The 123,772-nt window shown below is 37.7% G+C and overlaps 4 protein-coding genes across 11 annotated transcripts; 3 read left to right on the top strand and 1 right to left on the bottom strand.

Moving 5' to 3' along the window:
- Window positions 1-1,209: 1,209 nt before the first annotated feature.
- Window positions 1,210-49,707, top strand: LOC103701654 (ferredoxin-dependent glutamate synthase, chloroplastic). Its single transcript, XM_008783801.4, has 33 exons — window positions 1,210-1,717; window positions 5,809-6,121; window positions 6,583-7,025; window positions 7,166-7,297; window positions 10,592-10,690; window positions 10,962-11,032; window positions 12,256-12,352; window positions 13,931-14,023; window positions 15,276-15,421; window positions 24,981-25,140; window positions 27,059-27,169; window positions 27,301-27,516; window positions 31,379-31,536; window positions 33,942-34,071; window positions 34,539-34,597; window positions 34,713-34,818; window positions 36,495-36,591; window positions 38,945-39,060; window positions 39,161-39,358; window positions 39,463-39,573; window positions 39,721-39,960; window positions 40,128-40,226; window positions 43,663-43,758; window positions 43,856-44,053; window positions 44,138-44,212; window positions 44,406-44,534; window positions 44,628-44,726; window positions 47,385-47,527; window positions 47,616-47,709; window positions 47,789-48,027; window positions 48,140-48,218; window positions 48,909-48,992; window positions 49,082-49,707. Exons 1-33 carry the CDS (start codon window positions 1,439-1,441, stop codon window positions 49,244-49,246), a joined length of 4,875 nt encoding a protein of 1,624 aa, XP_008782023.1. The 5' UTR covers window positions 1,210-1,438; the 3' UTR covers window positions 49,247-49,707.
- A 2,020-nt stretch (window positions 49,708-51,727) lies between these two features.
- LOC103701656 lies at window positions 51,728-53,392 on the top strand. 3 transcript variants are annotated; one of them, XM_008783802.3, is made up of 3 exons: window positions 51,728-51,951; window positions 52,147-52,773; window positions 52,939-53,392. In XM_008783802.3, the coding sequence occupies exons 2-3, from the start codon at window positions 52,161-52,163 to the stop codon at window positions 53,082-53,084; spliced, it is 759 nt and encodes a 252-aa protein (XP_008782024.1). In that variant the 5' UTR covers window positions 51,728-51,951; window positions 52,147-52,160; the 3' UTR covers window positions 53,085-53,392. The 3 variants fall into 3 exon arrangements, with proteins under 3 accessions (XP_008782024.1, XP_017696956.1, XP_017696955.1); XM_017841467.3 differs by having other exon boundaries at window positions 51,737-51,951; window positions 52,124-52,773; XM_017841466.3 differs by lacking the exon at window positions 51,728-51,951 and having other exon boundaries at window positions 51,989-52,773.
- Window positions 53,393-60,181: 6,789 nt separating this feature from the next.
- LOC103701657 (UDP-D-xylose:L-fucose alpha-1,3-D-xylosyltransferase MGP4-like) lies at window positions 60,182-79,076 on the top strand. The gene is made up of 4 exons (XM_008783803.4): window positions 60,182-60,923; window positions 61,147-61,308; window positions 61,526-61,741; window positions 78,558-79,076. Exons 1-4 carry the CDS (start codon window positions 60,426-60,428, stop codon window positions 78,765-78,767), a joined length of 1,086 nt encoding a protein of 361 aa, XP_008782025.1. The 5' UTR covers window positions 60,182-60,425; the 3' UTR covers window positions 78,768-79,076.
- A 2,377-nt stretch (window positions 79,077-81,453) lies between these two features.
- Window positions 81,454-120,612, bottom strand: LOC103701658 (rho GTPase-activating protein 7-like). Of its 6 annotated transcripts, none has more exons than XR_003384614.2 (22): window positions 120,179-120,611; window positions 116,154-116,190; window positions 113,769-113,845; window positions 112,571-112,641; window positions 112,392-112,470; window positions 112,115-112,259; window positions 111,910-112,029; window positions 109,826-109,903; window positions 109,574-109,629; window positions 109,408-109,477; window positions 108,741-108,828; window positions 104,295-104,535; window positions 101,124-101,345; window positions 96,728-97,057; window positions 96,251-96,300; window positions 93,384-93,444; window positions 93,220-93,303; window positions 91,804-91,917; window positions 91,543-91,712; window positions 89,188-89,257; window positions 82,033-82,223; window positions 81,454-81,950 (listed from the first exon to the last, which is right to left on the bottom strand). XR_003384614.2 is itself a non-coding variant. In XM_026802449.2 (22 exons), the coding sequence occupies exons 1-22, from the start codon at window positions 120,239-120,241 to the stop codon at window positions 81,896-81,898; spliced, it is 2,406 nt and encodes an 801-aa protein (XP_026658250.1). In that variant the 5' UTR covers window positions 120,242-120,611; the 3' UTR covers window positions 81,454-81,895. The 6 variants fall into 6 exon arrangements, 3 of the variants coding, with proteins under 3 accessions (XP_026658250.1, XP_008782026.1, XP_026658251.1); XM_026802449.2 differs by having other exon boundaries at window positions 81,454-81,969; window positions 82,107-82,212; XM_008783804.4 differs by having other exon boundaries at window positions 82,033-82,212; window positions 120,179-120,608.
- Window positions 120,613-123,772: the final 3,160 nt, after the last annotated feature.

A 123,772-nucleotide genomic window follows, 5' to 3' on the forward strand; every position in this document is an offset into this window, starting at 1 on the left:
TTGGAGTTCGTCTAGCAGCCCTAGAGTCAGAGTGGGAGACGTCTATCGCATTCTTCGGAGTGAGCAACACCCGAGGCTAGACTACGCTTGGATTTGGAGGTTCGGCCTCCACCCGCAGGTAGCCATGTTACTCTGGAAGGTGGTTTGGGGCCGGTTGCCGACGAGAGGAGTACTGTGCGGGCGAGGACTAGGTATCTAACCTCAGCGCCCTATGTGCTAGTTAGATGAGATCGTTGACCACATTTTGTTTCAATGCGAACATGCTAAGAGGGTTTGGGGGCTTGTCAACATTCCGCACGCTCAGAGTCATTCGGGCCCCTTCTTACAGACACTCAAACAGTAGGCTTTTGCCCTTCAAACTTGGCAAGTGGCCATTATAGCGATTTACATTGCTTATCACATTTGGCTGGCTAGGAATGTTTGGATTTTTAGAGAGAGTTGCCCTACACCCAGGTTGTCGCGGAGTAAGCCCGAGTTTAGGCGGCGGAGATCATCTATACAGGTCCATTGGATGGGTTTTTGATAGCTCGGGGCACATAGGGCTCTACTTCTGCTCGTGTAGTATGCTCTTCACTTAGGTGCTCGACCCCCAAGCTTCCTCAAGGCCAACTTCGATGGGTGCGTGCTTGACAGCGATAAAAGGAATGATGCATGCTTTGTCATCAGAGGCCCAGATTCTATGGTGGTTGCTGCTGGAGGGTGTCATATCTTTGACACCTTCGTTTTAAGGGCGGAGCCGAGGGGCGGCGTGAGTTGGTCTGGGCTATGTACGGTGTGTTCTGCGGGCCAGAGTAATCATTCTTGAAGGAGATCCGACTATGATGATTGACTAAATCTAGAAGGCACCGATGGCACGGGTGGGTGCCAACCCTTGCTTCGAGACATTCGGGTCATGGTGAGTGGCGATGTTGCTTTTCCGGCCAAGCATGTTTACAAAAAGACTAATGGGGCCGTTGATTGGGTGGCTTCTGAGAGACCTGTAAGTTGGAAAAAGAAAGCTACCTAGAATATTCTAAGATTTGTTTTTTTTTGATTTTTTTTTGAATATATTCATGCTAAATATGTATGCTCCATCCATACTAGCAAAGAAAAAAAAAAAAAGGAATCTAAGAGTCAAGCTCTCCTATAGTCCAAGGCACACCACACCCAAAACTCCAATAAGCCATCCCAGTCCCGGGGTCAGCTTACCTCAATACTGTCGTTTCTTCCTCTCTCTCTCTCGTCCCTGAAGGTAGACGCGAGCGGCAGCGGGCGTTTCCTCTTCCTCTCTCTCACGCGTACATTTATCCTCATCTTATTCCCTCCTCCACACGATTTTTCCCTTTCCTATCCTCCTTATTCTTGGCCTTCTTCCCAGTATTATTATTATTATTATTGTTGTTGTTGTTGTTATTATTATTATTCTCGCTATCCTCGCCTTTCGCCCAGCGATCAGGGAATGGCGGCTCTCCCGCACCCGATCCCCGCCCCCAATATCCTCGTCCGCTCCTCCCCCTCCAACCCCGCATTCCTCGCTTCCCACCGGACCACCCTCCTCGGCGATCTCTCCGCTCTTTCTCTCAGGCCACGAAGGTCGAGGAGACTCGACCGGAGGAGCTGGTCTTCGGCGTCCGTGAGGGCCGTCCTCGACTTCGACGTCTCCAGCGCCGCCCTCAAGACATCATCGAACGTCTCCTCGCGGCAGCGGCGACAGCAGGATGATGATCATCAGTCAAAGGTACTCTGTTCGATATGTTTGCTGGTTCGTCCGGTGATCTGGTCCTGGTCTGGTTCATGGCTTATTTAAATTCAAACGTTGAACTTTTTGATCATATATGCGTTTTGAAGCCTTTTAGGTTATTTGGCTGTAGGTGATCCGAAATGCTTTTAAAGTTATAATTTTTTCCCTTCAGTTATATAATGGAAATTTGCGTACTTTTTACCTGGAGTTGCCACTTTTTTGATTAATTTTACTCGTAGAAAAAAAATACTACTGGACTTGTCGGATCAGTGACCAGAACTGTTTGATGTGGATTTCTTGTCTGATGGATTGCATAGTGCAGTGCAATCATGCTAGATTGGCTTTCTAGACTTATGGTGTTTCTGGTATTGTTATTGAGAACGGACGATGTGAATTAGGTAGACTGCTTACAAGCAGGGCAACCTTTTGCTGGCTATAGAGATTATTATTTCATGAGTATTGTGAGTAGAGTTAAAGTAAGGGCCTGTTTGAATTGCTGCTAGTTGAGCTGTGGTAAGTACACTTTACTGCAATTAGAGACTTTCAGATATTCGGTTGAATATAGGTGGAGTTTGGTGATGTGCATAGAGTTGACAAAGTCCCTCACTTGCTATAGCCTGCATCATGACATGATGATTTTCAGCTTATGCTAGGGCTGCAGGCAACATCGCGAAGGATGGAAGCTATTCATGGCGGAGACCGTGTAGGGACTGGTTTAATTTTTGGTGAGTGAAGTTGTTTCAGTGACATCCTTCGGGGAGAATGAGCTAGACAACATGATGATTCTCTAGTTACAACCTTAAATTTTAGATTCTAGCACTCTGAAGATCATCTCTTTCATTAAAAAAATTGTGGTATACTTAGATCATGAGGCGCTTTGATGTTTTAGTGCAAGGAGAAAACTTAGTGCCAAATACCAAGCATAGGACTTTTTCTTTTTGCAATTCACCTTCTTGGTGATGTATAATTTAGGAGATCGTAGTAGGGTCATTTGTGCCCTGATTGTGAAGCTTATTATGATGCAAAATAAGTTCATGCAGTTTGAGAGGAGACGAAGACATGTTACTTATCTTTACAGAGTACTCTAGGATCGTCCTTGTCCTTTTTCTCTATTCATTGTAGTTATATGTTGGAAATTTAACTCGCATATCTCCAGTGCTTTTGTTAGGGGAAATAATTATTGCAAAAATCGCATTGTTGAGAGCTTGGCCATTACCTAAAATCATGATGAAACTCTTGTGATGGTGCTTTGCAGGTAGTATCCGCTAAATGATGACCGGGGGCCTGGAGAGTTTGGTTCAAAGCCATATGGAACACAGGCCTCTAGAGTCCGATTTAGCCCTTTGTACTCTATAGGTGAACACCAGCATGAACTTTGTCCTAGATCTTGCTAAGATTATGAAGAATATTAATTCTATCTTTGTGGTGGTGGATTGATCCTTTCAGAATCAATCAGCTGTCCATGCAATTATGACATATTTGCATGAGAAAAGAAAAAAAAAGGGTACATCATGCGATCACAACCAAAAAAATTGGCATGGCAAGCACTACAAAAAATCTGCAACGAATCTGAATTAGGCTTGTCTTTTGACACAATTAGGGAGAAACACGATTGGGGCTCATCACTTGTTTTCTCAACCAAACTGCACCAAATTTGCCTTGAATCATGAATGGTTATTGTTCTGTCAGTAAAACTCTCTGTTCTTTCTTTACATTTTATGATATATATTAAAAATTCTTAAGAAATAACCTGATTGGTATTCCTTCACATTTGACTTTGTTACAAAGTAACAGATTAGCTTGACTTTACAAGAAGACTAAACAAGTTCAGTAGGTCGAGAATATGACTTCTCAAATCTACATTCTACTGTAGTAGGTATATAAGCTAGAGAACAGGACATGCAATTAATTCAGTCATCTGGCCGTTTATATCAACTTATCAAATAGATTATAGCTCCCCGCTTTGGTTATAAACATTTGAATTACTTTGGAACAACACCAAACAAGCCTTGAAACCTTTAACAATAATAGCTAATGATCATTATTGAGTATTAGTGGGAAAGATGAGCATGAATATTAGGACAATTACATACTATTATCAATTTAATCTTGAAAAATCAATGCATACTATTTCATTGACATGAACTTTATCCTATGCAAGCGTGTTCTTCCATCTTACCATGAATAAATCCTTGATAATCCACACAATCAATTAACTTTCGTGCTACACTTGTGTGATTTTGTAATATAAGATAAAAAATGATAGGCTCAAGCAAGGTCCGCTGTACTAACCATACCGACGTACCGGTGGGCACCGGTACCGGTATACCGAACCGAACTGGTACTGTACCGGTTCGGCTGGTTCGGGCCAAAAGCCAAAAAAAAATTTGAGGTCAGTACGAGCCGGTCGGTACGGATCGGTACCGGTTCGGTACCGAGTCGGTACGGGGTGGTACCGGATCGGTACCGACCGGTACGAGTTGCGAATAGTCGGAACCGAAAAATATAGCTGTACCGTACTGGTTCCGTTCGGTACCGGTATGTACCGGCCTGTACCGATCGGTACGGCAGATCATGCTCAAGACAATGTTCATGAATCCCTTGCCTGTTTTAGATAATTAATGCAATAATTTGACTCTCAATTTAGAAGAAAATACCAGTCTTTGCTACATATAAGCTAATAACATTTGACTCCTGGAGATTTGGAGTTTGTGTTTTTATAATGCTATGTTCTTGATAATTGTTCTTGATCTTAATCTCTTCTTGTTTTGTTTTCTTGATATAATTATTTGTTATATATATACATATCTACATACATATATATACATATATATACATACACACACACACATATATTTGTACATATATATGCACATTATATGCATTTTCATATATATATATATGTATATATGTAGAGTTGGACTATACACTTTACATTAACTCTTTAAAAAAGGAGTTCAAGATTCAAAATCAATGATGAACTACCTAAATTCAAAGTCCAAATTGTTCAACATGATCTATACTACAAAAAACCTAGAAATCAAAATTCATATATTTTGGTGGTCTCAACCTAATTATCAAGTAGGTATGAAGATGAACGGTTTTAATAGCATGATGCTATGTTTTAGTATGATCTAATTATGAAAATCTAATAAATTTTAAACTATACATATTTTAAGATGCATAGATCATGATCCATAAAGTAGATTTTCAATTTATGTACTCTATCATGTGTTTTAATAGACTAATATAGTTGATATTATTCATTTTTGTAGCAACTTGATGCATAGGTTAGTGACAATGAAAATATGTAAATTTCGGTTTCTAGGCATTTTTTGTAGTGCAGATCATGTTTAATAATTTGGATATTAAATTTGGATAGCCTATCAAGGTCGGCAAAATTGGTAGTGAGAACCATACCAGTACATTATCGATTTGGAATGGTAAAATTAGTACGATACGGTACAATTGGCATTATACGGTGTGCATCTTGTATCAATATAGGTTTCCAAAACTTTTTCTCACTCCTAGCCATGGTACTGCCCAAAACGTGGTGGTTCCGCTCAGTTGAGACCAATACGGCTTGGTTTAGCTAATATACCAAACCGAACCTTGGTACTATATTGGTACTACTATTACGGTATAATATGGTCAGTATGGGGTGGTACAGGTCAATAATGTTAAAACCATTAGCTCCTTTTCAAGGAGTTAATATAAAATGTACAGCCCAACTCATATCTATTTATTTATATATGGAAAAGCAATGATATAATCTATATCTTCTTGTGTGCCAAAAATGTAAATTGTGAATTCCATGCTGTAAAGTCACAATAGTTGAGTTGATACCCACATTGAGCTTATTACCTGGGTTGGTTCCATTTTATTTTTGTTGAGCCGATATGCTTATACATATGACAAGCATCAAATATGAAATTTCAGGAATTTTGGCCCAGTTGGGTTCATCAAATGCATCTTTTAAGAAAATATAAATCACTCTCCAATGATAATTCTAATGTAAATTTGTCAATTGTGAATCAAAGAAATTTTATTCTATTCTATCTTGAATCATATAATCAATAAATTAACAGGTTGCAAATTTGAGTGATATCATATCAGAGCGAGGAGCTTGTGGAGTTGGATTCATTGCAAATTTGAAAAATGAACCTTACCATAAGATTATTCAAGATGCTCTTGCAGCTCTTGGCTGCATGGAACATCGTGGAGGTTGTGCTGCAGATAATAACTCTGGTGATGGGGCTGGACTAATGACTTCAGTTCCATGGGATTTGTATAATGACTGGGCCAGCAAACAAGGTCTTGCTTCATTGGGCAGGTTTAATACTGGTGTTGGCATGATTTTTCTTCCCCGAGATGAAAAGTTTATGAACGAAGCAAAATCAGGTAATTCTTGAGGATCTTTTATTTTCTTTGAAAATTTCTTCTTCTCAAGCTTATAGATTTCCTTATTTCCATTCTTTGTGCCTCCAGTGATATCTGTTTCTTTCATTCTTATAGATTTTTATTCTATGTTTTTTAATTAGCGTAAAGAAATATTCTGAATCAAATGTTTTGGTGGTGAAATGTCACATGCCAGTATGTATTATAATCATGGATACCATATTTTTAAAGAAATTTTGTCATCTGTTGAATGATTCCTGCAATCATTTTTCACTTGGATGGTATTACCTGCTTTTCTAGCTCCTTTTCAGATTAGGCTTCTATTTGTATTCCTAATATTTTCTGTTTGTCTTCTTTCATTAATAAATATCTTTAGCAATTGTAATTATTGTTTTCCCCAGCTTAAGATTCAGGTTCTGTAAACATATTTGCATACATTGAAGGTATCGATATGTTTTCTACAGTTATCATGAAGACATTTTCAGAAGAAGGTTTGGAGGTGCTTGGATGGAGACCAGTTCCTGTAAATACATCGGTAGTTGGTTACTATGCGAAAGAAACAATGCCTAACATACAGCAAGTATTTGTCAAAGTTTCAAAAGAGGAGATCACTGATGACATTGAAAGAGAACTATATATTTGCCGAAAGCTGATTGAGCGAGCAGTAAAATCTGAAGAATGGAAAGATGAGCTCTATTTTTGTTCTTTGTCAAATCAAACAATTGTATACAAGGGCATGCTTCGCTCAGAGGCTTTGGGGCAATTTTATTTGGACCTCCAGAATGAACTTTACAAATCATCTTTTGCTATTTACCATCGAAGATACAGCACAAATACTAGTCCTAGATGGCCTCTTGCACAACCAATGAGGTTACTTGGTCATAATGGAGAGATCAATACAATACAGGTTTAGATTGTGTTGGAAATTTAACACTCTATGAAATATTTTCAGTTACAATTTTTGAATAACTCTATATGTGTGTGTCTTTTTAGTATGAACAGATTATGTTATTCATAGGAAAATTTCTGATAAAAGTTTTTTTGTAGGGCAACCTGAACTGGATGCAATCTAGAGAAGCAACAATAAAATCTCCTGTCTGGCGTGGTCGTGAAAATGAAATTCGCCCGTATGGAGATACAAAGGCATCCGATTCAGCAAATCTTGATAGTGCTGCAGAGGTATGAGTTCACCACTCTTTAGGTCACTTACCACTTTCAAACTTCCATTGTAACTTATTGATCTGAAGGTTTTAATAATATTTATACTACCTTGATCTAATCATTTGAAAGTGTAATTAAGAAAAGAGAAGATCTGAATAGTTGAAAGATTGTTAAAGGGTCATATTAGTTATAGGGCCTGAACATGATCTTTGGCTACTAAACCTATCCAGAAGCTGCACTTAATGATGTTTTCAACTAGATAGCCTGGCATGAAGGTGCCAGTCTACCTTGTTGGTAAAGTCTCTTGGTGTCATACCTAAGGCATGTGTTTGAGTCCTACCTTCCCCAAGGTTTTGGGTGTTAGTGGCATTTGTGGGAGGCTGTCCCATTGTGGAGCCCATTACCTACAGGCCTCTCCTACACACCCCTCGTGCCAACACGTACACATGAGAGAGAGAGAGAGAGAGATTCGCTATCTTGGTACTGGATCTCGTACCGATACCATCCTATTACAGTATTGGTATATGGTACGATACGAGACGATGAGACATACCGAGTACGATACGAGACTGCATACCAGTTTGATATTGGCATGGTAAGGTATTGACCGGTATGGAGAACTTTGGAGAGGATAAAACACATAGGTAATATCTAGGGAATTCAATTCTTGTTAATGTTGTGACAATGTCGAGTTTAATCAGTTGGGAGTCTGTCATCTAGTTAGGAAAATGAACTTCCATAAGTGGAGATATTTGGATTCTCCTTATTTGCATATGAGGAAACTTCATTTTAGAAGTTGCAGAGAATTGGGCCTTAGGCTTTAGGCATAAATATTGAGTTTTGAGTAACACACTTGTGTTTTTCATGGATAATGTACCATGCTTCATGTTACGATGCTTGCATGCATTAACATCTGAAGACAAGCCATTCTTTGAACACTTTGTTGGAGGTAAAGCTAAAACTATGATAAGGTGACCTAACTTTGTAGCCTTGGTTAAGTTTTTCTTTCAAGCTAACTAAGAAGATCATCTATTGAACACAAATTGTAGTTATTTCATAAATGGGCTACCTCCTGGGACAAACATTCTACAATTACTGTAAAAGACATGCTGCATGATGGCTACTTTAGACAAATATATAAGTTTATAAAAGAACAGTATTATGGAGGGTGAAAATTAACAAGAGATATGTTTCAAAAATATTTGGTTTTATATGTACTAGCTGTCTCAAGACGAAGAAAAATCTTGTAAACTATAGATGAAGGAGAAAGTTGCTCTAATTTATCGTCTTGAGAGTTATTGAGTTTAAATTATGCTTTTCAATTTTCACCAGAGTATCAGATTTTTATTCTGATTTTGTAATACCTTTATGCTCCATATTTTTGGCTAGCACATATGGTGAGGCTATTTGATAATTGATCATAATCTCGTTAATAGGATCAACTGGTATGAAATAGGGCATGTTTATGATGGAATGTGCATTCAGTGAAATTAAAAGTTTATTTAAATAGATCCATGGCTTCAATAGCTAGTCGTCAAGCACTAGAAAACTCAAAAGCATTCGAAGCTGGTAGTTTGAGGGGTAGCAAGTCTTGATATTAAGAGCAGCACCCATATAGAAGCTTCATGCAGCTAATAATTCTTTTTCTATGATCTTTGATGTATGAGTTTCAAATCAAAACTATTTTTTGAATCGATATAGCTATTTGTTTCCTTCCTGGCAAGGTTCGCACCGGTACAATGCGGTACCAGACTTGTACCGGTGTGAACCACTTCGGTTCGCACTGGTATGCCTCTTTTTTGCTCGGTTCTGACCCCAAAGGGGTTGGATCCATTTTCCACCGCTATACCGGACCGGTTAGGGACCAAACCGGTCTGGTACGGGCTGAATCGGCCGGTACGGGCCGAATTGGCATATCATGCTTCTTGGTGTGAGTTATGTTTCAACCATGATCTGCCGTACCGGTCGGTACGGGTCGGTACCGGCCGGTACATACCGGTACCGGACCCTACCGGTACGGTATAGCTACATATTTCGGTAACGAACCGTACCGACTGGTACCGATGCGTACCGGCCTGTACCGACCGGTACCGATGCGTACCGATGCGTACCGATCTGGTACCGGCCCGTACCGATCCGGTACCGGTCCGAACCGACCAGTCCGTACCGGCTCCAAATTTATTTTTGGCTTTTAGCCCCATCGGTATGGTACCGGTTCAGCTCGGTTTGGTTCGGTACCGTACCGGTACCGATGCCCACCGGTACGTCGGTACAGTCGGTACCGCGTACCTTGGTTTTAACTTTCAACAATTCTTAAATGTTCAGTCCTTGAGATCCAGAACGTGCTTCCCTTAGGTTTTTAGTTCAATTAAACTGATAGTCTCTTTTTCATGCTTTTGGCTTAAATGAGTGTCATATATGGAGAAAAAGCACAAGTAACATACTCTAGTAACTAGAGGAATTTGAGGTGCAAGTGTTGGAAATGAATGCTAGAGTCAATAATTATTGAAGAAGCAAATGGTTTGATATGAGCAGTTATTGAATGGTCCTGCATGAGAAGTATTGCATTATGAGACAATTAGCCACCGGCTCTCCCATCTCTCCTAGTAATGGTTGTTGAATTTGTGATGACAGTCTGCCTAATTATTGAAGTGCATGGTAATATGTGTTATAAGCAACTTGGTAGATCAGATATAAAGACGTAATACAGATCTAAGGTAATAGAATCGATTGCATTGATAATGAATTTGAATATGTTTGTCCTATTCATGAGAATGACATATTTTCCACAATCTAAACTGCTATTATCTATCATGATAAAGAAGAATAGTAAATATGGCATCTGTAGGTAGTAATGCTAAATAACCTTATGTCAGTATGGGAGAGTGCATGAAACTTGACCTTTACATTGGAATGAGGAAGAATGTTTAGTGTATTTCTCCTCTAGGAGATGAGGGATCATCAAGAAAGAGTCACAGGCTAATAGTAGATCATCAATTGTTAGGATCAGCCATTGATTATTGACATAGCAATCAGGATATTCCTCTATATGAAGTTATGAACAGATACTTAAGATAGGGATAAACATTATCTGATCTTAAACAACTTAACTGCATAAAAGTCTGAACATGGAGAAATACCTCTGTCTTTTAAGTTTCTAAGTGTTCAAATTTGCATGAAATTTTGAAGCGCTCATTTGTAACATCAGAAACTGTTATGTAAATTTCTAGTGTTTCAGTTTTCATTCTGTTAAGAGTTTTGTAGTTTCATGTCTTGGATGGGTTAGTTATATACTTGTCTCTTTGTGGCCAGTTGTTGCTAAGAAGTGGTCGAAGCCCAGCAGAAGCTTTGATGATTCTTGTACCTGAGGCATATAAGAATCATCCAACATTGATGATAAAATATCCAGAGGTAAGATTTGCCAATATGATCTAGGGTTTGTGTATTATTTTTAATGTGCTTGGACAAAAGGTTGCTTATATGTTTCTTTCTTTCTTTTCTTTCTTTTTCTTTCCAGTTAGATGTATATATGTCTCTTTACTGTTTCCTTCTTCTCTTGCTTTATGTCAACGGAGTTTATATGATTAAAAGTTTGTCTAGAGAATACATTCTATTCCATGTTTCCATTTGTACCATTAAACTTTTGTAACAAGTATTTGTTTATACTCTTTTGCAATGTTAGGTTGTTGATTTTTATGACTATTATAAAGGACAAATGGAAGCTTGGGATGGACCTGCCTTACTTTTATTCAGGTATTTTGTATTTTATAACTTAGAGATCTATTGTGTTTGTCATATCTGTTGTAAGTTTACAAGTTGTTTTAGTCATTAGTTGAGATTTATGGGTTGATTGTGGTTTTCGTAATATAATTTTATAATTGTTATAAGCAGTGGTTTTTGTTCTATCCTTTGCTTGTGTATCTGGCTCTTTTCGTGCCCATATGTTTACAATAATAAACATAAAGTAGGTACAAGAGGGAGTGGCTGCTCTAGGTGATACTCTGGTTATTCTACTATAGTGGTTGTTGTAAACAGAAAGAATCATGGCTATAGTGCACATGTACTTCTATTCCCTTATTCAATCTTGCCTTCCTTCTTCTAATTGTTATTTCTTATGTTTTGTTTGCTTCTTGCTATCCATTTTGCAATACATTTCTCTTTGCCGTGGTAGTATATTTGTGTTGCCCCTGGGAAGAGTTTTTGCAGAGAATGTTGGTATTGTACCCCTTCATACTGTGGTCATATGTATTCAAGTTTGTTGTATTTAAGGAAAACAAGTAGAAATCATTTTTATATCGATCTACTTTTAATGTAAATTTTATTTAGAAACATGCAACTATACTTTTTTTCTTGAGCGTTCAAGTGATAATTAGTGACTGGATGCTGGTAAGAGTATGATTTATGTCGATTCCACTTGCTACTGCATTTATCCCTCTTGACATAAAATCAATTGCAGTTAACACAAAATGTATAGTTGGGTAATGGCATGCAATTAAGTGGAAGACCCTGCCCATCTACCCACCCACCCACTCCTTCCATGCCCTGTATGCATGTATACGAACTAGAGCTGTAAACTTAGGAGTTCCCTAGAGGGCAAGGTTGTCAAAACAATTTAATTTTTCTGTCTGGTCCTTAAGCATTTAAATGGTTTCATGCAAATAAATCATATAGGGCCTTACTAAGTGGTTAAAAAATGTACTTTTAAATTCAAGCTACTTTGTACAAATTATAATTATAGATAATAAACCATTAAAGGATGACTTTGTAGCTGAAAGATATTTCCTTAGTCAATATTAACATACCATTGTAAGTTAGAAGTATTTGGCAAGAAAGTAAATATCTAGCCATAAAGTTCAGAACACAAATAAAGAAAGCAGTTTGTACTCTGTTAGTATAAGATTTATTTAGTTATTGATAGAACATGCTTTTTAGCAACTAAAGATAGACAACTAATTACTATCTTTTGATGGATCTAGTGATGGAAAAACAGTAGGGGCCTGTCTTGATCGAAATGGTCTTCGTCCTGCTCGATATTGGCGAACAATAGATGATGTAGTTTATGTTGCATCTGAGGTAAACAATATATTCACTCATTTTATAGGTACTTGGTTATACTTTTCATTTACTATTCAATTTCTATTTTAAGAGTGTGTTCTTAGAATTTCACTAATTTCAAACATGTCCAGAAGGACCAGAACATTGTTATCTTCATTTCATAAAGGATACTGCCAGCAGATGTTTCTAAGCTTTATTCAGTGAACAACTACACAATTTCTCCAATGAAAATATTCTGTATTACATGCCGTGTTTTATTAGTGACATTACAGTGGTCCCTTCTATATGAAAGTAAAGATGGAAGAAATATGAACCATGCTATAAATATCAGCAAACATTTAGCACTGAGATTAAAAGAAGTGTTCAAGGAATGCAGTCTCTTGTGCTGCTTCATTCGGTGTAATGAATGTTAGCTTAGGGTTGATAATTTTTGACTCAACTTTTTTTACCCGACCTAGACCCCTCCACCCACCTAACTGACCTGCTGGGTTTGTGGGTCAGGTAAAGATCAGCCAAACATGATCTCTGAGCAGTCGGGTCAGGGCTCCTCGACCCCATGGTTCAAGCCTTCAGGGGGTATATATTATATTATATTAGTTTCAGTATATATCTTTGAGTGGTGGATTTGTGGGGTGGATTTGAGCCATTGGATGTAATATTTGTTTAGAGATTTGTGATTTATATTGTTATCTTATTTACTTTGTAAAGTGTTTTTGGCCAAAATAGCCTGCCCATACAATACGAAGGGTTGGGCCAAGTAAAATGGGTCCGTGGTTTTTCTGCAGGTCGGGTTCGACCGTTCGAGCCAGGCCCCATGGGCCTTGATATATGTATCTCAACCCGACTGGAACCCAGCCATACTCGCAGATTGCACACTTATGTTAGCTTAATGTGCATGCGAAACTGCAGAGATCATCAAGGGGGAGAGATGAGTTCTACTTGAGTGCTTCCCCTTATAATGACTTAAGTAGGTCATATGTGACTCCAATTGGGTGCGCTTCACAAACCAATCATGATACAACATCAAGCAAACCTTTCTGGACTTCAGTGTTAAATGTGAGCATGACTTATCTTGCAAGCGTTTTCCTGGTTTATGGGAAAAGTGAATGAGTTACTTCCCTTCACTTTTGACATGTCCACTTTGATGCTCCACGATCGTTCATTTGCTTGCAATATTTCTTTGCCCAAAAAAAATTGCTTTGAAATTTATCTAGCTCATCACGCTGCCCGCCTCATAATTGCTTCTTTATTCTATGCTTTCTTAAGAGATTCACTTCCCTATATCAGCACCCGAATCAGCTTACGCACCCACTCTTGCTTCAGGTAACTAAATCTGCACTGGTGCAGGTCAATACATGCTGGCATGGGTTGGAAGCATGCCTGATAAGCAATCGTAGCCTATAATGGGCTGGCAGTTGAAGTCATGGATTGCTATATATTTGCTTCACAATGTTGAATGTTTACTCCTGATGCTATTTGAATACTTGTTGATTTTCCACTATTATTGTGAAAATGTGCATATCAGACCCACTACCTCTTGGTATAAGGATCCATGATGCATTGCATGATTTTTGCTGTTTATGTGTTAAATTGCAGGTCGGTGTCTTGCCAATGGATGAGACGAAGGTAATAATGAAAGGTCGATTAGGTCCGGGAATGATGATTACTGTTGATCTGCAGAGTGGTCAGGTTTGCATTTACATCCATATCTATGATTGCACAGAAGCATAATTTAGCATTCAGTATTCTTTGAAGTGGTAAAGATATACCTGTATGTATACATGTATATACATACGTATACACAAACAAATATATATGGTCTCTGAAAAATTTAAAATATTGTTGGCTAATTGCTGTTCTTTTTCCTTTCATTGGGAAATCATCAATCTACATTTTGGTAATTATTAGTATTGCTAGTGATTCTTCTTAAGCTTTTTTTTTTGAGGTGTTAATTTGATTGATACAAGAGACGTGAAGTATTTAATAGCCCAGTTCAGATAATGGACTTAATGATGACTATTTTTGAAGTATTTAATAGCTCAACTTGTTGGCAATTAGTGATGACATATGGAGCTGCATCAAGTATATATGTAACATATACTGTTCTCAAGTAAGTCAGTTTAAAGATCGTATCAATAGCATGCTGAACTAGGCAATGAATTCGCAGAAATTGACAGAGAAACTTGAGCCTATGATTTAGTTAAAATATGCGAAAGATTACAACAGTTAGTGACTTGTATGTACCTTATTGCTACTAACAAGTACCTTTATGAGTTTGAATCTTTGGACCATGGAGATATCATTCTGCTGCATTAATTATAAATAATCCTCTTACGTTTGCTCAATGCTGATGATAAAAATTTTAGGATATGATTCCACATATTTACAAATTGATCCACCAACTTACCTATAATTATTACAAAGTAAGAGTAAATGAGCTAAACTTGAACAACTATTACATGACATTAAACCTAATATGCACACTATGCTGTACTTTTTTTTCCACAACAAGTGGACAAGAACATATACTTCGACCACATATACACACCCAAGAAAAGGAGCATATACGCATACATGCATATGCTTATACATGTATATATTAATGCACATATTTGTACCGCATGTACATGTATATAGACATATATTTATACCAAATGTACATGTATATGCTTATATGTATATGTGTGTGTGTGTTTGCGTGGGTCTGTTGAATGTGTTCTTTGATATATGAGATTTTGCATGTTGTTAATCATGAACTACTAATATGTAAAATTTTGTGCTATCATGACAACTCTATATGTAAGTTTTGTCATCTATTCTCCTATAGATTTTTAGATGGGATGCATGCGATGTGCTTTTTATGCATGTCTCCTTTTGTAGTTCTTTCCTAAAATCCTTAAACTTGTTCTAATATAGTAATTTTGTTATTCTTATTGTTTAGGTTTATGAAAATACAGATGTTAAAAAGAGAGTAGCTGCAGCGAAGCCCTATGCAAAGTGGTTGAGTGAAAATATGCGTACCATGAAGCCCGTCAACTTTCTCACGTCTGTTGCTATGGACAATGAAATGGCTTTAAGACACCAACAGTTAAGGATCACTATTCTTTAGTTTTCATTGTTTGCCCCAACTTGGACATTTGTCCTTTACATATCTTTCTTCCTCTGCCAACCTGATAGAAGCAGGGTATGCCGAACCGGTGGCGACCCGGACCGAGTTGGTACCGGTTCAGGCTGTATTGAACTGGTATCGACCCGGTCCGCCGCAGGAGCGCGCGTGGGATGCGTTACCACATGTTTTCCCCGCGCGGGATGCGCGCGGCCGCGTTCCTTTTTTTTTCTTTTTTTCTTTTCTTTTCTTTTCCTTCTCTTCTTCCTTCTTCCCGAATCTTCTCCTCCTTTCTTCTCCTCTCTCCTCTCTTCTCTCTTTCCCCCTTCTCCCGTGAGCAAGGAAGGGCGTTTCCCCGCACGAGGATTGGTGCCGATACATCTTCTTCTCCTCTTTCTCTTCTTCTTCCTCTTCTTTCTTTCTCTTTCTTCCTCTTCTTCTTCCCCACACGTGCGGGCGTGTTGCCCCGCGCATACCGGTGCGAATCGGTCCGGTTCTTACTAGTACGCAGCGGAAACCGGTCGGTTTCAACCCCTATAGGGCCGAAACTGTTTTTCACGGCTAAATCGTACCGGTTGGCCCCAGTACGGGTACGGTACGTGCAGAATCGGTTGGTACATGCCGGTTCAACATACCATGGATAGGGGGCCGTGCTGGCCGGGGCTCAGCCTCACGCATTCAACCTTTAAATATCAATTGTGTGCTTTGAGATTTGCCATTACATGAGGGCATTGTCTTAGCTCTAAATAGCATCATAGGTTAACCCAGACAGGAACTGTTATTTTTGTTGTTGGTATCATTTTAGCTGTTTTATTGACTATTGCCTTTTCATTTTCTTGTATCTTCTGTGAATTTTAATTAGCATGGAGACATTTGTAGTTGGTACTACATTTTATCTACCTAAAGATGTCGTTGTGCACATCATCATCATCATCATCATCATCATATCATATATTGTAGTTAGAGAATTTGTTAGTTGTATATGAGCTCTTCATTATTAAATGCATATCTGTACTATTGTCTATATTTTTATTGTTCTATTGGTTTTGCAAGTATAACACTTTACTAACAACTCCACTATTGAATTGTATTTGAATAGGACATCGGTTAGTCCCTTCCTTTTTTGCCTTTTTTTTTTTCGAACATGGTATCACAACCACCTTGTCTTCCTACATAAATTGGACCGGCCTTCCTAATATGACTATGTTATGATTTTTGCTGTATCTTTTTTATTTTTGACGTGCATCTACGAAGGTTCAAAAACTGATAATTGTTTTTGATTTTATCAAAACAAAATGAATTTTCGTTTCAATGCTTTTCCACTAGTTTCAGTTTAATTTTGGTACTTTTTATTGCAAAATATTAAATACATCAAATGGACTTTTATTTCATAACCTCTGCCATAGACAATTGAAAAGCTATCACATGATCTCGTTGCGTCATCATATTATCTTTCTTATAGAAAGAAATTTATAACATTATCTATCGCCTAGAAGTGAAATATGTGCGTCAGTCATGGATTCGTTGAGAATGATTCTGATCTAGTTCATGGCCTATTAGAAGTAGAAAGCGCTCTTGTTGGTTAAAATTTAGGAAGAATATACACAAAATAAATAAAAAAGAGGATAAAAATTAGAGAACATTCTTAAAGCATATTTATTATTTTTTGGGACTATGGGGGCATCATGTCTCCACTACAAAAAAAATCACGGCAAGGACCACCAAACTGGTACCGGGACCCGTATTGATCGACGGTCGGTCTAGTTCGGTACCAAATAGGAACCGATACAGCTAGGGCTAGGGCGTGCTGGTTCCGTACCGGCACACCCTTTTTTTGCTTTTCAAGAATATTTAATTGGTAATTAATCTTTTTGAAGTTTTTCAATACTTTTAAGTGCAATTTGATTTTTTTTGGTATTTTATTGATTTTTTTGATGTTTCTAAGATTTCAGTTTAACCTAATGATGCATTTTATTGTTTTACAATTATATAAATCATAAAATGATTAATGAGATGTTGCATGCTACAAGGAACAACATAAAATTTTCTCAATTAAGTAATGATGTAAAAAATATAAAATAATACAATCACTTATATACATTTAAAGTACAACATACATACCGATATCTAAAATCAGATCGAGTGGCGATGACTCGTAGATTTTGAGATCATAAGCATAGTTAGGAGGCACATCAACCTACCTATCTTACCAAGCGACGTAGTTTTGTACGTTCATCCCATAAGGAACGTGCGCCGGGTTATAAGCACTCTCGGATCTCTCACTGAAGTTCTGGCTCTGACAGGTCCTCTGGCTGATAATATGTCTGCTGCCGGTAGCAAAATCTGACCTGTGAGATGCCCTGGGCTGCGTAGGGTAGTAGCTACCGGAAGATACCTCATATGTATTATATTCATATCCGTATCCGTATGAGTCATTGGTTACCTGTGGCTGCAGATAATAGGATTCAGTATACGACTCGGAACCTGATACGTCTGTGGATCCTACTCCACGTGCGAGGTCATCTGCAATTGCATCGTGTCCTCCTGAATGATCTCGAAGAGTCCATCTCCTATATGCAATCGTATCCTCGCGGGCTCTACCAGATTGTGCACCGTGGTTTCTATTTTGTGTAGCATGCGTAAACTGGGACTCACCGGTCTATCGAAGGCTACCCTACGACTGTGTCTCATAAACAATGGTCTTCTATCCTCTATTCTCTTTATGGCCAGCAAATCAATGAGCACCAGAACTGTCATTGCTGCTGCTCTAGGACTCGTCGACACTCTTCATCGGGGTTGCAGGTGCTTTTTAGTTTTGATGTGTTGGATAGTTGCCTTCTTATCCTTCGTGTCTTTCTGCCCAGCTTTGTTACTCTCCTGACTGAGTCGACCGGATAGCGTGGTAACCTTGTCTAAGCATCTCTCGATCATATCTCTGAGAGGATATCTCGAACAAGGAGTCATGTGGTGATTGGCTCTTTTGTGACTGTTGCTGATCAGTTGTAGGAATGCGTGGAATATTGCGCTCAGCCCATTCATCAAGCTCCGGCATTTGCTGCTGGCCCACAGGTTGTCCGATCATAGGATCATCCTCATCATCAGCGAAAGCACTATGGATTGGATCTGTATACTTGAGCTCTACTTCTGAATGCACTTTAGCCTCAACCTCATATTATAGTGGATATATACAAAGTCATGGAGGCACTTTTGTGTCAAACAATTTCTCTGCTTGCTGTGGATGAGAGCAAAAGTGAACCAGTTGCGCTCATAGCTACTCAAGAAAACTGTCTGGAAGAGGATCTAGACAGCTATCCGCTTAAGATTTTTCGCGAACAGCCCAAAATAATCCATCATTCAGCTGCAAAAACATTGAAAAAAATAGATATAAGATAGTACCATATTAGTAACCATCTAATGCCAGATAAATGTCATGATGTATAACATACGTAGATTCATACATTTCTTACTTACGACAATTGCTTGCTTTCCAAAGCTGTCGCTGCCTTCTCCAAATAATTTGGTATGTGAAAAAGAACCGTGTTGTAGTATGTTCATAATAGAAGGTACCAGTTAACTTGCACATGTCACTTAAGTTATCTCTTTTAGATATAGGGTCGCGACTTCTGGATCAGGCTCCGTCTTGTAAATGACATTATACAGAGTGGTCAGAAGTTCGTCATCCATACCAATTCCAGTTATGCTGTACTGGAACCGAGGGTTCAGGTAGTATGCTGCACATAGAGGAGACTGTTTTAGTAAAATTATATAAGTACATGAGTAATCTAATTTTCAATGTTCTTGCTTACCTACTAAATCTAAGTTTCTATCTATTTGGTAGTCTCACCGCCGCTCAATGATGCCGATGTACTCCTGGGCATAGGCTGGATCTGTCTCCATGATCTGGGCCTTTGCCCTCTTCATCATGTGATACAGAAAACCCATCTAGGAGTACCTCTCGCTATCCACAGTTCGAAGCATTTCATACAATGGTCTGATAGCCTTCACTATCGCAGCGGCCTGCCAGAATGTTTGCCTTGCCACCAAGTCTTTGACACTGCTCTCTTCAGTGTCGTGCTAGGCATATCTACTTTCATGCCACTCGGGACTGACAAATATCTGACATGGCTGCTTGCTTCTCAAGAAGGCTATCAAGTGCAACGTAGTTGGTAGCAAATCGTGTGGCTCTTGGTCTCAAAATCTCTTTTCATGCATACCTCCTTATCAGTGAAAGGACCCAAGTATGATTATAAATATACCTGGTGATGGTTTGGGCTGTCTTTACTGTCTACTGCATCCTAAAATCTTCATAATGTCCATCAATATGAGGCTAATATAATGTACAGCACATGGGGTCCAGAAAATGTGGCCACCGCTCCAAAAATCTCTCCGGCGGTTTTATATTGTGGCCCATTATCAGTGATGACCTCTACGACATTCTCCTCTCCTATCTGATTAATCATCTTCTCCATAAGTTTGAGGATGTACGTGGCATTGTGCATTTGATCAGAAGCATCAACCAACTTGTGGAAGAAAGTCTTCATATCACCGTATGTTAGAAAGTTGATGCTCTGCCTAATAGGACCGGTCCAGCCATCACACATCATAGTCAATTCATATGCGGGCTACTTGCTCTTGTAGGAGTTAATCATTTCTCTAACTTCTTATTACTGTCAAGAAGCTCATCGTATATGTCCTTCGGACCTGGAAGATCTACACTATGACTGGCAACCCATATGGTGGAAATGACAAACCTGTATTACGTATTGTCTGCCACATTCGCTGGAATGTGGCTAAAGTAGAATTAGGATCCAATAGCTCACCACATATCCTTCTTATCCTTCTTTAGCATTGAGTCAACCTTTTGCTGTTTCGAATCTCTGATGGAAAAGGCATGTGGATCTAAATCGTAGATTGCTGCTTCTTGTGAAATTTCTCTGGATGACTTTTTTTTGCTACTAAAAGCCTCCAGCATATATGCAATCTAGCCACCGTCTCTGTTGACGGCTTTTCTGACTGAGGAGGTCCTTCTGAAGTCTAGATCTGCCCTGCTACTCGCAGAATCGGAGCCCGACTCGTAGTACTATGCTTGGCCACCTCATCCAGCTGCTACTGATCATCCAGGCTCGCCTGTATGGTAGCTGGGATCTGTGCCTCGTCATTTGGAGCGGATGCCTCTGACTTTCTGGAGTGAAAGGAAGGTGGCTCTGCTGCTCGGCGGTCCACCTCTATCTTTTTCTTGGCAACCATTTTCTTCGTTGCTCTGAAATCAGTGAAGTGCTTCATCAGTTGCCGAACCTTCCGTGGGCGTTTTCGGCATATAGATATATTGAGATAACCACCAGCCAAGTACTGCTTCAACCTGGTTACCCCTCATTTCTTGAACTTTGTGTTGCACCAGTTGCACTGCCGTGCCGGCCTAAGAATATTTGCGTATTCTTCCAGCTAATATCACGCTTTGGGTCTTTTTTTCTTGATGGCTCCATTTCTGCAGGTTTATCAAATACGTCAGTTTATCAATTGTTCAAAATTAGCAAAATATTAATACGATGATAATTTTTTACTTCAGAAAATATATATGATTTATCTAACTATAACCCTAATTTTTTATATTTATTTATATATTTTTAATATTTTTTAATTTTTAAAATATTTATATATCATAAATTAAAAAATATGATCTCTACCTTAAAAATTATTTTTTAATTATATAATACGTACTACTAATTTTTTATTTTTGGTATTAATTATATATTTTAAATTATTTTTTAATTTAAAATTAATTTTTAATATTTAAAAAATTAATTTCAGCTCAGATCCATGTAGAATCCAACAATGGATGCTACATATATTTTTCTAGGCCCTTGGACACGCATAAAAGATTATTTAATTTTTTTTAAGTTTAGGCCTAGGCTACTGTGCTTATGATTGCATCAAAACTTGAATGGATGGATACCAAATTGTTATATAGAGTAGCTTGCATGCTTCTAAATACGTTTCTGATTTTACAGTTTTTTTTTTATAAAAATTATCCTCTCTTAATCCGAAAATATATTTTTAATTTTTAATAATTATATATAATTCGAAATATAAAATTTTTTATGTCAACGTGTACATCGTCCATAGATTTACAACATATAAAAAAATCAAATCCAAATTTAAAAAAAGGCATAATCTTCTCTTATTTTGCAATTTTTAAGCTATTTTTTCAAGCCCTCCAAAAGAAAGGAGATAGGAGAGAAGAAGCACACCTTATTTAGCCTTGGCTCTTCCTTCTGATAGCCTGAATTGGTGTTATTTGTGAATTTTTTGGAAAGTGGAAGCTCTGGCTCTGTGTCAAATTCCGTTGGGAGGGCCTTCTCGGGCTTTTCCAACGCCACTGAAGGGGCTTTTAAAGCCTCCAGCAGGCCATTGTAGCATTATTGCCACAATGCTTCTTGGCTCGGTGCGAACTGGACGATTCCGACCCCTATGGGCTGGAATCGATTTCAAATAGCGAATCGACCCGGTTTCGCACCAGGTCGGTTTGGTATTGCTTGAATTAGGCGGTTCGGCTCGGTTTGGCAGACCTTGAATCACGGTAAGAGGATAATTTATCATTTTTCTAATTTCTAGCAATATAGTATATGTCAATGTTTGCTGAACTGGTATTGTATCTTGTACCGACCGGCCACCGGTTTTATATAGAATAGGTCCATATCATGCTGTTTTGGGGCGTACCGAAGTGGGGAAAGGGAGGAGACAAAGAGGGGGAGAGGGATGAAGGAAGGAAGAGAGGGAGAGAAAAGGGTGTTGCTGGAGAGGGGGGAAAGGGAAGACCTTTTCTTGATGCCCTTCGATCGCCAACCCCGCTTTGCAGTCAAGAGAGAGAGAAGGGGCATTGCTAGAGAGAGGGAAGAGGAAGCACCTCTGCCTGGAGCCCTTCGATTGCTGGCTTCGACATGGTCGAGAGAGAAAGAGAGAGGACCTACCTTCAAGGCAGTAGCTAGCGTCAAAAGAGAAAGCGGTGGAGCTAGGGCATAGGAGATTTTCATCTTTGAGAGAGGTTTAAGGGAGGTCATTCCGGGGGGGGGGGGGGGGGAGGTCCCCAATTTGCTGAACCATTCCAATTCTGCGTTGGTTCAGTTCAGTATGGGCCAAACTTCCTGGTTTGGATCGGTTTGACAATTGTTGGTATCTATGGATCTAAATTTTCACGAGTCATAAGACTTGAGTTCTAGGATAGGAACTTTGTAATCAATTTACTTCTCTCCAATTTTCTCTAAAATTTAATGTTGAAATGCTTCGTTATCTTCTTAAACAGTTTATGTTTGAGGAAACATGCTTCCTGACATTTAGAGAAGTGAAGAAATGGAATGCATAAATAGGCATATAAACTGTAGGATTGGCCTGATATGTTTCTTTTGCTTAAAACTCCAAAACCAAACCTAGTTTTATTGGTTTCCATTCAAAGTTTGACCATTCACATTTTGGTCTTAGTTTCGGAGCTTAGAGCATAACTTCAAGCCCCGATTTTTACATTGTCTTATATCGTTATTAACTCTTAATATGACCGAATTATCAATATTTATCAAAATATGATTCTGTTTTATATTTGTACTGCACATCAATCTTACTTGAGACAAATAAAACCATACTACTCTGACAACTAATATGATCTATATTTTGTGAGTTTTTCTTTTCATTATGTGTATAGGATTTAATTTTCTCCATTAGTTGTTACAACCTTTTTCTCAAAATATATGCTAGAATGGCTCGAAAAGTAATTTCTTGGGCATTGAAGAAAACTTTCTGCATAGATATTAAACCAAGAGTGTTGAGGACATTTATGCTATGGAAATGAAATGCATTTGAAGTCAAGGTTTGCCGTCTCGATATCGAACCCTGTACTGGTGGCACACTAGCATTGTGTCGGTATAGTACGGGATCTTTTTGATGTACCGAGTATCGATATGCCACCCATACTAGGTACTGGTATCGAACCGGTATGGTACACCCCATATCGTCCGGTTTGAGTTGGTATGGCGAACCATATTTAAAGTAGTTGTATTAAGGCTAGAAGTTAGTAAGCTTACAATAGGAGTCAACATTGAGCCATATCTTTTTAGATCAGTCATTATAGGCTTATTGCTAGTATTTAGGAAACGTTCTATGATATCTATTCTTGGCAGATGACATGATGTTGATTGATAAGATGAGGACAAACTTGCTTATTTAGAATTAGGAAGGAAATCTAGAGGCTAATGGCCTTAAAATCAATATGATGAAAGCAAACCATCAATATAATGAGAATAGAGTATATTGCTGTAGCTTTAATGAAAATAGAAATGAACATGGAGCCCTAGTTAAAAAGTACTGTACCGTACCGATTCGGTACCGGTACTTGGTACGAATGACGTACTGAGTATCAGTATGCCCAAAAAATCTCGTACATACCGTACCAACACTGTGCTAGTATGACACCGGTACGGGGTCCGGTACCGAGACGACGAACTTTGGATGGAAGTTGCAAGAAATGATTTAAAAGAACTTATTGTGGTACCAAAGTTAGATTTTGGCAGGAATGATTGGTAAATAAAATATAGGTGATCTTAAATAGTGCGATAAAGTTTTATCATCATAAATATGATTATTTGATAGAATGACAATTTTTCCTGTCCTACCCTTATTAAGCTTGGTGCTTTAGTCACATGATGGTGAGCCCTGCATAAGCTGACCTGTTATTGTCAACTAGCTGGCCACCCGGTCTTTCTGTCTTTCTTGCTTTCATGTCGTTGATTGTGGTGTCAGTTTGTTGCTGCACCACAGACTCTACTTCCAATGCTGATGCCTTTTCGTTCTCTTCTATTATGCCTACCATTTCATAGGCACTGTTGTCATCTTTGTTTTTGCATCAGCTTCAAACGATTACTTTTTCGGTTTTGGTCTTCTCTGGCATTCCAGTAAGATGTATTTTCACGCTTAACTGTTGAGATGTACCATATCTTGGTGTATAAATTCTACAGTGCACATTTGGTTTTGGCACCTGCATTATGACAGTATTTATGGACATTCGTACTCCCTCTACTGCAGTGATTGAAGTATTTTTTCAAATTTCCAAGAATCCAGTGCTACACATGTTAGTGATTAGGATTAAATGTCATCATTTGACATCCTTATGCCCTCGTCACATTATATTGGATCCATTGCTTGTGCTTCTTAGTGAACTTGCGCCCTACTTGGGAATGCATGTTTGAGCATGCCCTTGCATGTGTGCCTGCTTGTGTGCATCCATTAATAAGATGTGTTGATGTTACATAACATCAGCTTTTAGATAGTTTGATTTATTTTGAGATTTTGTATTCTCATGAAAATGCTCTTCCATCTCATATGCATGTTTGCATCAACCTAAAGAGATGTTTTTACCCCAAAGCAATGTCTAAGAGCTAGGTTACTATAATTCTTTAATGATAAAACTAGAATTTACTTTTCTTCCTAAATCATCTACTTTTCTTTTTTGAATATATGATCCTTTTCTTGAACTACTTGCTTTGGTAAAACCAGGGCATTTGGCTACTCAAGTGAAGATGTTCAGATGGTCATTGAGACAATGGCCTCCCAAGGGAAGGAGCCGACATTTTGCATGGGTGATGATATTCCATTAGCTGTCGTATCTCGGAAACCACATATGATTTACGACTATTTCAAGCAGCGCTTTGCCCAGGTCAGTTTGATATGCCTAAAATGAATTAACTACTAATCCAGCATGATCTTTTCTGCCCACTAGGTACAAGAGATGTTTACCAATGAGTTTGATATTTATTTGTTAAAATAAATATTGCTTTAACATACGATAACACCTGTTTGCAGTTGTTATACTCAAAATGCTAAACTTGCTAATGTCAGGGGTCATCTAAATGCTGTAAATATTTGCACTTCTGCTACTTTGCAGTGAACTTCTTGCTTCCTTGATTGTAAATTTTAACATCGATATCACTGGGAAACAATTAATTTTGTTGTGAATTTATCCAATATTACTTTACAAGTTCCTGCGCACATGGAGCTCACTTTGAAAACGTAAAAAGGATGTTTTTACAATCTTCAAAAAAACATTAATTTTAAATAATCCATTACTATATCCATATATAACTTTGTAAGATAGCCTGAATGAATGGAGAAAGTAAGGGAGCGCATTGATGATAAGTAGTGATTAAGGTGAATAATGGCACATATGCACAATAGTATGAGGCGTACATCATTATTACTACACAGAAGCAAAATGTCCTTGTTTTTGTCTCTTCCTCCTATTTCTCATTGATATTGCATTCAAACTACATTCGCATTGTTATTGTTCTTGGGGTTATTCTCATACTAGTGCTAAGCAAACAAGATGCATGTGGTTGAACATGAAGGAGCACTTGATAAATGGTTGTTATCCCATCAATAATATTGTTTGCAATAAATTTAATAAATAGACTCTTTTGTTTATATGCTTCTTGCCAAGGTTTGTCGTCTCCGTATTAGACCCTGTACCAGTACCATCCTATTACAATGTCGGTACGCAATATGGTATGAGACGACAAGGCATACGGAGTATCAGTATGGTACAATTGCATACCAGTTCAATATCGGTATGGTACGGTACCGACCAGTACGGAAAACCTTGCTTCTCTCTTTCTTAGTCATTTATTGGAAAGTGAGTGTACTTATAGAAGTAAACTGAGATGCATAGTGTCATGCACGATAACTAACCATTGTGGGCCATAAGTACAACCATTGAACCTTGTTGTAATTATTTGGGTTGGCATTGCTACTCATATATGAAGGACTTGTGTGCTCATGGTTGGTGCTGGCATGACAAATACTGTAATGTGCTTTCTTATGCCAGTGCTTGGCCAGCTTTGGCAGGGCTTTGTGCCAAGCATTGACATGCAACAAAACCATGCATGTAATGCTGGAATAACGTCGGCACAGTGCATATTATGCCTCCATGTGTCTACTAGTCAAGATGGTAGTTTGCATTGTGTATAGCAGTGATGGTACTTGCATATCTTACATTATTAAATAAATGTTCACATTCTAGTTAGTTTCTTGGTCTTATCTAGATTTCTGCAAATTTTCTAATTGATCTTACTAAACATTTTTGGTGAGTATTATTATTATTACTATTTCATTTTTTTTCAAAAAGAAATGAACAGAATGATTTGTTGAGTATTTCGAGAGGCCATGACCAAAATTTTCTCAATTTTCTCACTATTTATCATTTGTCAAGTTTAATATCCACCAATATGAAGTGAATATATATAGTGATATAGAAGTTTGATTGGATGCTTGAAACCATTTGACTTTCTGCATGAGCCAGTAAGTATCTCTACGTTAGCCTAGTGGCATGCCTTCCAAAATTGAGTTTTTGTGGCATCAGTAATTAAGTTGCATTTTTTACTCATGCATATATTAACCTATTAGCATGCCTCAAGTCTTATTGCAGTATCAGTTGTATCCAGCCTTGGTAATTCCATCTCCTTTGGATAGATGATTTTGTAATTATCTCTTTATTGTAATATATATTATTCAAATATCATAAAATGTTATTGTCTATTTGTTCCTTGTACTCATGTTCTTATACATGGTCATCATTTTAGGTTACAAATCCTGCGATTGACCCCCTCCGAGAAGGCTTAGTTATGGCTCTTGAGGTCAATATTGGAAAACGTCGAAATATTTTAGAGGTTGGACCTGAGAATGCTGCTCAGGTATGTAACTCTTTGTTGACATAATAACTGAATTTGTATCCTGGAAATTATTCCTTATTTATTTGAATCCTGTTCTAGATAACATGTTATTGTGTTTTTGCATCTTATTATGATATTATTGTATTGTTCAGGTTATTTTGCCGAGTCCTGTGCTGAATGAAGGGGAACTTGATTTGTTGATGAAGGATTCAAATTTAAAGCCTCAAGTATTGCCAACATATTTTGATATTCAGAGGGGCTTAGATGGTTCACTGGAAAGAACATTAGTGGAACTCTGTGAAGCAGCTGATGAAGCTGTTCGAAATGGTTCCCAACTTCTTGTACTTTCTGATCGTACTGAGGAGCTGGTGAGTATTATTTACCATATATATGACTATTTTCTTAATTTATTTTTCCATTTATCTTTCAGTTATAGTCCTATTTAAATTGCATGTAATCTTTTCATAATTTCTGCAAATTTTCAAACAATGTTTAGACTTTCTGCCTTCTCATCATGTGGATTGAGGTTTCTGCCATTTGTTACTGGGTTAACAGAGAAAGAGCTTCTTTAGTTCTTTATGTCAATATCATGACAAGGTCGGCGGAACCGTCCCGAACTGGGCGGTTCCGGCCAATCCAAGTCGTACCAGCGGCTCAGCGGTATGGTTCCGGCAACGAAAACGAGATCCGTTGCCAGAGCCGGAAAAGGAGAAAAAAAGAGCGAGCAGGGGACGGAGGGAGAGGTCGAGAGGGCCGGCGGAGGCCGCGGGGGCCTGAAGGAGGCCATGGCCGGTTCTCCTATTTCGAATGGAATAGGGGTCCGGCTGCGGCTTAAAAAATTTTAAAATTTTTAAAAGTGAAGTCGGTAAGTGATTTGCCGACTTCACTTAACAATCGCGAAATTTTTTAAGCTGTAGCTGGACCCCTATTTCATTTGAAATAGGAGAACCGGCTGCGGCCTCTGCCGGCGTCCGCCACCCTCTGCCGGCATCCGCCTTCCTCCCTCTCTCCCCCTTCTCTCTCTCTTTTCCTCTCTTCCACAGTATCATGCCCTCGCTCATCGGTACGGGCTGACTCTCTCCTCCTTCTCTCTCTCTTTTCCTCTCTCCCACAGTATCGTGCCCTCGCTTATCGGTACGGGCCTAGCACGGCCCGTACCGACTTGCTGCTGGAGAACAGGTACGGTGCCCGGTACTGGTTCCTCCGACCTTGTATCATGATAATACAGGATCTGTACCGAGTCGATGCCGACAGGCACCGATACGGTATAGCATATAAAAACGGTTTCGACCCAAACTGGGTATGAACCGGTTGGTTCCGTACTTGTACCGGTGCGAACCGGGCCGGTTCGCACCGGCCCAAACGTATTTTCCCCACGCGCAGGGAAGAGCGCCCACGCAGGCTCCAGCCCGCATGAGCCACTCAATGCCACAGAGTGGCATTTGTGGCATTCAATGTGTCCGCGCGCGGACGCTGAGTGATTTTTTTTGGGAATCGCGCTTGGACGTGCGAGAGGAGAATAGCGCCTGTGCGCGAATACCCGCGCAGGAATCGCGCCCGAGCGCGATTCACCGCGGGCTGCCAGCTCGCGTGGGCCATTTAATGCCACAGAGTAGCGTTTAACACATCCACGCGCATTTGTTTATTTGTTTATTTTTTTTTTGACGTCCGCGCACGTCTCCGATTCGGTACCGGTTCCAACCGGTTCTGTACTGATACCGGTGCTTACCGGTACGTCGGTACCATCGGTCCGGCGAACCTTGAGAGAGAGGCTTTAAGGCCTCGTAAGGGCCTGCAAGAATTGAGCTTGGTGGCCCATCCAGCCTGCATCTTTTGAGGGCTTGCCAAAGTCCCGGCCTAAACCCAGCCTCTGGATCTGGTGGTCTGTAGGAAGAAGAAAAAGCTCCATGGTGCTCTTTTTCTTCTTTCTGTAGGGTTGGGCTGCAGGGTGTTGGGTTGGTATGGGCCATGCTCAATCAGCTTCCCAATCCACAAATCCAGCAGGAAATTGAGCCCAAATCCTGCTGGATTACCCAAACGGGCGCTAATTAGTGTCCATGCTTGAAGTATGTAAGTACTTGTTGAATTGTAGTACAATTTCTGTTGTAAAAGGCATAGGTAATTAGGTATAAAGCTAGGTTTTTAGTCCCCTGATCAGTGAGAGGCACAAGTTTTTGGGTCTTTCTATATAGAAAATTCTAGATACGAAGACTCATACAAAAAAGCAAGGTAAAGCTGTAAAGGATGTAAGTGTTATTTTTCAGCTTAGTTAAATCAACAAAGTGTGATATGGGTTTGACACCGTGGACTAAATTTGCATAAATCTTAGATGAAGCATATCAGAAAGTGGCTTATATTGGTCTCATTTCACTGTAATTTTTGTCTAGAGCTGAAAGTATATATCGCATACCCTAGCCATCAGTGAGTGGTAATTTTTGCAGTACTCTCTGTACTGACTCGAACTAGTAGCAAATCAGTACTTTGTATGCCCCCTCATACCAAATGTCAGTCCCAAGAACCAGACCATACTAACAATATATTTGTTGGGTGCTGGTACGACTACTGAAATTGGTACTGCGAACCTTGATCCCACCATACAAGATTTTGCCTTTAATCCATTTACAAACATAATGCAATTGCAGATCAAAGGCTGTTCTCCCTCTGTTGATAGTTGAAATGATTGAAGCCTGGTATGCTCTCTCTGAAAACCATAAGATACGGTGCAAAGATGTTGACTTATATAAGCATCTTTGTGCATTGCGTACTCCATGCTATGTATAGCCCTCTCGTCATCATCATTATCACCACATTCTGTAATCAAAATGGATCTAGTATGGAGCTAAGCTCTAAGTTTGGAGAACTCCATAGAGGTGACCATCTTTCAACACTTGAAGTTGACATTGAATTTTTGGCCAAGGCAACTTTGGGCAATACAGGTGCTTGCCCTCAAACCTAAAGGCCAGTTTTTGAGTAGGTTGACTTATGTTATTGCTCACAGTTTAAGCCCATGCAACTATGCAATGACCCTCTTGTTTTGCTAGACTTGGAAAGTATTCAGTTGACAAGGTTTAATAATAGTGCAGATGGAAATGGTATGATATAAGGCAGATGTCAAGGATTAACCTGATGGCGCATACCTTACAGTATCCTATGATACATACTGAGCTAGCAGGCTATAGATATGGTATGAAGATCTCACACCTTTGTACCATCTGTAATTGACCCATATTGCTAATTAGTGGTCCATATGGTTCAACATGTTTGATATGCTGATATAAGCTAATATGTATTGGCAAGGTATGTACCTTCCTTTCCCCTGCCAAACTCATCCTCAACCATCTCGATTTGTTGAACATTCTTGTTTTGTTTCCAGATGATCCAGAGATAACTTTTTTTTGGCTTTTTTGATGATCAAAATGATCGATTAATGGATTGAATGTGGTAACAACAAAAAATTATCATTCTACATCTGATTAGAGGCTAGAAATTAATGTAAACAGGAGTATATAAATGCCCTCCAATACTTGTACTATCCATACATGTACCTATAGCATGTTAACCTGTAAATTTAAAGATTGTTTAAGTTATATTATGTGTGAAAATAGTTGCTTGCTGTTATATCCTGTAATGAGTTGAAGTCATACCATGCTCATCTTAAATAGAAACAAATATATATGATGACATGTTGCTAGATTTCTAGGAATTTGTTAAAACTATGCTAAATTATTCACAACATAACTACAACAACTATATGTTAAAATTGGCATGTGATAAGATGAAAATGAACAAAGTAGTGCATCCAAAGTTGGTCTCTTTCCATTAAGTGTCATCTTGATACAACATGGTAGAATTAATATGCAAGCCTCAGACGGGTACCAAAATGATATGTGCGCCATGTGTTGAAGAAATATTTGTATATTTATTTGATTTTTAAATTTTTTTCATTAATTCATGTAGAATTCTTCTCATTGACACATGTTATTATAATTCATGTATGACATGTTTACTGTGATATGTTTGAGTGTCATGCACATTATTGACTAATGTTTCCTATGGACATATCATATCTATTCCTTTCCCTGCTGACAAATCTTGTTTCATGTCTCCATGGAAAAAGGTGCATAGGGATCTTTCCTATTATATATTTGTTAGAGTTATTCAATTTATGCTCTCTGAATGATTGTGCAATCAATTTCTCATTTTAAATCACTGGATGTGTATGATTGTCAGGAACCAACTCGTCCTGCTATCCCAATACTTCTTGCTGTTGGTGCTGTCCACCAGCATCTGATTCAAAATGGATTGCGGATGTCAGCTTCTATTGTTGCCGATACTGCTCAGTGTTTCAGCACCCACCAATTTGCATGTTTAATTGGATATGGGGCCAGGTCTTATCTTCTATATTTGGATTTTTTTTACGTTATTTAATTGTAAAATTTGTTCTTTTTATCTGTTAATCACTCTTCTATCAGCTTCATGCAGCCTGTAACATCTAGTAGAAGGATTTGGTTTATGATAGAGTTTTACTTGTACTTCTATGTGCTATAGTGCAGAGACTTTGTGAATCTTTTATAAGATTATATAAGAACCTAAATGTTGTTGATATTTCAATAATTGTCATATCTCATATGTTCATTTATCTTGGACATTTTGTCATCTTGCCTCCTGAAATTAGTTTGATCGTAACTCGTGACATGTGTTAGGTTATTGGGTCAATGATTTTGCAATAGGAAGGATTAGGTGCCTTCAAAAGAAGATTGAGATCATATTAACGTATGATGTGTGTACATATGAATGTCAAACTATATTTGTTTATTTTCTCTTTATCAAGCTGAACTCGAGCAAGCTGTGCCTAGCGTATGTTCTGTTCGTTTGCTAGTTTATCGAGCCAACGTTAAGCTGAATTTCAAGCCAAACACAAGCTGCTTGCAAGCAGCTCCTTTGCTTGACAGCCCTAAACTCAAGCTGTGTTCCTGTATATCATTGAAGTATTTTGACATGACAAAGTTCTGTTTTTCTCTTACGATCTTATATATATCCTTTTATCATTTACCTCCGAGCTTGTCATAGATCTCATTAGTTTTTTATATATTCATATAAGAAAGTCCTTAGAAGTTCTGTGGTTAGCCAGCAGGTGTCAATATTTTGTTGTTTCCTAGTGCCGCATAACATGATAATGGTTGTATAAACTGTTATTGACCAGCCATTAGCAGTTTAGCACTGCTTGTGATTCCCAGCAACCTTCAATCTCACTTTATCAAGTCCTTGAATAACCCTGTCCAGCAAATGTAACTGGTACACTGGACATGAATTGCTAAAAATCTAAATAAATTGTTGGGCATTGTTGAACCTCATCATCTTGAAGAAACTTTTCACCTAAGAATTTATCATCTCTGTGTAATATTTCTTTCAAAACTTGCAAAACTAGACACAAGCTAGCCACTATGTTGTCAAATCAGCCTTTCGGAAATCTTGAAATCCCCATTAATTTATTTCCTTCTAAATGTAATAGAATGTCTTCCTTACATTTGAAACTTCCTAAATTTTTTAGCTAATGCACCCTGCTGCCAATTGCGAATCCATCTTAAATCAGTCTGCCATAGTACCATTATTGTGAAATCAGCCCTAATAAGGTGAACGATCCAGTTTTAATTCTGTAACAATAAGCTTTGAGAAGTATTTTTTCCTCATATATTAAGTGTTGATCAAACAACCTAAGCTCAGAAATTTTGGTATATTTTTTTCAATATTAATCACCTCTAATGTATGCTTAAATTTTCATGTATGTTCTGTTCTATATTTGCAGAACATTTCACATATGATTTGCTATGGAGTTCCTTTTGTCTTAAAATGTCAATCCCTTCTCTTTCCTAGATGCTCATATGTTTGATAATTCAGTTTGCAATTAGTTGATAAGTCATTGATTCCATGAATGATAAATGGTCACCAGTCACCAGAAGAGCCAACACCTTTATAATGGTTGATGTGCATGTCATGGACCTAGCAAATGCATACTTGAACCGCTGTGTCAAAGGCTGGCCAAACATGTTGAGTCTTGTGGTTGGCCATCTGATAAGTCATTCTCCTCACTGTGTCTTACTCTTCTCAGTTCCTTGTATGCCAATATTGTGCATTTGGCTACACTGCCAAAAGGTTAGCCATTGAAATCCATGTTAGACCACAAGGTGAAAACTAGGCTGATAATTCTACACTTCCAATTGACTGACCAACTATCCACATAGCTTTAAATCTCACTCGCTACACTTCAACAGGCCTGCAAAAATGCCATGAATAAAAACTAACCTATTTGTTATAGGGCTCTTCTATGTTTGGTCTAAAGACTCCAAATATTAAATAAGTCAATACTAATTCTATACCTATCAAGCAAACCTGGCTATTATGACTCAAAACTCCTACTCCAGGAAGGAAAACCAACACTGATCCTACCCATCTGGTGACAGTGCTTGTATTGTCAATGACCTGACTCCACACTACAGAACTTTGCTCTTGACATTCAACTTTAGGTGGCAGATCTCACACAACAATGGACCAACTTTTATGCTGTTATTGCTGCATGAGGGACATTATTTCCTCTCAGTGACATAAATTGAAAAATCTGATGCTTTGATCCATTATGTGGTGGTTCATGCTGCCGCTTCTTCATTTGTTTCCTTTTGTTTATTATTGAACTTTTATTATATATGACAGAGGATTGAGTTATTAGTTTGTAATATATCCCATGCTAACATGTGACAACTTCAGTTAACACCATCTTGTTTCATGTACTTCTCAGTGCTGTATGCCCATACTTGGCATTAGAAACATGCCGCCAGTGGAGGCTGAGCACAAAAACTACTAATATGATGCGGAACGGAAAGATGCCTACTGTATCAATCGAGCAGGCTCAAAGGAACTTTTGCAAGGTTTGTATATCTGTTACAAGTGAAAATATTATATTCTTTCATCACTATTGCATTAAGCCAGTTCAGAAGGGCACATTCCAAAAGCACAGCATGGTTTCATTGTGATAGTTCAAGTATCCTTTGCATATATGATTCATGATTTTCTTATTCCAGTGAAATCTACAAGCTGTCTAAAGGGTTTTCTTTTCAATATCTTGTTTGTGGATCTTTTAGTTTGGTACATAAAGTAGTTATTAGCAATGGATCAATAATTTGATGCATCTGCCTTCATCTTCAATGTTTTTCCTGTTCTTCAAACATGCCTACAATTTCTTGCAGCATAAAAGTTTTTAAACATTGTTGCTATCATGGAATCTGTTTTTTCTTCTTTTTTTTTTCTTAAATGATTTCTGTTTATATGTTTTGGGCAAGTTTTTCTTTATCTCTTGTTTCTGTTCTAATGCTGTTGAAATGCTATGTTTTTTCAGGCTGTAAAATCTGGTCTTCTTAAGATTCTTTCAAAGATGGGCATCTCATTGCTTTCAAGGTTTTTAAAAAGATAGAATGAAGTCACTTTTGAATTTAATTTCATTATTATAACATCATCCTTCTGTTCATCAATAGTCTCCTCAATGCTGTTTTATCTGTTTTATTTCCTCCAGTTATTGTGGGGCACAAATATTTGAAATATATGGCCTTGGACAAGAAATTGTTGATATCGCTTTTCGTGGAAGTGTATCTAAAATAGGTGGTCTAACTCTTGATGAGGTAACTTACACTCTTGAGTAGACCCCTAAGCTCTTATGTCTACATGATAAAGCTGCTGCTTTTACATTTCAAAATTCCATTATATATGATTAAAATGGTAACTGCATGGATTTATATATTGTTCAAAATAACCTTTGTCCTTGCTCTGTTTTCTGTAAAAAACAAAGGTAATTCTGTAGGGGACATCCCATCAAAGTAAATTAGAATATATGAACATGATCAAGTGTGAGGTCACTTTTCTTGGAACAATGCATCGACAAAAGATATAGCACATTAATCATGTTATTTATGATACATATTTGCATACATATATATAGCCATGAAGGCATTCTTATGTCTCTTTTAGTGCACTTAGTGCATGAAAGAAATGACAAGTAATCCTTGCATGATCGAGAAATAGAACAATACTTGAGGGATGAGAGGGATCCTTGTAGCATCACGATCATATATGATATGTTTGTTTCAATTGTAAATCATACTTCTAGAACTTATATTGGTTCTTTTTTCCCCTCTGTTTGAAGGGGGGAGGTGGGTGGGATGTTGTTTTTTCAGTGGTATATCTCTTGTCCGAGAAACCTCTCATGGAAAAGTTAATCCAATCTTGTTGGAGACTTTGTATGATGAGGCATTTTATAAGCATATTTTGTAATGTGTTCACAGAGGGCAGGCCTTGGCGCAATTGTAAGGTTGCTCCTCCATTGTAAATTGGGTATCACGTGTTCGAAATGTGGAAGTAGCCCCTCTACATGTGGGGGTAATGCTGCATGCATGAGACTTTTGACCCTCCCAAGACCCCACAGTGGCGGGAGCCTTGTGCACTAGGATTCCCTTTTTTATCACTAGTATGTTCATATGATATATAAGGGTGAAGTACCATTCTAGGTGTCTATATTTAAAAATTGACGGGAACAGAGGGACACTGCATTTTCGTGAATCCTGATGCATCTTTCATTCACATATATGTGAACTAATGCTTTGAGAACTTGTGATTTGATTCGTGTTTATTTAAAGCAGAATTTCTGGTGTAGCATGTTTAGCTCCGACCAGGTCACAATAAAAGGCAGTCCTAACAGTACTTGTCAACGCAAATTTATGAAAAGAACTCAGCTATATGGAAATTGGTGAATTCTCACGAAAGCAATAAGGCTTTCTAGGATAACTCAACAATGCAAAATGATCATACAAGTTTTTGTCAACACAAATTAGGGCTAGAGGGTATGGAAAGAAAATTTTAGAAAGTCATCAAAAACATCCAAGAATACTAAAACTGAAATCTCCCGAGTATTGACTACACTTTGTTTCAGCAAACTAAGATTTCATGCAATGTGCTGATGTCTGTGGAGCATCAATATTTAATAATGCAAAGAGAAGCTTGACAAAAATCATTTGTCATTCCCTTAGATTAATGTATTTTTATGTAAAAAGGATTTATAATTTTAGGTTCAGGCTCATAACCTTTTTTTGAGGCCAAAAGATAACATAATCAGTGTAAATGAAATAATTATAATATGGTGGGTATTATTTTTTAGGAGTACAGTATATTGCTTATTATTTGTTTGTTTTGCGAGTCTATTAATATCTATAATATTTTTTTCATTCTCAAAAACAAATTTTATTGATTATCGAATGCTTATTATTCATGTTGTTTCTTATGAATGTCCTTTTATTTGTTGAAGTTGGCACGGGAAACCTTGTCATTTTGGGTGAAGGCTTTCTCAGAGGATACAGCTAAGAGGCTAGAAAACTTTGGGTTCATTCAATTCCGACCAGGAGGTAGTATTTGTTTTACTGTATGTTTGACATAAGAACATTTTAATTAGTTTGTCCAAATGTTTTTCATTTATCAATGTCAAGTTGGTATTTGTTGCTGTAAAATTCAGATCATTTTTTTTTTTCTGATTTAAGTAGAAACATTGGGTTAGCATTTCGTTACTACAGACTGAAAATGTAGAAGATGATGGTAGATGGATTCTATTCCATACAAGGTGAAGCTTGAATCTGTGAATTGTACCCACAAAATCCACACTGTGTGGTCGGCATCCTACTTGTTTGGTGTGGATAAAAGGACTCCTTTTCGTCATCTCTCTCTTGTGTCATTGTATATTTTCTTATGTATCTATCATGTATGAAGGAGAATCAACTTTAAAATAGAAGCACATTGTCTTGATCTTTGCTATAATATTAAATCTAACCAAAAGAGTGACTTGATTCACTTTAAGCTTAGTCCAATAGTGGAGGATTTTACGCTAAGTTCTATCTTTTTTGGTTATTCATAAACAATAAGTAATGCCATAATGCTCAACATATTTTTCTTCAGATAGAAAGTCAAAGAGAAAATACATAGGAAAAGACAATCATCAAAGGGAATAGTAAATTAAAACATGATATTCATACTTAGTTATTTTCCTGAAGTTCTATAATCTTGTGAAAATTGTCATGAAAGGAATCATTGTTAATCTTTTTTATCATTATCTTTCGAACTAGAATCATAAACAAAACATCTGAAAATAAAATGCTTAATGGATTTTTAGCTGACTTCACCGATGTAATTTGCTCTAATTAAGGGCCACATCATTCAATAACTCAACCTTTTGCAAATCATCTTTTTTTTCAAAACTCTCATTCATGTTCTCGTAGGCCTTACCCTTTATTCTTACTCCAATCCAAGATGTTAAACGTCCTAGAACCTGCTCTGAATCACATAATTTAATCAATCCCCATGGTCATGTTGGGCAAGATCATACTATGCCATTAATCTGTCGTAAACATTCTGACTCCTTTTAGTCAGACTACATAAGTGTTCCAATTCCTGATGATTTCTCTCAAAAGTGAGAGTGCCTAGGAAGCATCTATATACCATGTTAAATGATTAAGTTGATAATTTGTGGTCAAAGAGGGGGCTGGAAGTGTCATTAAGCAGGCATGTAAGTTGGTTTGGTACTAAGTAGGGTGGAAACGAGCCAAACGCGAGCTGAGACAGGCCTAGCTTTGGCTCGACTCATTTTATGTGTAACCAAAGTTTGAGTTAGCTTATTTAATTTTGAGCCCAGCATGATTTGTTCATGAACAGCTTGTTTAAGAAATATAGTCCAAATTTAAGAATATTTGAGGCTTTCATTTATGTAGTTTGGAATGATAATTCTGATTATATTTTATTCTTATAGTTATAATTCCTTTTATTCTACATAATCTATATTAATGTATAATGAATAATTATAAAAATAATTATATTATCTGTCATTTGTATGGATAATGATAATTAAAATACTATATAAATATGTAACTTATATATATCTTAGTATTTTGAGCTAACTCAACCTTAGCTCAAGTAAGCTAAGCCTAGCTCTAGCTTGGCTTATTTCTTAACTGAGCGAGTGGAACTCGAGCTAGCATGCAAACAGCTTGCTTGTTTGCCAGCCTAATACTAAGTACTGGTTGTTGCTTTCCAAGCTGTTCCCATAACTTAGATCTATTTAACTTAGTGTATAATTTGTACTGATCATGAGCATTAGAATTGAATGTGATCTCTAGATGTTAAGTCAGCATTAAATTTTTCTTAGAACAAAAAAGATATGGTGATGAATCCTGCCTTTGGAGAATAATGTATAAATATTCCAAATGTATTTCTTCTTTGTTCTTATATTATTTAAGTGGTTTACATGAAACAATCAACGAGCCTGTCAGATGTTTTAATTGGCTAAACAAAATTATGCAAAACTTTAGCTGTTAGACTGCATTTCCATTGAACCACGAATTTTTTAGGGAATTGTGTAGCTCTCTTGGCCAAAAGGGATATTCAACTTACCTCTCAACCCAAGTAAGTGGAACAAAGGACTATTTATTTTGTCCTTTTTTTTTCAATGCCGATTCATTTCCCACTTCTTAAATTGACGTTGCTGGATAGCAGTATGGCTTTTAAGGCATTGTTCTTTTTATAATAATATGCATGTTTGGCCTCTGATTTTCTCATTTCACATTATATGTGCTAGTCCAAAACCGAAAATAGGTTTGAGAAAGCTTGTTAGTGGTTTTTGTTATTCATGTATTCAGGGATTGGACTGAATATGGTACACTTGTGCTTCAGTTGTTTGCTGACACATGTTATTCATGTTCTCACTTAATTCAGGAGAATATCATGGAAATAACCCAGAAATGTCAAAACTACTTCATAAGGCAGTTCGTCAAAAAAGTGAAAATGCATTTGCTATTTATCAACAGCACCTTGCAAATCGACCTGTTAATGTGAGTTTGTGATTTTCAACTCCATCCATCAGATGCTAATTTCTTTTTCTAAGTCATCTAGGATCTATGCAGCCAACTTTGTTGATTTTTCCATTAATAGGTTCTCCGAGACCTTCTTGAATTTAAAAGTGACCGACCACCGATACCTATTGGCAAAGTTGAATCTGCATCCTCCATTGTCCAACGCTTCTGCACTGGTGGGATGTCTCTTGGAGCTATATCAAGGGAAACACATGAAGCAATCGCGATAGCAATGAACAGATTAGGTGGAAAATCCAACTCCGGGGAAGGTGGTGAGGTAGGTCCAATTTTCTTTTTATATTTAAGCATTTTATAAAAAATGTGCTACATTTTATATTAGTTCATTTTACAGGCTTATGAAAAATTGTGAGTTTTATGCAGGATCCGATTCGTTGGCGTCCACTAACAGACGTTGTTGATGGCTATTCTGCAACACTTCCTCACCTTAAGGGTCTTCAGAATGGAGATACTGCCACCAGTGCAATCAAACAGGTGATAAATAGATCTTCTCTAGAGGGTCTCCTTTTATCATGAGGATCATGTTCCATTTGTATCCATTATGCTTTTAATTTGACAACATTTTCATGGTAAATCTTTATTATAGTTTTTGTAATCATGTTTTCCTGTATGTGCTTCCAGGTTGCTTCAGGACGTTTTGGTGTCACTCCAACATTTTTAGTCAATGCTGACCAGTTGGAAATTAAAATTGCACAAGGTGCAAAACCTGGGGAGGGGGGTCAACTTCCTGGTAAAAAAGTTAGTGCTTATATTGCCAGGCTAAGAAATTCGAAACCTGGGGTTCCACTTATATCTCCACCACCGCATCATGACATTTATTCAATCGAGGATCTTGCACAATTAATTTTTGACCTTCATCAGGTAGAGTATGCATTTTCTATGGCTATTTACACTCATGACTTTTGTTACCTCAGAACCAGTGTTACTCCTTTAGAAGGAACAGCAATAATAAAATTTATTAATATGTTCTCAAGCTTTACTCATGCTTATACTTATCTGCATATGGAATCTAATCTACATGTGAGTAGGTCAATCCTAAGGCAAAGGTATCTGTAAAGCTTGTGGCAGAAGCTGGAATTGGCACTGTGGCTTCTGGAGTAGCTAAGGGCAATGCTGATATAATACAGGTGCCAAGTTAGAGCCATTCTTTGGCATTATATTCCAAAATTTATCTATTCCTTATTCTTCTTGCCCTATATAGTGTTTCGATTTATTAATACCACAATAATAACCAACAGTTCTTATCCCATCTATCATATATCACAGCTTCCTGGTTCTCATTTCCTCATTAATATTAATTTCTTACAATGCATCAGCATTCAGTCACTTGGTGGGCTCTCAATTTATTATCTTTTCCTTTTTTTTCCCCATTATCCTTAGGAATTAACCGGAATTCATCTATACAATTTTCTTAAGCCTCCAAAAGCAGGATTTTTGTTCCAGATGAAAATTGTTTACTGCTCAGATAACTGGAATTTTGCATACTTGACAATACCTTGTGCTGGTGTATGCTGCTAATATTGTGAACATCATGTTATTTTACAGATTGAGATTATCTATTGATTTAATGATATCTATCAATTGACCGCATAATCAATGAAGTTAAGCTTGGATGTAATGGAAGCAGAGCATAAAGGATACATAAGCATTTAGCGTTAGAAAATAATCATTTTCTTTAGGTAAGGCATGCAAATATAGTCAAAATAAGATGATATTGGAAAATAATTTGCAGAATTTCACTTCCATGCTGTAACTCCTTGGAAACATGACTAACCTAAGAATGCTAATTATGAATTCACTCTATGTTGGTGTGTAAAATTGTCCATATCTTGTGGGGTTGCGGTAAGGAAACTTTGGCATAGATTTTATTTTCCATTCATCCATTGTGAAGGGAGCATGACAGCTGACTGCATTGTGTTATTGCACATAGTCTTCAGTTGCTTTTCCATGTCGATCATGTATGAGAAATGTATTTTTATTACCAAAAGATGTGCCTCAGACATCTATTTTGCGGAGAAGTGCTGGAATGCTACACAATTACTAAAAGGTAAAGAAATCCGGGGTAAAGTTCCTAAAGTGGGTTAACTTGAAACACTCATGTAATAGGATGATGGTCAATACACCTACTTCTCAAATACTCTTTTGCAAACACTAAGGTCCTGCTCTCTGTGGTCCTCATATATTGCATATAATTCCAGTTTCAGTTAGGCACTGGAACTGCATACTGTGTGACTTATGATGCCAGCACGTGGAACACACTGTCAAACAGTAGTTCAGAGGCCAGTTTATTAATATAAAATTGTCATGTCGAAATATATATAGCGTTTTCTTTCTTTTTGATTTAAACCAATTTGAACTTCTTAGGCACTGAAGTACTGTTTTGTGCAAAATAAAGGAAAACAACAACTGAAAGCACATGATATCCTACAATAAGAAAACTATGATGCATACCGATAACTAGCTAGGTAATACAGCATGTAGTACTATCATAGTGATGCACTGGTATCAAATATAGGACTTAGGGTGATCAAAATAAGGTAAGTGATACTTGAGTATTAATATATCATATGATAATATTCTGGGTGGTTACGACATAATACTCATTACTAACAATATGATGCCTAAAGATATATGTACAATTTTGAAGTCCTCAGCCCCACATAAAATGTCTTGCATGCTTGTAGATTTCCTTGTTGGGTTAATGTTGCGTTATGTATGGGTGATGTAAACGTACTGTCAACGTTATGGAAAACTCATATACTGGCTGCATCAATCATTGTACTGTCTCATATACTCTGTATGCTGCACCAAATTATGACATATATGGACCTAAATAAGGTCGGCGGAACCGTCCCAAACCGGGCAGTTCCGGCCGATCCAAACCGTACTCGTGGCTCAACGGTACGGTTCTGGCAAAAGAAATGAGACCCGTTGCCAGAGAAGGAAAGAGAGAGCGAGCGGGGAGGAAGGGAGAGGGAGAGGTCAGGAGGGGGGGCTGCGACAGGCAAGGCCGCGGCCGGTTTTCCTGTTTCAAACGAAATAGGGGTCTGGCCGTAGCCTTAAAAAATTTCGCGATTTTTAAGTGAAGTCGGCAAATCGTTTGCCGACTTCGATTTGCCGACTTCACTTAAAAATCTCAACTTTTTTAACGTCGTGCCTGTTTCAATTGAAACGGGGGAAGTGGCCGCAACCTAACTTTCCGCGGACTCGGCCGGCCTCCGCCGGCATCTGCCACCCTCCTCCAACCTCCCTCCCTCACTTCCCTCTCCCTCTCTCTCTCTCTCTCTCTTTGTCTCCCATGGTACCGTCCCTCTCTCGATACAGGCTCAGCAGGGCCCATACCGAGTCATGCCGCCGGAGAATCGGTATGGTGCTCGGCACCAGTTCCTCCGATCTTGGACCTAAATAATATGGGCAGGCATAGTAGCACTAGAGCACTGGTTATGTGAGACTAGTGTATAGGCGCTAATAATGCTGCACATATGTAGGCTATAGATCTCTTATATGTCAAGCAAATGTAATACACGATAATATGATTTTACAAGACAAGATTATATTAGTAAATTAATAATGACCAAGTAACCACCGAAAAAGTCTTCTTAGTTTTTATTTTTCTTTTTGTTTATTTTTCATGCTACATCTGCAGTTTCTGCTATAGTCTGAAAATCTCATGTTTTAATATCTACAAGTCACTTCACTAAGATTGTATAACATGAACGGCTTCTTGAATATCATTTTAACTATAGACCACATAATTAAGGCAAGTTCGATTAAATATGATATGTAAAATTGATAACTTCCCCTGAATAATGTGCAGTTTGCCAACAGGGCAACATGCTATGCCATATACTTACTGATATTTCAGTCAGTATTCTTGTACAAGCAGCGTTGCAGCAACATGGGCACGACAATTGGATTCAGACATGCATCTGAATAGGGGAGAGGAAAGGAGACAGAGAGTACATAAAAAATTTAATTAAAATATATAATTAAGGTCTTTGCATATTCATGTTTCTCTTCCAAACTTTTCAATTTGCTAAACGATTTCAGAAGAATGACATTATTGAATTATTTTAATGCTTATGTTCTTAACTAATCTCTAGAATGAACAAATCTCGCTTTTAACATCATTATAGTGGGTCAAACTCATTATCGGTGGAGTCCAGCACTCTTAACAAATTTTAAGAGCTGCAATTGAAAAAAAATGATGGGCATTAACGTGTCATATAGACATCTGATTCAGACATGTCTGACATAGATTCTAGGAGCTGGACATGATTGTCTATGTTACACAAGGTGCAAGACCAGCTTTTAAAAAATTAATTCATAGCGAGTATGTCTAATATCATGAAGAGGTCTTCCGCCAATGCTTGTCCTGATGAATTACTCAGAGAAAGAAAGGGGCCACACCTTTGATGTGCTATTGTTGAGTTGTGATACTCACTTATATTCTGCATATATTCATCTCAATCTGCTTATCTAGTTGAATGAAAACATGTGTTGGATTTCATCTAGTAAGGAAGTAATTTTGAAAAAGATGGAGCTGTTTTGTCTGTGTTACAGATATCAGGGCATGATGGGGGAACTGGAGCAAGCCCTATAAGCTCCATTAAACATGCTGGTGGGCCATGGGAGCTTGGTTTAACTGAGACACATCAGGTTTGTCTTGCGTATTTTAAATCAATATAGCTAATCAATTTGATGTTCTCTGTGTAGAATTTATATGTCCAGGTAATGAACCTAATAATTTTTGTAGATGCTTATTGAAAATGGATTGAGGGAAAGGGTGATTTTGAGAGTTGATGGTGGATTCAAGAGTGGTGTTGATGTCCTTATGGCTGCAGCCATGGGTGCTGATGAGTATGGTTTTGGTTCTGTCGCTATGATAGCTACAGGATGTGTTATGGCACGCATCTGCCACACAAATAACTGCCCAGTCGGTGTTGCCAGTCAGGTAGCAGAAAAAATGTTTTGCTTTTCTTTCTCCCTTTTTTTTTTGTAAATATCCTGCTAGACAGCTTTTTTAACTTTGGTGCAGAGAGAAGAACTTCGTGCTCGTTTTCCTGGTGTTCCTGGGGATTTGGTTAACTACTTTTATTATGTTGCTGAAGAGGTAATCCATCATCCGTTGGTCTTTTTTGATAAAGGGAGTATATCTACTTTAGCAAATAATTTAGCTTCCTTGTTTGTCTACTTACGAATACTTTACCTAAGGATTTTTTCTTTGGTGACTGTGCCTGATCTTATCTTGGAGATTTATGTTACAAGTTATCATAGTAGTTAATGAGCTTTAAATGTTTGGTCAGGTAAGAGGCATTTTGGCTCAACTGGGTTTTGAGAAGATGGATGACATAATTGGCCGAACATATCTGTTGAAACCAAAGCACATCTCTTTGATGAAGACCCAGCACCTTGATCTCAGCTATATTTTATCGGTAGGCATTTTAAAACTGGCATAAAATTAAATTTCTTAACCTTTTGTTTATATGGCCTCCAGATTTCTCATGGATCTAATGTTTAATTTTCAGAATGTTGGACTGCCAAAATGTAGCAGCACCGAAATAAGGATTCAGGATGTTCATACAAATGGTCCTGTTCTTGATGACATTATACTTTCTGACCCTGAGGTAGGTACAATTTCTGAGTTTCTCTTTTTCCAAAACACGGATTATTTTCATATGAAATATGTTTATTAAAATAACATTTGAAGTCATGGTAATGTGTAAGTATCAAGTTCTATCATTTTTTTGCCTCTGTATCCGTCTATAACAATGAAGAACTGAAATCATTTGGGTTGTTCTCATGAATCCTTATTTGCCCAAAATTCCTATCAAGCAACACCTTAATGTTTCAACTCTCTTTTGCAAGCAATTTTTACAACTTCCATCATACTACCTTAGGTCTTCCCTTACTATTTCCAATCTCTTCGATACAACTTTTAGCATTTCTCCTTATTGGGACCTTCTTGGGTCTTTGTTGCGCATGTCCATACTAATAAAATGAGTTCTCTATCCTATATCCAACACCAGTGCAAAAATTCTTGTGTCTCGTGTAATATTCTTGTTCCCTGCTTGTTGGTTCTACCACAAATACTACATAGGATCATCGTGGTTATCACAGTCATATTGCTAGCTTAGTTCTTCTTCTATACATTTGATCCAAAATTGCCCATAACATTGAGGCTTTATTGCTGTTTGAGTGAATATATGGCTAAATCACTAGGACATGTGTTTGTCACATGACATTGCTGCGAGATTCTCCACTTTATCCACACAATTCAAATTCTATTAGATATCATCATCCATCAAAGGATAATATTCCTATCATTCTTTTCTATAGGTTTTTATAGAGACAAGATCTAGGAATTTTGGTTGGGATCCCTGGCCTTACATGGCCAAGGAACCTCTTCCACCTCCCCTACCCCTCCCCTCTCCTCTCCCTTTCTCCCCTTCTATCCTTTCTTCCCAACTTTTTTCCTTTTTTTTTATTTGGCTGGTGGATCCTCTCTAGGGTCCTTGTATGACCACAAAGTGGGGTCAACATGGGGATGGTGTAATGCCCCAACTTATATTTTTCAAAAATACATATTTATTAAGGCATAAGAAAATCTAAAAATGGACTAGTCAATGGAAATGCTAAGTTCTATTAAGCATCATTTTGGGTGTCATGCTTTGGAGATTAAGATTTGAGAAACTTTAAGATTGAGAAATCCCATAGCATTTGAAAGTTGGAAATTTGACTTGAGCTAAAAATCAGGGTTTTGGACTAAAATTGGGACATCAAATTTTTATTCTTGAGTTAATTGGAATTTTGAAGTATTTTTACTGAATTTAACTGGAGGGGTACTCATTTACATGTAATGTCAAGCAAATAAAATTGAAACGAGAACATTTACTTAAATGATATTCCATGTAAACAGGTCTTGTTATAGCTTGTCTGTCTGTATGTCTTAATTGGCTTTCCACGTAGTTATTGAGCTGTATAATACCCCAAGCAACATTATTACTCGAGCAGAGGAACCAACCTACTTAGGCCCACCCAACATTTCGTTATGGGCTTTGCAGGGCTTGCGCTTTTTGTTTGTGGGTTGGCCCATCTCTGAACTAGGTTTGCATGCTTCGATAGTTGGATTGTTTGGGCTTCTCTACCTTTTCCCCTTTGCTTTGTTCTTTGTTTTTCTGTCACTCTTTTCTTGTTCTCTCTGATCCTATCTCATTTCATCCATCAATGAAATATGAAGTGGCTTGTAACCATTTTGCTTAAAAAAAACTTCCATTCGTTTGTCTATGAGATGCACATTTGTTTAACTGATTGCATTATGGGTTCTCATCTAGTTGTTTTCACTGAGGCCTTATGCTTATTTTCAATTTCATTGGAATTACATTCCACATTGTCTATCTTTTTTCACTAATTTTGAGACCTTTACCCATAAGGGCTTTCTACCTTAGTTCCAATCTGGTTGGCGTTGCACTCTTCCCACAAATCAATAGAAAATCATCTTCAAATAACATGTACCATAACTCATCCTTCCTAGTATCAAATAGTAAGCTAACTTGTTGAGATAAAGTCATAATTCTAACCCTTGGTATTAACTACTATGACTAGAAATTTATCTCGCCTCTAATACTAAAACTTGTCACTAATCTGACATGCATGTCCTCAATATTTTCAAATCAAAATTTATGTCGAAATATATTCCTTGATACCCATGAAATTGCCTCTTGTGGCATTCTACTTATTTTTGCTACAAATTGAGACTATATGTGGATTCTCTGGCCCTTCTCTGAATTATTCTTTGAATAATAACAAAATTTTCTCCTCTTCTGACTTTTTTTTGCATCAATCCAAAATGTTTTATTGAAGATTGCTCTCATTTACTTTATCCTTGTTATATGATGTTTCGCATAATTTTATATTGTGGTGTAAGTTTGATGGTGACTCTCTCTTAACAAATGGGATAAACATTATTTTAATTTAATTTGTTAAGTATCCCACGTGCTATTTCTACTTGCAAATACAAACGCTGAGCTAAAGAAGAATCAGTCCCTTTAGTTGCATTTTGTAACTTCTGTTTTAATACAAGGGTTTTCATCTCATACGATCTTTAATGTCAGTTGTAGATTGCTTTGGAACTCTATTGCATTGGTAGCTTAACTTCTTAATTTTCACAAGCTATTCTCCTCTTATAGAAAACTTCATCTCTTAAAATTATTTGACACTGTCCATTTAGGTGTTAACATTGGACTTGGTCCAACCTTTCTCCATAAAACTCTTCCTTGATGCAGATATCTGAGGCAATTGAACATGAAAAAGAGGTCAGCAAATCCATAAAAATCTATAATGTTGATCGTTCTGTTTGTGGCCGCATAGCTGGTGTTATTGCGAAGAAATATGGAGATACAGGTTTTGCAGGGCAGCTTAATATAGCGTACGTTAGGCCTTTTACATTGCTCTAGGCTTTATGGCTTGCAGCCTATGAAAGTTTAAATAATACATTCTGTTGTACGTTTCTCTAGTTTTACTGGAAGTGCTGGACAATCCTTTGCTTGTTTCCTGACTCCTGGAATGAACATTCGAATGGTGGGAGAAGCTAATGATTATGTTGGAAAGGTACAAGTGAATCATTTTCTCTTTCTTACGTCTGCTTTCCTTGTGTAGACTAACACTAGCCAAGAACCTTTTCTTCTAGGGTATGGCTGGTGGAGAGCTGGTAGTAACTCCTGTTGAGAGTACTGGCTTTTGCCCAGAGGATGCTACTATAGTAGGAAACACCTGCTTATATGGTGCAACAGGTGGTCAAGTATTTGTTCGAGGCAAAGCAGGAGAACGATTTGCTGTTAGGAATTCTCTTGCCGAAGCTGTGGTCGAGGGTACTGGAGATCATTGTTGTGAGTACATGACAGGCGGTTGTGTGGTGGTACTTGGAAAGTAGGTATCTCTTTACCCCATATTTCTGTTACTTGAAATTTAATAAATTTGTTAACAGATATTTTTATTTCCTCTTTCTTCTTCTTCTTCTTCTTCTTCTTTATTCCAATAGAGTGGGCAGAAATGTTGCTGCAGGCATGACTGGTGGTCTGGCATATATCCTCGATGAGGATGACACTCTCATTCCTAAGGTATTTGTCAGAAACTTTCTCATTCTTTTTATCTGATCAGTATAGAATAGCAAACTCATAAAGGATAATCAGACAGATCCTAGTGGTAAAATAATTCAGTTGTTTACAGTCTCTCTCTCTCTCTCTCTCTCTCTCCCCACTAACAGACACAAAACTAAGCCAAAATTCCTATTTTGTGCAAGTATATTAGTTATAGTATTTTGACATTCCTCAGTCATTTACGATTTTAATTTTCAACTTCATCTTTGCTTGTAATCACAGGATTATGCATGTCATATTTTTTGCAATAAACAGCATTGATCTTTGCATGGATGTGTCCCTATGTCAGGTCTTTGTTGAGGATGTCATGACAGATATTTGAGACAATACATTTAATGTCAATTGCTATAAGCAGTTGTCTCTTTGTTCACCTATCATTAGTAACCAAAATTTTTTGAAATTAATGAATGGATAAAAGGATAAAATGTCAGCCTTTGAAATCAACCCTTGACGGCTTCAACTGTATGGTCAGGACCTATTCCCTAAAGGGTAATACAGGTAGACATATGAACTTACAAAATCCTTTTCAAGGTTAAGTAGGCTTACTGTTTGTGTCTGTTCTGTGTTTAATGGGCCATTTTTAAGCTTATATTATAACCTTGTATATGATAAAATGCTAAAGAGTTGCACACTTCCCATTTGTTATAACAGATCAACAAGGAGATTGTGAAGATTCAGAGAGTGGTTGCTCCAGCTGGACAGATGCAGCTGAAAAGCCTGATAGAAGCCCATGTTGTAAGATGACCTAACATCTTGCTATATGTTGGTGCTGTAAATTTTGCAGGCAATGCTGTAACTTGATCCTTTTTGTTTACTTCCTGAAGGAAAAAACTGGGAGCAATAAAGGTGCTGCAATCTTGAGGGAGTGGGAGGCATATCTGCCTCTATTTTGGCAACTTGTGCCACCTAGTGAAGAAGACACACCAGAGGCTTGTGCAGACTTTGAGAAAGTAGCAGCTAAGAAGGGGATGACACTACAATCAGCATAAGATTAGAAACATATGAATCTATAAACTGCCAATTACTTGTGCATTAAGCAGCAGAGTGACAACTCATCAGCTGCCACAAATGGGAGTCAATCAGCATTGTGGATGGCTGATGCAACTACACTGAAGGATGAATACAGAGTTAGGAGAAAGTTCAAGATCTTATACACTGGACCGTTCCAATTCGTCATGTTTATGGAATGAAAGCAATTGCAAGCTTCAATTATGCATGCGTCCTAATTTTCTTGTTGCTTGCTATTGATTTCAACCAGGACGGCTAGACTTCTGTACAGTTGGCTGTGGTTTTGTGCTTTTGTAAATAAAACCTTGGTATTTTAATTCTAAGTTTGCAATTTCAGCCAGACTGCTTTTGTCATGTGTATTACCTTTGCTGTAGCTGTTGGGCCTATGGATAATAAGTGGTAAAGTTAATAGCTCAATGTTTGCATTATCATTTGCATTCAGGTTACAATCTAATAAGAGCTATATTATAGTTGTTTTTTGGGAGCTGAAGATATTTTGTTCTTCATCGACTGCCTGAAACCAGAGTGAGTGAATAGGTGGGTTAAAGGAAATCAGCATTTGACACAATGGTTGCCTTTATGTTGTTATAGAGTCATAATGCTTGCTATTGTTGGATAAAAGAGAATATTTAGTTCTTGTTAGATCCTATTATCTTTTGCATCCAAATTGCACATTATCATTTTTTTTTATTTCATTGTCAATATGGTTAACAATATGGAAACCAAATATGTTGAAACAAATGCTAATTATTGAAGGATAGAAGTATCAGATTTACTTAGGAGTTGATTTCGTTTATGTATTTATAGCTTCTCTTTTCTAAACCTTGATAAGATTTTCTAGTACCAAAGCCAAAATATAAGTTAATTCTCTCTTATGTGTGTAAAAAATCATAAGTTGTTTCCCTCTCTTTTGTGCGCGCGCGCATGTGGCAAGAATGCCTTCGTATTCTAATGATGCATGGCAAGTTTTTCTGTGTATTGCTGACCTAGTATATTTCTTTTTTAAAGAATTGGAAGGATGATTTCTCGCCTCTATCGTTGCACGAATTACCCCATCTCACACATTAGGAATTCTTCAACCATCCAACTATTCGCTGTAGATGCTTATTATTTTACCTTTCTTTATTAGCACAAGTTTCTGGCTTATAATAAGAATAGACAATAAAATAAGTACCTCAATTTGCTCCATCTCGGGTAATAGAGAGAAAAAAATAATAAATAAAAATATTATATATATATATATATATATATATATATATATATGATGTTTACGTTTACTATGCTTACATTCAATAGTTTATAAAATCTGTATTTATTCTAGTTAAATTAACAACATTAATAAAATCATTTATCTTATATTAAAAATTAAAATTATTTTTGAATGAATAAGAGGATGCACATATTTTTTTATATTTTTGGATGGTTGTTATTCACTTAAGGATATTTAAGTTATTTTTGATTTTTTTTAATATTATATTTGGGCCTTATTTAAGATTTAACGGTTTGATTAATGTTTTATTAAATTATAGATTAAAATATTGGATGAAAAAAACTCAAAAGAATAAGTATAGATTTTTTAAACTGTTGGATGTAGGTATAATATATCTTTAAACTTAGAAGAATTTTTATAATTTACTTAACAAAAAAATCATCCTACTCCAACATATTTTCTTCTCACAACCCTAAGGGTCAGTGGAAGTGAGATGAATGAAGGTGGGGCAGCAGGGGAGATGAGGTTGGTAGGGTGAAAAGCATGGATTAGGCCTACAGTGGGACAAAATGATTTGCTTTGTTTTGTTAATTTCTCTTTGTTAGAAGAGATAAAGAATATTTAGATATTAATTTATTACAAAGTTGGATGACAGCTTCAAGATGCTAAAGGTTACCATGCTCTCACTATTATTTTTGATTATTATTATAGTTTAAATGAATGATATTATCTAAAAGTGTCCTCAGATTTTAGATTTAATATGATAATTACACAATCGGATATTATTTCTTATTTTACTAGAAACTAATGGCTAATATGAAAAAAAAAAAATTGCAATCGTTGTTTACTCAAGTCACTGTTGACTGGCTTTTTTTGAAAAAAAAAAACTGACTGAGCTAAATAAAAATTTATATTCCCAACTGTTATAGAAATTTAATTAAAATATTTATTCTATCAAATGCCTATTACAACCAAATGCTGTCAATGTTACGACGCTTTAAATTTTTCTCATTAACATATATTCTGACATATTAATCCCTCTTTCTGAATCAAACCCCAAACCAGAATTAATTTTCCTCTTTCTGAAATTTTTGCCGAAATCCAACGTAACCGGTCTCCTCTCTCCCAATAATTACTCATTCTTTGAAGAATATTCGCCGGACCGGATTTCGGACTCTTGTCATCACATTCTCGCCAAGAAATCCCGTCCTCTGAATTTAGATAACCACGGGCCCTCTCTCTCTCTCTCGCGCGCGCGCGCGCGTGTGGATGCGATTCCTTCGGTCTTTCCCACAGTATTTGACTCCCCTCGCAAACTTGAAATGCAAGAAGATCAAACCAAGTGTACGTTTCCTGCGGCTACAAAAGCTTTATTGTAATGGAGAGTCCTCTCCTGCTGCTTCTTGAGACTTCTTCCAACTCTTCTCCTTCCCAGCCATTTACACCTTGAACTCAGGCAGCAACGCTTAATCAAGGTAGCCACTCTTCCCATCTTTCCTCTCATTAATTTTTTTTTTTTTTTTACCCTCCTTTCATCAACAAAGAAACAGAAAAAGAAGAAGAAAAAAAGAAGTTTTCTTTTTCTAACTGGTGGAAACCAACACAAAATTTGATTCATAAAGGTGATCTTTTTGGTGGTGATGACAGAATTGCTTTATTTCTTTTCCCAGTTTGGAAGGGCTTGATGGGGGGAAAACCCTTGTGGATTCCTCCCGCATTGGATTTCTCCTTGTTGAATAAAATTAAAGTCTCTCCTCCTCTCAGGCTCCTCCCAAACACCTCCAACTTGGTCTCACAACCTGAACCCCAATCCAACCCCATCACACTCCCTCCACCGCCCCAACCATCCCACCCCAACAACCCTTTACCCGTTCTCATCACCTTCTTTGCCAAGTCCTTTCGATCCATCCTACAATCCCCGCCCGCCGCCCCGCCCCGCCGTCCGATTTCTCGATCGGAGGCCGGGTGCTTGGTGCCGCTCTTTCGGCCCTATGTTGCCAAGGAGCCATGGCACGGAGGTGTGAGGGCCTTCCTGTCGCAGTTATTCCCGCGTTATGGCCATTACTGTGGCCCGAATTGGTCGAGCGGGAAGGACCGAGGCTCGATGCTGTGGGATCGGCGGCCTATCGATTGGCTCGATTTCTGCTGCTACTGCCATGATATTGGCTATGACACGCATGACCAGGCTAAGCTCCTCAAGGCGGACCTCACGTTCCTCGAGTGCTTGGAGAAGCCACGGATGGCGACCAAGGGAGGAGCCCACGTCGCCCTTCTCTACAGAGCTATGTGTATTGCAGGTATGAATGCGATTCTGATTCCTTTTGGTGCTTTAGCTTTTGCTATGCAATTTTTTCTTTTTGGGTCGCCAAGTATGAACGTAATTTGCATCACCAACCATTTGGGGAATTTAACATTAGAAAACTAGCTTGATGACATTTTTTATCTATTATCAAAACTTGCAGGGTTAAGGTACGTGCTCATACCTTACAGGATGCAGCTGTTGAGATTAAAAGCTGGTCCATCATTCGTAGAGGTGGTTGGGAATTTGATGAGTAAAGCAACAATGCCAGGAAAGATTGCAACTGCAAACCATAAAGAGAGGTTGTGAATATGTCTAACGTAACTCCACCCAGGCTGGTCTGGCAAAGCACATCCTCTTACAATCTGTCAATTCAATGGGTTGGTGATAAGGAGCCCCACAGTTGGTTATGATCATGGGTATAGTTTCTTTCCAGATTGCACATATTGTTAATATTTTTGCCTCTCATGTTGTAGTTTAAAGAAAACTCAACTAGCTAATGGACAATACGAGTTATTCGACTCATATGTAAAGGTACATGGAGCTTGTTATGAACCCTTTGGTAGATTTCCATGAGATAACTTGATAATTCTAATATGGGCATCTTCTCCATTAAATGTCTTATGGTGTCATGAATCTGTTGATCCTCTTTTAGTTTTTATTGTTTTCCTTCAAGTCCACTCGATAAGTCTAATCTCGGCATTTTCTCTAATAAATGTCTTACATTGTCATGAATTTGTTGATCCTCTTTTAAATTTTATGAACTTCCTTTGAGTCCACACTCCACCATCTAGTAGAACTTTCAGAGAGATCCCAACTTTAAAAGAACTTCCATTGAACGCTTACCGTGTAGTAACCACCAAACAACATTTTTGTGCTTTGAACTGGTTAGCTTTGCTGTAGAACACCACCACTCCAAAAGCTTCTAAGTTGAATTTATGGAATAATCACAAGTTAGTTGGAGCATCGAAAAAAACCTTATCTCACACTCTAAGAGTGCGTAACCGAATCTCCTTAGAATCCCCTTCATCACCATAACATTTCAAGTGGGAAAGGAGAGAACATCCTGCCATCTACCACCGTATGATCAACTTGGGTAGGGTGGCCCATTTGTATTCATGCTGGACTTCAACACAAGAAGCTCCACCAGAAGCCCAAAATCCAGCCCAACATGCTGACCACAAGAGACTTTGTGACCAAGGTTTGGAAACTTGGTCTTAATTTCGGTTTCATTCCTCCAAATATGCATTTAAATGCATACTTAAAAAAAATAGAAAACCAACTTAAAATAAATTTTGCTCTAGTTTGAATCAAGGATCAAGGTGGTATGCATTATGACTACTGCCGACATTGAATCCGCACCTAGCACCCACCCTAATCTAGCTCAAAATGCATGATATCAGGTAGTATTGGCATGTATTTGTTGGTGCCAGGTCAATATTGAGCCTTTAGGTATCCAAACACCTTCCTTTTTCCTTTTCATTTCTTCATTCTTGATTCATGTGCCATACCCGTCCTCAGTTTAAATTCATACATGTTTAGTTTATCTACCATCCATTTATTATGAGAGCTATAGAAAAGAGAATCATTTCATGGCGATTCTTGATCTATTTCTTTAGAACATCTTAAGCCTAAAGCATTCTTCAACACTTCTCCTTGTTTTTTACCTTCTTAATGGATAACTTCTATTGTTAACCATATAGTAAAATATAAAAAGAAAATATGCCATCGACAAGACATCATTATCTCGAAACTTGTCTTACATTTTGATGTTTCCATGATAGACTGCATAAGAAACTCTATCCATGTTTGAGTATCTATAGATGGCAATATTATCATTTCTAAGCATAGATTCTATCCATGTTTGATTATCAAGGTTTAAGGTATCAACAGTACTGGGCAGTCCCAATGATATTGTACCGTTCCACACAGAGAAATTAAGTGGGACGAGTGCGAGGCACCAGTTCCTTTGTGAGCCAGAAAGTCCCACCCCTGGTTGGGACTTGGGAGAGGCGAAAACCGGAGCTAGTTCAGCTGATACTAGGCATGACCTGACTGAGTTGTTTCTTTTCGATAAAAGAGAAGAGAAGCAATAGTGTGGGAGGCACACTCTCTTTTCTCATAGGTTCTTTCACAGGGGTGTGCCTCAGCCTGAAATAGAGAGCAAGAGAGGAAGGGAGAAGAGAAAGGGATGGGAAGGAGGAAGACTCAGCCTAGGTCAGGCTTTCCATCTTTGCGAATCCACCATAACGCCAAGATCTCTCACATCAAGTAAGGCTTCAATCCTTTTTTCCACCATTAATTTGGCCAAAAATGACAAATAAGGGTATCAAGATCCATTTTTAGAAAAAATGAAAAGAAAAAATAAAAAAAATTACATCCTAGTATAGTATCGGGATACCAAACCATCCTAGGAGCTAAGTTGGTAGGGATATGGTGGTAAGTGTTGGATTTAAACCTTTGTCTTAATCATTTTCAAGATGTCAAAAATAAAGTTTGTGAGTGTGAATCACATTTTGTGATATTGTTAGTTATGAATCTTTAATGATATTGTTTTTTTTTTGTGCAATTAAGTGTGCATTCTTGAAGTCTTAAAAAGGAAATTTAGTAGGGGATACTTGGGATGTTGTTCACAATGTTAAGTGGACAGAAGCTTGTTCGAGTGTCAAGGTTTCCAAAACAATTGACAGAAATAATCTCAATATGATCAACATGGTGATCTCGTGCTTATCATGTGTTCACATAAGTATGTGTAAATAATCAAATTTGTGTAGGTTACATTTGACAAGAAGTTATTTAAAGTGTTGCTGATTTAATAATATTAAATTTAATTATGTCATAAGATATCTAGAATGTCTCAAGCGATTGAATAGCATAAAAAAACCCATAATATGAAGTGCCCAGTAGAATTAACTCTATTTTATTTTGATAGACGAGTCTAAAAATGGCCAATGGTTGTTATGTGTTGGAACTTCGGAGGGGATGCACAAAGTTCTTGTTGAGTGAGGGGTAATATTTAATAGACTTACGACCAGTTATTGAGCACTGTGTCTCAAAAAATCCCAATGCTTGTGAGTTAGACTGGTTAAAATGTCATTATGTTCCTTGTGTAAAAATAACTAGAGCATGAGCTACTAGATACAAGGGTTGCTTGATTGGAGACCTGGAGTTGCTAACATTAACATTTAATAATATAAATTGCTATATGAGTGTCAATGGCTGCTAGCTCTGGAGTTCAGTATAGTTCGTTCTATACTCAGTGGTGTGAATGCATATTAGATTTATGGTTCTTTATTTCCTACTTGCTGGATACTTTGAGGTAATAGAGAACATTGCATGCATTTGTAGACATATTTCTCTTCTCCTTGACAAGCAGTATAGAAATTTGTATCTATGCAACCTTCATAGAGTTTTTATCAGCAAAAAGATATACACAGTCGATCCATTTGACACATATGGGTAGTTACATCATCCCCATGTTTAAAGGGAAACATTTAATGGGTTTCCTTCATGTTACCTTCACACTGAGGCTATTCAAAATGATCTAGCATAACAATATGGTGATAGGTGCCATTTTCTGCATTTTAATATGCATGTGCATAAGCTGATGATGTATAACCAGTTGGACAAGCTGCCCCACAAGTATCTAGTACCTTGAATCAGTGCAAAAGGAGTAGAAGGATATCTTTATGCTTTTGTTTGCCATTATCTTCTAGCAGAATAAATTTCTGTTCTTTGATAGTGCACATTCTTCCTTTTGAGGGGCTGGCAGCTATGGGTGTATTGCAAATTAATTTGTTTACTTGGATTTTTTTATTTTATTTATGAGTTTTTTATCTATTTGTTAGTGGAGGGTGAGTTTTAGCAGAAAGGTAAGGTTGCTCCATTATAAGCTGGGTGTCACAAGTTCGAAACATGAAAATAGTCTTTCCGCATAGCGGTAAGGTTGGATACATCTGACCCTCCCTAGGCCCTGCAGTGGTGGGAGTCTTGTGTACCGAACCATCCTTTTTTTCCTATGTATCTGTTAGTAGACTCCTCAAAATACTGTATTATAATATAATGCAATTATAGGCATCTTATCTTCTAGTCAGGAATGGACTTTTATGTTAATCCCTAGTCATTATAAGCTTGTTGTGAAGCTGGTTGGCTGATACAGCCTTAAGTGCTTTCATTATTGTCTGGCCGACTCTTTTCTAATCTTGTCCAAGTTGATTGTTTTTATCCTACTTATAAGCAATTATGGCGCATTTATTAAACACATGCTTATTTAAAGTAAAGATTTGAGTTTTTATTTCAAATAAGTTATCATGTACAATTGCTAAAGATTTTGGATATAGGAGAGTTTAATGAAATTCTGATTTAAAGATTCAAAGTTCATTATCTATTAGTTTGGAAAAAAATGGTTATTGTGAGCAAAGGGTCATGGGTTGATGGACCATTAAAGCTGAAGATCTTTAAGGCTAAATTTTGCGTGGGTCAGAGAGAGAGAGATTAGGATCATTGTGTAGGGTTGATCAGGAAGGAGTCCTAGTGATAACAGGCCTAAGATTAGGATGGGTGTACCGTGATTGGGAGAAGGAATATCGTTTAAGTGGAAGTATTATGGAATTGAAAAGTTGAAATATTTCCGTTTTTATATTAGTTGGCATGAGGGGTTACTTGGCTTGAATATGTTACCTATCGAGGACATTTTTAATTTCTGCTTCACGGATACAGATTATATTGGATGATAATTAAATCATTAATTAATTTGAGGATGTATCGCCTAATTTCTCAACAGTATTGGTAAACTTTGGTATCGGAATGTTTTAAGACATTTAGATGGTATCATGTGTTAAAGCAATTCAGAGATGGAAACTTTAGTAAATTGTGCTGGATGGAGACCCAAAAACAGTTTGTAGTTGAAGGGGTCCAAGACTCTGAACCAGGTTTTCTTTGCCGAAAGTATGTACAGATCAGGAATAAAGGGCAATTATAGAAACGATTGTTTTCAAATTGGTTATGGCATGAAAGAAAAAGGTCATTTGACATGCTTTAATTTTGTCTAACAATTTCATTGTGCAAGTATTTTTTTGGATAATTTGCCAAACCTTGTCTACCTTTTAAACCCTAAGCAGCTATGGTCAACCAAAGTTGAGGACGGTTTATAAAGAGCTCTCAAGCTAATATATCAGTATTCTGAACTGCTGTTGTATTCTTGACCAAGTTCTTGGAAATGGAGTAACCTGCTGGAGAACTGAAAACATTAGATACCTTCTTGATTACCTTAAACAACTGCTATACAACCCTCTAATGTTTGCTTAGATTCTGAAAACATTGGAGAGGGAAGAGGGCAATGTCTTACATGGAAACTTCAAAGCCACAAAGTAAAACTAAAGAACAAAATACATGGTCTTGTTTGATTTTCTTTTACCAGCTTTATTTCCAAAGAGAATTTACAAGTCGTTTACTGAGTTTATAGGAAATAAGATTGTTAATACTGCAGAAGATCAAAAGGAGGAAGTGAAATGGAAGGTTCGGATCTCAGATATTTAGGCATGACCTACTTCCATTTCTTATTTACATTTCAATTTCCCAACAGTCGAGAAGAAACCAACTCCTTTTTCCCCCTATGAGATAGCAAAACTGCTTGCATGTACTAATTGGACCCTTATTAGTAGTTCACGGGGTTTTGTAAAATATTAAATATTATGCATTTTATGTGAAAATAGTAAGGTATCTTCATTCATATTTATGGTCAAATATTTTCATCATGCCTCATTTGAGTTGATTTCATATACCAAAATTCTAAGTAACAACAGTTAATCACTTCTGATTTTTTTTTCATATCTAAAAAGTTCTAATACATTCATTGGGCTCACCTCTTCCTTTAACCACTAAATTTTGGTTTGGATGGTACAATCTTTCTTGTATCAATGCTTGTTATATCTTAATCCAAACTCTATTGAGCATGGTTGAAGCAAGAATGAGCCTGCCCTTAACGTGGAAGGTTTTATAACTATGTTGTAAACTTTCTAAAGCTACAGGTGTAGAAATACCCAGTGACTACATAGACCAGTTCAGACATGGCAATTACAACATAACCAGCTAAGATTTTTCTTTTCAAGTCAAATGCTAACATTAACATTACATGAATAATGTATGAATAATACATGGAAGTATCTACAAGCGGTAAGAGCAAGTAATCGGTGGAAGGGATGGATTCTTTTTTTTTTCCCCCTCATTTTATGAAAAACCTTCAAACTAACTATCCTAAAAAAATCGCAAATATGGTAATAATCCTTTAAGAGGAACACAAATCCTTTTTTTTTAATGACTGCGTGATCTGGAAGCTTCTTTACTTCATCAAAATTCTTCCATTTGATCACTGATTCTCTCTTAATTTTTGGCTGTTTGAAGAATTCGTCCATGGATAATATATCAGGGTATCCAAACAAGCCCTACAAGAGAAACTTCTAGCCTGTTAAAAACATCCCACTTAATAAAAAAAAAAATGCTAAGGATCACCCATCAGATCACAGCTAAGTTCGTTGGTCCAACGTGGAAGTCATTGATTGATTGAGCGACAACAGGGCCCGACTAATTCCACCAGCCCCATGGCGTACCGCACTAATTCTGATTGCCACCCTAGCACGGTGAACTTAGTGGTGATCCGACGAGTGATCGATAGATGTGGAATTTCCACATCATATAACTCTAGAGAATAGCATGACTAGATCTCTAAAACCATAACTTGCCAAATAAACCCTAGATCTCTCACCAAGGGATGACATGGACAATGGCTCCTCATTTATAACTCCTTGAGCAGTAATTTGGAATGCCAACACAAGCCTGTTGCTTCGATACCAGAAGGAACACCGGAAACATACCAATAACGAGGAGAATCAAGTTGATTGTTGCAAGCATTGGTGGAGGAAGGCCGGAGCTGCGAGATGTGTCGAGTGTATCTATGAAGCCAAGCTTATATATATATATATGGTCAGAAAACACCCAAAGGATCAACCTTGAGCCCAGACCAGAGCAAAAAGGGTGTGACCTTGGATCAAGAATATAGGGATCTCAATTACACGCAATTGATCTATAAGAATTAGACACAAATGAGCTAAGAAGCAACCTTGTCAAGACATAAAACAATAAACCTACAAATTCAACTGAGATTCGACAAGCATATGGTCCATATGCTCGCATATATTAACTTGATGAAATTTGTAAAGTGAATCTTCTAATTAGTATTTCCGATACGATGAAGGAAAATTCTTACTAACCCATAGGCAGTGACAAAGTAATCCACAAGTAATAGTACCATACAATGATGAATCACTCTTCTAAAGTACTCATAGTAAATGAAAATTTCTAGTATAACCATCAGGAATGTTACTAATTTGATAAGCTGCATGTCTTATTAATATGTAGAAAGAAAGAATAATTTAAATCTTTAAAATATCAATTATTAAATATCTTCAATGATCTATTCTAAAAGGAGTAATGTTACTGGACTCTATTGGGCTGAAGATAGAAATGAAATTCCATTCCCGTCTCAAGAATCCATCCATCCCTACTAGCTTACTCTGATTGAAGGATAAGGAGGAGAAGGGCTTTCCGATCCCCTTCCAAAATCTCCACCAGATCTCGCTGCTCCGGCGCCCGATGATGGCTCTCCATCAGAGGCAGCAGCAGCAGAAGCTTCCCGCCGACGCCTACCCCCTCTCCCCCCGCGCTGCCTCCTATGGCTTCTTCCCCCAGCGAACCATGTCCCTCTTCGGCCGCACCGGCCTCCTCGCCCTCCTCGCCCTCCTCGTCCTCCTCGGCGTCTTCCTCCCCTGGACCGGCCCCATGGAAGGCCTCTTCTTCTCCTCCGCCAACCGAGAGCGGTCTCTATCGCGATGGAGGGACTACACTCTGGCCCAAGCTGCCGCCTTTGTGGCCAAGAACGGCACCGTCATCGTCTGCGCCGTGAGCCAGCCCTACCTCCCCTTCCTCAACAACTGGCTCATCAGCATTGCCCGCCAGAGGCATCAGGACAAGGTGCTTGTCATCGCCGAGGACTATGCCACCCTCTACAAGGTCAACCAGAAGTGGCCCGGCCATGCCGTTTTGATCCCACCCGCTCCTGATGCCCAGACCGCTCACAAGTTTGGTTCTCAGGTAATTGTTTCCCCTAGTTTTTTAAGCACATTGTCAGCTTCGTTCTTGAATTAGTTGTATATTGCGGTAGAAAAGAGACTAATTTGCATGTTTCTCGTAGATGTGGCGTCTTTGATTATGCTTGCTTGTAGCAAAATTGAATCTTTTTGAATTTGTGGTGGTTTTTTTGTTTGGTGGTTTGTGGATTTTAGGGCAGTTGGGCTGATTGGATCATATATGACAGGGTTTCTTCAATTTTACGTCCCGCAGGCCTCGGCATCTGCTCCATTTACTGGAGCTGGGATATAGTGTGATGTACAATGACGTGGATATGGTTTGGTTGGCGGATCCATTTTTTTTTCTCGAAGGGAACCATGATGTCTACTTCACGGATGACATGGCTGCTGTAAGTGTCATTTAGTAAAACCATCTTCTAATTCTAAAGAGATACAAGTGTGTCGAACATCAAGTGGAGGAATAAAATTGTGCGCTTTCTCTGCTTTTGTTGATTTTAAAAAAGATGGAGTTTGCTTATTGTGTCATTTCTGTTCAGGCGGCAGTAGAAATTGCTTTTTCTCTTAACAAATTTATACTTTTCAGACTAATTGATTTGGAATGGACAGGTGAAACCTCTGAATCACCCTCATGATTTGCCACCTCCTGGGAAAAAGGGGCGAACATATATCTGCAGCTGCATGATTTTTCTTCGTCCTACAAAAGGAGCGAAGGAAGTGATGAAGAAGTGGATTGATGAACTACAGGAGCAGCCATGGTCTAAGAAAAGGAAATCAAATGACCAACCTGCTTTCAACTGGGCTTTGAACAAAACTGCTGGCCAGGTGTGTTACCGCATGCAGTATTAAATGTTATGTTCCTTCCATGGTTTTGCAGACCTATTAACTATTAATATGCACATACACTTGGTAGTGCTCCTTCCATGGTCTTTTTTCACATAGCTACTACTAATATTGACAACATGTGATAAATTTAGTTAATTGCAAACATAAATGTTGCTTGATTAAACCTTAAGATTGTTCTTAAGATGGCATTCATGAAAGAGTAGATGCCCTATAAGCCAATCATTTGATGGGTTTCTCTTTGTAATCCTCCAAATCATGTACTTTGACACTCGATATATATCAATAAAGGCATTGTGTTTCATCATTTGCTGCTTATCTATTTTATTATTGGATGATGAACCCCATAAATTAGGACATTGGTTTTAGGGTTATGATGAGATCATACCAGTGAGACCTAAAATCCTAAAATCCTAATTTAGAATATTCCCAGTCAAATTGGTATATTGAGTCGGGGATCAATATTACCGGAAAGACTGGCACATCTTATGTATGCTCAATGTAGAGGGTGATTGATCTCACAATCACTTGTGTGAGACACTAATACAAAGATGTGGGTGCTCATTAGAGGAATGAGTTCACTGAAATGACCAGCCATGAGAACATCTTATGGATTCTTACTTAATTATCAAAAGATGATTCTCATAGTGGGAGTTGTGCAAGTGATCCTTAGACCTGAGATCACCATGATACCTTGTGCACTTGAAGCTATGTTTTGGTTTACCCTCATTCACGACATTGCGTTGTGTACGGGGTATTCTGGATATGGTGGATTTTGTACGAAGGTTGTGAGTAGGTCAACAAGGAATCAGTCACTTCTAGTAAGAGAAGGTAACATCCTACTTACTCTAATCTTATGATGATTCAAGAAGCCTTTGATCAAAGCAAAATGAATATTAGAAAGAGTTTCTAATGTTTCATTGTTTGAATTATCATATAAAAGATTGAGAGAGACATGAATAAGTGATTGAGTTTGATATTGATCCATACTCATGCACTTATTCAGGATGTAGTATGACTGAGGGATTGAATTGCACAGTAACTTTCCACTGAAGGGTATGTTTGGATTTGTCCAATACATTCCTCATCTTCCGGGTAGACATGATACGTTGCTAGACGTCAATCATGTCTTGTGGGTTGATCGGATCAAAGAGTTTGATTAGATCAAAGCATCAGAAAGGTTCTAATTGCTAAGTCAGGTTTAGCACTAAATTGAATCTAAATTGGATTAGAGGTATTCTAATCAGGTTAGGTCAACTTGCACCTGCACCTACTGCTGGCTAAGATAAGGAACCCAATGGGTCACACACAAGGGAATTGATCAAGGGTCTAATTGGATTAGATCATGTTTGCAAGATGAACATGCTAGCACGTGTTGCAAATCCTAGCTCCTGATTCAAATTATATTCGAATATGATTCTTAGATTAGGTTGATCTAATATGATTAGATCATGACCTAATATGGGTTAGCCAAGAGTTGAAACCCATTTGGCTTTAATTAGACCTGATTTGATTAGGTTTAATGTTTTCTTTAAGTTGGTTAAACCCAATTGGATTGGGTTTGATAGGGCCTTCACTTCTGGACTATTGGATCGCTTCTTGGATGAAGGATCTGGTCCACTGGTTGGCGCCTTCATCTGGACCATTGGATGGCTTCCTGGATGAAGGATCTGGTCCACTGGTTAGCGCCTGAATCTGGACCACTGGATGGCTCTCTGGATGAAAGATCTGGACCGTTGCTCAGCGCCTGAATCTGGACCACTGGATGGCTCTCTGGATGAAAGATCTGGACCGTTGCTCAGCGCCTGAATCTGGACCATCGGTGATGGCATCTTGCATCTGGACCATTGGATGGCACCCTGGATGATGATGCCCTGATCTGGACCATTAGATGGCGCCTAGATCTGGACCATTGGCTTTGGTTCACTGCATTTGGGCCCTTGGATCATCAGGATTTAAGAGGGAGATGTGAGAAAGAAGTTGATACACCCTTCTCCTTAGCACCCCATCATGATGGGATGCATCTCTTGGCACATGCCTCATCATGATGAGGTGTGTGGATGGGATGCATCCCTTTATGATGCATCCCTCCATCTCTTATAAATAAGGAGGTGCCTTGGGGTTCTAAAGATCATCCAAGAAAAAGCCTCTCCTTCTCTCTCCCTTATCCCTTCTTTCTTACAAGCCTCTCTCTTTTGTCCTAACCCAAGACAAGAGGGTCTTCTTTAGGACAAAAAGGCTAGTGAATGTTTTAGAGGTAGAAAGGAAGAAGGAAGTGAAGGAAAATCAGCCAATTAAATCCTTTGGAAGGATTGAACAATTAGAATCAAGTTTTGGTGGAGCTAGAGTCTTGAACCCATTCCTGTGTGGATCAACATCGGAGGGTGAACATTTGGGCACCTTAGGACATCTTCAGATATATTGGATATAGCGTGATAGGTATTCTTCTATACCAAGATTATATTTTCTACATTATTTGGTTATACTATTAAGGCGATCTTGGCTTATTAGGGTTTCATATAATGGGTTTTATAAGAAAATTTTATAATCCCGTATCTTCCGCTGCGCCCTAGGGCACTGGAAAACCCTAACAGTGGTATCAGAGCCACCCTTAATCAGTTTAACCAAATGATAATACATGCTATTATCTTGATGCTATGAGATAGCTAGGTTGTTTGTATGCATGATTAGTTTATGCTATGAGATAGTGTTATATTCATGTTGTAGCACAGTATAATTGCTAGTACTAAATTATAAAATGTGCAATGAGACCAATATAGTAGTATGAAAACTTTGGGCTGACCCATTCTGGAACAATCGACTCAGTTGGTGTCTAGGAAGGAAGCCACAGGTGGTTACTTAATTAGGACCTCACTCTCTGAGTGAGGGGTGCCTCCCACCTGCTTTCCTGGCCGATTATTTAATTGTCCTTTATGGTTGAGCTTAATGTTAGTAAGATACTACCATTTGAAAGCCCTCACTAAATTCATAATTAAGTCGTAGTGTTAATTGCTTTAAGCTGAGCCATCCTGAATCAATTGACTAAGTTGGTGTCTAGGAAAGAGGCTACAGGTGGTTATTTAATTAGGACCTTACTAAGTAAGGAGAGCCTCCCATCTGCTTACCTGGCCAACTATTTGATTGACCTCCATGGAAAAGCTAATTGCTGATATAACACTATAAAGGTCCTTCCTTCATGCTTAGATATTATTATGTCAATATCTACGCTAGCTTGTTGTGATTCCCACAAGGCTAGTATTAGGGATTGATATTGTAATATCTTGGTGCATATGATGCATATGGCATATTTTAATATGTTGCCTTGTTGTGATTCCCACAAGGGCAGCATTATTCAAATATGACTGTATAAAAATGAAGGGTTTGACTTAACTAGACACAATAGTTTGTTGTGATTCCCACGAGACTATATGTGTGCTAGAGGACAGAATAAAGTTGGGAATTGCATGGGATGCAATTGGAAAGAATTTCCTACCTTTGAACTTATAAGGGCTTGTTGTGATTCCCACAAGGTCTTTTATAAGGAATTTGGATCTCAACCCCACTAAGAAAATTAGTATTTTCTCGTTCATCATACTTGAGGGTTATGATATTCGATAAAAATAGTGGGAGTAACAATTAGATAAAAGTCCTTGTCTGATTGAATACATGTCATCATGATTGGTCTGCTTATATTAGTGTTCTTTGTAATTATAGATTAATTCTGCAAAAATGGCATCTCCACTCTCACTTAGAGGTATCTTAGATACAAACAAATTGACTGGTCCCAACTATGTGGATTGGTTGAGGAATTTAAAGATTGTTCTCACACAAGAAAAACTTTCCTACATTATTGAAACCCCTGACCTAGGGTCAGCAGGGGAAGATTCAACTGAGGAGGAATTGGCCACATATCGTATGTGGAAAAATGACAGTTTGACTGTCAAATGTATCATGCTTGCTTCTATGAATAATGAATTGCAGAGGCAGCATGATAGCATGGATACTCACTCCATACTCCTTAACTTAAAGGAGTTATATGGTGAGCAGAGCAGAACTGCTAGATATGAGATATCTAAACAGTTGTTCCGTGCTAGAATGATCGAGGGATCGTCTGTGCAAGACCACTGTTTAAAGGTTATAGACTTAATCACTCGATTAAGTCAACTTGGTTTTGCTATGGACAGTGAGCTCAGTCAGGATTTGATCTTGCAATCACTACCCGACTCATTCTCGCAGTTTGTCGTGAATTATCACATGAACAAACTGAATTCCTCCCTGCCTAAGCTTCTAAATATGCTGAAAACAGCAGAGTCTCACATCAAGAAGGACAAGGGTCCGATCCTTCTTGTTGGTGAGAGCTCAAAGAAGAAGTCGGGCAATAAGGGTTCAAAGAAAAAACTAAACCCTAAGAGTCACATCAAAAAGAAGAAGGGAAAGAAAATCTCTGGACCCGGTACCTGTTTCCACTGTGGCAAGACGGGGCATTGGAAAAGGAACTGCAAGAGCTTTCTTGCAAGTGTGAAGCCTGATGTAAGTGTTGCATCAAAAGGTATGTTTTTATTACATGCCAATATGACATTAAGTTCTTCTGATTCTAATTCATGAGTATTGGATACCGGTTGTGCTTCTCACATATGCAAATCTTTGCATGGACTGCAGAAAATTAGAAGACTGAAGAAAGGTGACTTCGAGCTATATGGCGCTGGAGGAGAATCCATCCAGGCTGAAGCTGTTGGTACCTACATACTGGAGCTACCCTCCGGAAAGTTCTTGAAGCTAGAAGACTGTTATTTTATGCCAAAAATCATTAAAAATGTAATTTCAATTCCTTTGTTGCTTAAGAAAGGATTCGAAATAAATGGAAAGAGCAATGGTTGCTCTATTTCTTTATCTAATGAGTATTATTGTCATGGCACTATGGAAAATGGTCTTTTAGTATTATGTCTTAATAATGTTATGTTTCATATTGGCAAAGCTAATAAAAGAAAAAGAGAAAATATTAATAATACCCTCCTCTGGCATTACCGATTAGGTCATATTAGTGAGACAAGGTTACATAAGTTGTATAAAGATAAATTCTTTGACCCTTATGATTTTGAATCATTAGGAACTTGTGAATCTTGTCTTATGGGTAAAATGACCAAGTCTCCATTTTCGGGACATGGAGAAAGGGCAAGTGAGTTGTTAGAACTCGTACACACTGATGTGTGCGGTCCTATGTCAACTTAAGCTAGAGATGGATACTCTTACTTCATCACATTTACTGATGACTTATCAAGGTTCGGTTTTGTGTATCTAATGAAACATAAATCCGAAGCCTTTGATAAATTTAAAGAGTATCAAAGTATGGTCGAAAAACAAACTGGAAAGTGTATTAAAATCCTTCGATCTGATCGAGGAGGAGAATACCTTTCTAGTGAATTTTTAGACTATCTTAAATTAAAGGGTATACTCTCTGAATGGACACCTCCATATACGCCACAATTAAATGGTGTAGCTGAAAGAAGGAATCGTACCTTATTAGATATGGTACGGTCCATGATGTGCTTCACAAATCTTCCAATTTTCTTCTGGGGACATGTCCTAGAAACTGCTGTATTAGTATTAAATAGAGTACCATCTAAGTCTGTATCTAGCACTCCATATGAGATATGGAAAGGAAAGAAACCTAATCTTAAGTATCTTAAGATATGGGGTTGTCATGCTTATGTCAAAAGAAATTTTGGACATAAGCTAAGTGCTAGATCGGACAAATGTATATTTGTAGGTTATCCTAAAGACAGTTTAGGATATATCTTCTATAATCCTACCGAACAAAAGGTATTTGTTGCTAGGCATGCCACTTTCTTGGAAAAAGATTTTTTTTAGAAAAGGGCAAGGATAGAAGAATTGAACTTGATGAAGTTCAAGACCTACAAGGTGAGACATATAATAATCCTCAACCAGATGTACCCATGGAAGAGGTACAGCCACTACACACTACTCCTTTTCGAAGGTCAGAAAGAGTGCGAAATGCACCTGAGAGGTATGGATTTATCATTGAGAATGATGAAGTCCACATCGTTGACAACGATGACCCTCTGACCTATTCGGAAGCTGTCAAGAGTAGGGACTCTGACAGATGGTTGGACGCCATGAAATCCGAGATAGATTCTATGTATACAAACCAAGTATGGACTTTGGTTGATGCACCCGAGGGAGTGATTCCAATAGGGTGCAAATGGGTATACAAGAAGAAGATAGGAGCTGATGGCCAAGTAGAAACCTACAAGGCCAGGCTAGTGGCAAAAGGTTTCAGGCAAAAACAAGGCATTGATTATGATGAAACTTTTCGCCAGTAGCTATGCTCAAATCTATTCGGATTATGCTTGCTATAGCTGCATACTATGATTATGAGATCTGGCAGATGGATGTCAAAACCGCCTTCCTTAATGGTCACCTTGAGGAAGAGGTCTATATGACACAGCCAGAGGGATTTGTCTCAAGAGGGAGAGCAAATCAAGTATGTAGGCTTAAGAAATCCATTTATGGATTAAAGCAGGCATCTAGAAGTTGGAACATCCATTTTGACATGATAGTCAAAGAGTTTGGCTTCATTAAAAATATAGATGAACCTTGTGTGTACAAGAAGACTAGTGGGAGTGCTATTGTCTTCTTGATATTATATGTGGACGATATATTGGTCATTGGAAATGATGTTCCAATGATGCAATCGGTCAAGACTTGGCTATCAAATAAATTTTCCATGAAAGACTTGGGTGAAGCATCCTATATACTTGGTATAAGGATCTATAGAGATAGATCTAAAAGGATGCTAGGTTTGTCCCAGTCTAGGTATATAGATAATGTGTTGAAGAGGTTCAGCATGGATGGAAGTAAGAAAGGTTTCTTACCCATAGGACATGGCATACAACTCTCTAGGAAGATGTCTCCTAAGACATCTGAAGAGAGGAATAGAATGAGTTCTATTCCCTATGCTTCAGTAGTAGGGTCGATCATGTATGCTATGTTATGTACCAGGCCTGATGTAGCTTATGCCTTAGGTATGGTAAGTAGATTTCAGGCAGATCCCGGGGAGGATCATTGGAAAATTGTGAAAAGCATTCTCAAATACTTGAGAAGGAAGAGTTCCAAACAGCAAACTGTAGCTGACTCAACTACTGAGGCAGAATACATAGCTGTTAGTGAAGCTGCTAAGGAAGCAGTCTGGATGAAGAAGTTTATCACAGAGCTGGGTGTAGTTTCTGAGATTGCCGGACCAGTCCCAGTTTATTGCGATAACACTGGAGCTGTTGCACAGGCTAAGGAACCAAGGTCTCATCATAGATCCAAGCACATTTTGAGACGCTTCCACCTTGTTCGAGAGATAATCGAAAGACAAGACGTCAAGATTGAACAAGTAGACACAAAGAACAATATAGCAGGCCCATTTACTAAAGCTCTACCACAGCAGCAATTCAATCGTCACCTCGATTGTATGGGGTTAAAATATAAGGGCGATTGGCTTTAGTGCAAGTGGGAGATTGAAAGATTAGATGCCCTATAAGCCAATCATTTGATGGGTTTCTCTTTGTAATCCTCCAAATCATGTACTTTGACACTCGATATATATCAATAAAGGCATTGTGTTTCATCATTTGCTGCTTATCTATTTTATTATTGGATGATGAACCCCATAAATTAGGACATTGGTTTTAGGGTTATGATGAGATCATACCAGTGAGAACTAAAATCCTAAAATCCTAATTTAGAATATTCCCAGTCAAATTGGTATATTGAGTCGGAGATCAATATTACCGGAAAGACTGGCACATCTTATGTATGCTCAATGTAGAGGGTGATTGATCTCACAATCACTTGTGTGAGACACTAATACAAAGATGTGGGTGCTCATTAGAGGAATGAGTTCACTGAAATGACCAGCCATGAGAACATCTTATGGATTCTTACTTAATTATCAAAAGATGGTTCTCATAGTGGGAGTTGTGCAAGTGATCCTTAGACCTGAGATCACCATGGTACCTTGTGCACTTGAAGCTATGTTTTGGTTTACCCTCATTCACGACATTGCGTTGTGTACGGGGTATTCTGGATATGGTGGATTTTGTACGAAGGTTGTGAGTAGGTCAACAAGGAATCAGTCACTTCTAGTAAGAGAAGGTAACATCCTACTTACTCTAATCTTATGGTGATTCAAGAAGCCTTTGATTAAAGCAAAATGAATATTAGAAAGAGTTTCTAATGTTTCATTGTTTGAATTATCATATAAAAGATTGAGAGAGACATGAATAAGTGATTGAGTTTGATATTGATCCATACTCATGCACTTATTCAGGATGTAGTATGACTGAGGGATTGAATTGCATAGTAACTTTCCACTGAAGGGTATGTTTGGATTTGTCCAATACATTCCTCATCTTCCGGGTAGACATGATACGTTGCTAGACGTCAATCATGTCTTGTGGGTTGATCGGATCAAAGAGTTTGATTAGATCAAAGCATCAGAAAGGTTCTGATTGCTAAGCCAGGTTTAGCACTAAATTGAACCTAAATTGGATTAGAGGTATTCTAATCAGGTTAGGTCAACTTGCACCTACACCTACTGCTGGCTAAGATAAGGAACCCAATGGGTCACACACAAGGGAATTGATCAAGGGTCTAATTGGATTAAATCATGTTTGCAAGATGAACATGCTAGCACGTGTTGCAAATCCTAGCTCCTGATTCAAATTAAATTCGAATATGATTCTTAGATTAGGTTGATCTAATATGATTAGATCATGACCTAATATGGGTTAGCCAAGAGTTGAAACCCATTTGGCTTTAATTAGACCTGATTTGATTAGGTTTAATGTTTTCTTTAAGTTGGTTAAACCCAATTGGATTGGGTTTGATAGGGCCTTCACTTCTGGACCATTAGATCGCTTCCTGGATGAAGGATCTGGTCCACTGGTTGGCGCCTTCATCTGGACCATTGGATGGCTTCCTGGATGAAGGATCTGGTCCACTGGTTAGCGCCTGAATCTGGACCACTGGATGGCTCTCTGGATGAAAGATCTGGACCGTTGCTCAGCGCCTGAATCTGGACCACTGGATGGCTCTCTGGATGAAAGATCTGGACCGTTGCTCAGCGCCTGAATCTGGACCATCGGTGATGGCATCTTGCTTCTGGACCATTGGATGGCACCCTGGATGATGATGCCCTGATCTGGACCATTAGATGGCGCCTAGATCTGGACCATTGGCTTTGGTTCACTGCATTTGGGCCCTTGGATCATCAGGATTTAAAAGGGAGATGTGAGAAAGAAGTTGATACACCCTTCTCCTTAGCACCCCATCATGATGGGATGCATCTCTTGGCACATGCCTCATCATGATGAGGTGTGTGGATGGGATGCATCCCTTTATGATGCATCCCTCCATCTCTTATAAATAAGGAGGTGCCTTGGGGTTCTAAAGATCATCCAAGAAAAAGCCTCTCCTTCTCTCTCCCTTATCCCTTCTTTCTTACAAGCCTCTCTCTTTTGTCCTAACCCAAGACAAGAGGGTCTTCTTTAGGACAAAAAGGCTAGTGAATGTTTTAGAGGTAGAAAGGAAGAAGGAAGTGAAGGAAAATCAGCCAATTAAATCCTTTGGAAGGATTGAACAATTAGAATCAAGTTTTGGTGGAGCTAGAGTCTTGAACCCATTCCTGTGTGGATCAACATCGGAGAGTGAACATTTGGGCACCTTAGGACATCTTCAGATATATTGGATATAGCGTGATAGGTATTCTTCTATACCAAGATTATATTTTCTACATTATTTGGTTATACTATTAAGGCGATCTTGGCTTATTAGGGTTTCATATAATGGGTTTTATAAGAAAATTTTATAATCCCGTATCTTCCGCTGCGCCCTAGGGCACTGGGAAACCCTAACAATTCATGCTTTACATCCATTCTAGGTGATAATTTTGTGAAAAATTCAAAATAGTTTGTAAGAGTAGGAACTAGCTCTGCCATCTCCATGAAGCCATTTGAATTATGATACAAGTTTACTTCTTTATCCCTTTGTAAAGATTTTCAGCCTACGATTGTTAATTCTTGAAATGCTTTCAACAATAATTAGCTTGTTATCAATTATGACATTCTTAAACCCCCAAGTTTCTTGTTATCAATTATAGTGTTTTCTTATGGTTACTCCTACTTAATCAGAAACAATAGTGAATTTTTTGGTATACTTGTATGGATGAGTGTTCATTCTATGCATAGAGTTTTTCACCTCGCACATCAAGCTAACAAATCCATGTTCTCTTTTGAATCAACATGGAAGAAAATTGTTTTGATTGTTTTGAGTCCATCTTCTTGTTCATCCTCTGGAATTCAAGAAGATGCATCTAGACTTCTAGAAGATGCACCAGGTGCTGCCATAACATACGTAGAAGGCAGCACAGTGACGTGGTTTATTGTTGCGGGTTCTTTGAGAGCTGTGCACATGCGTGATGGTAAAATGATTCGGGAACATACTTGATGTTTGGAAAGTGACTTGGAATCCGTTCCACTTCGTGATCTTCCTTTGTGAGGTGAAAAAAGTGTTCCGAGCTGGCACCCTTAGCCTATGTATAGCACATGCCCCTTGGTGTTGCAATATGCATCGAGCTTACATTTGAACCTTGTAGGTACCTAACTACTTTTAAGGGGGTGGCATGCTATCTGTTATGGAAGCCAAACCCGATTACTGTAATACTTCTATCTCTTCGAGAGTTGGTATCCGCAATATCTGTAGATCTAATTCAAGAAACATGGCAAATAGCGGAATCTCTTGAGCAACAGCAGAAAAACAACCTCCATTTGTGAAGCATGAGGGCTCATTGCCGAACTTTGGAAGGTTGTAAAGCTCGCGGAAGTCTAAGACAAGGTCCGCAATCTTGGTATCGGTACCTTATCGGTTTGGTACTGTACTGTATGCATCATGTACCGAAATAGCTTTTTAACCATTTTTCTCAATTTTTATTTCGGTACGTTTCAGTACAGGTCGATACGCACCTCGGTTTGCCTCAGTATGGAGCAGTATTAATTCAAAGTTGAGTTTCGTATCGGTTTTCTTCCGTACGGTACAGTACGTTCTGTACAGGGCAGTACAACAAAGCCTTGGTCTAAGATGCTTTAGCATAGTTTTGGTACGGGGCGGTACGGCAGACCTTGGTCTAAGATGCTTTAGAATAGTGATTTCTTCAGTAGTTGGCTTTCGGACGATGCTGAATTCTAGTGGAGGTTTTCCTTGAAAGAAAGAAATTTGATTCAGGAAAGTTGATAGAGCATGATGAAGAGAAGATGAAGCTCTTGACTTTGTTATCAAGAGTTCTGGTAGAAACCTTCCATTTGGTGAGGCATGCCGGTCTATAGAACTCTAGTGCATATTTATGGATTTTTTGGTGCTCTTGGTGGGTAAGAATGCTATCACTTATAGGATCACATCCTTCGAGGAATACTTGGAATGTATGGTTAACTTTTTTATCAGACTGGATCAATGAGGGGTCGTCCTGACCATGCTTTTGCTTTGGGACAGGTAGATAATCCCAAAAAGGTTACCATGCTTGATTAGGGTCAACTTCTTATTTTCAACCAAGGTTTTGCTAGTCGATGCCTCCATATGTACTTCCCAGTTAATTTGTGGGCCCTCGAGGAGTTGGCTCTAACTCTCTTTTATATTTGCATCTTGGTAGCTGGTGATGTAGATGAGTTGCCCCTGTTGTTAGAGTGGACTTGCTAATAGAATGATTAGCTCTTTATTATGCAATATTGGAGGAAGAACTCAAGGTGGAAAGTGAATGGTAGACATGGCTCCAACAGGTGCCTTTCCCCTGGCATAGGAAGTGTCATGAGCTTTTGATGGATTCATTTGCATGATGGAGTGGCTCTAGTAGGAACCTTTCTTTGGACATTAAAGATCTTGGGACTACTGATGAAGCAACCTTAACTTCAGCCAAACCCTTGGTGGAAGGTTTAGGGACGATGGAGCAAAAACTGGAGGCTTCATTTTCCTTGCTTTCTTCATTGCCTTTGTAGATGAGCCATAGGGTCCTCGGTGAACTGCATGGTCGTGATTCCATTCCCGTTGATGGTCATGGTTGGAGTAAGATATCCAAATAGTAGGAATGTATGACTCGAGACAATAGGGATAATCACCCGCACAATAAACCTTTGCCATTGAACTTGGTTATGTAAGCTTACTTGCAAAAAATCAATTATTAGTTTTCATAACTCAAGGAGGCTACTAAGGCTCTCAATCACAAAGATGAGAGGAGAAACATGTCCCACCAGGCATTCCAGAAATCTAAAGATAACAAATTTTAAGTCCTTTGAGAAGGATTCATTTTCGTTTTAATGTGGGTGGCCTATTTCTTGAGGCTTCTAATAAGACTCAAGTTTATTACATTCTCTGTATGAGAAAGACTGGCAATTAAGTGCTTGGATCCCCTTAATCCATCCTCAATTGGTGTTTGGTGTGTCCAAGTGTGTATAATTAAATAAGTAGATAATAAGTAAAAGAATATATATGCATTATAGGGATGCATATTGCTTTCAAGTATATGAAATATCATGTATACAAGATTAAAAAAAAGGCCTTGTTCTATCCCCTTGACCATCCAAAGGGTGCTGAAGGTTGCACTCAGATCAGTGAAATGAAGGATGCCATGGAAGAATTGCTAATTGATGCCTGAGGCTTGCTGTGGCCTGTTCCACCGTTGGATTATTATGGAACTTTAATCCCGAGAAATTTTCTGGATTATCCAGAACTTCCAGATGGATCGTTATAGTTTTGATGACTCCAATCAAATGACTGCTGCAGTGAAAGTGAACCCTTCAACTGTTGATGTGTCACATTGCAGTAATTGCTGGTCATGATTGACCGTTGGTTCGGTCTAAGATTTGGACCTCGAGAAGTTGAATTTAGTGCCCTTCACAGCTGCCAGATGGATCATTTATCAGAACAGCAATAAGGATTGTATGGATCATTTATTCTTTATGTGCAGACATGTTCAGAAATCTGGTTCACTGATCTGAGTTGCAGAAGTCACAGATTAGGATCTGCCATTGGATCTAGTTGATATTTGGAATAGAAGAATTTTGTCAGTTTCAAATGGATTTCTGATCAAATCACTGGAGAGGGTGCTAGAAGCATCTGACTCATCAGGTAACAGGAACTGCACCTGGATCTCAGATCTAATGATCTGAAACCCAAGGGCCGCTGCTTCAGATCTGCATTCAGATGTGAAACTTGAGTCCCAAAGAGCTACTTAAGCTGTCTTCCTTTCGGTTTTAGTAGCATGCTGACATGACTGGTGGATAGAAATTTATAGCTGCAGAAAGCAATGAGGCTTGAAGCATGGCTGTCTCGCCAGTCAAGGTGATAACACGTGATAATGGGACAGCGCAGCAAAGATGAGGGCTCTGCATTTTTGAGATCTGATCAACATGATGCTACCAGGGGGTGTGATGGGATTGATGTTGATCAATTTGCATGGATGGGTGCATCAAAGATGATGATGCCAAGAAAGCTTTAGCGTGGCACTGGTTAGTGACTCAGCATCGGTGGGTATAGCCATGGTTCGTTGACATGATAATCCTTGGACTTCACTTTCATAGGACCTGGGTAAGATTGGTGGAGATGGTATGTAGAAACCAGGACATGCAGCAAGCTTTGGCACGACTTTGCATAGATTTCGTGGTTCAGCAATGAGGAACAGCCATGGTCCATTGGCATTGCTCGAAGTGAAAGCAAGAGTAGATGATTTCATTAGTTTGCATGAGAATACTGATGCATGGCAAACACGGCAAGAGGTGATGGCTATCCACATGCATAGGATGGAATCGCACCGTGATTTCATGCAACAAAGGTGAGAGTACAGGAATATAGTTAAGGCGGTCCCTATCCTTCTCTTCATCACTTTAAATGGTAGTTTGCTGTTATATAGCCACTCAAACAGTGAACTCAGAAGGTGGACGTCTATGGAATGGGGGTGGAGATAAACGGTTAGCTTGGTAACCAAGCTCCGTCACAAACTTGTTTGCCTTCATATGCTTGATGCCCTTGCTTTGAATGCCTGAAGCCAGGATGGCTTTCTCCAAGAGCTCGACTTCCACTGCTAGCTATCTTAACTGCCATGAATTCGAGGGAGTAGCAGTGCACTAAATCTGCTCAAGAGTCACACACTTGCTACCTCTATTCACCTGGGAAAAGCACCCCCCCCCCCCCCTTCTCTTTACATTAAAGAAGATAGCTTTAGAGAAGAGTTTGATCATTATCTAGTATTCGAACTTAAATTCAAATTATGCTCGCCAGGTTGCATCATTTAGATTTCGTTTGATGGATAGGGATAAACCAGATTGTCTGATGGGAATGCATTTGAATACAAAGGATTGAAAAAATAAGGGTGGATTTATAGCGTCTCTGCTCTTCGGCCCCACCTTTGTGAACGACTTCACTTCCAGCTGAGTTCTAACAAAGAATTCAAAAGCATCACTGGCTGATGTTCGATGCTGAGATGGTACAGGAAATTGAATCCACAATCGTGAGGATCACCAACTTTTGGTCCCACAATGAAGGATGTTGATCAAAGCTGGTCTAAATTGCATTCCCAACATAAAGCTTCAATACCAGAGACATACAGAGTATCATGCCGCAAATTGTCATCAAACAATAAAATAATATATCACACTCCAAAATAATACAGTACATGTAAATATTATATAATTTAACATTAAACTAGTGAAGCAGTTTGCCATGTATACTTCAAAATGATGTCTAATATATTTCGTTGGATTGATTATCCATCTTTATTGTTATATATTATACTTTAATAATTTTTTTTGATAAAACGGATAAATCATATTGCATCCAAGAAAGTCAGAAAAAAGAAGGTAACATTAGGAGTTGGGGGGGGGGGGGGGGGGGGGGGGAGTCTCATAGCTATCCTAGAGGATGCCACCAAAGTGTTGAGCTACATATGAGGCAATCCAGTCAGCTGCTCTGTTAGCCTTCCAATATACATGAGCAACTCGAAAGGTGACACAATCCCTCATCAGTCTGCAAATATCATGCAGCAAATGCCTGTCTCCCACCCTAGACTGGCTCTGGATCCACCCGATAACATATTAGATATTTTCAATATTTTCTGTACAAACTGCTAAATGTGTAGCTTAAATGATTGAATTTGCAGAAAAAAATCATTTGGCCTGGTTGAAATCAAAATGTCAACTGGGTTATAAACCTTTCTTGCAAGATGCATCCAAAGAAAAAAAATCTATAGTTTCATATCTACTTGGTATGGAGGAATTTCGTGGTATGAATTTTAAGGGACATTAGTGACAACTAATAAATCTTCTGTTATGGAATTATACAAAGAATATTGATAAAAGAAAACTAAGAAAAGGGGGAGACGGGAATGCAAGAGTGCAGAAATGTTATCATGCACACGAGGAGGGGGGATGTGGTTCTCAATGATTTTCCTATTATTGTCAAAACCTGAAACTTTTAATGCTTGGACTATATATAATCCTTAGAGACCAAAACATTCCAAACCCGGCCAGTGACTATAGGACTTTCTCATTCAAACAATTACCTGATCAAGATGTAAAGTAATGCTAATTGAATTGGAATTCCAAGGGACCTCTTTCCATATTAGATAGCTTCCTAAGCAAGAAAGCAATTTGTAGAAACATTTCTTTGGCACTAGTATATTCTAAGTTCTAACACTTCCTAATCCATCCTCATGGTTTCTCAAAGTTGGAATTAAATATGCAGTCTTATCATTTGTTTGATCAAGGAAAATGTCTAAATCAAAGTTCGCCATCTCAGTACGAACCTAGTGCCAATATCACATTGGTAAGTGTCGGTATGTCCGGTACGGAAATCAGTTCGACGTACCGAGACTTGGTACGCCCCCCATACCAAGGCCTAGTTCAGATCTGTACAATACGATATGAGGCAGTATGCACCAGTATAGCAAACCATGGTTTGAACCAAGCTCTTGACGTGATATGAAAACAATGTCGATGAACTGAAAAGCATTATAAAATAGTCCATTTTGACACCACTCAATTTAGCGGAAGATATCCTCTAAGACACTTAATTTTTGGCTTTTCAAATGTTGTAGGTCATGACAAATTGTGAATTTTAGCTTAAGTGGCCCATGAAATATGCTCTCTCTCTCTCTCTCTCTGTGTGTGTGTGCGCGCGCGCTGCCCCCTGCACGTATGTGTCCATGCATGCATGTGTGTGCGTCTATTTGCATCTGTTATGCGTAAGGCTTAGTTACCTGAAATGCAGGAAGATGTGTGGATATGGAGACCCAGGCTTCTTTAAAAAATTATGAATGAGGAAGTGCTTAGGGAGTCGATGCAGGGATGAGTTTCCAAATAGATCTCCAAGCAGGTGTTTTGTATGAGTAAAAAGTCCAGTACTCCTGTATGTGTTTCGAGAGAGATACCTTTTGACAAGTGACCACCTAGTTTGTTCTAGCAATTGGATTATGTAGGTACTCTCTTCTCTATAGCAGTCTCTTTTCCTGCCGATGCCTGAAATCAAACCCATAATGGTTAATATTCATCCATGTATTATTTTCTTTTGCTTCCATTTGCATTAAAGTTTATGTCAAGATGTCATGCACTTACTTTCAAACTGTGCATGCTCCAAGTTTTCAACTTTTGTAGTCTGATCTGACCAAGAACTTCTAGGATTGCCTTTAATCTTTGTTCTTTTTGTGTTTCATTTGATGGATACTTAATGCTAATGGTGAAAAACTGAACTGCAGGTGGATCTTTATCTGCTGCCCCAGGCTGCATTTCCATCAGGAGGCTTGTATTTTAAAAATGACACATGGGTACAGGAAACAAAAGGCATGCATGTCATCATTCACAACAACTACATCACTGGCTTTGAAAAGAAGATCAAACGGTTCCGTGATTATGGGCTCTGGTTGGTGGATGACCACAACCATGAATCACCACTTGGTAAAATATGACCAAGCAGTGAAGAACTTGCGGTTTTACAATGTGATGGCACGAAGCTGTGGCTATGTTTTCCTCGGCTTGTTAGGTAACAAGAGCTTACCTGCCGCATGACAGGCCACATTAACAAGCACGCAAATGAGATAAAATTGATCAAATTAAATTGTTTTGCTCTTCTTTTTCCGCCGTAATTCTTGGGTATATTTTTCTTGTGCACTGCAGCACTTTAAGTCATTATATTAAGTGATCAGTTTTTTTGGGACTCATCAAACATATAAGAAATTATAGCAATATGAGCCTTTTCGTGGCATGTTACAACTTTAGTGTTCGATCTTGTTTTAGAACCTTTCGACTCCAATGGCACCTAGCCTCTGAATATTCCGTCTTGTAGCTGGGACAAAACAGCGGCGTTTCTTTTTCCACATTTTATGTTCCTGTGCGTGTAGGCGTTTGCCTGCAGGTGTACGTGTGTGGGCTCATTCTCTATATTTTTCTCGCTCCGAACTTGGAGTAGCCTATAAGTTTTGAAGGCCTTTGGTTTGCTTTGTTTTCATCTCCCTTCTCTCCTGCTTCACAACAGCTAGCCATGTAATGATCTAGGACTTCACAGGCTAGCTAATAGTTATTATCGGGATTTCGTGGCTTTGTGTCAGTACTCAGAGATCTAAGCATACGGTCATTATGGGACTAAACATGCCTGCACAGGTTGTTCATTCTCTTTTTGTTTAAACTCCAACATTAAATCAAATCAAATTATTAACACCATGATTACTCATGGGCAGCTCTAACGGGAAGCATGCTACAGAGTTTCATACTCTATACGGGCTCGAGAGCGAGTATGCTTTGATATTATTTATAATAACTCAAAATCTCACCTAAAAGAACAGCAAGAAATTATTATTTGAGTTCTTTGGTCTTGTGGTACCAAGATCTCTTCAATATATAGTTTATGTGGGATTAAGGCCCTGTTTGGAGGAGCTGTGGGCAGTAGAGCTGTCTGAAGTAGAGCTGTTATAAAAAACTGTTTGCTGTTTGGTAACTACATTTGTAAAATGCTGTGGCACTTTAACATATATTTGGTAAACAAACTGAGAAAGTACTTTTGTGCGACAAAATTACCGTAAAAGACATTGCATAGTATTATACAATAGAACATAATAAAACATAACATATATTAATATATAAATATACGATATAGTATAATATTATTATAATATAAAATAATATTATTATAATATAGCATAATAGTAATATAATTATTAGAGTAAATTAATTTTTGATCATATAACATAATAGTAAATTATTTAACATTATGATATAATGTAATATATATTATATTTATAGTATAATACAATAATAAAGGTATAAAATATTATAATTATTAGTATAAATTAATTTTTCATAATATAACATAATATTAAATTATTTAAAATAACATATTAATGTATTATGATGTAATGTAATATAATATAATATTTATAGCATAATACAATAATAAAGGGAGTCTGACGGGTAGGGTTCTTGGCTCCAACAGATTTTAGGTTTATAAAAGGACAAACTATGTAATTATTGTATTGTAATATGAGTATTTTTGTTAAAAATACAGCTTTTCGACAAAGCTGAAAACAGCATTTTCAGAAAGCTTCAAATTGGAGCTTCCCCCCAAAAAGCTGTTTTCAGCTTCCCGCAAAAGCTGAAACAGCTTTTCAGAAATTTTACCAAACACCATTTTTTATCTAAAAGGACTTTTGGAGGATCAGAAAGTGCTTTTTGACCCTCCAAAAGCTCCCTCAAATAGAGCCTAAATATATGCCAACATGAGTCTCACAAACCATATACCAGCTAGCTTCTTTTACGTTTTGTACCCAGGACAGCCTGCTATCTTGACTCTTAAGACTGTATTCTGATTAGTCCCAAATGTCATTAAGGAATCTTAAACTTTTCTTGTACTTAAATGGTGTCTAAGTTTGTTAGTCCCAAATTTCCCTTCTTCCCCCGTGCTATCTTGGTCATTTGTTAGTCAATAATAAGAAAGAGTTCATGACTTGTATGGAAGTAATCTTATCCAATCGTCTGCAAGATAAATAGACTACTTTATTTCGAAATAGCTATAAATGCATTTACAAAAACATAGAGAAACTTTTTTTACATTTACAAAAACAGCCATTGAAATTACGGACAACCAAACAGACCCCAAATATATTTCAATGCCAAGAGTAGAGCACATCATGCTGTATCATGGATTTTATTCAAGACACTTTTTCTCTCTCTCCGTGTCTGTTAACCGTGGTGACCTTTCATTTGCCGGCGAAAGGCAAGACCACCGAGCTTATGCCTAAAAGAGGTAATTAGATGACAGTATCTTGATATTTCAGTCTTGTGCCCGCAACCCCCCACCCCTACACGAAAAAAAAAATGATATTTCAGTCCATATGAAGAGCTAAAGCCATTTCAGTTCGTAAAGACTTGGATTATATGGCACATGATAGGATGTATATACTATGGCATGATCCAACACCTGTTACCATAACTGACATCATACATTTAACCCAAGATTTCAAACACACTGAAATTTAAATTGTTGTTAATGTGTCCAATACACTGACTGAAACAAGAACAAAGAGGGGAAAGAGAGAGTCTCCTTCCTGAACATTTATTTTCTTCACATTTCGTTTTCTGCATCCAAAAGATATAGAGCCCTTCCCTGTAAACTACCTGTCATAGAGCAACTTTCTTGATAGCATTGTTATAAGGTACAGGAGTTTAAAATGAGCAATCCATGGACATTCTTGATAGAATACAGCTAATCCAATCACTCCAGTTTCCACAGAACAAATGACAGAAAGGGAAAAGTGAAATAGAGAGACAAAATTTACGTTGGTCTCTAGTCTTTACAGGGTAAAAGAACTTCACCAGAAGGTTCAACTCCTACACAGAGTCGAAACCAAATACTAGAACATATCAGATGACATAGACAAAGGATGTACAAGTGGTTATATATGTCTCTCTCATCTTGGACTGTTCCATGGAGGGGAGGATTTGTATGCTAATCCATGCAAGGATACTCCATGGCTCAAATCAAGACCATGCAATTGTTCCATGAGTTGGGATCTCCGTTCTTTGAAGAAGTCAAGCCGGGTTGTCAGTTCCACCAATGTAGAAGATGCCACTGATGGTTGCCTTTGATATTCCATACCCTGCTGGAACAATCCTTGACTAACAATGATGCACATGGGAGTACAAAACTTGTCAATGTATTTGACAAATAGCTGCCCTTACCTCCGTTATTCTGGAAGTATCATTAGCAATAACAGCAATGGTTTCTGATGACATGCTTGTTGATGACTCCATACCTTTTGATTCGCTTGCAGTTGTCTCCAAAGAATGTCTCCAAGAAAGCTTGTCGGAAGGTAGCACTTTCAGCTTAAAGTTCCTCCAATCTGTTCCAGACGTGCTTTCCTGTAATGAGGCTTGAGCATTAAGATTTGAGATGTCATTCATTTGCAGCAAACTTATGCTGGCCTGTCAACAGGCTTTCACACCATCGCTACTTTGTCAACCAGCTTTAATCCCTCGTGACATAATTATCACATTTGAATTTTCTTGCTTCTTATATCAAACTATCATCATGGGATATAATGAGTACACATTTTCATAGTCACTCCTTGATAACATGCCGTAAGATTTAATAGACTAGCATTACTGTATATTCTACAAATGAAGAACAAATTCAATCTGCCAGTAATTTCCCTCGGTAACTCTTTATATCATATAATTTTCAAGCAAATGAGAACTATGTACCAAAAAGAAATGAGAACGGCTTCATATTATAGTTTATGCTTGATGGGCTGTGTAGACCTATGCCACGTGTCTGCATAGACCACTCTAAATAATAGTGACATAAAATTGACTAGCCCCACTTGTTTTTGTTTCTACTTGTAAAAGCTAAAAAATGATGATCTCATATTAGGTTCTTATCATACTTTCAATCTATTATCTAAGATAAAAAAGAATTAAAACATAAACAACAAAAAAAGGCCAATCTGATGTTTGATTGGACTTCTAAACAAATTGTATGCAGAATGAAGGCCATGTAACCCACAAACATGAAGAATCTTATCAAAAAACCTATGCAGATGGGGTCCCAATTGGTTTTCAAGGTTGTCTCAAAAAGTATGTTATTATTTAAATTGTTTTTAGGACAAGTTTGGTTAAACAACTTACGATATATCTTGTAAGTCACAAGTTTAGTTTAATGAGCTTTGGAGTTTATTTTAAATAAGTTTCTGAAGGAAAAAATGCAGGCAACATTAGTCCCCTATCACTGTTGGTCTGACAAGGTTTGATGTATAATTGTTGAATAAGGGCCTTAGGACACTAGATAGAAGACTCTACATAACAAAGTTAAAAATAAAAGGGGCTTGATAGTTTCAACCATTCAACAAATACTAATTATACAATTATTAACTAGATCAACATATTTTAGCATTTATTTCACTAACAATGTTTCAAAGTCAGGCAAAATTAATAAAGTAGAAGATCTTAGTAATAATAAAATACTTCCAATCTGTATAGATTACAGATTGCCCATAGTAGTCTGTCCATTTATGCCATGCTTGCTCCAATCAACCCAATATTTAATCATAAATAGACCCAAGGCATTAGATCATCATCTCCAAATGCGCATGCACAATGTGCCGTGGAAAAATAAAAGGGTAACATATTGAACCATTTAGGATAAATCAGGGAGAAAACTAGGGTTCTCAAATCACAAAAATAACAACATAAATCAGAAAACAGCAGATGAAGAAGGAAAACAAAAGACTAGAAAGTTGGATTTAAGCAACTTGGCATCATGTAGTATAAAAAGGTCATTGAAATAAGAGAAGAGGGGGGGGGGGGGGGGGTGTGGAGAGAACAGAACTAAAAAAAGGACAAGAAAAGAGAGCATTAGCTGAGAGGTAAACATGGTTCTCTTTAATTCAGGTTTATAGGTTTATAGAGTGGAGTACACTAAACTGGTGAATGTGCATAGGTAGTCTCCGGAACCTATTCCGCCCTAATTAGTTAGATGTTGGACACCTATCTAAGAAAAACCAATAGAAAGTGATAGAAAAGCCACAAAAGCATTTTCAAATTGTAATAGGTTATCTGGACAAGAATGGAGAAAGCGAGGGCGATCCAAGAAAGTGACACCAATGGGTTAAACAAGTATATGCACATGGAGATGCCTACTCTGCCCGTGTAAATATCATCTTGTTTGTGCAAAATATCCCAACTTGGTAAACAATTTAGCTCAACATTGTGGTTCTCACATCACACAAGCAGTATTCCGAAATCCTGCAGATCATCTCCATTAATACAAATACCCGTATTTTATGGATTCATGTGGACTTGGATTTCAAATATAGCTCAACAATTGGTCGTATCTCAAAAAGGGTAGTTTGATAAAAGTACTCCAAAGATTGAAATATGATATGGATATCATATATTTATAACAAATGTGATTGGAACTTGTTTCCTACAAGATCATCTCACACAAAATACTAATTATATTGTTGTTTATTAAAGATGACCAGAATATATATATATATATATATATATATATATATATATATATATATATATATATATTATTACAACATAACAGTGCTACCAGTAAATGTTTAGAACGTGATAACAACACAAAATTTCTCTACATTGTAGAAGGTGAAAATGGATCAGATAATGCCTATCTATATCCATTCTCATATCCGAATCTATCAAAATATGGACACAAACTTTAGAATCCAACAAATGTTCATATTCCTACCTGGCAATAAAAGAAGTACTCCTATGAATACACAACTATCCAATTGGTATCTCAATATGCAAATCAATCTTCAACCCTACTTAGGCCCTGTTTGGGGGAGCTTTTGGAGGGCCAAAAAGCACTTTTTGGCCTTCCAAAAGCACTTTTGGATGAAAAAGAGTGTTTGGTAAAAATTTTGGAAAGCTGTTTTAGCTTTTCCAGAAAGCTAAAAATAACTTTTTGGGATAAGCTCCATTTTGGAGCCTTCCGAAAAAGCTGTTTTGAGCTTCGTTGGAAAGCTGTTGTTTTGACCAAAATACTCATAATAAAATATAACCATTACATACTTTGTCTCTTTATAAACCTAAAAATCTACTAGAGCCCTAACAAAGAACCCTAGCCGTGGATCAGACTCTCTTCTGTGCAAGAAAAGGTATTCTTGTTTCTTATTATTGTAGTATACTATAAGTATAATATTATGTTACATTATATCATAATACATTAATATGTTATGTTAAATAATTGAATATTATGTTATATTATGAAAAATTAATGTATGCTAATAATTATAATATTTTGTACCTTTATTATTGTATTATACTATAAATATAATATTATATTACATTACATCATAATACATTGATATGTTATGTTAAATAATTTAATATTATATTAAATTATTATGCTATAGTATAAAATATTATATTACTATATTATAATAATATTATATTACATTACAGTAATATTATACTATATCATATATTTATGTATTAATATATATTATATTTTATTATGCTCTGTTGTATAATACTATACAATGTCCTTTATGGTAATTTTGTTATACAAAAATACTTTCTCAGTTTGTTTACCAAACACATGTTAAAATGTGACAACACTTTAAAAATGTAGTTCCCAAACAGCAAACATCTTTTTATAAAAGATCTGCTTCAGAAAGTTCTACTTCCAACAGCTCTACTTCCAAAAGCTCTACTGCCAACAGCTCCCTAAACAGAGCCTTAGTCACATAGAGCTCTAATACACTCCATAGGAAATTAAGTGATAACATCAGCATGTTTTCAACATAATTTTCTTCCGTAGAGAAGCATTCTTGGTAAGGTCCGCCAAACCGATACCAGTCAGCGGCCGGTACGATTTGGTACTGTACCATGGCTGGTACGGGTAGGGCATGCCGGTTCCGTACCAGCACGCCCAAATTTTTTGTTTTTTAAAGTTTTTTTATGTTTCTATGGTTTCGGTTTAACCTAAATGATGCATCTTTTTGTTTTAAAATGATACAAATCATAAAATGATTAGTAAAATGTTGCATGCTACAAAAAAAATAATATAAAATATTCTCAAATCAAGTAGTGACGTAAAAATTATAAAATAATACAATCAATTATATACATTTATAGTACTACATACCAATATCTAAAATTGAGTCGAGTGGTGATGGCTCTCGTAAGTATCCAGATCATCAGCATTGTCGGAAGGGACATCAACCCACGCCTCTAACCACGCGGTGGCGTAGTCTTGTATGTTTATCCCATAAGAAACACGCGCCGAATTATAAACTCTCGGATCTCTTGCTGAAGCTCTGATGCTGAGGTGTCCTCTGACTGATAATACGGCTATGGAAGGGTCCATCCGAATAAGCCGGCAGCAAAATCTGATCTGTGAGATGCTCCGGGCTGCATAGGATAGTAGCCACTACAAGATGCCAAAGACGCACCATATCTATATCCATATCCATATCCGTATGGATTATAAGCTGCTTGTGATTGCGGATAATAGGATCCAATATACGACTCAAAACCTGCTACGTGTATGGATCCTACTCCATGTACGAAATCATCTGCATCTGCATCGTATCCTCTTAAATCACCTCGAGCTCGTTTCCTATATGCAATTGTTTTCACACAGGCTCTACCAATTGTGCACCGTGGTCTCTATCCTATATAGCATGCATGAACAGACTCACCGATGAAACGAAGACCACCTTGCGGCTCTTTTTATTTATTTATATATTTTTAATAAATTTTAAATTTTAAATTATGTTTAAATATCATAAATTCAGAAAAATATGATTTCTACCTCAAAAATTACCTCTGAATTATGTATAATTTTTTATAATTTTTTGGTATTATTTATATATTTTTATTTTTTTGAATTTAAAAATAATATTTAAATAATAATATTTTAAAAAATTAATTTCAGCTCAGATCTATGTAAAACCCCTCAGATCTATGTAGAACCCAACAATGGATGCTACATATATTTTTCTACACCTTTAGGCATGCATCAAAGGCTACTTTTTCCAAATTTAGGCATAAGCCACTATGCGCATTATCGTATCGAAACTTGAATAAATGAACATTAATTTTGTATGGAGAGTAGGTTGCATGCCCCTAAATACGTTTCTGATTTTACAGTTTTTTTGTTTTTTTTATTTTTACTTTTTAGTCTGAAAATATATTTTTAATTTTTAAAAATTATATATAATCCGAAAATTAAAAATTTTTGTTATCGTGTAGATCATCCATAGATCTACAACATATAATAAAATCAGCCTAAATAAAAAATTTTGGCATGATCTTTTCTTATTTTGCAATATCGAGTTATTTTTTTAAGCCCCAAAAAAATGAGGAAATGGGATAGGAGAGAAGAAGCACACCTTATTTAGACTTGGATCTTTCTTCTGAGCTACTAAATCAGTGAGTTTTTTGAGTGATTGGGGAGGAAAAGCAGCGGAAATCTCTCCATCGCTTTCATTTGCTGTTGGGAACTCGGGCCTTTCCAACTTCAATTTAATGCTTTAAAGCATCAGACAAGTGCACAGTGAGGGGTCCGATTCGAAACTGGGTTGATTCGGTACCAATCAGCCAGTTCAAACAAAGTTTGAACTGAACCGGCCAGTTTCAGCCATTTCCGGCCGGTTTTGGTCGATTCGGGATCGATTTCAGCCGATTCGGTACCGGTTCCAGCCAGTTCAGGGACGAAACCGAAAATAATACGCGAACCGACCCGGTTTTGCACTAGATCAGCTTGGCATTGCCGGAACCCTTTTAAAGGACACTGTGATTCTAAAATTTCACCCTTACATAGTCACCCTTTTAATTCAATACATGTAGCTTAGAAGAACTATTAGGATCCACTGAAGGAGTCTTCTAATTAAGTAGATGTAGTATTTCTCTGTTGTTTTTCATATAATCATTTGTTTCTTTTAGAAACATAATAAAAGAAGGCCTGGAAGCTTCTAGACATACTCTGGGTTAATAAAACACAAAGTGGAATACTATCCTATCGAGGAAATTTAGCTATCTAATTCATATCCATAGTGTTATTATCCAATTTGTATCAGTATCAGTTCAAAACATAGATTCAAATTTTAGCATCTCATTCTCATTCATGCCCATATTTGTTGTTCACCAAACCAAAATGGATATGGATATGGATATGCTAATACTTGATCAATATCTGATCCATTTTCAGCCTCCTACATTGATTATTAATTTATTACTATGAAGATATAACATACCATTTTGTAGAATCAAGCATGCATCCAAACAGCTTGTTATTGATCCATCCTTTCATGCTACCATGATATTTATTCAATTTTAAATTTTTTTCAATTTCTGTTATTTATTCAATTCTAATTTCCTTATCATTTTTAAGTATTTCAAACTTGTAAAATTTTTGCAGCAAAATTCATTTCGATAGTTTCAAAACCAACCTGCTTGGTCTGCTTGGTTCATTTCTATTACCAACTCACCTAAAGAAACCAAAACATTTATCGTTTATGCTCTCAAGTAGAGCTGATCAAAACCCGGGCCGGGCCGGGCTCGGGCCGGGCTCTACCGCAGAAATTAGGCCCGATGGCTATGCCCAAGCCCGGCCCAGCCCGACTGTCGGGCTTAAATTTTTGTCCAGGCCCGACTGTCGGGCTTAAATTTTTGTCCAGGCCCGACCCGACTTTATAAATCTGGTTCTAGGCCCGTCTAGCCCGGTCCGACCTGATAGGCCCGACCCGATAGGTCTGATTTTTTCTTTGTTTGGAATCTGGAAATGGGCCAGAATGGCCCGACCAAGCCCGGCCCGTTTTTTTGGTCGGGCCGCTTTTCTTGCCCAGGCCCGACCCATGGGCCTTTTTTTAATGCCCAAGCCCGAAAAATTTCGGGCCGGGCTGGGCGGGCCAGAAGGCCTGTGATCAGCTCTACTCTCAAGTCAACCTCTGACAACTATTTCAGCATTGCTTTATTACCTTTCACTTAATATAAAAAGTTAATGAATTTTTCGAGAGCCTTTAGTGACAATACACACCCCTTTAGCACAACTTTTCCTAGATACCACTAATTGTCATGTCACTTCCTAGGGCATCTTTAAGGAGTCAAATGCCTGAGAACTCCCGTCTCTAGAAACCGTGGCTTTTTCTTTTGTCCAAATTATTAGCATATAAATTTATAAAAATTAAAGGTGGAACAAAATTTTCCTTGCTTGAAAGGCTCAAAGATAATGCTTAAATTACAGAAAAAAAAATGAATTTTCTGGAGATGGGACAGTGTTATCACCAGAACCCAAAGAGGAATATCTTAAAAAATTAACTATATATAAAAGCATATGAGACAGGAATTGGTTAGACATACCTCACTTTTTTGTTTCCTCTCATGGTTGCAGAAAGCAAGGCTCATATCAGAATCTTTCTGAATAATCTTCCTGCAGAATATTTAAAAACAAAAAGATTGTGGCAACAAGATCAGACCACAAAATTTCTCTATCAGATAAAGTAAATAACCAAGTACATTTAGGCAACTTGATTTGATCGATAAGTTAGTCTGCGCAACTCACAGAGATAAGCTCAGTTATCAACTAAAAGTTAAACCGAATGTAACAAAATTAAGTTCCTGATTATCATGCATGCCAAGAAAAAGGGTGTTCTAGAATTTAATGATATTGTAATGCCAAAAATATAGCATTCTTGACAAGTAACAATCATGTTCCCTACTTATTGGCAAGTCGTCTCCTTGTTTAAGATTTCCCACTATAAGAAACTTGTAGGGATGCAAATGGATCAGGTCAATACAGGTTGACCATTGGAATGGGCAGGGACTATTGTCATATGGTTAAAAACAGGTTGGATGGAAATATGTGAACACCTGTGCACCGACAGTTCTGGCTGTCAACTTTGATCAGGCCTTGATTTGGTTCATTAAATGCAGAAAATAAATCAGTATAAAGGAATGGTCCCTCATGAATAAGATTAAAATGAAAACTAATTTGGCACCAAAGCCCACTAAGGACTACACTAACTCACTAAGTGCAGCCAACAACAATTTGCCAAAATACAAGTTCTATCTTTATAGAAATTCAATCATTCAACCAAACACATCAACTTTAAGTCAGTTGTTTTAATTTTGGAAGTTTTAGCCTAGTTTGGCTTGAAAAATTGAAAGAAAAAACAAAAAATACCAACTAAAAATTAACAAAAGAACATAAAATACGGAGGTAAAAAGTTATCAATTCACTTGGTTCATACCCACATTAGACGTATTCTGACATTTTCAGACCCTACTGAACTCTGCAATCCTTGCAGTTCCTTGAACCCCTTTCATAATGATTTCATCAGGATATGAAGATATGAGATACTTCTAATGGCTATGTGCTGGTTTTGGCACCTCTTCCCAACCATTTGGTATCAATTTGGTGCTCCTGAGCATTCTTGACCTTTCTATTTGCTCTACCTGCATCTTTTGGCTTTTTTGGTGGTTTCTTCTTCTGAACTAGGTTTGCAAATTTAAGCCCATCAACCAAGTGTCTCTTTTTCTTTTGTTGACTAGATTAAAAAGGGTGCAACACGAGGAACCCATCCTAGTACTACTCTCGCCTGAGCACACTTAACCTAGTGCCCTTTTCAAAAGTGGATATGGTCTATTTGCCACACAGACATTAAACATGCCTAATTTGGTTGTCTTGATAAGTCAGCACAGCAAAGGATATTTCTGGCATTGAACTTGATCAGATGAGCAGTTAAGATGTCAAGTTGGTTGCTCTTCCTATTTTAATTGCCAGTATTTCCAAATCATTTGCATATTCAAGACTCATTCATACCATAAATAAGTTATAATCACGAAGCCTAATGTAATGTTCAGAATCAGCCTTACAAACTGGTGCAAATTTATAATAGGCATTTAGATGTATAACATGGATGGTAGTTATGAAACAAATAACTGGAGATACAAGTAGAGAGGTGTAGTAAACTATATACAAAACTAAATCTATGTTCTGACCAAGAATTCAAGTGCCAAACATATGTCTGACAGGGTGCTGGAACTGTGCATGCATGGAAATTGACCCATGGCACCATATATCGGCTGTCAAAATGGCATAGGTCAATCCTTGTTTCAGAAATTCACCGCACAGCTGGCCAGCACCCACATTTGAATCCTTGTTTCTAACAGTGCCATCTGACATTTCCCATATGATAAAAGTGCTGTCTGTTTATGATGCTCCTATCCATTCAGTAGAATATACAGCAGATAGATAACTTACATCTTTAACATAGGACATAAAAGAAATTTTCTACACTAACAAATTACTCGATATGCAAATATAAAAAGTTGAGAAGATTGATATGCCAACACTAACAATTTATTTGATAGATAAAACTAGTGTTTACATGCCTGAATGTGAGAAGCATGATAGATTCCTTGTGTATATTTAAAAAGAAAAAAAGAAAAAATGGCAACACCACCACCTAAGGTTCGCCGTCTCAATACCGAACCCCGTACCGGTGTCAGACTAGCACAGTATCGGTATGGTATGGTATAGAATTTTTTGGCGTATCGAGTATTGGTACGCCACCCATACCGGATACCGGTATCAAATCGGTACAATAATTACATTCCGTACCGCTCGGTTTGGCCGGTACGGCATACCTTGGTTTAGACTTTAGACAAATTAAAAACTCAAAAGCTGAAACTAAGAAGATCAAATTGTCTCACTGTTGTGCGAGATGGGTCGGAAGGTGCTGACAGTAATCACATGCACGAGAGAGAGATCCATAGTGATTTTGACGTTGTTGATTAAGTTGCAGATGGAGTTCTGCAACTTTCTGTTTTAACCTGGCAACGTCAGCCTCAGCAAGGGCAATCTCCTCAAGTTCTGCCCTTGTCTTCAGACAAAGTTAAAAAGGATAAGGTCATACTCGACAAAATCCATTACTTTATGCCGAGAATGATGAACAGGAAAAAGAATATGCAGACCTTAGAGTCCATGGCATGTGAGCTAGAAAACTGTCCAGAAGACATGTTCAAGCCAACCTCCAGAGCAGCTCTAAGGTCCCTCTCGGCTTGTAATTGCTCTTGTAGCCTTGAGACCTTAGAAAATAGTCAACAAAATGTTAATAACATAATTTCAAAAAAGACAAATAGTTGTGTGCGAAAAAAGTTCCCTTCAATAAATGCAAGCAACGACCAGAAATGAAAACATGTGATTGCATATCAGATATTTTGCATATACAACTTCTGCATTTGGTTATCCTCACCAAGTCATTCATGGTGGGGCTAACAATACAGGCAGGTCAGAGCACGAATTGGTCAGAGTAGAAAATGCTCAAACCCAAATGCATAGCCACATTTGGCCAGGTCAACAAAATACAAACCCATAGACAACATATCCAAGTCAACTTATTTAAAAATGAACTTAAGAAACTAAGAACTTTAATTAATATGTTTCTATAAACTAGCAGCTGTCTTAGAATTTATATCTACATCCAATTCAAGAAGTAGTACTGTCATAACAATGGATGTAAGGAGCATTTACAAAAGGTGGTCCCACAAGGAATGAAGATTAACTGACAGTATAGAGAAAAAGTTGAAGACTGACAACCACATAAAAGCATAAGATTTAAACAAAGTCCCAACAAAGATTGCAAACAAAGTGTTATTGTAATATAAGATGGTTTTAGATAAATATAAAGAAAACAAGTGTTATGCCATCCAATCTACAGCTGTCTAATGAGCAAGCCTTTGTGAGAAGCTTGTTTCCGGCCCTGAGTTCAGCTCATCTTCAGCTCACTCGACTAGGTTGGCTCGCTAGAGCTCGGCTCTATTTAGCCCAAAGTAGGAGTAGATAAATAATACTATTTTTGTTATTATTCATAAATTAAAATTTATTTTTATCTAACAATTCTTAAAATTTAATTCAATTTATACATAAAATAATGTATTTCAAATGTAATATTTAATATATAAAAGCTTTATGAGATGTCAACCTCTCCATGTTCTCTTAAACAAGCTGTTCATGAGCAAATTCAAGTTCCACTCAACATTACACGAGCTGGCAAGAGCTCGCCTCAATTACAAACTGAGCTGAGAATGAGCTAAGCCTGACTGGCTCACTCGGGTCTAGCATATTCACACCTCCCAAGCAGATAAGGAGCTTACAGATCAACCTAGCTGACATAAGTTTACAAAGGTTGAGTATTCGGCTATTCGCCATGTATGCAGAAAAAGAATTTTCAAATACTTTGTACAATCATATAAAAAGAAAATTTTTCTTACTCCATTCCTTAACCTTTTTGGAGATTAGTCTTGGAACTTTCTACTCCAACAACTTAAAGCAAGCAAACATATGAAACTTAATAAGCTTCACTGGAAGCATATAAGAAAATAACATACGTCTTGCTCTAGAGCTAAGCGTCGTTCATGCAAAGCCTGTTTTCTCCTTTCCAGACTTGCCTGTAGAATGGCATTTCCTTTGGCCTGTGAAAGTATTTTCCACAGTCAGTAAGAGTTCGGCCACTCTTTATCCTGTCATGTCCCAAGAAAATTTCCTCTCATACCTCTTTTGCAATCCTAATCCGGAGGTCATTCTTTGTGATCTCAAGCCTTTGGATAGCAAGCCTGGCACAGGATATGTCACAAGTTTATCAAGAATATTCGTGATGCAGAAACTGAAAGAAAATTTTCTTAGTTACCACTGTCTTCCAGCTAAAATGTTTGAGTCAAAATAAATAAGACAATGCTTCATAGGTACGGTTGCGCATGGACAGTTCGAGAACAGATGTACAATTTCGTCACAAAATTTCAAACCATGGAACATCTTTGACAGTAGCAATTTTTCATCAGCAGAACCCACAACATGGAATAATTGTTTGACTTGATATAACGATTCTCATAGAAATGTCAGATTGGTTACATATCAATGACCAAACTTCCAGGATATACAATGCATGAAAAAGAAATCCATCTTGGAAGAAAATTTATGCTTCAAAAAAAAGAAAAAGAAAAAGCAGAACTACCTTTCAATCTGTATTAGCAGTTTAGCACAGAAATGTGCATATAAATAAGATACATGAAGGAGTGCAAGTCCAGTAACTTCAAGATTACAAAACAAATAAGTTGTAATACATTGTACAATCCTAATTTAAAAGGATAAATAACATAATTTACAAGAACCAGAAAAGTCTCACAATGATAAAGTCTGCTGACGTTAAGCATTTAAAGATTTATTTATCTGAAGGCAAATTTTCCTTCTCCCAGAATCACCACAATCTCTATAAAAAAATTCTAGCTTAAAATATCTCCACTCTGTTTCTCAGTTCAAGGAAAACAGAACTCAACTTCCCTTTCCATAATCCTCATCCATGACACCTTCCCCTCTAACATGATACTGAAAACAAAGTGGAACAAAAAGTGTTGCTAGAGTGTGAACTGTTTGGTGCCAAAGTCAGAATCCGTAAATAAATTCACAAAGCAGAATTGTCAGAAATGTGGGACCAGTACTTTGACCGAGATATTGCAGCTGAGCTATCTAATCCAGCAAGGTTGACCAGTAATTAAATTATCGGTGCAGAGAACTTGGGAATAGCAAATAGGCTCCTCATTAATTTCTCAGAGTCAACTAGTTCCCATCTTTCTTTGTTACTTCAAATCAAGGCCGGAGGAACTGGTACTGGGCATCGTATCGGTTGTCCGGCAGGACGAGTCAATACGGGCCATGTCGGGCCTATACCGACAAAGTCAAATGTACCGTGGGAGTGAGGGAGAGAGAGAGAGAAGGGGGAGAGAGGGAGGGAGGCCAGTAGAGGGCCGGCGGAGGGCCAACAGAACCTGCGGCAGGCAAGGTCGTGGCTAGACCCGTGTTTCATTCAAAACAGGGGAACTGGCTACGGCCTCCGCCGGCTCTCTGCCAGCATCCGCCACCCTTCCCCCTCCCCCCCCCCCCCCCCGCGCTCGCTCTCTCTTTCCTTCTCCTTCTCCGGTTCCAACAACGGGTCTCGTTTCCGTTGCTGGAACCGTACCGGTGAGCCACTAGTACGACTCGAAACGGCCGGAACCGCTCGATTCGGGACGGTTTCGCTGACGTTGCTTCAAATTATATCTTCTATAATTAGAAAAATACGAACCTGAAGATAAAGGTGATTTTGGATGTAGAATGTGTTCTGAAAAGTTGAATGCAGTCAGATATTAGACATATGACAATCTTGCAAATTTCCTGAAAAAAAACTATGTCAACCATAAAAAGGCATTTAAATACAGTCTATCTTGGAAAAATTTCCTAGTTAGATCCTTGTATATTAGTTAGATCATCGCCCAGCCACATGCCAAGGCTTATAACAATAAAGTTGAGTTTGTAGCAGTCTGGAATCTGGATTGTTCTGTACTAGTTCATCCTGACTAGCATGCACCAGCATGAGTTGATACAGATCAGCTTGGGTTGATATGCATAATACATGGGTAACTGCCCATATATCATGCTGATACCTTGCTGCCACCGTCCAGCACAACACAATATTTCAGCCATGACCAGTACAAGTACTGACAACTTTGCCCAAACAGAAGTTATTCAGACGAAACCAACCTGAACCAACCAGTCTGTTAGGTGACAAATCTTGACTAGTTTCTGATGGTCAGATCTAATAATGAATAGCTTCGGTGGAAATGGTTTTTCTGGGGAAAGGTTTGAATCATTTTTGTACCAAGAACTTTGCTGCTTTCATCTCTATCTTAATAGTTTAACAAATTCAAATTTGATTCGACTAATTTAGTCTAAAAGAACAAAAAGTTGGGTACCCTGGTGGTTCAGTTGTAGTTCAAATAACCCAAAATCTACAGCAGTTCATTCACAATTTCTTATTTATGAAGTGACTTAAAAGCGAATATCTTTCTTTTATTATTTTTTTCCAAAAGACTGAGTTTCTTTTGCACTCAGAAAGCTGTCAAGGGGAAATGAATGCATCTTCTATCGTTTCAAAAATTAAAAAAAAAAAAACTTCTCTCATTAAAGGAAATGGCTTCAGTTGCTCGACAAAAAATAATGCAAGCCTTTCACTGGGACAGCAGAGGTCAAAAGAATTTTAGCACATCTTAAAGAAAGACGAGCAACTAAGAAAACCTACTGAAAGTTCAGAAGAGAATATCAAGATAGTTCATTTAGTTCAGTTTTTTCTTTTTGCACCATTATCATTTTGCTGAGGATTTGATATTTACTTTCCCATTTTAGAAACCATCCATATCATTACCAGCCAAGGAAGAAGGGCGCGCACATACACACACACAAGAGAGAGAGAGAGCAACATATTATGATAGTACAGCCATGGGATCCAATAATGGCTACTTTTAGATTGCATTAGATACTTTTCGACTGCATTTGATATTGCTGAAGTTAAAAATCAAAAATACATGAGACAGGAACTAAACAACTTACTCTTCTTCTCCAGACGAATCAACTGACTCCACTGATTGATTCTTTCTGGCCTATAAAATTGATAGGCATGACATCAGGAATCTATTAGATAAATTTTATATTCAAAATATAGAGAGCATTTCTACAATAATTAGATTGGGAAAAATACTTTTAGCACAAAATATAAAAGAAAACTTCCTTAGCAATACACATATCAATGCTTATTGGGAAGAAGCATTTACGAAGAATTGAAATCTACAATATTCTACATAATCACAGGGGGAACCTAGGAGGCTAGGACAGTAATTCAAACTCTAGATTTAGACATATAACAGGCCCAAGATAAGAACCATCCAAAACAACAATTACAGGAAACGGAAAGACAATAAGATGAAAAACATTTCAAAACTCTTAAGGATTTGCTCCAGTGAGCTCCATATTTCAGAAACAACAGGATTTCACAGTCAAATAATTCAGAGTATCAGCAAAGTGACTCACATTATTGCGTCCCCAAAAATTAGTTCGCTTCATTTGTGTGTGTGATCCATTTGGTTTGCTTGGATGCCTCTCCAAACAATATTCAGCTACCTGACCTGGGAAAGACATTCCTCGATCAAAGGATGACAGGATCTCTCCCATTGATAGGGGACACTCGCGTGTAGGCAACACACTAGAGGTATCCTTCTCGGTCATTGAGTTATCAACAGTTTTATTTGCAGGATCATGCTCATGTAGTTCAGCTTGGGAACCTCTAGTTAACTCTATATTTGTGGCTGAATCTTGATTATCTTTAGGAGACTCAGCATCTGAGTCATCACCAGCAAAGACCTATTTTTCACACATCAAAAAAAGAGTTCAATTCAACAGAAAGGGGAGTAACTCTAGCAAACAAAGTTAAGTTGAGGCAAAATATCAAGACAAACACATAAAAAAATCAATACTGATGCATGTCATCCCAGAATAAAGCACACTCACTAGCTGGAAACAACATTTATATGTAATATCACAAACAAGCACTCCCAATTGTAGCACCAATTTATGTATGAGCCCTATAAACATGATGAACAATTTGCTAAAGAATGCAAGACTCAGGCAACCATTGGTCACAGTAAAAGACTTTATTGACGTTGAGTAAAGTCATCACAATAAGCTCTGCATTTTTTATACTATTATAAATGCTATATACAGTAAATGTTTGGTGCCCTGGAAACTACTAAATGGGATTCCCCACCTGCTCCAAATCTTACACCCATTTCCTCATTCCTCATGCTTCAACTACATGTTGAAATCTAGCACTATTTTGCAAAATCAACCCAAGCTCTGTAAGTAAATAACTTATTGCTTTTACACTTCTGAATACACAGTTATGCATTTCTTCAAAAGACAGCAAGCAAAATCCTATTATTCTTTAATATATGACATCACAAAGGCTTCCTAGGTGCTTCTGTAAGGCTTCCTAGGTGCTTCTGTATCTAAAAATTTTTAAGTCTTTTAATTGTTTGCACCCCCCACCAACTCTTCATTCAAGTAACTAATGATTAACCTAACCAGCAATACAGTTTGGTAGTACCCTGAAAAGGAAAACATTTTTTTTTATTTATTTTGTTGACATTTTACTATCAAAGAGAGCATACTTTGTAGTAAAATTGGCAAAATACAAAAGGGAAAAGGAAAAGACAAGTAAAAACTAGTTGAAGATCTGGGCATTTGTTACAATTTGACCCGAAATTGTTACCCCAAAAAAAAGTAATTAAGGGCTATATCTTGCTATGGTTGTCAAAAAAGAGATCATAACACCGGTATGACAATCAGAAGAAGACAAACTACATCCTTAAAGAGAATCTGATTGAACTTTTGTCCTGAAAACATGAAGAGGTGCATTAACCAGCTGAGGACCCAGGTACATAAAATTTAATGTTCGTTAAAAAAATAATGGTGCAAGTCATAGCCAAGGGACGCTTAAACTAACTTGTACAGTATAGCTGTGAGAACAGTATGAACTCTATTTATATAGAAAAATGGTGGATTGGTTATGCAAGTTCATAGTTAACAAGTCAAAAGATTTGTTTGAGTCAATGATTTTTCACTAGATAAATAATTTCACAGAAGAATACATGAGTATCCTCAATGAGCATAAGCACGTATTGAGCATATATTTCTGCACTTAGTCGCCCTTATTTACTAGGGTTGCAAATGGGTCGAGTCGACCCGTGACCCGACCCGACCCGAATTTTGGGACCCGCAGGGCCGGGCCGGGTTCTAAATTTGGACCCGTTCTATTTTTCGGATCGGGTCGGGTCCACCCAATTTTGACCCCGACCTGATCCGACCCATTTTTTCTTGGGTCAGTTTTTTACTATTATATAGTGGAACTTTGAATATAAATATACATAGATCCGGACCCAACCCGGACTCGACCCAAATGACCCGTCGGGTCAAAATTTGTAGGCATGGACCCGACCCGACCCAATTTTCAACTGGGTCGGGTCTGGGTCCAAAATTAAGACCCAAACAAAAAACCGAGTCGAATCGGGGTCACTCAGGACCCGACCCGACCCATTTGCAGCCCTATTATTTACTAACTCAAATAGAAATTTGTTATCGATTTTGGAACATATATAAATTGGTCAGGACTTAGCATGGAAATGAAAGTCATGCACAATAGGATCATCAGTCATTAAAAATAAGAAGAAAAATGTGCCAATTACTTGAAAAAAATTTAGCCCAATAAATAAGCGATCTAGCTTGGAAAAGGTAGTTGGGTGCACTCTTTTAGGTCACCTGATTTAACACGACTTTTCAGATGTGGCCCAGTCAAGGTTTGCCGGACCGACTGTACCGGCGTACCGATGAGCACCAGCACCGGTACAGTTCCGATTCGGTACCAACTTGGAACCGGTACCGAACCGGAGCCGCGCGCGCGGCCACGAGCACGCGGACTTAAAAAAAAACAAAAAAAAAAAATGCATCCACGCGCGTCCGCGGACGCGTCAAATGCCACAGAGTGGTATTTAATGCCCCCACGCAGGCTGGCAACCCGCATGGGCACGGTGCCCCGCGCGGGGAACCGCGCTCAGGCGCGATTCCCTGCTGGGGAACCGCGCGCGGGCGCGGTTCCTGCGCGGTGAATCGTGCGCGGGCGCTCGTCCGCGCGCGTTTTCCAAAAAAAAAGCAACCGCGTTTAATGCCCCCACGCGGGCTAGCAACCCGCGTGGGCACGGTGCCCTGCACGGGGAACCGCGCTCGGACATGATTCCTTGCTGAGGAATCGCACGCGGGCGCGATTCCTGCGCGGAGAAACGCACACGGGCGCGCGTTCTCCGCTCACGCGTCCGCGCGCATTTCCCAAAAAAAATTTGCCGCGTCCGCGCTGGGCTCCAGCCGCGTGGGCGCTCTTCCCAGCGCGCGGGGAAAGACCGGCTTGTACCGGTGCGAACCGGCCCAAGCACGGAACCAATCGATTCCGACCCAGTTTGGATCGGAACCATTTTTATATACTGTACTGTACCGGTACCCGTCGGCACTGGTTCGGTACAGGCTGAACCGACCGGTTCCAGTCGGTTCAGCATACCTTGTGCCCAGTCATTTGGACAAATAAGTCATTTGCATGTCTTGATAACAATTCAGGAAATAGAAAAAGGAACAGCACAGAGAACTATGGGATTCTTCTACCCCAAGTTATGTAATCCAGAGAACCTAGATTTTGTTCCTCGACAGGTGTAGCAGAACTTAGCTAGCAGTTATAATGAGGTGCTATGGAATTTTCAGTCATATTTTAGAAGGAAGAACCCATTCATATAGTACCATCAGCCTGTACACTTGCAGAGGGCAAAGAGCAAAAAGCAAATTTCTTCTAGAAAATAATCAGCGCATGACCTATGACAATAATGAGGTGAATCATTATAATAGTAGAGTATCAATGAAGTACAGGACTCAAGCAAATCACTTTTATATTTAATCTAGAAAAATGTAAATAGGTACAGGTACAAATGGATTACCTCAATATTAGGGGATAACATATAATTTGAAAAAGTCAAAACCTTTCAGGCTAGAGGTGAACTCATAGGCATTTCACCTCTCTGGTTTATACATAATGTCCAAAACTTCATGTTTAATAATGGACTTAGATTACAGAGTTATGCTTGCCAAATATTTCAAAGTCACCTTATGTATTGTAAAGCTTTTATAAACATACAGCCTAAACTATGTAACATTGACACAATATTCAGAAACATATATGCACATTGCAAGCAATAGAAATATCATCATGCTCGAAAGATATCTGTTATTATAACCCATACAGGTCCCTTTCTCAAGGTTTGATGTTTAAAGAGGATTTCTCATGATTGCTGGGTGAAATGCAAATGAATTGATGGAATGCTGAGTTAATCCCACCACCATCAAAGATGCTAATAATGTTATCATCATCATCACCTACTTCTTCAGAAAGGATAGCCAGAGGGGGAGAGGGGGGATGGAGAGAGAGAGAGAGAGAGAGAGAGAGAGAGAGAGAGATTTAACTTAAACTATGAGCAATCATGATTAGACTAACCTTCATCATGACTAAGAAATATATCTTAAACAGAATTAAACCCATCAAAAAGCATTAAGAAAAGGGATAAACATACAAAACCGGACTTGTGGACCCTGGACACATTAAATAAATGCAAATACACCATGGAGATTGAGAACTGAAAAGTAACCACAAAAAGCAGCAGTTCACCCCCCACTACAATGCAGAAGATAAATAAACAGTAGCTTTAGATCTTCTCATATTCCCAACAGAAATATTAGAACATATTTTACAAAAGCATAAGCCTCCTTAAAAAATGAATGAATGTGGTAGGAAAAATCTCAATAAAGTGAAAAGCATTATCCCCCATGAAAAGCAAACCTTGCACTCATAAAGGTCGCTGCCACAATATCCACTGCTTTCACTCAGTTTTCCACTATGTACACGTTCAGGATCATCATCCACTTCTGGATCTACATCATTTTCTGCATCATGATATCCATTATCTTTCACCCCAGCATTTCCATCATCTGTTGATTCCTCACTGCCACTATCTTCAATTTGGGAATCATGAGACAGAGAGCATCTGTCTAAATTATCATCCTGCAAATCAAGGATAACCCAGATGATCATGAAAATATGAACAAGCAGCAAAAGGATTAGACACTTCATTCTGCAAAACAAAGATAACCCAGATGATCATGAAAATATAAACAAGAAACAAAGGAATAGACACAAGGCAAAAAATATCTACTGGAGTAAACATACGTTCAAGCGTATGAAGATGAAAAATAAACAGTTGCGAACTGCAAGCAATCATGACACTCAAAAGTTTGGGATAAGTCTTGTAAATAATAAAAATAATAAAGCAGGCAAACAAAAAAGCATTTACCCTTTTACTCTGGAGATCTTATTATACATTGGAGGTGAGGATAAAACGAAGAAAATATATAACTAGAGACTGACATTAATCAAAACTGCAATATAGAAAATATATAACTCCATTCTACCATTTTCATATTGCTCTCCCATTTCTAATATTGCAACTTGCCCCTAAAAAAAAAGCTTGGTAAGCCATTGTCATGAATATTACTTAGGCACTGCACAAGCTTAAAATCTTTCCTCGTCATGCTAAGGGCTGGAGTACCAGGTCTCACGCTCATTCTGGCAAAAAAAACCAGAAAGTAAACTATAGTGCTCACATTATACACTCGTTGGTTGCTCACAAGCACAGAAAGATGTGCTAGTTGTTACAAGATATGCAGTTGAAAAAAACAAAAAATAAAAGCACACTTTTTAAGTTCTAAACTAATTTGAAGCGTCTTTTAGACAAATACAAAGACATGTTTTGAACAAATAAGCATAAATTTGGAAAAATCGGTCGAAATCTAACAGCACAAATCATCCAAGATGTCTTTGCTGATTTTTTGTGCCAAGAAATAATATCATAGGAACAACCATCTCGTAACTGTAAAGGGCATTTAGGTAATGAAAAAAATACTAACTCCATGCATCTGGTGAAAAATGCATCATTCTTTTTCTGCCCCCAAATTTTCATAGTTTGGCTTATATCCAAGGCTAATTTAGTGATTATTAGGTAAAACCAAAAGGTAAAGAAAAAATGGGTTACTTTGATGTTTATTATGTTGTTATTGCATTTGATCTATAAATCAGTCTTTCAAATCCAAAAGAAACTGCGAAGAGTTTTGAGCCATCCTGTATAAACATGTGTATGTGGGACATGGGCAAATGCTGAGCTGCAATGATTTGCCTTCTATAGTGTGTCAAATATTAAGCACTGATTTTGGCTGAGACACAGCAATATATAGAGATAGATATGACAGAGGTATGCAGTCCAAGTTCATATGCATAACCCAATAGGATGTGATAGGAACCAGCATTTTAATGCATGATTTGCACTAATTCATGATTTTAGCATCCACTTCTTTAACTACTTTGATTGTTAGAAATCTCCTAATGAACGTTGTATGTACAAATTGCAATCCACTGACACTCACCAAATTAAAATCAATCACAATCAAGGTTTGTCATCTTGGTACCGAACCCCGTACCGGTACGATCCTATTACGGTGTCGGGACATAGTACAGGGTAGAACGGCGAAGCATACTGAGTATTGGTACGATATAAGGCTCCATACTAGTTCGGTAGCAGTACCGTAGGTATGGTACCGATAGGTCCGACAAACTTTGATCATAATAACTGTGAGAGTTAAGTGCATAAACCACACTTGCCTTGAGCTAAGTCTCACAATGGCAGTCAGATTTTTTTCTCCAAGTGAAACAATATAACAGAAAGAAAATCAAGCAAACAACTTGATTTTTTTCTTTTTTAAAATTGAGCCTAAGCTACTTCTTCAGTTCCCCAACAAACGCACCTAGAATTAGTAACTTTTGACTCAATTATACCAAGGATTTTGATTACTATATCTGCATATTTGAAAATAAACCCTGATTTAAACTATTTTTTTCTAGCGAAACTCATTCATTAGTAGTGAACCACTAAATCTTACTCCAGTTCCACATTGATGCACTCCAAGATTATATGTTCAGACAAGCACCAAATATTCAATAATAATTCCATGCAATTAGTCTTCATGTTCCATATCATAGATCAAAATTGTAACACAACTTCTTTACAATTCCATTAGCATTTTCTTGCAAGCACAGATTTTACAAGAATGCATTTATGAGTACAGGATCTTGTTCTAAAACCTGGCATCTATAATATTCATGTGCTATTGCTTTTCATAAGTAGTGAGTTACCATGATCAAGGATGCCACAAAATGAATAAATTATAAAGAATATCACAAAATGAAAGGTTCGATATGATGATAATACACAAATACACAATGTGCATATAAGAACATACACACACGTGACACACATAAGCATGATGGATGCACATGTATAAATATATGTTCGACCATACATGTAAATTGAAATTATGGAGACCCCGAAACTTGCTGCACAGATTTTCTCTAAAGGTCTGTTATGTCTTCTTTATACATCTTGGTCAAATTCCATAAACTATTTAGGTTTTGGTAATAAAAATACATAATCGAACATATCTTAAAATCAGTAATGAATATTTAATATAGTACAGGCGTTGACTGGACCATTTGCAAAACGCAATAGTTTGCTTCCACTTTATCGTTTTATTATGTGACAACTCGTACATTTTTCCCATTTTCCTTTTTCTAAAATTTTGTCATGTAGTAGTTTCGGTCCCACCCATAGGTCCAAATGCCGTAAACTCTGAATTTAATTTCTCGTCAGGGTTGGCAGATCATTAAGATGGTAAATTATACTGATTTAAAGTTATTTTCTTGGCAACTATTAGAGCCACAGCATAAACCCAAACAGACAATCTATGATGCTTTCTGAGAAATAACGTTTCAGCCCTTCAAATCACTGTCATAGTTCAACCGAAGGAAATCAACCAAGCCATTTGTCCTATCAATATTTAAAGTAACTTTGAACTCTCTACCATCCATAGAAAAAACTAATTTGTCAGTTGACAAGAATCTCACATCAAAAATATTCTCGTACACCTCTAAGAGAGTTGTGATGATGGCCTGAGCATTGTTAGCAGCATTTGCTGCAGCCAGAAGCTGAGCAGAACTGTCACCATTCATATCAAAGTCATCCATCTCACATTCACCAGCCAAAAGTGGGCGCAACAAAAGTGGTGCCATGCAAGCGGCAACAGCAGATGGAGTCATCCGGTTCTTAGCAGTATGAGAGGCAATTGTGTGCATCATTTTTAAAATCCTGGAACCCATATTCAAAAATTGGATATGAAACCATAATATATATAATGATGAGAGAACAATTCAACAAATGAAAGAAGGAAACTTAATTTAGGAAAATAAAAAAATAGATATATTTTATGTTTGGTTGAGAATTGAGAGTGGAGACACCTCGCATGACTGAGGTTCCTATGTTTTGCATTCATAAATAATGGTACTCTCATCAGTCAGGCTTTGCATCAGCTATATGTGCTTCACACGTTATCAGGTTTGGAAAGCTAAACTAGTTAGTGGTTAGACCAGTTCACAAAGAGGGTAGTTCCTCTTAATGCTTCAAATAGTACTCACAATCAAAGATGATTCGGGTACAGCAACTCTGATGGCTACACATATCACTTCTATGTTTACTAGTGGCCATTCATGTTGTCCATTGGGTAAAGGTAGCAAGTAATAAAATATAGGAGTACAATTAAAATCAAGAGGTCAGTCGCTTAAGAATTAAGATCATAATTTCAAGTTTGAAATCAATCACCATCACATATGATGATGGTGGTCCTTAAACCTGGGAGCACTATTGCTTACTAAGGTATTGAAATAACTTCTTTGAGGAACAGGGTGCATTAATTGCATGTTATACGGATCTCACCAAGTGATCGTGATTAAGCCATCAGCAGGAATTAGCTAACGAGGGATCCACCCGTATATGAGTTCATTATGAGGATCAGTCATGATTGGACTGAAAATCATGGATCCATGTACTCTGTCATTATTTTCACATATTTTTGGAAACTAAACTATCATGATTACATATTATCCTTTTAAAAGGGTTTGACATAATCATTTCCAATCACAACCAAAACTCTTATGTTGCAAGTGCATGCTACCTACAGGTTGGATAATACAAGGTTATTAGTTTCTTAGAGGTATATGTAAGAATCAGGGGAAGAAAGGGATGGAAATGTAATATTCCAGTTTGCACAAGGGGCCTTTACAAGGCAATCAGCAACAGCCTTATCTCCATAGATATAGTTAATTGCATACTGACCTGGAAAGAAAAAAGGGTTTCAACTAGATAGTTACCCTTCTACACCCAAGGCTCCCACAACCTCACTTCTATAAATAGAACTACAGAGGTCCTGCTGTATTGCATCACCGGGCTCCTGGAATTTCTTAAGGAAGCCCCTAACAATGTCACTTAGACACCAGTGTCCAGCTCAAAGAATCTTTCTTAGATGCATCAGCAAACTGAGGAGGCACCAAACAGTTAGATACTAATCATGATGAAATTAAAAGTGGCCTGTTGTTCTTCAAAACTTGGTTCAGAATGGAGGTATTGAAAGAAATTTGGGAAATGACACAAAATCTTGTATCCCTTCAGTCAATCCCAGAGTTGGTTGAGGAATTATATTTTGATAAAAAAAACTTTTGTTAAGACATTTAATATTAAATTTTAAGTTTTCTGGAGAATTTATAAAATAATATGATGTCTATCTTAACAGTGTCGTTTTTCATAATTCTTGACAGTTACAATTCTTTAAATGTAATTAAATACAACAAATATAAAATCAAATATCTCACAATTTGTATTTGTGAGAACTTAAAAAGCACATGTAAAGGTCATCAAAATTTATTAAAGTTATGCCCTTCTTATGTTACCCAGACACTATGGTTTACCCTAAAGTAAATGCAACCAACACTTCAAATGAGATTGGCACTTGAACCCATTCCTACACCCAACAATCTTACTCATGAACCAATCCCAAAGCACAAGTACAAATTGCACAAAATTATTTGATCATATGGTAATTCAAGTGTTTGATGTTTCGCATCTCATTTTTATGTGATTTCTGTTCAAAAATTTCAACGGCTTTTATATGAATCTTCTCAAGTCTTAGTTGTCATCCCAATAAAAGCAAATGTCTCAAGAATGTGCCTATTGCTATTTTGTAATCATTAGTTCATTACTTTTGTTTAGCTTGGATATGCTTTCAGTAATTTGTTACATTCTTGAATTGCCATATTTCTAGGCTTCCCTGGATTCTCTTTTTATTGATCAGGTGTCCTCATTCCTCAGTGGCGCCTATGGACTTGCAATAGGATACAAGTTTTCAAATTGTCCCAACTTTAACTGGTGATCAACCAGGGCATATACTAGAAAGTTGGCAAGCATTAACAAAATAAACTTATCTCCTTTGTGTTCCATATTATTCATATTTAAATCTTAAAAAAAGTTTCTTCATATCCTTACTTATTCCTAGTTTTGTATTTGTATTTCAAATGATACCAAGGAAAAAAAGGGTACTCACTGTATAAGTTGAATCACCTATTCAAGCAGAGAAGCAAAGGGTTTGAGGACGAATCTATTCATGTTTCATTAAATATATTTCCCTCATAATGTAGCATTAGAGTTACTTTAAGTAGACCAAGAAAGGAAAGATAACTTTATGGAGGAGCATACAGTGCCAATGAAAAGGACAAAGGAATCAAAATAAGTATTAGGGGATGCAGTTGCTAGAGAATACTCGCTCTAACTACCAAGTGCCAAGAAAATCAAAGATGATGCTATTTCATGAAGAAGGTATAGACAAGAAGAGAAAGCAAAAGGAATGAAGAAGAAAAGAAATTTGGATATTAGTCATCAATCAGCAGAGAGAAAATTGATTATTGCCACCCTCAATTAGCCATTGAAGTATGGCTTCTCAGTTTCTATGCACAAGTAGAATTAATCAATAGAGTTGACATGCAAGTAGCTAATTATTAAGACTTATTTGCGAATAAGATAGAAAAGAGGCATAAATGCAGAATTCCTTTGTTTACAAGCTACAAAAATGACATTTCTATATAAACCAACAAAAGGAAACTAAAAGTTGATATGGCATATAAAATCTATGTTACTTATATCTTAGTTGTCTTTCTCCATTGATGTAGTTCCATGCCAATATACAGCATGATAAGATGTGTTTGATTTGTAATGACCTTACAAATAAAATACCTAAGTCTTTGACCTGTATACTTCTCCTCTAGACTTCAACTTTGCACGCATTGATAAGCAGATATGATCGGTGACAGTCAATTACAAACTAATCACAAACTTGCCTTGGAAATTCTTCCCCCAAAGAAGCACAAGTATGATGTTGCATCCCATGTGTCATTTAGAATAAGTAGGAGGCTACAATGCAAACTACATTTGACTTCATAATGTGTCAAACATGTCCGTCAATCCTAGACACTATCCTTCTGGTTCCAATGTCTCTCCAGCCAGCTCTCTAATAAATACTTATCCTCCAACATTTAACAATCATGTCTAAGTGGTAAAAAAAATCTTCAAATTTAGATGTTCATAACTACATTTAGGGTTAGAGTTGGTTCGGGTCACGTCAGGCTTTCATGCATCCCAGACTCGGACTAGAAAAACTTTCGGGCTTCGCATCAGGACTAGGCTAAAAAAAAATTCCAGAGTTAGGGGTGAGTGAGGGATGGGAAGGCAAGGGTAGCATCTGTGTTGATTGCACAAACAGCAACGAAGCAGCAAGGGAGGGGAAGGAGGGAGAGGGGGCACAGGGCAGCATCGCCATCGGCTGCGCCAAGCTGCCATGGAAGCAACATAAGTAGAGGGAGGCAAGGGGAGGATGGGCACGGGAGGTCAGCAGCATGAGGGATGATGCTAGGTTAGGGTTAAGGTTTGAGGATAGGTAGAGGCTGATGTGAGCTAATGGTGAAAGGAATGGAGGAGAAGAGGGAGAAGAAGCAAGGAGGAATTTGGGGGGGAGGGGGGGTGTGGCGGCGGGGGAGGGAGAGAGGAGTGGAAGAAAGAGGTGGAGAGAAAATGGGAAGTGGTGGCATGAAGGTTAGGGTTGGGAGGCGGGGGGTGTGGGTTAGGGTTGTGGGCTAGGCCGGACCAGACACTAAAACCTGAACCATACCCTCACAGGCCATGGCTAATGCCCAACCCAAAGTTGGTCGGGCACAAGCCCTAGGCAGCCCAAGCCCATTTCCAACCCTAACTATATTTTGTATAGTTTATCCAAAAGCAATACCAAGAAAGCAATAAAAAAAAACGTAATGATTAAAAACTAACAGTTCAAATACAACCAGATTAAGACCAACATTTATTATCAAAAACAAATATAACTAATATAGCATGCTAGGTAGTCAATATAACTAGAGAACAGTTTTAAAAAATCAGTATATAACGACTAAAAAAACATCGAAACAAAAAGAAATAACCTCTGCAACAACCGCCGGTTTGGTTCTGGGAATGTCTCAGCAATTGCAGAACGCATAGCATTAATGCAAGCTTCCTTCCCTTCAAGTCCTTATCAAGCATAGCATCAAGGTAGCAAATGATCAGTTCCAACTTCAAACCAGCCATAAAGGGCAGATAGGAAAATGCCTTTCTGCTGGACTAGTAGCCTGGCTTTCCAGCTTTTAGCTGAGAAATAGCTCTTTAGGAAACAGAATAATCCACATTTCTAAATACTTAATAGTACAACTACAAGCAGACAGTATATAAACGAAGAAGAAAGAAACAATAGTCAGGACAAAAAATAGCGGAAGGGCCTTGCAAGCAATCTCCATTCCTATCAGGAAAGAAATGTTCGGGATTTGTTTTCAAAAGTAGCAAACATGGTGCATTCATGATAGTGACAAGAGCAATAAATAACAGTTAGCTGCAGTATATGATAAGAATAAGCTGCTCCATGCTGAGAATCGAAGTCACAAAATATTAGTTCTTGATTTCTTCCCATTATCCACAAAAGTGGTGTTCAAAAATCAAAAAATCTGCTTGGTAAATGTATGAAGTTCAAAATATCTGCAGAATGTAGAGACAACTCATTCAAAAACTGGCAAACACGTACATTAAATTTATCCAAAAATATGCCAAGTTACTTACTATAGGCTTCCAGCAATGCAGTGCAACAGGATGCAGGAACCGGAGATGATGGTAGCTCCCGAAGAGCATGCTACAAGACAGTTTCTTGAAAGTCAATCTTTATACAGATAGTCATCTTAAACATATAATGTAATCAGGAAAAAGCCATTCATCAACATAAAGGTACCTTTACACAGTCACCAACAACATGGGCATCCTCATCTGCTGCAAATTCAGTCCTCCCTGATGAAAAATTAAAATAACAGTCAGATCTGAAATTAAAGCAAGTCAAGATGTTCGGACATCAGTTGTATTCATGCAAATGCACTGGGTAATAATTGTGGTTGAATGCCACAATAGTACTATTGATTGAGAACTGAAACCATATAAAAATTTCAACAGACTATCATAAACTGGGAATTTAGAGGAATCATGTAACCTTGCTCATACTCTTGAACTCTTCGATCAACTTCTTCAACATCAGCTGACTGTCGCAAGATTCCTTCAACTTTTGTTCCTGTCAGAGATTATTCATTATGTGGATTAGTGTAGTTTTGATAGAATCCAAAATTGATCCAAAACATATGACTACAGGAGTACAGGTCTACTTCAGGATATAAGTGAGGGATGTAGTTGACTAGTGTAAACAGAATAGATATGTGACTTAAAAAAGTTGCAGGATTTGTAATACTCAACAATTTTTCTTACAATGAACAGAATCACTAGAAAGTAAATATATGAGGGGTATATGCAAAGTAGAAGCAGCATAAATACAAAGTACAATGCAATGTTAAGTGATCTCATAATTTTTTTTTTCTTACTTGATTTATCAGCGGAGTTCAAGTTAACGAGCTTTGGCTGAAATCTGCATAGTTGCAGATAGGTAGCCAGGTATACACAACAAGTACATCAGGAACTCCATCTCACATATTGCTTCATACCAAAGACCGCTAAACTATCCCAAACTGAGCAATTCGTGGCATACCAAACCAGACCAGTCAATTATCGGGATAGTTATACCAGTCAATTCAGTCCAGAACCAAATCAGATTTTTTTATAAAAAACCTTCTCGAAATCCCAATCCTCTCCCTCTTTCCCTCTCTCTCGATTCTCCTCTCCCGATCTTCTTCTCCCCTCTCCCCTCTCTCTCAATGCTCCGCAATGATGATGACTCCGCGATGACGACACCGGCTAAGGTTAAGCTTCCATCATCGCTCCAACAAAGTATGCCTGCCCACCCCCCTTCCCTCCCACTCCTCCCTCTCCCCTCTCTCTCTCTCTCCCTCCCTTTGGTTCTAGTACATTTTGGCTCAGTACGGTGCGTACAGGTATCGTACTAAATTGGTCATTGGTTGGTATAACCTCCAGTACCAACTCAGCGAATCTTACTTCGTATAATGAAAACTCTAAATATCATGAAAATTGTCTGCAGTGCTGAGCTGGACAGAAAGTTAAAACATTGCCAAATGAAATTAAAAGAATTGAAAGGCATAAAGGAAGCTTGCTCAGTTTTCAGATATATGAAAAGACATTACTTCCATGCTTGTGCTTTGTGTTAACTAAAAATAACATTTTATTGCCTTGTTCTAGTTGTATTGTCCACGGTAAACGTCAAGTATTCAAGATTGTTTGACAAAATGAACATTTAACAAGCAAGACAGGAGGTTTTACCAAGACTTTCAGATCACAATTATATCCATAACTATCACGCCTTGTCCCAACTGTTTCTTTTGGATCCCCAAATTCAGACCAAGAAAATCTGATATACAAATAAACGAAAAATATACATGCATGTCTTAGGGGAGAATAATGATAACAAGGATATCAGCAGTGCTGCATATGGCCGTAACATGATTAATACACCCTAGAACTTCATTTAAATGGAGAAAGAACGAGCGCAATATCATCATCTAAATGATGCAATGGAAATATGATTAACTCTGAATGCAATTATTGCACCCCTTAAAGACAAAAAAGCCTTTTAGCTCTTGCTACTAGATGTGCATGATGCCAAGGGTGGTGTACTCGTCATTTCGGCTTACTCCAGATCAAGATTTACCAATACAAGTTTTGGTACCTATACTAGCACCCAAGTATAATGTACATATCTTCTAGTTCTCAGTATTGATACTCGATACGGGAGGCATACCAAGTATGTATGCTATTGGTACAAATCAATACACTTGGTATGGACCAGTATGGTCTCGTACTGCAAACTATGCTCCAAATATATTTACACAATTTCTGCACACATACCTCCTATGCTTCTTCATCTTTACCCATAGTTCTTGGAATCGAGTGAGTGCCATGGAGATCAGAAGCAGTCTACCAACTAACCAACCTTAAAGACTACCCTGACAAGCATATGGGAAAACTATGGACAGCATAGCAAGTACAATCATCAAGGATTTAGCATACGAGTATAGAAAATACTAGTTAATAATAGATATATGGTTCAGGGCATTCATCAGAAACACCAGATATGAGAGTATATACAAAATAGTGTAGGCATTAGGAACCTACCATGCTTCTCTAGAAAGCACAAAGCCTTTTCTAGGAAGGAAGATCCTCCATCAATGTCTTCCAGTGCAAGCAAAATTGGTCTACCAACAACCAATGACTTGATCGGGCACTTATCTCTCCCTATGTAACATACAGCACTCATAGTGAAAATTCACAATCAGGAAAAGGCACACTTATCATTAATTTATAGTTGAAAAGCACGAACAGTGTTGCACAGATCCTTCATATGTGTCAGCATTGTCTTTACGAAATATTCCATTGTCTCCCATCACAAGGACACCATTTGGAGCTTGTGATAGAGCATGTTCTAGTGCTGTTTTCCATTCAAATAAATCTTCTGATGTCTCTGCCTGATATCCACCCAAACAAGAAAATTTATAGCCCGAAAAATTACAAATTAATGATGCACGACAAACAAGTAGATCAATTGTTTTGTTACAACTGATCTAAAAGAGGATCTGGCAATAGAACAGATGAAGCACCTTAAGGGTGAATGCACGCCCATCACGTCCATCAGGAAACAAAACAGTCAGCAACTTTTTATCTTCCCTAACCACCACACTGCAAATAAGAGTTGAACAAGCATTTTCCAATGTAGTATTAATGCTAATATCATAAATGGAAGCAAAACAGTTTTCAAATGATACAGAAAAACATGTACCTCCCAGAATTGTTTAGGTCAATACCCCCTAAAGTAAGATTCACTTCACCACCTCTCTGTGGTAGTGCACTCTGCAATTTAACCAAATATCCCTTGTGACTTCTCCCATGCCCGTTCAAATTGAGAGAATGAAGTTTTGAAGACATGGTTAAAAAACATGAAATTATCAAAGATTGGGCAAACCATAAAATGGACAAATAAAATGAAATACAGAATAGGAAATTACTATTTGCTGTGGTAAATGGCCCCAAGTGTTCTCTCAGAGGATTCAGAATAAACAATGTCCACTAGATTGCTAGAAAATATATTAATTTATCCAGCATATTTGGTACTGAATTTGGTTTCACAGCTACAACCAGATGAGAAAGGAGAGAGACCGAAAGCAAGTTCACAAATAGAAATATGAAATAATACCATAGTTTTAGGAATTAAATAGTAATAAAAGACAAATTTGTAACATGGCACCAACAAAACAACATTTACACCAAAATTTGGCTTTCTTGTTTGTACTTAATTTATGTTAAGAAGCATTTTAAGTTATATTAATCTAGGCATGTGGAGTAATCTGAATATCAGTTTCAGGGTCGTACTCAACTGATATGTTGCAAATTTCTTCATAGCCTCTTCCAACATCTACCAAATCGAAGAAAGAAGACAAGATCTACAACTAATAAAAGGGGAAGGCCAGTGCCACCTCAACTCTGGCATCCAACTTTGAAAATCCGTGTTAAGTATGTACTGGTGACTCGGGCAAGTACCAAGCAATCAGTGAATTGTTTGACTCGTCCAATAATGGAAAAGACATTCATTTTACCGTTTTTGTTTCATCAATGTTTAGTGAAGAGATGTTGATCCTTATATTTTTAGGAAGCTCAGTCCTATAAGATTTCATACTAGTAAAAGACCACCTCTGGGCAATGCATATGGTAACATTGGTCAACCCTCAACAATTAGCAATTCAAGATGCTAACATATATTCATCGCATATTAACATCATCACTTCACTTTTTCCACATTACATCTTCTAGACCATGAGCAATACTCATTATTGTTTGGACTAATTGAGAATGATTACTTTAGAGAGGATCATAATTTAACTATCAATAATTACTTTGAAAGCCATAATCAAGTTACTTGTATTATAGTAGTCCAATCAAATTGTTCCATAAAGATAAAATACTAGTAATACAATACTGACAGGATCATTTTTAAAGAAAACCAGAGACGTGCGCGTGAGAATGAACCAACGCTTCTTCCATGATTTCCAACCAATTCCTGCAAAGTAGCGACATAAGCATTAATATCACAATCATACAAATAAAGCAAAAGGGAGGATGGAAAATAGAGAATAAGTAATCAACACTATCAAAATATGCCAAGTACTGACTGATAACAACAGGAAAGCAACTTCAATGGGAGCCAGAGGAGAAGCTTTTTGGGTGCATAAGAAAGAAAGCATCCAGGCAAATTTTAAGAGAAAAAAGAGAGCAACTACAAAATGTTAGTATGGGTCGATATTAAGTTCTATAAAGTAATAGAAATTCCATATTTCATTGTTGTATGCATATCTTTTCAAGAGAATTTTTCAGTTGTGGTCCTATAAAAATATAAGTGGATGCCCAAGATAACAAATACAAATTATTAAGATAAAATAATGTCACTCTTAATTTAGTATCACAGGAGTCAAAGTTTAAATGGACAATGCCAATAGTTTTACCATTCAAGGATGGTCTGTCTATTTTAATGCTCAAAACCTATATTAATGCTCATGTGCAAAGCATTCAAGGGCAACCTAGGAATTTCAACAACATTGACTAAAACATAATGCAAGTGTTCTTCAAAGTAGTGGGTGTAGTTGCACCATCTAATCTAGCCTAAAGTGCTGGCACCCAGCCTTTGAAGATGGATATTAGTGCGACACTTAGACATGGCTCCTTAAGGAGAAATTCTTAGATACTAAATGGATCGGATGCTTAGATACACATGCATTGTGACACACGAACCCAAGTCCAAGTAACATCACTAGGGGGTTCTGCAGAATATTCCCTTTCTTAGCACTCCAAAAATCTTCAGTTAACGTAATTTGTACTTTATATGGAAGTCTGCAGTAGAGCTGATCAAAACCCGGGCCGGGTCGGGCTCGGGCCGGGCTCTACAGCAGAAATTAGGCCCGCTGGCTATGCCCAGGCCCGGCCCGGCCCGACTGTCGGGCTTAATTTTTTGTCCAAGCCCGACCCGACTTTATAAATATGGTTCTAGGCCCGTCTAGCCCGGCCCGATCCGATAGGCCCGACCCGACAGGCCCGATTTTTTCTTTGTTTGGAATCTGAAAATGAGCCAGAATGGCCCAACCAGGCCCGGCCTGATTTTTTTGGTCGGGCCGCTTTTCTTGCCTAGGCCCGACCCATGGGCCTTTTTTTAATGCCCAAGCCCGAAAAATTTCGGGCCGAGCTGGGTGGGCCAGAAGGCCCGTGATCAGCTCTAGTTTGCAGTATGTTCCTTTATACTTGATCAAGCAGCTATGTAAAACTGACATGAGTATAGGCACTTGTACTAGCTGATTTAAGCACTTCAACACAACCAAAATTTGTTGCCAGATGCAAATTAAGTGGCCTCTAGATCTTTTTCTGCAAGTATTTTCAAAGAGTGAGGTCCTCTCGAGATAATAATCCAGTGGAAAGAAACTTATAAGATGGACAGTTTGTGGGGATGCCTACATCATGTCTTCCTTCAAAGGCCAGTTTCAAAATTATTGATCCTTTGAAGCACTATTTCAAGCATTGCCTACATGTCATGTCTTATCTTATCAAAAAGAGCATGGCATATTTCATCTCCTCTCAATATTTAAAAAAAAAAAAATCCAAAAAAGAGGAGTCCCATCTTCTACTTGAGTTAGATATTTATTTCAAATATTTCTGAAAGGGGCATTTTTAGGTTCTGTATTGCACTATTTTCTCCTATTTCGCATCCTAAGCATTTCAAAAGACATTTTTGCTTTTTTTTATATTTTCCTGTACAGGCTAAATTTAAACCAATATGATTGTAAAGCGTAGATTATGCTCATAAATTTTTAGAACATCAAATGACGGTTGAATCGGAAGTCTATAATTGTATTGTAATAGCCCCTGAGGAGCCTTGAGGAGAGATTTCTATCTCCATGTCAGAACTTGGGAAGAGATTGTTTTTCCTTGAAACAAACACTGAAGCATCTTCCTCAATAATTATATCTTGCAGTATCTACCAAGCTTTAGCATTATAACTTGTGATGCAAGCACACACTCTCAAAGAATCTCAGACATTCAAAAAGGGGAAAAAAAGTTTATACTCACTCCTATCTTTCTAGATATTCTTTAGTTGCAACAGTATGTCTTATTTTCAGGGTATACAACACAGACGGATGATTTTGTAGCTTATATTGATGGCAATGTATTAAATCAAAACAGCACAAATATGCAAGCATATGCAGGTACACATCCATGTACCTCTAAAAATAAATCATGAATAAAAAGGACTATCAAATATGAATTTAAAAGTTGGGAGGAACTCATGTAAGAATGTTGAAAAAATGGGGGGGAAATCTAACCTTTGGATGATATGAAGAGTGGTCCACTCTTAAACACCTGTGAAGGAAGTTGGAAGTTAGATAAACAATACATATACATTTTGGTAAGTAACTTTTTAAGAAAAGGTGGGGGGACCATTAAAACACACCATATTTAGCTTATTCAAGAAAACGACCTTACTTTCATGACTATACTTAAGTTTGCATTTAACAAACCCTAAAAAAGTTCCAACAGTTCCTACAGTATCTTGCCAGGTACATAATTATGTGCCACATATGTGCCTAGTATGCTTGGATAACTAGCAAGGATCTGCTGATGCACAAAATAATTGCACAATCAGCATGGAATGCAACACAATTAACATTACACATGCCAGTTAGACAAGGTTGCAGTAGAGAATCAGATGTCAACAACAAGAAATCGATGGTGCACAAGGCAATAGTTAAAAGAGGCAATTATTATGCACTAGGCACACCGTGCACATCTCTTTATGGACAATATAGTTCAGTAGAAACCAGGATCTTCTCTTTTTTTTCGAGAAGGCGAAGTGAAGCATTTTGAGTTTTTGACAATTGAAAAATCAATTTTTACTAGTCCGACTAGTGACAGATGAGTATGTGGGGATTGGAGAGTAGGGATGAAATTGGATTGGATACTAGTATATCCATATCCATATTTGTCATGTTTGACGAACACATACGAATACTGATGTTGTCATGTTTGACGAACACATATGAATATTGATCTACAAGTCATACATAGTATTCACCATTTTGTCATCCATTACCCGGTGCATAATTATATTTCAGCTGCACTTAGTCTTGCTTACATTGAGATATAAAATAAAGTAAAATACGTGCATCAGTAACAATAACAAAACAAGTTATGAGTTGTTGTAAATCACCTTTTCCTCTATTTACACCTAATACCATGGCCTCCAATTCCACAAACACATTGCTGAAGAAAGTGCCCCCCTCGAAAAAAAACAAAGAGAGAAAAAGCTCATTGATGAACATAGCACACTTTTTCAACTCCTCTATATGCTCCATGCTCTTTTTCACTTTGCATTCTCTTCACTTTTAAGTTTGTCATCTTACTTTCAATCTTCTTCTAAATTTGTAATTTTCAATTTTTTTGTCAATTTTTAGTTGGTCTCTTCTTTCTTTTTCCTTTTCTTTAAAACTTTGCATTCTCTTCACTTTTAGTTTTGTCATATGCGTTCCAATTTTCTTCTAGACTTGAGCATCTTTTAGGTCAGGGCAGGTTTGTGCCAAGCGGCCCAAGCCTAATCTTAATATCAACAGCCTTGAAGCTAGCCCAAGCCTAGCCTGGTTGGGTAACAGGTCGAGCTTCCTCAACTCGAACTCAACCTAACTCTTTATGTGTCAAGCATGGGACCAACCCAATCGATCGTAGGGCATGAGTTGGTTTCCTTACACATGAGGGGTGGAGAAGCTTTGGAAGAGCAATGGCAGTAGACCATGGAGAGGGAGAGAGTTAGAGAGGGAAAGGAGGGGAAGAGGAGGGTTTTCGCTGCAAAGGTGAAAGAGACGAGGAAGAGAGCGAAGGAGGATTGGGGGATCTCGGGCATCAGTGATGAGAAATAGAAGGAGGAGGGGCTAAACAGGGAGGTGGAGCGCAAGAAGGAGGAGAGAAGGAATAGGGGAGGAACGGGTGAGGGATTTCAAACAATGGCAATGAAAGAGTGAAGGAAGGTGTTAATAGGGAGGCGGGTGGTGGTGAGGTGGGAGGAGAGGAGGAATAGAGGAAGAGGAGTGGGTGTGTCTTTCGAGCAACGACAGCAAGAGAGGGAAGGAGAGGGTCAACGGGGAGGGGAGCAACAATGAGGAAGGGAGAAGAGAAGGAATAGAGGAGCAATGGGTGGGGGGTTCTCGAGCAACAATGATAAGAGAGAGAAGGAGGGAGTCAACAAGGAGATGGGGTGGCGAACAAGAGAAAGGTGAGAAGAAATAGTATCAATGAGGAACAAATTAAGATATATTAATATATTATATTTTTTTTACCATTAATCAAAAGTCGAGTTGGGACGAGTCGGGCTACGCCTATTTAAAATTTACTAGGCTTGTGCCTAGCCCAAACTTCCTCAGGCCTCCAATCTTCAGCCCGGCCCAACTCAACGGGCCTAAAACTTGTGACCAGGCCAGCTCAAAATCAAGTCAAGTCGGGTGGGCCAGATTAATATTACTCAGTCTATCTTCTTCTAGTCGTATAATTATATTTCTACTTTGATCCATCTGGTATCCTTTCTCCTAAAGTTCACATCTATGAAGTCATATAATACTATGATTTTTATTTAGTTTAATTTTATTTTAGAATGTCATGGGATCCTCACAGTTGATAAACATATGTACTATTACGAGACTTTATGTGATTTGGCTGGGCATCAAAAAGAAGGATAGTAAACGAAAAATTTGCAAGTGCAAGGCTGCCTCATATTGCTTCTAAGTTCTAACAATGACCCCTTCTTTCAATTGGACCTCAACACCAAATTCAGGAGTCAGCAATAGCATCACCTGCAATTTAGTGGGTGTGGAGTTGCATCACTTCTTATATGAGGCTGTGCCTTGATGAAGGCATTCTTTCAAATGCCTAGTGATCATGAAATCAGATATCAACTGATAAGTGCTATGGGATAACCTTTGCATGTGTGCACAAGCCCTAACAGGATTAAGTATAGCACGTAAACCAAAATGGTACCAATTCATGATTTTGACAAGTTCATGGTGGATCAAAAACACCCTTGAACTCTACTGCATCTTACTAGTATAATACATGATACCAAAATACACCCTTATCAACTCTTTATGCCATAGTTAGCAGTTTCTAACCCACTGCTCTCATTGTAGTCAAAATAACATCACCATGGATTCCTATTTCCTCCATTACTTCTTCTTAATTAGTTATTCAATTGCCTCAATCTTTTTAATTTTCTAATTATCTATTAAAGATACGAGTTATTTAAACATATAATCTAGTCATGGTCTAAAAAGCACCACAAATGTCTTACATTTTCCTGTCATTATTTTTGCTGTAGCTACTAGAACCTCGACTTAGGATGCTGCATCCGCTTCAAAATCTTTGTGGAATCTCTTTTTTACACCACCTCCTGAGCACTTATTTGTTTTCAACACTTCTTAGAGCTCTGCCTCCCCACTTTGTCACCCAAATCCAATCCCACACCCACTTCTTTAGGTTTTAAATTTCAAAAATTATGATAATTTTCAAAACCTTAATCTAATTCGTACTTTTTTTAAATCTTCTCCAGCTGGTATATTCAAAACACAAAATAGTACCAAATCTACCACCTAGGACAATTGCATTACCTGTACTGGCCAATACTGGCAGAGCACAATAGAAGTGTTTGGCCCTTTGTGTTGATCCTCTTGCTGAGGAAGTGGATCAACCTGCCTATTTTCTTCTTTCAAATAAAGTGTATATCTAATTGATCCTTAAGTTGGTTCTGATGACTCTGAAGTGGAGAAGGCAAGACATTAAGCTTGGATGCATAAAGGTTTCATTGTTTCGACTAAGCAAGATGATTAAGTGGAGTCCTTACTTCACAATACATCGCAATTGCACAGCTACAGACCGCACAGCATTGGTCCATCTGCAGCTTTGCAATTACACCTTATTCCAGCATATCAAGAAGCACCAGACATCATGCGACAATAATCTATAGAGAGGCAGGGAACTTGAAAACCACATCACCAAACTCCACACTCTCCCAAATTACAAACAAGCAATAGAAGTTCCTCTCTTTTTTTTGGGTTGGAAAAGCAAGAAAATTCTATCAAAAGTTTTAATGTCCCACAAAACCAAAACATGATTAACTGAATAGCAGAATGCATGAAGCGCAGCAGCAATATCTTCTTCCTAAATTAGTAATCATTAACCAAAAATCACAAATACCGCATTTTTAAAATCATTCACCACAAAAACAAATAAAATAGGATCGCATTTTTTAAAATCATTCGCCAGGAAAAGTTAAACATAGTAAGAGCATAAATGGTGCAAACCACCATACCGTGTTCGACGCTACCGCTCGATTGCGCTCGAACGGCGGCACCGCGGCCGTAGCAGACGTCATCTCGCCCCAATCCCAGCAAATAGCACTGGAAGCATCAGTCAGAACCACTACCACCCCGATCTCCACCAAATCGTCAGATTCTGCCAAGAAATTAAACTAAAAACCAGAACAAGGCAATCTGGAAACCGCCACCAACGTCAACACCAGAACTCATCTGCGGAACCGCGACGGATCGGGCCACAGTACGGTGATATGGAGTGCGATTCGGGAGACGCAATGCCGACGACTCGGGGATCTCGGCGCTTCCCAAGAGAAGTACGTTAGGGTTTCCGTCCCCCGGCTTGGGGGAAAGGAAAGCAAAGGACCGGATTGAGACCGGATAACGACGAGGGAAAGAGACGCCTCCCTCCCTCCCTCCCTCTCTCTCTCTCTCTCTCTCTCTCTCTCTCTGCCTGTCGCTGTAAATAGTAACGGACACCACAGAGCTACGGAATCTCGAGTCTTATTCGCGGAACTCTTGGAATGCTCGTGCTTTTTTCCCTTGCTCACAAGGAGACAGAAGAAGAGAGTTTCGGGGGGAAGATTAGGTAGGTGGTGAAATGGTAAAAGGATGAATTAGAGAGGACAGGCATTGAATTTGGGAGGTGGGTTAGGGGGCGTGGGTGACAGCGGTGGAGAAGGGAGTAGGAGACACCGACCACTCCCTCCATGACACTACCTTCTTTTTGGCTCTTTGTTTATGGCTTTCAAAATTAAAATATTCTTCTACACAGGGTGGCACTCGTTTTTTAAACTCAAAGCTGACGTGCCACCTCAGAACGAGACCCCTGTAGGAACACCCATGCATGCTGTAATAGCTATACCACAAGTATTTCCATGCTTGTATGACTATATTTTTTCTCAAAAAAAACTTTATAATATTTTTTTTGTAAACAATAAAAAAATAAATTATAAATTTTTATATTTTTATTTATTATAATTATTTTTAATAATTTGTAAAAACTGCACGTATATCAAATTGAATCGATGGTCCATTAATCTTAAGTGAAAGGTCGAAATTGCCCCAAGATAAGAAGGGGGATATATTTTTTTTTGTCTCTCTAGGTGATTGTTATATCACTGGAAGTTATTTTGATCATTTTTTAAAATTTTTCTGTGTAGTATTTGGATCCCACTTAAGGTTAACAATTTGACTAATATTCTGCTAAGTTGTGGGTTAAAATATTGGATAAAAATAAATCTCAAGATAATAAGTATAGATATTTTAAATAATTGAGAGCAAGTATAATTTAATTCTAATCTCAGAAAAAAATTTTGTAATATACTCAAAGTTAAAAAAGTGGATATCTACTTCTATTTATACATAACAATAAAATTTTGATGCTAGCTCCATCTTGCAACTTCAAAACTTCTAAAACATATTAAATATCCACACATTTCTTTATTTTTTGTTTTCGAAGTGCTCCACTCACTCATAAAATGAGAATAAAAAGAATCGAGTATGCTCTCGCCTTAGTGACGTAAGAAAGAGAAATCACCTAGTATATGAATTGCAAATGCAAAATTTTAGTAAATAATCATTTATATCATTATAATTTATATCATTAACAAATGACAACTTTTGTTGATCATAAAAAATAGAGTCAATAGAAAAATAAAAAAAATATTTCTATATTTAGTTAGTTTTTTAAAAAAAATAAAAAAATAGTTTTTATGAAAATAAGATTTTTATATTTTATAAAAAATATATGGGATATAAAAAAATTAATTTTTATCGGCTGAAAATTGAAAAAAAAATTCAAAAATATTCTTAAACTTTTAGATAGAATATTGTAAGATTTTTTTATACATCAAAAACATAACATGTATTTTATTCAACTTTATCAGAAAATTAAATGCTCAACCAAATATAAATCACTCTAAAATATGACACTTTTTTATAATTAATTAAATATTAAAAAAAAAATTTCCAACCATCAAATATCAGCATCAGCTTTATATATATATATATATATATATGTATGTATGTATGTATGTATGTATGTATGTATGTATGTATGTATGTATGTATGTATGTATTAGTAAAAAAAATTCCACGAACCAAACTAATCCTATATTTTTTTTTTTGATGAAAAAATAGGAGGGGAGGGGGAGAGGCAGAACCCCACCTGTATAGCAGCCCCTACTAAGCCCCCCTTCTATCAGGAAATGTTCAATGCAGGTTGCAAGTTTCCGCGTGCCCTCTCCAATCAATGGAAAACAACACTGTGCCATCCACGTGTGAGTACGTCACTCCAGCACCACCTCAGTACTGATGGAAGGAAAGTATATCTATACAGAACTATCCAGATGTGAGGCATGCAGTTCCTAAATTTAATCGACGCCCGTGTATTTCAAATTTAGATAATTCGTATGGGGTCCAAGCTTTCTTAGTATCGAGTTACCATCTTGATGGCAATCCAATCCTGTATTTAATTAGGAGGCGCGCCCGAGCTCACCGCTATTACACCCGAGAAGAATGATAAGACCAAAAAGTCCCAAAAGTCCAAGTAATTATTTAAATTGTGGACTTTCATGCATCTAGGATTTGACATGGAGTTGAATCACCCCGGGACCAATTCAACGTAGGCCCACCATTCTTTAAATGTCTGAAAAGGAATATGATTAATGCGCACAACAACATCACGGTTCAAATAGTTATTATATATGAGTCCTTGTTTTTATCGGGTTCAAGTTTCAGTAAATAAAGGGTGAGTAAGATTGTTGCATGTAAGTTTCAACAAGGCAAGAAATAAAAAAATCAATCAGTTCCTTTCTCTTTTTTGATAAGTCAAAAGTTAAGTAGATCGATCGTATTGTAACAATAGCTAAAAATTAATGTTACAAAAACAATAATAACTAATCCTGCCTAATTTGCCTTTTGTCTCCTTTTCCACATTAGCTTATTTCCCCAAACTCTAACTCGGCACCTCCACACACCAAACATGAACATTTAGTGCAGCTTTGGTGAGAGAAGCTCCTCTTAAAGCCTTTAATATTTATTGTTTTATACCATAATAGTTCAGAAATACCTTATTCTTTGGGTAACATTAAGTACCTTATAAGACATGTATTTCTTTTTTCTTTGAAAAAAGAGGTCCTCAAACTTTCAGGGCAATAGCCCTCCCAGTTCTATGTTTTTTTTAAAAAAAAATCTTACTTTTATCATTTTATACTTCATTTGGTTTTCTCCAACTATCATTTATAATAAATCTGTCATTTGTTGTTTTTTCTTTTTTTGCAATAATGATTCTCAACACTTTTACTTTGCTGTATTTTGCATAATTTTATTGTGTTAAGCTGTTTCAATATGCATGTCTTATAGTTTATAAATATGGATTGATTTTCTAAATCATTTTTAGAAGTCAAATTACATAATTTATTGAAAACTTTCTAAACTTTTTAGTTCTGAACTTGAAAATGATACTATTAAGATCGATATAAGTAGCATGATAACTTTAATTTTTCACAATGGGTCACGCCTACCTGCCCATATGTGCATATACTGTAGAGGTGGCGATGGATTGAGTTGTATTGGGTTTGGGTCGAGTC

The sequence above is a fragment of the Phoenix dactylifera genome, chromosome 13 (assembly GCF_009389715.1).
Source record: "Phoenix dactylifera cultivar Barhee BC4 chromosome 13, palm_55x_up_171113_PBpolish2nd_filt_p, whole genome shotgun sequence".
Taxonomy (NCBI): Eukaryota; Viridiplantae; Streptophyta; class Magnoliopsida; order Arecales; family Arecaceae; genus Phoenix; species Phoenix dactylifera.

What these genes read in the sequence shown, in the direction of transcription:
- LOC103701654 (XM_008783801.4), top strand. Translation starts at nt 1,439, where the DNA reads ATGGCGGCTCTCCCGCACCCGATCCCCGCCCCCAATATCCTCGTCCGC. An exon ending in TTAATTGGATATGGGGCCAG is followed by an intron (nt 31,537 to 33,941) that starts GTCTTATCTTCT and finishes TGTACTTCTCAG; the next exon opens with TGCTGTATGCCCATACTTGG. An exon ending in GTTTAACTGAGACACATCAG is followed by an intron (nt 43,759 to 43,855) that starts GTTTGTCTTGCG and finishes TAATTTTTGTAG; the next exon opens with ATGCTTATTGAAAATGGATT.
- LOC103701658 (XM_008783804.4), bottom strand. Translation starts at nt 120,241, where the DNA reads ATGACGTCTGCTACGGCCGCGGTGCCGCCGTTCGAGCGCAATCGAGCG. An exon ending in ACTCTTCATATCATCCAAAG is followed by an intron (nt 113,846 to 116,153) that starts GTTAGATTTCCC and finishes GCTACTTTGCAG; the next exon opens with GAATTGGTTGGAAATCATGG. An exon ending in GGCGTGCATTCACCCTTAAG is followed by an intron (nt 112,260 to 112,391) that starts GTGCTTCATCTG and finishes GGTGGATATCAG; the next exon opens with GCAGAGACATCAGAAGATTT.
- LOC103701657 (XM_008783803.4), top strand. Translation starts at nt 60,426, where the DNA reads ATGATGGCTCTCCATCAGAGGCAGCAGCAGCAGAAGCTTCCCGCCGAC. An exon ending in CTCACAAGTTTGGTTCTCAG is followed by an intron (nt 60,924 to 61,146) that starts GTAATTGTTTCC and finishes CATATATGACAG; the next exon opens with GGTTTCTTCAATTTTACGTC. An exon ending in TCACGGATGACATGGCTGCT is followed by an intron (nt 61,309 to 61,525) that starts GTAAGTGTCATT and finishes TGGAATGGACAG; the next exon opens with GTGAAACCTCTGAATCACCC.
- LOC103701656 (XM_008783802.3), top strand. Translation starts at nt 52,161, where the DNA reads ATGGGGGGAAAACCCTTGTGGATTCCTCCCGCATTGGATTTCTCCTTG. An exon ending in CAGAGCTATGTGTATTGCAG is followed by an intron (nt 52,774 to 52,938) that starts GTATGAATGCGA and finishes CAAAACTTGCAG; the next exon opens with GGTTAAGGTACGTGCTCATA.